Raw genomic sequence first — 142,373 nt, 5'->3', positions numbered from 1 at the left:
TCCAATGATCTCTGGCTTAGGGTATGAGTTGTGTCCAGGATTGTAACTTGAACTGAGTTAGAGCTTAGTTAATCAAAATGAAACTGTGTGTGTGTATGTGTTAGCCTTTCTCAGATAGAAACTCATACCTGAATCCCTTCCAATATTAACGCTGTGATAAATCTTCTGCTGAACAGCTTCTTGCAAATAAGGGTTATGATGGAGCAGCAGCAGATGTTTGGTCCTGTGGAGTAATTCTGTTTGAACTACTTTCCGGGTACCTTCCTTTTGATGATCGTAATCTTATGATGTTATATAGGAAGGTACATTTCTATCTCACCCTTTGTTATTGTGAAAAGACGGAGAAAAATCATATTATTTACTGACAACCATGTTTGTGTAAAGATATCTCGAGCAGAATACACATATCCACTATGGTTTACCGAAAGTCAGAAGAAGCTAATATCAAGGATACTTGATCCTAATCCTAAAAGTGTAAGCTAATACATATATATATATATATATATATAATTTTTTTTTTTCTAATTAAGAACATAATTAAAAAAGGAAATAACTAATGTGCTAAATCATCATTTCAGCGAATAACAATACCAGAGATAATTGACGATGCATGGTTTCAGACGGATTATGTGCCTTCTTGTGGATGTGAATGTGATGAGAAAATCTACTTTGATGATGTTAATGCTGCTTTCGATGCAACTGAGGTATGGTTGTAGATTGCAACAAGATACATAATTGAGTTTAATTTCATGATTTGTTTTTAAGTAAACACCTAAAATTCTATCAGGATGACACTGCAGCAGAGAAGAAGGTGCCCAAATACTCAAGTTTCATTAATGCATTCCAATTGATTGCAATGTCAGATGACCTTGATTTATCAGGTCTTTTTGAACAGGCAAGTCTATAGTCTATAAATTAGTATTTATAAACTATTCTATATAATATTCCTTGATTCATTTGATAATATCAATCTTTTGTCTTTGCTAGGAAGATAAGAAGCACAAAACAAGACTAGGCTCCAGGCTTACAGTAAATGAAACCATAAAGAAAATAGAAGCTGCAGCAATGGATTTAAGTCTGTCAGTTGAAAGGAGGAACAACTTCAAGGTCAAATCTAGAAAAACCTGATTCTTCAACAAATTGTATTTCTTTTATTAAGAAAAATAAAATTAATGCATCTATAGAAGAACTAATGATTATACAACATTATATCAGATGACAATGCAGCCAAAGACAAAGATGACTAGATGTACCAGATCATATTATGACCTATCAGCAGAGGTAGTTAATTGTCTATATATGTATTCCTAAATATATCAAAAGAGATCTCATAATTTTCTGTAAAAATGTCAGGTAATTGAGGTTGCTCCCACCAATTGCGTTATAGAAATATCAAAATCAGCAGGAGAAGTAAGATTGTATTCAGAGGTACAGCTAGTTAAAATTGATTATGTTAAAGCTTAGACAAAAAAATGAAAAAGAAAAACAAATGAATATGTCTGTTTGATTAACGGTTATTATTTGATGATCAGTTCTGCAAAAGCTTATCAAGTTTACTAACAGAGAAGTCAAATGCACCATTGCAAATCCAAGATTCAAATGCAGAAAGCATTACAAGTAACAATATCCAAGAAACAGGAAGGTAAGAAATTATCCATGGCCAGAATTGAATGCAACTATGATGGATTGCTACACTCAGCTAACTGAAACTTATTAATTATACAGCACTGAGAAGCAAAATGACTTTCGGGGATATTCATCCTCTTGAAGCTACTTTCTCTCAACTCTATACTCCAAATGCCTAGTTTCTAAAGGTTGCTGAAAGAAAAATATGTGCAAATACAACAGAAAATTGCTAGTGCAGAACCATAGTAGAAAATGTGACAAGTGTTGCACAATTCCAAGGCATGATTTATAGCAGAAAAGGTGAAACGGGGTGTAAAGCTGTTTGCTTATTCATATGCAACTGTGTGTTTCTCAATTTTCCCCTCCTCTTTTTTTTTGAACCTCTACCATCTCAGTCAAAGATGTAAAGTAAAGGCCAGAATTCTTCATTAATTTTTTTTGAATGAGATAAATGGCCAAAATTCTTCCTGTGCCTTTGTTTTGTGAAATGTTAGCCTGATTTTATTTGTTCACAGCACAAAATTACGTCAAAGAGAGATCATAAAGCAAATATGTACTAATTGGATACTCAAAGGAATATTTTCATTAACCTTCTTAACTACTTCAAGAAACAAATAAAGACTTGGTCATCCTAAACCTACAACTTCTCTTACAGTTAATGAAAAATGAAGCATGTAGAATAATTCATGTGAGTCAGAAGATACAAATATGGGCAAATCTTACCAACTTACATATTAACCACATTACCGCCTCTAATTGAATCTACTAGATTATCATATGTGGATAATAATTAGAATAAATTGGCAACAAATGCAATGATAATCATGTAATATGTGAATTTGGGCCAATGCGAAAGAGGACTCAAACTATTCCATGCTAGACAAGATGAAATGACTGCCCAACTTGACATTTCGCAAGCTGGGTATGATAGTTACAAATATGAGAATGAGAATCCATGAAACTTCTCTTGAACTTATTTCAATGGAAACCATCAGTCATAAAATGATTAAAATATAGGCATTAAATTTAGTCCATATACAAGATAATCAATCTATGCCTTGATGAACATTAAAGCATATGGCCCTGCAGCTTTGTATATGTTTTTATCAAAAGAACGATTATCAACCTTCAAATGCGCGTATTGAACCTATATCTTATCACATTACCTGTGGCTTGAAAGTTTCCAAATTTTTTATATAAGGCTAAAGTTGAAACATTCATAAAACTACAGGTATTCAAGATACGCAAAGGAATAAAATAGAAAAGGGAATACACTGCCCAAGGAAATAAAAGCTGAAGTAGCGAAGCTATTTGGTTTTTCTTCAAGGAACTAGCAAATTACTTGAATAAATTAAATGAAAATCAAAATTCGTATGCACAAGTAAAAATTTTAATAATCTTTCCTCTCCATTTTAATTTGTATTAATAAAAAAGCCTATGTAGGAATTGAACCCACACCTTTTGTTCTATTGCACAATGCTCTAACCATTTGAGCTAATAGGCTAAGACAAATACAGGATAAATCCATGAAAACATATTATTGATTGTCAATGATAAATAGATGAAAACATTGTTCTTCTAACCAATAGAATAAATTGACTGTAGAAAAAACCCAGCTCTAAATTGCAATAGTTCCAATAGTCAAGTCAAAAGATCAAAAGATAAGGAAACAAATGATATCTATACAAAATCAAGAATAGTTATATTACTACCCACAAATCTACTCTTACTTATCATAATCTTAATTATCACAATCTTACTTATCATAATCACTTTTATTATTATAATTATTATGAATAATATTGACACCATTGTATTGCCCAGAAAAAAAAAAATATTGATACCAACAAGCTAGAAAAGATATACTGACTATTGGATAGCGATATTGAAATTAAAAATAAAATAAAATAAAGATTTGTAATTATTTACCTCAAGTCCTCAACTGATGAAGCTGTTCTTCTATGAATTATGAGACCTCCCTAACCAGAACTGAACATCACATTCACAACAAACGAACTTTGAGCTGTATTAGTATTCTCCAAAATCCTACGGAAACATTCATTGAAGCTGATAATATATTGTCGTTCTTTTGCGACAACATATCGACGTTGTTTTCCTGCTCTGCGATAGTATATTGACGTTCGACATCCATTGAAGGTGAGGTTGGTACTGAAAATAGAAAAAAAATCGAAATTGCGAGAGTCGAACTCAAACCTACTAATTTTGTTACGAATTGTTGCGGAATTAGTCAAAATTTTAGGAAGAATTTTGTGGTTTTGATGGCTTCTCTATTCAATTTCACCGTTCCCGTCGATGCTTTGTAGACAATTTTGGGCCACCATGGATCGCGAAAGGCTTTGGCGGTGGCAGTGTCGCTGACTGGAACAAGCGCCTACAGATAGGCTACTTAACGTCTCTCTCTCATCCCTTTCTTTTGTCCGTCACATTCTTTTGTGTTATAATTAGCAAGTTATAGATCCTTTGTTAGCTAAATGCAAAATAGTGTGCAGAAGAGTTTCTCTTAAAGCTAATGTTATTGTAAATAATTTTTAAACATATTATACATCCGTGTATAAAATTTTATCCAAATTCGTACTCATACGATTCAAATATATATATTTTAACTTTCATGTATTAAATAATTGCGTGAAAATGTGTGCATTATAATTAAAAATAAAATACATATTGTGTTGAACAGAAAAAAAGCATACGTATGCATCGTAATAAAAGTAAAATATATTATTCCATCCATCCTTAAAAAATAGTTTATATAATTTTCCTATTATGCTCATTTTAAATATCACATGCGCAATTATTACATAAGAATAATAAATTAAAATTGACAAGGATTATTAAAAATAAGGTAAAATTAAATAAGGGTATAATAGACTATTTAAAGATTAACTATAATGAAAAAAAAAAAAAGAGGATTATATTAGGACAAACTAAAAAGAAAAATAGACAATCTTTTTGGAACGAAGTATCTCTGTTCATAATACTTGTCACATTTAAAAAAATAGTTTGTTCCAAAATACTTTATCACATTTGTGGTTTTAAGGAGTATTAAATAATTTTTTTCATGTTTATCCTTTGTATATGACAAATAATTATTACTTTAATTTAATGATATTTTTTAAAAAATTAGTATTAAACTAAATGTAATATAATAAATTTGCTCAATAATTTATTGAAACTTAGACAAATTTAATAATTTTCTTAAGAGACTTGAAAATTCAAATGTGATAAGTACTGTGTAAGAAAAGTAGTATATATTTACTTAAACCCAAAAAAAAAAAAAAAAAATACACCTTTAATTATGTTTTGGAAACATAAGGACATTAGATGCAATAACCATGACCTGAAAAATTTGCATTTAAAGTTAGGGCCTGAAATCTGCTTTGAACAGACGTGGTACCGTTTTGACGCCTAATAGGCAGGGGTGAGCAAAACTACCCACCGAATCAAATCGAAAATCGAACTGATCGATTTCAGTTTGGTTTGATTAAATATCCAAGAGAGATTTGATTGGTCGATTCATTCAATTAGAATTAAATTTATTACTTAGTTCGATTCGATTACACAGAAATTCATCGGTTTAACTTAAAACCGAATTGAAATGGCAAAATCGACGAAAATAGATTGAACTAACTGGTCAATTTAATTGGTTCGATTCAAATGTAAATTTCTGTTCAGTTTGATTTGTTATTTAGAAATTTCAGTTTGTATTTTATGACTTCGGTTCGGTTTGAACCAAACCGACCATTTGCTCAGCATTAACTAATAGGTGGGTACAGAAGATGAGGGTCTGCCTATTCAGGAACCAATTTCTGTGGAAGCAAATAAGGATGGCATTTAGAGGAATAATATCTATAATAAAATTAAAATTTCTAAATCCTTATGATTTTTTTTTTCCATTTTTTGAATTTATGAATATCTTAATTCAATTTTGGTTGGAAAAAACATGATAAAGAAGAAAACCAAAATTTTATCTTATCAATCATTTTTATAATTTTATTTATATTTTACTAATTGTTGTGTTGAATTATTTTTTGCTAATAATTAAAATAATGATAAACATATTCTCGGTAAATAATAAAAAATCATAAATTAAATAAGTACTACAATGAGAAGTAACGGATTCAATACACGTTCTTAAATAGTAGTCAATTAGTAATATTTGAACTCAAATTGTAATTTATTATTATGATAATAAGGGATTAATATTTAAACTCAATCAAAAATCTTGATATTTTTGTTTAAAAGAAAAAAAGAGGTGGTGTAAATTCAAGTTGTTATGTTAGATAGGGAAGATTTACTCCATGTAATGGTTTAGTTAAATAAACTAATATTGATGTCTCAAGTTGAGTAATAATGTCGACTGTTTATAATATACTAACCTGCTAAAGAAATATAAAAAGGTCAAGTGGTAGAGCTCTTTTGATTTTTCTTCAAGAAAATACACATTTTGCGACATTGCACAATGCTCTAATCATTTGAGCTGACAGACCAAGACAAGCAAGAGGTAAATCCATGAAAGATGCTATTTAATTTTAAATAGTTTACAAGCAACTAAGCACAAAATTAAGTGAAACACATACCAGATTAGAATAGTTTTGACTGTAAAAAGAAACCAGCTCTAAATTGCACAAATACATAGTTATGAAGTTCCTACCATTAGGAGGAGCCATTAACGCCTTTTTATATCGTCTGGGGATCCTCCCTTCGCACTATGCATGATTTTAATGTTCATCAGTCTTCCTGTAAAGTAGGGATGCACGATATACACGCCGAATATATCAAATAGGCAATGCCATTCCTCAGCAGACTTGTGTTCCCACTGATTCAATAAAAGGTCAATTGCAACAAACATTTTGCAAATGAAAAACCACCAGGTATCTAACATCACTAATATATATATATACAACTGAAGTTTGTGCCCGATTGAAACCAAAATTACAGGAAATAAAAGCAACCTTTACCAAACCTCGCCGGGAATTAAAGGTCCATAATCCAGCAAAGCAACCTGATATTCATGGATAACACTGACCACCTAAAAAAAAAAAAAAAAAAAAAAAAGGCGAACTAAACCATGTCCCAAGTAACAGTATGCTGCATATCATGATGCCAAGAGACTACATTAGACAGTCACAAATACTACCGTTCCCAGTTAACATGTTTTCCTTGTTCATCTGAGTCTATACAAGTACTGCTACCTGCAGTTAAGCCAAAATTAGATGACAACCAATTATATATTTATTCTCCCAAAAATATTCCAATATTTTGCAAAATTTCCTGCAAATATTTTCAACATACCCACCTGTCATGTTCACGATTTCCATCAGGACTATCCATACTCCGCAGCAAATCCACTATCTCAACCCTCACATCAGGCATCGGTGTGGTTCCCACACTCGACAGAGCTCCAGCTGGAAAATTTGGACTCTACAAGGTAAAACATTGCAACACGTTAACACTTAATTTTGTAAATAATTTTTCCACTTTTTTGCTACCCTACTCTGTTTACATTGGCCACCCAATCACAAATATTGGCCCTTCCCGGCGGCAGAGGTAGGGAACGGCTGGGGTCGCCCTCACCCCAAACTCCTTTTTTTCCCTATTTTTGCCTATAAACTAATGAATTTTTTTTATTTGGCCCATTAAAGTTTGAAAATTTTTCCTTCACCCTAGCATTAAATACAAAAAAAAAAAAAAAAAAAAAAACACAAAATGTACTATGTAATCATCTAGAAGATCTTACTTCTACAGCAATTGAGACGTTATCCCCTTTATTTGCAACAGTTTGTGTATTCTTTTCAGCTTGAGAAGCCACACATTTAGTTCTCGGTCTACCCCGTGACTTTGTTGTTTGTGGATTGTTGTAAACAACTGCATCATCATTAACACACGATTTATCGCCTCTTTCAGCAACACTACATTCACCAACAAAGATATCATTATTATTCCTACTTCCTCCCATCTCCCAACTCTCTAGCTTTGTCAACAGTTCCCTAAGAGAATTGTACACGTATGAACACATCTCGTCCTTTCCATAAACAATGTCAACTGCTTTTGTGAAAATTTCTTCCATTTCTTTAACTCTTTTAGCTTCCTCTGAAAGTTGGGGACCAAATAAGCTGCTCTTTATTATGCTATAATAACGTTTCAGATCTTTCCTCCACCTATTCAATATATACCTGTTTGGTAAAACATCGACATCATGCTTTGTAAGAACACACAATGCATGTGAGCACAAAATACCCTTTGACTCAAACAACATACAACTGCAACTAACATCTACCAAATCATGGTTGTATATCACATCGTGGTTAACCCTCTTCCAGCCACCACCGTCTAGAAATACCTTGTAATCTATTGAGTACCTAAGAACATTTTGTCTTTCTCCAACCAGGGAAACACTACAATACATCATTTTCAGAAACTCCTTCCTAACTTGTACATAAATTCCATGAGTGTAAGCTTCTTGGAATTGTTTCTCAATGGCATATTCACTACACGTCGGAATTTTTGAGTTCATTGAATCAAAATCAGCTTGCATCTCTTTCTCTATTTTATTCATCAATGCAACCTCGTACTGGTCTAAAAATTGTTTCAGCGTGCTCCTTGAATGTATGTATCCATCGAAAAAGGAGTTCATGCTCTCGTTCCTTTGGGTCAACGACAGTCCTCCCCAAAAGTACCTTCTCACGTAAATGGGAACCCATTTCTCTTTCCCTTCGTATAAATCAATTAGCCAAGAGTGCTCATGGAGATTAAACCAATCAAGCATCATTTCCCAACCTTTTTCAAACTCATCAATTGACACACTATCAAATACTAGGTTGGTAAAAAACTCTTTGATTTCACTATACTGATTATATTGCTTCATCTTTTCAGAAAACTTTAACATTATGTATCGTAGACACCACCGGTGCCTAGTTTCAGGAAAAACAATCTCAATTGCCTTCGAAATACTTGCACACTGATCAGTTATTATAGCTGGTGGTGCAACATTACCCATGCATCGCAGCAACTGTCTAAAGACCCAAACAAAAGTAGATACTTTCTCATTACAGATCAATGCACAACCTAGCAGAATGGGTTGTCCATGATGATTAATGCCAACAAATGATGCAAATGGCATTTTATACTCGTTCACTAGATACATTGTGTCTAGTGATATAACATCACCAAATTCCTTATAAGCATATTGACACCTTCCATCTGCCCAGAATACATTCTTCATTCGACCAGTCTTGTCCACAGCAATTTCATAAAAGAAATTTCTATCACGTTGTTGCATTCTCCTGAACAATTGATACACTGCTTCAACATCACCTTTTGCAAGATGCAACTTCCCCACTTTGCCTAAATGGCTATGGCAGTCTCCTTCTGAACAACTAATCATCTCGGGCCCCTCAACTTCGGCAACCAAAGAACGAAAAGTCTTGCATGATCTAGCATCTACACTATCATTCACCTCCAACCTTCTCTTCTCATGCGGCAATAGCGCTCGTTGTTGGAGTAAAAATTTAGATTTGCTTGGTGCCATTTCATGATTATGCTCCAATATAACTTTATTAATTTTCCACCTTCCATCTCTTTGATTAGACGCACACAATCGAGCCTTACAACCTATCCGTCTTGAAGGTCGTTGTCTTTCCTTAATGTTAATGTTAGTTCCAGCTTTACGCCCACGGTGACAACCGAAGGTTATAAATTGATAGTCACCATTTACATCTTTTCTCCCAGACAACTTGTTGACACAAAATCCTTTCGCCATTGCATATTCTTGGTAGTAATCGAAAACCTCTTCCATTTCCTTAAACAACATGCCAACCTGTGGCTCATTTTGCGAATTACCACAATTGTTACCAGTGTCCTCGATCGTAGATTCTATTCCATTCCTTTGTGTCACATCAATATCGCTACATTCCTCCATCATGCTAGTCATGGTTCATATACATTCTCTGTCTTCTGTATCTCCCAAACTCCAGCCTACATACAAAACCAAACTATACACCCATATAATCGATTAAATGAATCAACATGTTATAACAAACTCAAAGGACAGTGATCAAAAACAATTTATTTACTGCCATGATTAATTCATACCACTTGACTATATAACATTCTTACAGTATTCTGTTCCCCACACTCAATTTTACATGAACAAACATTGCAAACATTCTGCAACTTAGACTGATGCAACAAAATTCACCATATTCAAACCTGGCCACGCCCTATAATTTGAAACGTTCCATGCCCACTTTAACCCCAAATATTTAGCTAAAACAAATTTAGTTATCATAACAATTTCAAAAGATAATGCACTGATTTCCATGTCAGAAAAACACATCTTTGAATGCTTCGGCTATCACAAAAATTTAATCAACCCAAATTTATTCCACATTAAGGTCCACCAAAAAACAATAAGGTTCCTATCCCTATCACCATAATCATATTCACAAGTTCAAATTTTAACCTTTCTGTTCAAATTCACCAGCAAGTTACTTTAGCAGAATATACCCCAAACCATGTCAATTAATTTGTTTAATATTTCATACACACATTTTCCATACCTGGACATATAGTTGTAGCTTCGTCTTGCTCAGTTTGTCGACAACATACCCTCTCAAATTTTTAATATTCCTCCATTACAGCCAGGCCTCTCCCCTTACCACTGCGATCTGCGTTTTGCACACCGATTACTTCTTCTTCAACAACTCCACTGTAAAACCTCGTTCTTTTCTCCTCCTCTATTACTTTGCCCATTGATGTCATCTTTTTCAATTAGCCTTAAGTATTTCAATATTTACAACTACTGCCACGAATGTATAATTGTGCTGTATTTTAGCTTTTTGGGCTGGGCCCTGTATCCGTTTAAAACCCCAATGCTTTTGTTTTTTACTTTTTCCGTTTAAACTCAAATTTAACTCTGGAGGTCAAATCAATCCCTTCTGATTTCTCACTCATTTTAGTTTTAGTTTTCGCATTGTTGTTATTTTTTTTAATTTTTGATTTTATATATTTTCACTATTTTACAAGTAAAAAACCAACTTATTATTTTTTTTCAAAAATAGGTAAATTGATCATAAATCCAAAGTACGGATAGCCTAAATTAGTCCAAAAAATAATTTTGATAAAATTAAACATTTAGGCTTGTTTGGCTCAAGAAATGAAATAGTGAGGCATGAGATAAAAAAATATATTCTCAATTAGACAAAATATTGTCTTTTAAAATTATCTATTACATATAATAAATTATTAATATATTTAAAAATTCGCAGAAACTTAGCATTATAAGTTTATTATTCCATGAAATAGTTGTCCCATAATAAAAATTTGAACCAAAGTTATAAATAGTTCTCTTTGTTTTAAAAAAATTAGTACTATTTTATTTTCTTGTCATTTCATGCAAATTCATAACCCAAAAGAAACTCCAATAAGAAAGCTAAATGAATAAATATATTCTAATAATTTACAAAAGATAAATAAAAACAAAATTTATAGCAATTTAAATTTTGCAAAGAAACTTGTCGTGCCTCTAAAGGCATAAATTTCAATAACATTTTACACCTTTACACATCGATCACATAGTTTTTTTTTTTCTTGGATTTATATGCAAAACATTAATTGGATATGATTGCTATAACTTTTAAAATAAGAATTTGCGCATTCTTTAATTATTGAGGGTTCATTTATTTATGTAAAATAATTTGCAGTAAAATATTTTTCACAATTTTCCGTTATTTAAGGCGTTCAGAAAAATAAGTGAACGGAAAATATTTTCCTGATAAAAAAAATTAAGTTATTTTTTAAGAAAAACAACTTTCCATTTTCAGAAAGTAAGACATTTTCCGGATATTGACAAATTTTATAAATCTATATTTTTTAATTTATTAATTATCATGTCACTACCACTAGTCACCATTTACCTTTGGCTACCACCACCGACCACCAGCAGCTTTCATAATTTATATAATTTTTTTTTTGCATCATTTTCACATTTAATAATAAAATTTTAAATTATAAAATTTCTATTATTATTAATATTTTTTTATAGACTTATGAGATAAAGACTTTAATATTTTCAATTAATTTTCAATATTACAACCAAATAACAGAAAATAAGTCATTTAAAAAATATTTTCATGAAAAATATTTTTCAGCAAAATATTTTATAGAAACAAACAAAGGCTTAATAATGTTTCATCAATCAAATCTTATAAGTTGAAACGTTCAATAGAAATTTTTTATAGATTGAAGTATTTAAAAAGTATAATTTTATAAATTGAAGTATCTAATACGTCGAATTAAATGGTGAGGGACTATAAGATTTTTCTTTTGTAAAAATGGCATTTGAAGACCTTCCCGCTACCAAAATTAGGGGCTTAAGCCATTATAGCCTCATTCTTTAAGAAATTATCAGAAAAAATCTGGGATTAAAACCTCTTTGAAAGAAATGTCATTATACATGAAGCAAATGAAACAACTATCGAGGTAAATACTGCAAGAATGCCACAGTAAACCAAACATCTCTTCATTTGCACCAAAAAAACATCTCTTCATTTGCACCAAAAAAAAAATGTTTAGATATATATGAAATTTATATGATACACAAAAAACAGAAGCAAACAATCTCACTATCACATCACCAACTGGGAGAGACCAACTAGAGAAGGAAATTATCTATCATATGGAAAACCACATCAGCACCATCAGAATTTAACCAGTATGTCTTCACCTGAATAATGAATGCAACAGTAAGAGACGACAAAAATGAAGAAAGAAAAAAGAACGGAAACATTAAGCATTAAGTATCCATTATTTTCTAGAACACTAAGCTTGATATCTAGATTACTGGAATATTCGCTAAATGCATAAATATATCCTTTATAAAAAAAAATATTGTGATACCCTTAACTAAGTACTTTTAACTTACAAAAATTTTCTATTGAACATCCCAACTTGTAAACTTTGATCAGTCAAACATTTATTGAACAATTGAAAATGAGAATTAATTATTGTTCCAAGAGTTGAACAACCACACATTAAATCAATATTTTACATATAAAAATTAAAAATACCAAATTATTGTTGCTAGTGCTGAAAGGTGTGTAATATTATCAAAATGCATAACTTTAAGTGCACAATAGATCCTTCGTAAAGTTTAAAGTGCCGTAAGATATTTTTTTTATGAATTACATGGAGCATATTTATGCATTTGGCCTTGGAAGACCAAAGTCTTGATAACCCATGAATTACATGCATACATTCACCAATCAAACAGTGCATTGTGAATAAGTCATCTATCCATGATTTTCAATTTAGACAGTCAAAGCAGTACATCTGAAGCCTTTTAGTTGAATCTAATTTAAATATAAAAAATTATAATAGATTGAAAAGAAATATTGCTAAAATGAAGCTTCCAAACAGAAACCATTTGAGCCCAGTTGACATCAAGTAATTTTGGCTAATTAAGTTCATAAAATGATAACCCTTTTATTTGACCCTTATATTGCCTAGGAGTAATAAAATTTATAATACCCCAACTTATTTGACTCGTACGTTGAGTTGTTGATTAGGATATATCAAATTAAAGGTGATATTAAGTTTCACAGATTAGCACCCAAAAAATACAAAATTACAGAAATATCCCTGCTCAATCTATAATGCTGTTTTCTTCAACAAATTGTTAATCTAATTCTCATATGGAAACCCACATACTATTATCCTATCAAATCAAAGCATGAGGCTGGTAAATTTTCTCCCTCTTATTTCTTTTAGAGGCTTTTAGCTGATTTCTGTTCATAACAGAACCGAAGCCTACTAATATGGTGATTATCTCATAATGTATATTGTTTCCTTTTACCTATTTCTGAATATTTCATGTACATGATATTTGAAACAATTATTTTAGACTGTTCCTTTGAAAATTATGCCGAGTCATGTAGTAAGTGAAACTACTACAAGGCCTATTACCTAGCAACTGACTTCCAAAGGAGTTTCACAATTCATCTTAATTACTGTCAACTTCAACTATAGCTTAACAAATCCTCGTTGATTGTTTTCACTTATCCCCAAGCAATCATAATGAAGATGGGAAAAAAAATTGAGGTATCCAGAGACTAAAAAAATGGGCAGCCAAAACAAAAGGCAGAATGAGTAAATTGATCAACTGCAACAAGAACCTAGGTTATTGGAAACAATTTAGCAATGGAACTTGCCTGAATTGTATTATGAGCAACATATCGTTGTCTGCTTTTGTAAAAGCTAACATCTACACGTTCCCAAGGTACTTGGGTAAGACCTTTTATCATCTCCTCTACATATAGAAACAAATATATTTATAGAAAACCAAAAATATGATAGAGAAAAAAGCAAATAAAAAAAAAAGTCAAAAGATTGCATAGAAAGATATGAAGATCAAACAAATTGCCACGAAAATGGTCAAGCACAAAGAAAAGCGCTAGATGCAGCCAACAAAAAGTTCTAGGAAAAGCAATAAGAAAGATAAAAATAATTTTTTAAAGAAAAAAAAAAGTTATAGCCTGGATTAATTATGGGACCTCAATGTCATTTGTATTCTATATTTATAAATATTTATCTTTCATTTTTAGGACCTTCCTTTTTTCTGAATTTTTCCAACCTTTCTGAATTTATAATATAATTCTTCTTATCAACACTTGAATCACAAATCTGTCTATAGAAGCGACACTTGACCTTAGTCCTGAATGATATCAGAGGATTTGCAGTGCATTTAAGAGGAATAACCATATTGCTTTCAACAATTTGGCAAAATCAACATTGTAATTTCATTGGGAGATCTTTGCTCTTTCCTAACTAGGTCTTGTTTTGAGTGAGATAAGAGGGAAAAATATATAAAAGCTTTAACATTTATGGGGGTTGTCAAGTAGCAATTTAAGAGCCTATAAGTTAGGACTCTTATGAAAAATTGGCATGCACCTTAGAACTTATTGGTACTGGGAGTAAGAGTTAACTCTCAAGTATAATTTTAATTTATCGCATGCACTACTTCTCTTTGCTCCATTTTCTCAAGCAAACACCATGAAAATCAATCACAAGAGAAATGGCACACACTTTCATGACCAATGGATTTTGATACATACATTGAAGGAACTTTCAATGGTTAAGTTTAGTGTTTTAGGAAAGGAGATTGAGATTTGCTATTTTTGTGTGGTATTGGCACTTATGAACTTGTTTGGATGGAAACTAGCAAAATTATTTTCACAATGCATCATTGTCTTTTTGTTAGTTTTCGGATAAAATTTTTGCTTCCTTGTGGCGCACGCCATATGGTTAGTCTAGATATATCTCTTTAGTCAAATATGCACCAAGAATGCCTCTACATTAGTATAGGATTTCTCCTTCCTTCCTTCAAGGAGGAATTTTAATCCCCATTCTGTAATTCTCACTCATCCTCTTTTCTTGATTATTTTCCCTTTAAAAAAAAAAAACTGTAATCTCAAATTTCAACTACCCCTCAACTTGATATAGTAAAATGACCAATTCGCTCAAGATGTTTACATCTCAAACTCAACCACAAGTTTCAACAGGACAGGTTTTTGCATGTGCTATTAAAAGCAAAAACATATAGAACCGGAGACTAAAAGCTTGATTTTGAATCTGATTGAAATGATTCTACCATTTGCCAAAAATGTGAGATATTTGAAAGAAAGAAGACTGACAAACCTTCCAAATCAGTTGTTTGGTCTGTGATGACAGTAGATGATTTACTGCAGCCATCGTCTGTGATTTCTTGCTCAACAAACACAATATGTGGATATTTTTTATCTGTCACGAGAAAGTTGGGCTGCAGAAAATTCTGAGTTAGTGCTTCAGTAAAAAGTGAAATAGAAAAATCTTTCTCCAAATAGAGATGAAGCAAAAAGATAATGACTAGATATAATAATAATAATAATAATAATAATAATAATAATAATATAATGATAATAATAACCTTTGGAAGTTCATGCTGACGCCTAATTGATGAAGTCCTCCACCCAACCATATCTTTAACATAAGTGAAGATAAACACACACATAAATGGCAGAGATAATATTCATCCAAAGAGTATCTTTAATAGAGAAAAAGGATACGATCAAAATTCGCATTTGCATATGCCACACGTCGCTTAAATGCACGCAAAGCTGATCTACATAGGTCATCAATGCCGTTACAAAACTTTAATTAATTATAAATGCGATGTTTGAGCAATTGAAGACAGTATTGCAGATAAATTATACTAACATGAATTTTAGGTCACCAGAGTCATTGACCATTTGAAGGAGAAGAGGAGGTTTCCCATCATCATTATCAGTGAGAAAGAGATGCTTCCCTGTCCTCCCAACAATTAAATGAGCAGTCTGAGATGCTCTTCTCTCAAGAAAAGAGAGACCACAAAGAAATGGGAGCTGTAGAATCAAATGTGAAATATACTTGTAATTCAATATAAACAAAATAATCAGAATAGTAAGGGAAAAAAACTAGTGTCTTTAGACAGCTTGTTTAAAAACACTGTTAACCATAATGGATCATTGGAACTTCAACAAGTTCCTTTCAAATGTGTGACCTGAAAATATTTCAGTCTTAGTGTAACAATATAGTATCGAGATTGCTAAACTTCCTTCAACAACAAAATTAGGGGTTGTAGCAACCTCGCCAGGCAAAGTTCCTTAAACAATGAGTATCTCATTGTGCATAAGAACTACCAGTTAATACTTTTTCCTTAATGTCTTAACTTTATAGAAAAATGAAAAGTAAATGAGAAAGTTCTAAGAGCAAGGAACATGGACAATACTAAAAAAAAGGCGTAGATGCAATCTTCATAATCAATCCATAACATGCAGATATGTAGATCACTTAACCTGTTTGTTTCCTCTTGAACCAAGATGTGGTGTTGCAAATGTTATGAAGTTCATGGGTTCCAATCCAGCAATTCTGGCTTCGGAAGGCTGGTCAGAGCATTGCATTGAATTCGTATGTTCTTCATCTATGGAATTCTCAGAAAGACCTGGGAGTCCCAATTTTGGAAAATCTTCATACAGCTTCGCAATAGCATACCTTGCAACAAGGCCGCCTAATGAGTGAGCCACGAAGGAGATCTTACGCACATCAGGCTTATGTTTGACAACAGCCAATACCTACAGAAGATATTATAAAGAACTCATATTCATAAGAAATGGTTACTAAGGGACTGTGAAATTAGAGATTATTAAATAAAAGATGCAGATAAGCTAGGCAGATAGAGCTCAATAAAACAAGGAATGCCTAGGATTGCAAGGACTTGAGTATGATCGCCAAACATACCTCTTTAGCTAGCCTTTCCCCCATCAAATCAACACCATCAAATGTCAGCTTCGAATAGTTGCATTCACTGCCTGCTTGCAAAATATTAAAAAACCAGATAAAGACGATAGGACATATCAAACTTCCCACATCCAAAAATGAAAATCAAAGAGGTCTTCGAGGGATATTAACACACACTGATGCAGTAAATATCACAATTCAAAAAGTATAAATAATGACAAGCAGTTTCTCCATTGTGCTGCAAAATGAACAGTTAACAGCTCAGCACTATGACAATGCCAATTCTGACTCCATCCAAATTTTTGGTTAACTTTTACCAACTTGGACATTGCAATTTTTGTTCCCTATAATCCATCTTGCTTGAACAGTGATATCCTATTCAATTGAGATTCCAACCAACCATATAAAGATTGTCAATCCAAAGGAAAAGTTCATGATAACCAGATTGCGATTACCATATAAAATGATGAAATGAGATAGCTATATGTCATTCCATTAGATTATCAAGAATCTTCAAGCACAAGGAAGAGGTCGGACAAGTTACAAGCACTTACAGTGTACAATTACTCTATCGGGAAGTTTCTTCACAAATTGCTCTGCAGCATACTTCCAATCCGAAGAACTGCGCACAATATTTCAACTTTAGTTTTTCCACACAGTTGATTATCATGCAAGGTACAAATCAAACTCCTTATATGCAGAGACACTATAGAAATTGAATTTGAAGCTAATGACTAGTGAGAGCAACAATACAAAATAAGAATATAAACAATAAGACATCTACATTTACTTTGAAAATGAACTTACAGGATAGTATATGTATATCAATGCCTAGAGTCTAGAAAATCTCGCAGTGTTTGTATCTGTTGAAAAATGCTTTAAGCTTATAAATTGTTGGTTACTTATAGGGCCCTTCTTGTTATATGTAAAAACATGTGCAAATACCATAAAGAAAAAAAGCAAACTTGACAATGCAAACAAAGTTCCATCACAATGCTCTGGAATTTGTTTGGCAACATAACGAGTTGTTAAGACTATTTTATGTGGATCAGTTTTAGCCCTTGGGGTTGACTGGAGGGGGTTAAGTATTGCTGACAGCACTCTAAGGGAAAGTAAATTCAAGCTAGATCATAAGTAAATAATTAGGGTTTAGAGAAAAATGCAAACAACTTATTATTAATAAGATGGCAGCCTATAAAATTGTCTTCAAAGACTATATAAGGAAGGATAGCATCACGCATTAAATCCAAACCCCTGATTACAATTACTAATCTAATCCCTCCATTTAAATTAACAGTCAAATTCTAGGCACATTCGTAAGAGCCCTTTAAGTAAGCAAAAGTAAGCAATTTCTTACCATCTGAAGGAAGTAAGATCAAAATATAAGAAGCTAATAGTAAAATAAAAGTAAGATTAACTAAATAATGCTCGTCAATCAACATTGATGTATAAGTAAAAGAACTGAATATTAAAAAGAGAGAGTTGTGTCCTGCATCATGCATTCAAGAAACATGCTATCAAACATTGCAACAAAAGATCAAAAGTAGGAAATGCTGGATTGATATGAATTGAGCTCAAATTAGAGAATCAAAATCAAAGAACCCATGAAACCTTCAATATCTAATGAAACAAATACAATTTAAGTAAAGCCTAAGAAGAAAATATAACAGACATTAATTTGATGTTACAGGAACTCGACAAAGTAATTTAAATACTCATGCTTTGCTAACATGCAAGTAACTTAACTTTCTTAAATGATTGTAAATTTGTAATACAATAATAATAATAATAATAATAATAAAAGAGTTAAGAAGCAAAAAAGAGTACATAGACTAAAGTGATGTGAAAACTGAAAGAGTACAAAAAGGCTCCTAGTAAGGACCAAAGCCACCAAAATCTTGCCATTATAGAACTTGAGCCTTAAAGTGAAGGCTAGCCTTCTCTCCTTAATCAGACATTCTTTCAGCTATTAATTATGCCACCATGATATTCCTCATGTATAATGTCTATTCTACTAAGCATCAAATATTTCCCTCTTCAAAAGTAATCAAACCTAAATACTTTTGTCCCAGAATATCTATTACCTTCACACATACAAACCAAAAGATTCTTAATTACTGCCATCACGCACAGCCTTATATTGAATAACGAATACTGATACCACAAAAAAATACAATATCAATTCTAACTTAAATCGAAGGATCAACAGTATTTGGTTATTAGTGAGGATTTACCTATCAAATTATTAAATCTCAAATACATAGCAATTAATATAATTTAAGTATATATTACAATTCAGGAAATATTTTATTATTTTTTCTTAACTTATAAAATATTATTAATTTTCGGCTTTAAGCATACTTAGAAGGATCACATAGCAGACAAAGAAACATAAGCTTATAACATAATCATATGATCCGGAGACCGACTCAAAAGCCTCAACATAATCATAGAAGCTCGTCAGCTCAACTTAATATCGGGCGCCAAAAATTCATAATCACATCCGGAGGATGTACATACATCATATAGCAGTATTCCAGAATATATATGGCATGCCGTATCCCTGAACAGCTAATGACACCGACCAAGAATACTAAAGGCCATAAAAGTATATTTTCCATTATCTTTCGAAAATAGGTAACAACTCAACTTCACTAATATAAAACTCTTCAACTACTTTGCACATAAGAAACTTCACAATGGGCAAAAACCCCTAGTTTGGGCAAAACCCTTTCTTCTTGGACTCGAGCCACTCATTCTATAGATACAGCTTACGAACCTCTCCTCTAATACCTCCATTTATAAAGTTAGCCTTCTCTCTCCATCTGTTGAGGAGAAATATTCCTTCACTCACAAGGAAGTCACCCAAGCCACATTAGGAATTTTGAGTTATTTTTCCACAACAGTAAGATATCTCATTTTGCCTATCTAGATGTTAGAGCACTTGAAACTTCTTGCATAGGCTATGTAAACAATAGATTGGGTACTCTAGAAAAAAAGAAAATTTCTTATCCATTTTAATCTATTACCATCACTATGAGCTTCTGCTCCCATTTTGTTGTTAGTTTGCAATGAATGATACAATTTTATTTTACTCTCGCCGTTCCACTAAAAGTGGCACAATTTCAATTTTTTTTCTTCCTTTTTATCTATCAGTTCAGAAAATCAAGTATTAATTAGTTTTCTTCCAACCTTACCTTTTGTCTATTGGCATCTCCATCAAGTAAGCATTAATTATTTAGAAAACTGATAAAAGGGTAATTTAGTCAATTATAAATTTTTTCCCTCTAGTTGAGGTGGTTCAATGATTTCCTTAATTTTTCTACAATTTAAAATGTGCTACTTTTAATGAAACCGAGGGATTACAGTTTTTACAGGAGCTTTCCTTGATTTCGAATATGTTTAAATAATGTACTCCACTTCTATAATAATTTTCTTTTTTCAGTTGAAAAAAATAGGAAACGGATATCAAATTGTGACCTGATACACTAATTTCTCATAACTCTCCACCTAGAAATAGATCTATTATTGCCATTTTTAAAAATATCTGTGTTCAGCAAGCAATTAATGAGTTAGGAAACTTAGAAAATTCCATATCAGAAAATATTGCAATTTATTAAATTCTTGTCACCATAACAGGATGATGATATATGCATTCATTTCGTCCATAGCATAAGGAACATGCTGACTTGTCACAATAAAAGTCGTCCATTGCACTAAAACTCAAAAGCAAATAGTGGATCGAATATCATATTCTGTTGACCCGCTATACAAATTACTTACTTAGTCAGCAGTGATCATTATCTACTTTTCTTTTTTAGTTAGTGAACCTGTCAAGTAGGATGCCACCAAACTGCAAGGGATATGAGGAGATTAAACAAAAAACTCATAATACACTGAACACCAGCTCCCGCTAACATGCCAACAGAAGTTTGATCACTAATGCTAACCAAGCAGTTTGTTCTTCATCCTTTTGCAACCCAGAATTATAATCAAGTCCTCAAACTTTTAACGTTTATCAATTGAATTTTTAATCCTTTTATGTCTTTCTACCTGAACTTTCTTACCTTATACGATAATTGGAGTTGCCCAAGTCAATGTCAACAAAAAATTTTTGGCAAACCAGTGTGACAAATGTATTAAAATTCCATATCAGCTAAAGAATGAAATATGGTCTTCTTTTATCATCCATATCATAGCACCACAAAATATTTATTCCTCTAAGGATCCATGATAAATAGCTAATTGTGTTTGAATTTGCACCATATTGATTCTACACTTGAAAGTCAAATTCAAATATACCTTCATTTCAAATGACTATTTATTCATACATTAATCTCATTATCACCTATAATTTATTGCAAATACCATCAATTTGCACTCAATTTATCTGTTAAGCTGGCATCTACGTAAGCAACTCCAATGCCCATCTGTAATATCGCATCCAACAAGAACTTAAGCTAAAATTTCCAGAAATCAAATGATAAAAATAAAATTCAATAATTCATCACAAAATTGAATAAGGCCAGAGAAACTAATCTTCCCAAATGAAACAGCACACTTCACGCATGCCATTTTTGACTAGCCATTTGGAGAGAGAAAGAAAAAAAAAAAAAAAAATTCAAAGTCCATTGATTCTGCAAGTGCATAATGAGTGTATCTACTAATTCAAAGTCCAAAGAAAAATTTTACCTCCCTACGATTCCATTGACCATGATAACGAGATGATCTGGAGAAACCATCGCCTTCGCAGCCGCCGCATCAAAAACAGTCTCGCCACCAGCATCGACCTCAATCTTAAGTCCTCTCCCATTACCCCCCTTGAAGCAACCGCCACCCATCCTCCGTCTATGCTTCCCCAGACCCGCCGCCGAAAACAAACAACTACCGGTTCCAAAACTCAATTTTGATCCAAATCCTAAAGGAATAGAACAGAAAAACCCACGGGAAGAGCGAGGACTGAAGTTCAAAACGGCGATTTGCTCCGGGGATTGGATCAGGAAAGTAGCGGCTATCATATGGGGCAGAGAATCATCTAGTGATCAAAGATTACTGCAACTTAAACCAGAAGCTTGAAAAGGAAGGGAAATTAGTGTACTGGAATTGAATTCTCGAATGTGAGAAATGATGAAAGGGAAATAAAAACGTGGGAAATGAAAATCTTCAAAAAGGAAGGAATGCGAAAAAAAAGCAGAAAAGTGTATATTTGTACTGAAAAAGAGCAAATAACAGTATAGATTCGAAGGCGCCAAGAAGAAGAGCACCGGCAGTTACAAGCAGAGGTTGGGGTGTCGTACAAGATTTTAGTATTTTTCCAAAAGTGCAAAATTATTAAAATCAGTGGATAATATAGTTTAATGATTTAATAATTTAATTTGGTGGGGATATTTTACACTCCAACCGTCTATTTTAGGCTGGCCAAGATCCGGTTCGAAATTGGACCTGAATCAGTCTGAGAGTATTCTATTTTAAATCGGAACCATTTTTGAAACCAGATCCTGCCACCGATTCCAAGGACAATTCTGTTATTTTCGAAAAAAAAATGTTGGAATCTGTGGGAACTAAAATGGATCCAAAACTGACCATTTCAGGACCATTTCAGAACTAAAATGGATCCAAGACCAACGGTTCAGTGAAATGGAATCGGATCGGTGATACAAAACTGGCTGGCCCGGTAATATGTGTTTATGGACCGACCTCCCTCATACTTTATGATTGATAAGAGCAAGGAACCATTAACCGTACCGCGACAAAGCGCGGGGTTTTTGCTTTTTCTTATTTGAAACTCAACTCTGATCATTCACTGCAATGTCCAAAACAGCATGCAATCAAGAAAGCAAAGAAAAGTTCACTCGAGTTTGAACGTTATTGAAGTGCACGGGTAATCCCACTTTGGATAAATACACAATACTAAGTGGTATATAATGAAAAGAGTGAATGGTTTTTTTTTAATTATTATGTAAAAACTTTAAACGATTTATATTTATGGATACGTAGTAATAAAATACTCAAATACATAACTCTTAATAATAAATAAATGCTTATGTTATAATTAAATTGTACAAATGAAATTAAATTTATGAGTTATAACTCTGTTGACAATGTAATCTGGGCATATCAAAAATACTTTCGGGTTTAATCCCTACTAAATACATTTGCACGGAGGGGGAAGAGCTTTATTCGTGACTAAATTCCTAAGCCAGATTAGGCGGTCCCTGATGATAGGGTCTAGATACAGGTGGTTTACACACAAAAAAATTATATAAATGAAATTACATTCAATAACATCCGTTTAAAAGTTTTTTTTTTCTTTCCATGGAATAACATAAATTAGAGCATTAGATTCTATGCTTATCTTTGTTTTTAAAATTTATCCTTGAATATATTCAAAGCTGCCAAAATTAAAAATATAGTTTTTATGTTTCAAATCGTTTAATTTCCGCTTCAGAAGAAAAAAAAAATCTTTCCTTCCTTCCACGATTTTCTTTGATTGCTAAACGATCAATAATAATAACTGTATAGACTATTATTATATTTTTCACCAAGGTATTTTATCATACTTTTTAAAATACGTTGCACTGCCTCCCAATCTTTTTTTCTTTGGAAGATTGTATATATGTCCCCTCAAGTTTATTTACTTCTCTTGATTATTTCTGAAAAATAATTTATTTTTATAAAAAAATGTGTGATTATTTTATGTAAACGACTTCTTTGGCCAAATGCATAAATTCACTCATATTTTTTATGTAAAAAAATTCATTAGCATACATTTAAATCAATTAAATATTTATTAAATATGAAAATTATTTTTTTAGAATTAAAGTAGGCACAAATGAATATTTTTTATATAAAAATCAAAAAGCTGATATTACTAATAAGGAGAAATATGCGATATTATCAAATTTTCATTATTTTTTTTATATAGAGTCTCGATAGACCAAAAGAACATGTGAGATACACAGTAAGAGACAGTTGTTTCTTTTAAATAACATTTATCAAATTGGTCATAACTTTTGTGGTAGAAAAGATTCAAACTCGAAATCTCCTACTTTCCAAGTTTTTTACAAGACATGAGAAATCCAATCAAATAGGGATGTGCAAACGGACGGTTCGGTTCTAAACCGAACCAAACCATAAAAATTGACAACCAAAAATAGATTTTTTTGAAACCAAAATAAATTCAAAAACTGAACTAAACTAATCAGTTCGGTTCGGTCGACATTAGTTGGTCAAATGGTTTGGTTTTACTCAGAAAATCAATATTTTGAAATAACTGATCTAAAGACCGAAAATCAAAATTATGAAAAATTTTAAACCGAAGTTAAAATTGAAAACTGAATAACTAAACCAAAAATCGAAAATAATTTAATTTGGTTCAGTTTTCATTTTTTTTACAAAGTTTGCTTACCCCTTAATCAAAGCACGCATAGTTAACTCAAAATTCATCAGGTCTCTTATAAAAATTGAGGCGCTACAAAACTTTTTACTGCTGGGATAAAAATATGCATTTTAGCCATCTTTAACTTTAGTTACACTTAAATTAATCGAAACATGTGGATTCCTTTTTTTTTTTTTTTTTTTTTTTAATGATTGGCAGGATGCTTCAAATAATTTGTTTTACACTCAGGTTAGATGTGAATGCGTAACACGCAGAGGTCCTACCATTATTGATTGATTTCATGATTCAATTTACTCATAAATATAAAATAAAATCAAAGGAAAAAAAAAAGTTTTATTGTCCACAAAACTTGACAGCAATGGAATATAATTTACCTTATGGCCTGGTATGCGACTTTAATTTTTTATAAATGTGAGAATATAAATTTGATTTTTGAGAAGTATATTATTGAAAGATCAAAAAATCTGCATGCTGTATTGTCTTGATGAAAATTATATTTCCTTTTTCTATAAAAAAAAAATTTATCATGACAAAAAAACTAATTTATCTCAAATCTAACTCTATACCAAATGAACAAAAAAAAAATCCCATCTTTTGGCAAAAAAAAGGTTGTCTAATACTTTTAACCAATAAAATTATTTGAAATTTAAAAATTGAAAAGAAAAATTATGTAAAAATATAGACATAATTTTAAAATATTACGGAAATGGTCCTCTCTTTTTTATTCATTAGAAGGCTCAATGGGCCAATATAACACTGTGGGCTACACAATATGAGGTGACTCTTCCTGGACCAAATTGGTGAAAACACTTATAGTCGAGGGGACTCGAACTCGAGATCTCCCACTACCCTCTCTTTCATTTAAAGAATAATTAAATGAAATATTTGCTTAAAAAATTATAGAATTAAAAAAATATTTGACTATATAAAATATTTGGTTTAAAAAATATTTATTTATTAATCATATAGTGCAAAGTTTGAGTGTTAGTTAAAAAAAACTAATTATTACACCGCTCTTAATTTAAGAGAGAAATTAAGTGTTATTCTTAAAAAGAGAGAAGAAAAAACACAGCCCCTCAATGAAATAAATAATTTATTTTTACAATCAAATATTAGAAACCTATATAATATAAAAGCATGATAGTCTGGGTTATATGGATATCAAGTGTAAGTAGCACAATTTCCCACTTGACATTATTTTGGATATAGAATGACGGATGTTAGAATTCTAACGTAATTTGTCACTTGGCAGTATTTTGGATTATAAAATGACAGATGTTAGAATTCTAACACAATTGTAAGAATTCTAAGAAGATAAATTGTTTTATATTTTCAAATAATACTTTGTCAAGATAATATCTATAAAAAATATTACTTCTAAATAAGTAATATATTAATATTTCAAATAAATAAATAATCATTTATAATAAATCATAAACATAAAATAAAAAGACACTAAATTTCTAATTTAAGTGAAACAAAAATAAATTAAAAAAAATACTTCATTTTTATTAGTAATAAAAAAATCTTAGTTGATTAGCTTGGTGTATAGTTAGTCTCATATACTATGAGTTAGGTTAAACAAACACATGACACGAGATATAGGAACGTATGGATACAATAATTTTTAAAAGTAGGACATCCACATGCTTAGGATACACTACACAAAATAAATAATATATTAATATTTCAAATAAATAAACAACCATTTATAATAAATTATAAACATAAAATTAAAAAACTTTATTTTCTTATTTCGGTGAAATAAAAATAAATTAAAAAATACTTCATTTTTTATTCGTAATAAAAAGAACCTTAGTTGATTAGCTTGGTGTATAGAGTAATTTCATATTCCAAGAGTTAGGTTGCACGGAAACGAGACACGAGATATAGAAACTGTAACACCCGCCACCCAGTCCCGAGAGACCCGACAGCGGATGCCACATTCGGTGCCGGAGACACCGTCTTAACTTAACATATAAATCATAAAACTAAAATTATGAATTAGAAGTAATTGAGTATTCACGAGTTTAGCGAGTAAATTTTTTTTATTTTTATAATAGCAATTTCATTTCATTTTCCTTGCATTTTTTTTTATATACATTGAGAAAATTCCTACAGAAATATTGTAAGAATATCCCTTTAAAAACTGAGCTCGCCAAACATGTGAATACAAAATACTCCCAATTAAACTCTAAACTTCCAACATCTCCAAATAATCTTTATAACATAACAACACTTTTATATTTTCATAATTGAATAAATCCTCAATAGTATTTTAGATCCATCAATTAATTGCATTCATTATATCTATCAAGTCTTAATGAATTAATCATATCAACTGACTTCAAATATTTCATATTCAATCATTTAATAAATCTTATTCTTCATTCCAAATATATACATCAAAATACTTTATAATTACATACTTAATTATATTTCAAATAACATAATATCTGAAAATGTAACACTTATACATGCCATCATTCTTCATTATATAAATCTATTCGACTACTACCAAATTAGTCACTTCTGCTTTGATATTACTCTTCAAATCTTCAAGTAGCAACCACGATCTTCAACCTACGCGTGATAAAAATCGACGCGCTGAGTATAAAACTCAGTGGTGCTCATAATTCACATATTTACCAAAGTTGCGATGGCAACTTACTTAAAAACAAATTTCACAAAATTATTTACAATCATAAATGCATTAAAATTCAACATACATTTCCATTTATAGCAAAACAAATAGCACATATACTAGTAATTAATAACATAAAGAATTTAATTCTTTATACCATAAATCCTTTACTTAAGACATTTTATCATCATAAATACTTTGGTTCCTTCAAATAAACTTATAATTAATAACATGAAAAATGGGGTGTTACAGAAACGTACCGGGATACGAAAATTTTTTAAAAAGGTTGAACATCTACACGCTTGACATAGTATGTAAATAAATAATACATTAATATTTTAAACAAATAAACAGTCATGTATAATACATCATAAACATAAAATAAATAAAAAAAGATACTTAATTTCTTATTTCATTGATACAAAAACAAATTAAAAAAAATACTTCATTTTTATTTGTAAAAAAAAAATCTTGGTTGATTAGCTTAATATATGGAGTAATCTCGTAAACCACGAGCTAGGTTGCACGAACAAGAGACATGAGATACAGGAACGTATGGATACGATAATTATAAAAAGTATAACATCTATATGCTTAGGACACACTACACTAAATAAGTAATACATTAATATTTCAAATAAATAAACAATCATTTATAATAAATTATAAACATAAAATAAAAAAACTTAATTTCTTATTTCAATGATAAAAAATAAATTTTTTTAAAAAATTTTGGTTGATTAGCTTGGTGTATTGAGTAGTCTCATATATCAGAAGCTAGGTTGCACGGACACGGGACATAAGATATAGGAATGAACGAGTACGATAATTTTTAAAAAAGCAAAACATCTACACGCTTATGACACACTACACTAATACATTAATATTTCAAATAAATAAATAGTCATTTATAATAAATCATAAACGTAAAAAAATTAATTTCTTATTTCAACGACACAAAAATAAATTTAAAAAAATTAATTTTTTTATTGGTAATAAAAAAAATATTGGTTGATTAGCTTGATGTATGGAATAGTCTCATATACCAAGAGTTAAGTAACACGAACACGGGATACGAGATATGAAAACTTAAGAAATATGATAATTTTAAAAAAAAAGTAAGACATATAGATGCTTACACTAGATAAATAATACATTAATATTTTAAATAAATAAACAATAATTTATAATAAATTATAAATATAAAAAATACTTAAAAACACTTCATTTTTTATTTTTAAAAAAGCAAAACATCTACACGCTTATGACACACTACACTAATACATTAATATTTCAAATAAATAAATAGTCATTTATAATAAATCATAAACGTAAAAAAATTAATTTCTTATTTCAATGACACCAAAACAAATTAAAAAAAAAAACACTTCATTTTTTATTGATAACAAGAAAAAATTTTGGTTGATTAGCTTGGTTTATGGAGTGGTCTCATATACAATGAGCTAAGTTATATGAACATGAGACACGAAAATACGGGAATATACGGGATACAATAATTTTTAAAAAAGGTAGAATATCCATACGCTTAAGACACACTACACTAAATAAGTAATACATTAATATTTTAAATAAATAAACAATCATTTATAATAAATTATAAACATAAAATAAAAAATTAATTTCATAAATTATAAACGTAAAATAAAAAAATTAATTTCTTGTTTCAATGACACAAAAAAAAAAAAAAAAAAACACTTCATTTTTTATTGGTAATAAAAAAAAATATTAGTTGATTAGCTTAGTGTATGGAGTAATCTCATGTACCAAGAGTTAGGTTGCACAAACATGGTACATAAGATACGGAAACGTATAAGATATGATAAATTTTAAAAAAGCGTGATATCCACGTGCTTAGGACACACTACACTAAATAAGTGATATATTAATAAATAAATAAATAATCATTTATAATAAATTATAAAATAAAAAATATTTAATTTCCTATTTCAATATAATTAGTTAAATTCTCAAAATTATTATCACTATTGAAAAATTACATTAATGGTGTGTATGCGATGTAGCTCATACTATGCATGATTTTGCTATTGCATACCTTATAAAAGATTTACATGATACTTAAGAAAGCATTTCTTAGCACTGCAACTTTTCAGCATATTTAAATGAGATATAATTTATCATTTTATTATATAATTTTACTATTTTTAAATGATGTTATGAAATATTATTTAATATTACTTTGTGCATCGCGCGAGTTCTAGCACTAGTAATATATAAAAAGTATAGTAGTTTATCTTAAATGAGCAAAGTGTAAGTTTCTCAAATTGCAAGTGTAAAGAGAGCAGTTATTTATCACAATTGTAAGGAGAACAATTATTTACTTGGTCTCACACACTATCGTCGTTTTAAATGACACTAAATAGTGTTATTATAAATTTATATTTTTGAACAATTTAATTAATAAAAATTTTAATCTCATCAAAATACCAAAATTTAGTTTAAAAAGGGTTATTGAATGGAGCCAATATGAAAGGTATTAAGTGCATGGAAATTCGACTCTCATCAAAATTAACCTTTAATTAATTAATTAATTGGACTTCCATTATCTTACGGGACTTATGTTTAAATTTATGAAGTTTAACAATAAAAATATCATGTTAACTACCAAAACCTCTTTTCTTGCAATTAATATGACATGCGAGTTTGAAATAGCAGCAGTTGCCGGTGACAGATAGATACAGAACTTTAATACTTGATTTTGTAGGTAAATAATAATTAATCTTCTTATATGTTATTTTTAGCATCCAAAGCTAAATTTAATGATATATATCAACTTTTTAATTTTTCACGCTGCATTAAAAATTAAGTGTCTTTTCATATTAAAAAAAAATTAAATAGTATTTCAATTTATCCACATATCAATATTCAATTTCGCTTTCTTTATTTCTGTCCATCCTAATTCTATTATATATCAACTTGAATCCTGCATTATGTATTTAATTTGAACGCAATTAATTAAACATCACAAATTACCTTCTATTTATCGTTAATTAATTCATTAATAGGTAACCATCAGATAATACGCAGTTATTTAGTCCCACACGCTACTGTGATGAATATGACATCTACTTCATATAATGTTCTTCTACTTTTGTTATTCTAATAAATTGAAAAAAGAAAAAAAAAAAAGAAATTATGGTCAGTAATAATACGGAGAAGAGAGAAGAAGCAAATTCCAAAAGTCAACATCAGTGTGTATTACTATATTTGCATAAATATTTAACTATTAATAAATATATATTAGTTCATAAATGATATACACATGCTTAAATGATATTAGATCAATGTGTATAGAATATGACAATTTTTTAAAAAATAGGACATCCACACGTTTAGAATACACTACACTATATAAATATAATAAATTGGTATTTCAAATAAATAAATAATTATTTATAATAAATCATAAATATAAAATAAAAAAAATACTTAATTTCTTATTTTAATATAATTAGTTAAATTTTCAAAATTATTATCATCATTTAAAAATACGTTAATAGTGTATGTGCATTTTTTAATGCAGGTCATACCATGTATGGCTTTTGCTATTGTATACCTTGATGTAAGGGTGTCAAAATGAGTTATGACATGAGAACATGATTCACTTAACACGTGAAATAAAATGATTAAAGTTGAGGTTAAATAGATTCGTGTCATGAATGGGTGACCCATTCATGACACGAATATAAACGTGTCGTGTCACAAGTCAACATACAAGTTAGGTGAGTGACCTATTTATATAAAGGTAAAGAAGTAATTTTAGTGTCAGATATAAATATCCAACTAAACCCTATTTAAACTTTATTAATGTATTAATTTTTTTATTTTAGTTATAAATCTTGAATAATCTGTGTATGAAAATTTATTTTTAAATATAATTTGAGTTAGATAAGTTAAATTTAAAAATATCATAATTAGATTGAGTTGCGTACAGATCAACACGATCACTTAACCTGTTTATGGTATCAGGCAGGTTATATGGGTCGTATACGAATCAATCTGACTCACTTAACTTGCTCGTGATATTAGGCGGATTACAAAGTGTCGTGTTCGTGTTGACCATAATTATGTTGAGTGTTATATGAAACTGAATCAAACCCGAAACGTCAACCTGTTTTGACACATCTATCTTGGTAAAAGACTTTCAAAGACACTTGAGAAGACACATATTAGTATTGCAATTTTTTCGGTAAATTTCAATGATATACAATTTTATAATACATTGCACAATTAATTTATCATTTAATTTTGTTATTTTAAAATAATATTATAAAAGATTATTTTATTTTTTAATATTTGAGTTCTAATACTTTTTTTTTTTCAAAAAAGACCAATTACCTACACAATGGCCACGTTTCCGTTCTAGAATCCTCTATGGGTCACACCAATGTCCAATAATACGAACAACAAAAGATCACGGGAGTAACAGAAAAAACTAGCTCACGAGACACCTTCAATAATAGAATTAGATACAAACAGAAAAACTGAAACAAAACGTATGAAGTTGCAACACTCACTCGCTGTCCACCACATTAATTAATAAAATAAAATAAAAAAAAAAAACATATCCATCTTTTATTTCAATTATCAAAAAAATAAAATCCTTCTTTTCTCTCATTTGCTAATTGGTACCGCAATTAAAATCACTAAAATTATTTTGAAAACAAATTTCATGTCTTTTTATTATAAAAAACTATATTTAATTTTTATGGTATAATAACTAAGTGTAATCCCTATACTATAGAATATAAAATTTTTTATTCTTCCGGCAAAGTAAAGTTCGTATTTTTACCTTATAAAAATTGAGGTCGCTTACCACTTCACCAACAAAAGTAAACTAAATATATTTTTTTAATAATAAATATATTTATTTGATACTAGCATATAGAAAATTTGTACATTTCAAGAAAATAATTTTCAACCTTAATGCACAAAACACAGTGATTCCACCCTTTTAAGTTTTGTCTTCTTCAAATTCACATAAAAGAGAATTAAGTCCTCTAAACTTAGAACCACCACACCACAAAACCACCCAATTGTCTCACAAGCAACACTACACTCTTCCTCTCTCAAAAAACAATTATGAAGCCACCATTCCTCTTCTTTCTCCTCCTCTTCATCACCTTCACTAGCAACACCCACTTAATCTCTTCCCAATCCTCATCTCCGCCACCCGAACCACTGCAAAAGAGACCGGATAACGAGACCATATACAAAATCTCCAAGCAACTATGCTTAGGTTGCATTGGAGAGTCATTACAATTCTTATTTGCACATAATTTAGTTAGGGCAGCAAAATGGGAGCTACCGTTGATGTGGGATTTTCAGCTAGAGAAATATGCAAGATGGTGGGCTGGGCTAAGAAAAGCAGATTGCCAATTGGTCCATTCTTTTCCAGAAGGGGACTTCAAGTTAGGAGAAAATATATATTGGGGCAGTGGGAACACGTGGACACCACGTGATGCTGTTAGTGCATGGGCTAGTGAAGAAAAATACTATAGTTACGAAACAAATAGTTGTGTTGAAGGAGAAATGTGTGGGCATTATACACAGATTGTTTGGAAAAGTACTAGGAGAATTGGCTGTGCTAGAGTTGTTTGTGATGATGGAGATGTGTTTATGACTTGTAATTATGATCCTCCTGGTAATTATATTGGTGAAAGGCCCTACTAATTAATTAATTTTATACTATAATTAAGTTTAATTAGGTAGTTTGTGTCTTGGTAGTGGAAGTTAGAAATAGTTTTGGATTGTAATTAGTGTGACTTTTGTATCTTAATTACTTAGATTAATTGCCTAATGTATATATATAGAGTTAGTAAGGCAGATATTATAATGTTAGGTGTCACTTGTTAAAATTATTATTATTAGTTTATTTAATTATTTTCAGAAAATTAAATTTAAAAATGTATAATGTATTAAATTATCATGTTTGTTTGTAAATGATTTTTTCTAACAACGAATAATATAATTGTTAGACATCAACTCTGATACCACTTGTTAGGCATCAGCTCTGATACTACTTGTTGGACCCTTTCAAATAATTAAGAGAAAATTAACGCAGCGGAATAATAGAAATGAGACACACAGAAATTTATGTGGTTCACCCTCAACTGTTTAGGGCTCAACTGTTTAGGGCTACGTCCACGGGACAAACTCCGAATAATTTTTCCATTATTACAAATAGTAGGTATACAAAAAGAGCAATACAAAAAATAATGGCACTCAAAGTGTTTCCCAAAAACACCCCATAATAATTTCCTCACTATTTTTCTCTCCCTAGTTTTAGAAAACCCTTCCTAAAACTATACACACTCTCTCTACATTTTTTTCTTATTCGTCTTTCTTCTGTGTGTGTTGTGTAGAGGTGCATCTGCCTCTATTTATAGGCGAGGATACGAGAGAGGTAATGTGAGAGCCGTGTATTGCTAACCTTTGAATAACTTTCACTGCTAACTTTGATTTCTTCTTAAAAAAAACGTGTTTTATTTTTTCAAATGTATGTGGGTCCCATATATCGGATGGACCCCACAACAATAATAATATATAGATCTTCCAAATAAATTTAATAAAATTATTTTTTTAAAGGAGAGTGCTTGTGACATGCACTGAAAAGGAAAAAAAAAAAAAAAAAATCAAAATGTTACATTTTTCTAAGTGTCAATTTACATGGATAGATAAATATACTGAGTAGACAAGTTTTATCAGGTGTTCAAGCTTTTCCATAGAGAAAAGGAGATATAAACCCATCTTAAGCTTATCCTTAACTATTTAAATAAAAAATAATTTCCAAACGATTAATTTTTAAAAATAACCAAAATTTCAATATTTATTTCATGATATATTCACTATATGGTTGAAATTTTAGCTATTAATTTTACATGTAAGGCTAAAAGTTCGAAATTTGGACTAATTATTAAAAAGAGTTAAAAAAGTTAAAAAAAAGTTAAAAAAAAAATTGTTACTGCTTTTATCTTTTTGTTCAGTATATGGTTAGAAATAACCTTGTGTGAACCAAAACACTATTTGTGATAAAAAAAAGTTAAAAAAAATTGTTACTGTTTTATTTTTTTTTTCTTAATTTAGAAATATTCTTATTTGAACTAAAATATTGTTTGTGATTAATTTAGAGTGCGTTTGATTTAGCTGATTCATGTAGTTGATAGTTGTTTTATACCAACACCTAAGTTGTAGTTAGGAGTGTGCAAATGGGCGGTTCGGTTCAAACCAAAATCACAAAAATTGAAATAATTTCATAAACCAATTAAACTAGTTGATTCGATTCGATAGGCTTCGATTGGGTCAAACAGTTCAATTTTACTCAGAAAATGAATATTTTGGAATAATTAATCCAAAAACTGAAAACTAAAATTATGGAAGTTTTCAAATTGAAAACCAAACAACCGAATCAAAAATAAAAAATAATTTGGTTTGATTCGATTTTTGATTTGTTCCAAAGTTTGATCACCCCTAGTTGTAGGTGTTTGATAAGCTTTTTAATCAGCAACTGATAGCTGATAGAAATTCTAATCAATTGTTGTTTCTATAAGCTACATCCAAGAGCTTTTTCACGTCAGTTGGTAACTAATTTATATTTATATTATTTTGGACTTTATTAATCTCATAATAAATAATTTTTAATAAAATAATTTTTAAAAATTAATATTTTTATGATAATTTTGTTTATACTTATTTAAAAAATTTTCTTAAATATTATTTTAAAAATTTAATTAGTATTTTTATTTATTTAATACATTCAAATGAAAATAATATATTTACCTGAAAATACAAATAATATATTCACCTTAAATTATATATATACACACACACTGTTGAACCAAATAGATATTTCGTATATAGGTGCACTCATATACCAGGTGTAGGTAAGTTTTTGTAAAAGAAAAGTGTTGCCTATAGTCAGTATAATTTTAGTTTTCTAGTATTGGATTATAAATACTCTTATTTGAACCAAAATATTGTTTGTAATTAGTTTGGTACATATATACCGTATATCAGGTGTAAGTAAATTTTTTTTCCTTCAGTAAATACCATCCCAGTCCAAAAGGTAGAAATATATGTGCAATAAAAAAAAAAAAAACAAAAAGATTGCTAGTTTGGGATAAGCATAATAATATTGGAAATTAAGCTTGTTATATGAGGAGCTAACTTCATCCCCACTGGCATTGTGGAATTAACTTTTAAGACAAAAATAATTTAAATCTAAGTATGTGGATTCCGTTGGCTATTGGCCCGCAACAACATCTCTTTCTTTCGTACTGCACATGGCCTTGGCCCAGTTTCTTTTGCTGCTTCTGTTAGGTATAGTAACTAAAACCAGCTTGCTGTTGGTCCCTCTTTGGACTTCTGTGATCAACTGATCCACCATTGCAATGGAAATGCTTTTCCAAAATCATTTTTCAGTTTTTAGTAAAAAATACAGTTTAAAGAATTTTATCCCATTAAAGACAGAGATGAAATTCATATACGAAAGGGACTTTGCAATGTTTCTATGAATTTGTTTTTTCCTCGCAAAGAAATGAAGCAAAAGATTACAACTTGGAGATTAGTTTCTATCAAGAAAAGCCATAGACATAAATACTTACTTTACTGGATATATACTAGAAATAGCAGCAGCACAGCACCGCACCGCTTATAAGGTTTTCTTCTTTCTTCTTCTTTATTTTTCTTTCAGGGAAACTGATTTCGACAGAAAAGAAGAACTCACATCACGACATTAATTCACCAGAACAATCTATATATATATTATTAAAATATCATATTCTAAAAAAAGAAAAAAAGAACAACTTGCAAAATTTCATTAATAAGGCCTCTCTCCTATGTAGTTGCCAGGAGGATCATAATTGCAAGTCATAAAAACTCCTCTACCACCAAAACAATTAACTCTGGCACAACCAACTCTCGTTGTTCTTCTCCAAACAATTTGCGTATAATGTCCACATTCTTGATCTCCATTACAAGAATTAGACCAATAGTTATACCATTTCCTCTCCGCTACCCATGCAGTGACTGCCTCCGCTGGACTCCACCCGGTGCCACTCCCCCAAAAAATATTCTCCCCATAAGGCCCATTTGAGTGCCTCAAGTCACAATCCTTCCGCCTTTGATTAGCATACCACTGCGCGTAGCGCGCCAGCCTTGTATCCCACATTAATGGTGGCATACGCAGTGCTCTGCGCGCAGCATTTTGCGGAGCTAAGAATTGGCTTGCAATGCTGAGATATCTAATTCTTTGCTTAACAATGGTGGATTCTGCGGTTCTTGATATGAGGAGGAGGAAAATAAAGGTGAGAGTAGCACAGGAAGAAGTATCCATTTTTGGAGTTAAAATTTAAGTTAGAAGGTGATATTGCAGTTGCAGAAGGGAGAATTTACATTTATAATTATGAGAAATTGAGGAGTAGTTGGATTAGAAGAGGGTATAAAGTGTCAAATATATGGGGTGGCACCCATGTTCGATTATGATTGCCACATTGTTTTTGTGGGGGACAAAGGTTTCAATAACTATAACTACTTTCCTATGACTTCATTATTATATATTTTGAAGGAAACCTTATTGTTGAATTTTATATTTGATGGTTCCACCCTATATTTTTTAAGAAAGGACACAGATAAAGACATAAAAATATAGGTGTTGAAAAAAAAAAAAAACCCAAGTTTATTAATCTATTATCATCACCTTTTCTTTCTACCATAATTATTTAATATGGTTATGTGGCGTAGTAAGTCAATTTTATAATTAGTTTAGGTGTTGGTAGACCTTAAATTTCCAATTTCCAATTTCACAATCTTTTAAGACAACTCAAGTATTATTGAGGTGGGAGCTTCTACCACATATTAAATTATATAATCCTGGGTGTATCAATTGGAAATGAAAAGGGTCACAGAGTGAAGAGGTTTTTGGCTGTCCGGGTGAAGTGTGCTACTTCGATCAAATTTGTATTCTCAATCTTACTGAGATTCAGTTGATTTATCATTTCAATCAAAATATTGTTAGTTCATTCAAGGACTCTTTTAAACAGTTAAAATATGTATTGATAGAAAAATTCTAAATGGATTCAGATATAAATATTTAAACAGATATTAAAATGATTTGAGACGAATATGAACAATAAAATTCGAAATAAATATGAATACAAATTGTTCAAAATTCAGCGCATACCCTACCTTGTGGAAGAACCAATATATATAAAATATACAATTTTTTTCCATATTTTGCAGGTTATTTTGTTTACATGTTAATAGTTTTTTATACATAAAAATTTTTGAAGAGAAAATTAGTAGGATTTAGAATCTCATAAATTGTTTAACATGAATTAAATATTCGATTATTTAATTATTAATTAAGTAATTAGATAATTATATTTTATGTATTATAGAAATATATTTGAAGTATATATGTATAATGAGATTTGTTTGTGGTTATACCATTGGCAGCTGTAATAAAAATAAAAAAAATAAAATAATTATGTTGATTAATGAAAATTTAGATTTTTTTTTATTTATTAGGAAATCCAATGTTTTAAAATAATACAACAAGCTGCATAATAAGTGATAATTCTTTTCTTAATTCATCAAAATTGACAAAAAATTTATAATTTAGAGTATTTAATCTCAAGACTTTTCATTTCTAAAAAACTAACTAAACCATAATTATTAGAAAATTCGGATTCTTTTCCAACAAAAATATACGTACAGTATTATAACTTTTTTATTATAAGATATCCCTTATATTTAATAAGCAGCGGTTGCGGCAGTATCTAGCCTCTGTAACTTCCAATAAAAACACGCCGCGTGGTACGCGTCTCCAATGTAAAGACGGTGTGTTGGAATTGTATAGTACGAAATACTCTTAAGTACAGCTTGCTTGATTAAGATATTCTGATTTCTGAATTTTTTAATATTATAAAATAAAAAATTAATTATGGTTTTTAAAATATATTTTTAATATTAAAAAATTCATATATAACAAGATATTGCCTGTATGATTGGAGGAACTCATCTAGGACACCTTTCAGTAGGAAACGAATTTTCAGATTTCTTTATTTCTTTATTTATTTTTTGAGCATTAGGACAGAGGATTTTATTATTAGATCATACATCTACGTACCATTAATTTATGTTTTCTATGCATTTATTTATGCTTTTCGGTATTGAGGCAAAGCAGAGTAACGTGTCCCCTCAAAGTAAATTTTTGTTATCCTTATTTTTTTTTATCGAGTGATTCCACTCCTACTAAGTTTGTTAATTGTTAACCTAAATATCTTGAAAAATTACTTCTTGAGTATCGGAATCTAAAAATTGAATTTTATCGATCGATGTAAGTATTCGATCAGTTTAGTTCAATCTAAATTAAATCAGTAAAATATCCAATAAATAAAATTTCTATATAGAAAAAATCAAATTAAATCAAATTATTTATAAAGACAAACCGAATCGATTCATTTTGAGTTTTTAAATTTGATTTACCACGTGTTAAATCATTTTAATTTTTAAAGAGTTACTGAAAATCAAATTGAATCAAACTTTTTTTATTCTAAAGTTGGGTAGATTTTATCAATTATTGCCTAGCCCTAATGCAATGCATAGTAAATTTACTTGCAAAATAAGTCTAACATGACAAGTCAATTTTTTATAAATTAAATTTATTTTTAATTTTCAGTTCAGCAAAACATATTCTATCCAACCTTTTCCAGAAAAGAAAAAACATATTCTATGCAATCAAAAATTTAGGAATTCATAAATAAAAATTAATTGCTTAATAATGGAATAAAGTAGTTGTAATCCTTAGATTCTCTTCTTATTGAATTTAAATTTATAAATAACCATTGAATAGTCTAAGGTTCGGAGCGGTAGTTAGAATATTTGAAGGAGAGTTTTAAATTATGCCCGAATCAACGGAGCAATTGAATGGCCTAAATCAACGGGTTGGTGCATAGAATGAAGGCTGTCAAATTGCTCCTCTCTTTCTTTTAATGACTTCATATTTCGTAAGAAATGCACAACTTTTTATGTAAAAAAGTTAGGCATATAATAATGGTGAACATATAAGAGAGTGACTCCCACAATAGATTTATTAAGGATCAAATGGGAACAAGTGTCTGAAGTTTGTCCTGTTTGCAGGTGTGATGTGGAGACTCTTTTATTTGATGGTTACTTGTCCTTTTGCAAGAGCTTGTTTGGTCTGTGTTAATTAGTGACTATAATGGCTGAGTCCAATTGAAAATATTGCAGACGTTGGCTCCCAATGGACTAGAATTAAAGATAATTTTCTTAAACTAGATATTTAAGCAACAATAAATGTAAATGGGAGGTATGCAGGAATAGGTATGGTGGTTAAAGACCATACAGAAAGTATGATAGTAAGGAATGGTGGGAATATTTAATAGAGTGATTCCCAAAATCGGTTGGGTCAATTTTGATAGATTTTTTCGGTTTGATTTTAAACTCAACTGATGGGTTTTAAAATCGACTCGAATTGAATAAACTGACAACCGAACCAAAATGAGTCGGTTTGCTTTTTGATTCGGTTCAGTTGGTAAGTTTCACACCCCCTGCCCATGAGTGTCTGTCAAACCCACTTGGTTTGGAGGTGATTTGGATTAATGGAATTTAAACATACTATAGATTTGTAGATTCATTTATTTAGTTGAGAAAAAATAACTTAGATTACACATACACGAGACATGAGACACAATACGATAGAGACACGGGACATGTGATATGATACGGTATAGACACATGACTCAGTTTTTAAAATGGTAAGATACCGGGTACGCTACACTAAATAAATATAATTTATTAATAATTCAAATAAGTAAATCATTTTTTCATAAACATAAAATAGAAAAATACCTAATTTCTTATTTCAACATAAATAGTTAAATTCTCAAAATTAACATTATCATTGAACATTATAGCATCTCTGGCTTATTTAGAGATAAAATGATAATTTTAAAAATTCCAGCATCTTTAAAAGAGAAAAGATTAATTCTAATGGTATTCCATATTTTAGTTTGTTCAATAAAATATTGTTAACTCCTTTTTTATAAAACCTCGTAAATTATTGATTTCAAATCAACATTTTGAATTAATTATTGAATTTGATAATTCTACATATATAATAAATTACAAATCATAAATTATTCATAGAGTTTTTCATTCTTTTATATTTATTTTAATTTTATATTTTAAGTATTAATAATTAACTAATATATATTTAAGACAATAATTTAAAAATTTTTGTTAATGAAGTTATCTAAAAGTCTAATAAAATTTTTAATTGCGATTCTAAAGTGTTCAACACACTTAAAGTATTCTCAAAGTGTCTTCCCAATACTTTTGGGAATGTTAGAGAAGTGTCGTTATATTATCTGATTCGAATACATTGAATTTTTTTAAGATATCCGTGTAATTTAAAAATAATCTAAAATATATGGAATCAATAGATTACATCATGACCTGAATTTTATCATTTTTAGAAAGAGTGAAACCCCACCCAGAGGTGGGATGTGATTCCTCACAATTCCATCGTCTTTCCACAAAAAATAACTAATTTATTTCAAAAATACTCTTCATCCTAATTGAATCGGCTATTCCAAAACAAAATATGGGCAAAACTATACAGTATACAGAAATTACTTCCTACCATCAGATTTTATTTAATAAATAATATTCGTTGGATTAACAAATGGCTATGAAATTGGTTACCGGCAACACATGTTAGGACCAAACATACTGAAGTGGTTTTGCCCCACTGCAGTTACAGAACTTGGAGTTGGAGTTGGCAGGCGGCAATCACAGAGCTTTCCAAATAATCTTTGGCAAGTATTCAACCTAAAAAATCAATCACAAGTTTTTAAAGTACACGGTAATTACAAGATTGGTTTGCTTAGATATACCATCGTCCTTTTATACCTTGGTGGAATGCAACTTAATGGGTTTAGAAATTGTACATTAGATAGCTTCTCTTGTAAATCACATTCTATATGCAAGTTCTGCTTTTCATTGCTCCTTTGGTGTTGTGGTGGTGCCCATTCAAGTGGGACCCACACACAAATGAAAAAAAAAACGTGGTATTTGAAAAGTCAAAAGTTGGCAGCCAACAATTCAAAGATTGGCATGCCATTTGACAAAATGAATGCACGGCCCTCTCAATTCGTTTCTCATATCCTGCCTATAAATAGAGGTAGAGGCAGTACGCACAATACACACAGCAGAAAGAGAAAAAATGTAGAAAGAGAGAGTTTATCTAGTTTTAGGAAGGATTTCCTAAAACTAGGGGAGAGAAAAATAGTGAGGAAATTATTATGGAGTGTTTTTTGGGAAACACTTTATGTGCCATTATTTTTGAATTACTCTCTTTGTGTACCTACTATTTTTAATAGTGGAAGAATGATTCGGAGTTTGTCCCGTGGACGTAGCCCTAAACAATTGAGGGTGAACCATGTAATTTTTGTGTTTCACAAGTTTACTATTCCGCAGCGTTAATTTTCTCTTAATTGGTTGAAAGGGCCCAATAAGTGGTATCAGAGCTGATGCCCAACAACTAGTATCAGAGCTGATTCCTAACAAGTGGTATCAGAGCCGAAGGTTTCGGCAGGTCCAGCCGGTCAGATAGCGGTACCGGATCCGTGGATATATTTTGAAAATAAATATACCACGATGAAGAGAAAATTACAACCAGTCCATTGGTGTTGTCCGCTCGGAAAGACGTTACAGAATCGACTTAGTGATGAATAGTAAAATAGTAACTCGCGGTTGATGGTGAATAGTTACTATTGGCGTTACTGTTGCTGAGCCCGTCACTGTTAAGCCCAGCACTATTACGTATAGTACTATTCACGAATACAGGTACTATTCACGTATACTACTGTTCACGTATATGGTTTATGTTGGTGATGATATTTTGCACAAGTCAAAATGGACAAGCAAAATGATCAGTCTACATGGCGGGAATTACCATATATAGAGAAATGAGAGATCTCCTTATGGTAATCAGAATGCATTTACCCGTGTTTAGTTGAACTAAACCGGAAGACAAGACTGATGAGGAATGTGTTTTTCGAGCATGCGTCCAAATCTTGGTTGTAGATTTGATGATAAAAGTTTCTGTAGCACCTTCAGAAATGGTCAGTGGAAGCTCACAAAAGGTTCATTAGTGGAAGCTCACAAAAGGTTCATTTGTGGTAGCTAAAGACCGGAAAAAGATCTGCAGGTGGTGTCTTGTGTCGAAAGTCTTCCCGACAAGAGGAGGTCGGGCGGCGTGTCCCGCAGAGTTGTAGCGGCGGTACAAGATGGTTGGCAGATCTAATAGATTATCACTGGAAAGAAATATTGGACTGCAGTGAAATGAATTTTCAGGATATCCAATGACATTTGCAAGGGGAGCCGTGTCGTGGCAGTCAAGATTACTGAAGCGTGCAAAGAGTTGTTGTGTAACAACAGAACCAAGACCAGAAAAAGATCTGCAGGTGGTGCCTTGTGTCGAAAGTCTTCTCGACAAAAGTAGGTCGGGCGGCGTGTCCCGCAAAGTTGTAGCGGCGGTACAAGATGGTGGCAGATCTAATAGATTATAGCTGTAGGGGAGATGATGGCTAACGTCTCCACTTGAGTGTGCAGGGGGAGATTTGTTGTGGTGGTGCCCACTCAAGTGGGACCCACACACAAATGAAAAGAAAAAAAAAACGTGGTATTTGAAAAGTCAAAAGTTGGCAGCCATGCCATTTGACAAAACGGCACGGCTCTCTCAATTCGTCTCTCATATCCTGCCTATAAATAGTGGCAGAGGCAGTACGCACAATACACACTGCAGAAAGAGAAAAAATGTAGAAAGAGAGAGTTTATCTAGTTTTAGGAAGGGTTTCCTAAAATTAGGGGAGAGAAAAATAGTAAGAAAATTATTATGGGGTGTTTTTTGGGAAACACTTTATGTGCCATTATTTTTGAATTACTCTCTTTGTGTGCCTACTATTTTTAATAGTGGAAGAATGATTCGGAGTTTGTCCCGTGGATGTAGCCCTAAACAGTTGAGGGTAAACCACGTAATTTCTGTGTGTCACAAGTTTACTATTCCGCTCGTTATTTTTCTCTTAATTGGTTGAAAGTGCCCAATAAGTGGTATCAGAACTGATGCCCAATAACTGGTATTAGAGCTGATTCCTAACACTTGGTACCTTTATGGATATTGCCTATTGCACTACCAATGCAGAAACTCACTAATCCATATAGTAGTAAAAGCCACAAAATATATACGCAGGCACTACTTTTGCTATTCTAAAACAAAAGCTCTCTAATCTTCTACCAAAAATAACCTTCTCCATCATCATTGGGCGATTCGTTGTTCAACAATTGTAATCTCTGATAGAATATTTTTTCCAGCCATTATGTCTTTCTTTATGGCCTAATAATATAAATATATTTACACATGCACAAATAAGAAAATAAGAGAAACGGAAGAAAAAGCTTCATATGCTCTAAGGGTGTAAGTGACATTTAACTACAAAATCCATGGAATTTTAACAATTCAATCAAACAAAAATCATTAAAACATGTAACATAAATTTATGGATTATTTTTTTTAATCAAAAGATTGAATTGTAAAATTCTATGAATTTTAAAATCCCTAAATTTTGCAAAATCTATGCCGAGCTCTTAATTTATTTGTTAAAAAATAATCAGTAAAATAAAGTTTTATTTTTAGAATATCTATTATGGGTAATGAACCCATGACATGATGAATACCAGATTGTTAATTAGCTATTAAAACATTCAAATTGTTATAGTAAAAATTAATTTAATAGTGTATAAAAGTTAGATTTTCGTATTGCTGATTATTATGATATTGTAACTATAATTTATTTAGTATTTATTGATTTTTTTATTCATTTAAAGGTGCAATGAACTGCAGTTGGCTACACAACAAAACTTACAAAATTTATGAAAACTCTTGTGGCCGAAACAACTCAAATTCGAGATCTCTGGCTTTCTATATTTTTATATAAACTAAGAATACCAATTAAACCAAACTTAATTAATAATAAATTTTATTAATCTTATTCTATTTTAATTCACATATGTGATTTGATATAATTTAATTAAATTATGGTTCTGCATGTAATCGTTGGCTCTTTATTTTTATTGATGACTAGATCAAAAAAAAATTTTTTTAAAAGAAGCTCGTTCAGCCCATATTATTTGAATAAAAAACCAGAACATCATATAATAATAAAGGAAGGGTATATCTCCATTTGAAATCAGCGGTAAAAACAACTGCTCTAGCTATCGATGACTAGATGGAAATTGAAAGCTTTAGTGATTACTCAATTATTAAATCATTTCAAATGATTACTTATTTAAAATTAACACTTTAATTATATCTTTATATTTTGAAATTAATAATTTTTTATTAAATCATTTTAAAATTATCTTCAAGCTACACTGTGAGATTGAGGTTTCTAACGCAAAAGTTTAAACTCCTTGAAGTGTAAATTGAATATAATATAGAATTATGATATGATTTAGTTAATTAAAAAGTTTCACCAATCATGTTATTAGAAAAATGAAATTTTGACTAATTTTTTTGCATAAATGGGAAGTGAAAAATTTTATAAATGCGAGTGATTTTATAAATTTTATAAATTAATTTCCAATGTTTGATCTTTATAAGGAGGTGGCATGAGCAGAATTAGGCGTCTCAAACCAATTTAGCATGACCAGAATTAGGCTTTAACTGTCTCAAACCAATTTAACAAATATCTAACTTCATCAAATGATCCTAAGATTTTCTAACGATTCTCTGTTTTTTGCATTCATTAGTCATTCATCCATACATTTTTTACGTAACAAACAGAGAAATCTTAGGATCTTAAAAAGGTGCTTTCAAAAATCTCCATTTCAACCTTTTCAATTACTCACAATGCCACGAGACAATACTGCGAGCAAACATATTGCAGTGCTTGCATTTCCATTCGCCACCCATGCAGCGCCACTCCTCAGCCTCATTCGTAGGCTATCTGCGGCGGCTCCGGTCGCCAAATTTTCTTTCTTTAGCACCGCACAATCGAACAGCATGATATCCAATGAAAATGAGAGGTGCGAAGCTATAAAACATTATAATGTGGCGGATGGGACACCGGAAAACTACGTGTTTTCTGGTAATCCAGGGGAGCCGGTGGAGAATTTTATTAAGGCGACCCCAGGGAATTTTAAGACTGCTATGGCGGAGGTCCTGAAAGATACTGGAAAGGGATTTAGTTGCATTATTACTGATGCATTTTTTTGGTTTGCAGCGGATATGGTGGCGGAATTGCATGTTCCTTGGGTGGCGGTTTGGACCGCCGGTCCACTCCCCGTCCTCCTGCATATTGAAACGGATCTAATCCGAGAAAAATTGGGAATTGAAGAACTTGGATTTAATGGTAAGTTTTGTTAGTTTATTCATTTTGCTTTCTCCTTCCATTAAGTGCCAAATCTCTGTCCATCTCTGTCCACTGCAGGACTTGAAGGAAAAACAGTCGATTTCTTTCCCGGAATTTCTGCAATACCGGCAATTCACTTGCAGCCGGAATTGACCCCAAAAGAGATAAAAGAAGATATGCAAAAAATGTTATACAAAATGGGATTAATGTTACCACTAGCAACGGCACTTGTTATAAACGCATTCGAAGAAATGGATACTTCTGTCACAAAAGCACTAAAGTCAAGAATTGAAAAGGTTTTAAATATTGGTCCCCTTGTCTTAACATTACCAGATCAGGTGAATTCTGATTCATATAACTGCCTAGAATGGTTAACCAACCAAAAACAAGATTCAGTTGTGTACATTAGTTTCGGAAGTGTAGTAACACCACCACCTCATGAACTAGCAGCATTAGCAGAAGCGTTAGAGGCGTACGACTGTCCATTTATTTGGTCGTTTAGAGGCAATCCGGATGAGAAGTTGCCGAAAGGGTTCCTAGAAAGGACTAAAGAGAAGGGGAAAGTAGTTCCCTGGGCTCCCCAATTACAAATCTTGCAGCACAGTTCAACCGGAGCTTTTATAACGCATTCTGGATGGAATTCATTTCTGGAAAGTGTTGTCGCAGGCGTGCCTATGATATGCAGGGCGTTCTTCGGGGATCAGATTTTGAATCGGTGGGCGATTGAAAATATATGGGAGGTCGGAGTCGGGATTGAAGGTGGGAAGATCAGTAAGGATGGCACAATGAAAGCGTTACAGCTTGTTTTGTCAAGCCAGCAAGGGAAAAATATGAGACAGAGACTTGATGCTCTCAAAAAAAATGCTTTTGAGGCTGTGCGACCACATGGTAGCTCTACTGCAAATTTCACAACTTTGGTAGAGATAGTCACCCAGTAAACATTTACAAATTACTGACATTCTTTTAGTTTTGGTAATGGGTTTGATTGATTATAGTTAATGAGTTAATAATTCCACGGAAAAGGAAGAGGTAGATATAAATTTTTTTAATTAATGTTAATGCAAGCTTTACCAGTTCCCCCATGTGACTAGCAAACTGGATTAACTGCAAACCCTGATAATTGCAGATAATTTGAATTATACGAAAAATTCATGATGAGTATTTAACAAAAGCAGCTAAAAATTAATATAAACTGCAAAATTTTGATCTAATTTAATTTTGATTCTCGATCTGCAAATTCTGATTTATTGATAAAAGTATAAAGCTTTTTTTTTTCTTTTTCAAAATTTGATTATCGTTTTTTTATTATTTTTTAGTTACTGTTTGTGTTTAATTTGAGTTCTAATATAATGCAATATGACAACCTGATCGTTTATGTTTTCTGGGTATTTGTTAAACAGCAGGACACTTCAAAGGGAAATGTGAAAGAAAAATTGAGTGGGTTTAAACATGCAGTATTATGAGGGGTATTTTTGTCTTTCTAATATAAATTAACGGCGGAAACTTAAACATTTAACGTCTAACAGAACCATAGCTTAAAGACGGAATAATATATTTGATTGACCAATTTATAAGATCGTAGCAATAATTTTCCCTTCAAACTTCAATGCAATACCAGGAAATGACAGAAAAATACAATAAAATTTCAGCAAAAGAAAATTGCATCAAGTTCAAAGACATAAAAAGTAAACTCAAACTGAAGGACTATAATCCGATTTCTCAAATATCCGTCAGTAACAAAGCAAAACTCAGTAACAAAGCAAAACTCAGAAACACAGCGATGATCGATTGGATTTACAATAAGTGAAAGTACCAGAAGGTACGAGATAGAGAAAGATCGACCTAAGAACTTGCATTTGACTAAAAAACAAATCAAGAAGCACTCACAACGCCTTGGCCCCCTTCACAATATCATCTTTAATTGCTCTTTGAATCCATTTCACGATAAGCCACTGCAACATAAAACATGAGCATAAAACAATGATACTGTGCACCACTTCAATTTCAATCACAAAAACAGAACTACAGTTATGGAACCCAAGAACCTTATACCTGAATCCCAAGAATGACAGGGATCAACACCTTCCCCCTTTCATTTGACTCAGATCCATCTATCAACTTCTTGTCAACTACAATGGATTTATTCCCATTTGTAGCAACCCCAATAATTTCTTTTACCAAGCTTGCAATCCAAGCCTCACCATTTGGGAGAATCTGTAATAATTTAAAAAAAAAAAAAAAAAAAATACAAGCAATTGCAGTTAAACAAGTCAAAAAATGGCGGCCCTATGCATGAGGCTCCTGAAAACTATTAATGCATTTAAACAAATAAATGGTAACAAATTCAGAGCATAGAGAAAAACCTTTTCATCATTCTCATTTTTATTGCATCTCCCACTGTTCTCGACCAAACCAACGGGAATAGCACAGTCCTAGAAGCATCGAAACCAAGTAAACAATTATTGGAGGAATGTTCAGTACAGAACAAAAGAATCATATGAATAATTATTATTTCTAATTACACAAGCATATCATAATGATGGATGCATATGTTTCATTTTTGCAATTGATTTTTATGTTTGATTATGAGCTACCAATTTTTCCATAAAGATTGCAGTCCATCTATGAACCAAAATATAGGTTCAGCTGCTATTGATAGTTCCCAAAAAACCCTACACTGATTCATCAATCCACATCTGCAATGCAATGCAATATGCATTTTATCAAGAACAGCATTCCATGAATCAGTTCCCAAAAGTAGATACTGTAAGGCCACTCAATTGCAATATTTCAGCCAAATTCTCAACCAAGTAACAAGACCTTTTCTAATTGATGTTAAATGTTCACAAGTATTAATATTACAGTCATTATAGACTTCAAAGAAGGAAATCAAAACTATCTGAGAAAAGGTTATCTTTTCTCCTTTCACTAACAAGATATGCCTTAAAACCCTTCAGCAAAAGTAAAGGAAAACACAGCCAACCCACTCCTATCAGATCTGCCTTCTCACATCCAGAATTGCATTCCATGTTCCCAACTCTAATGCTAATTGAAAGATTTTTAAAAATGCATATAATAGAAAAATAAAAAGATTTTACACAATTCATGACATTCTGTAGAAACTTTAAATACATGAAGGACAGAGAAATTTGCAAACATCCATCACATATTCAACCATTTTTTTTAAGGGATAATTATCAAGTAGTCTCTAAGCTTGGTTAATTTTTCTATTGTCTCAGTTTATCTTTTTATCAATCAAGTGCCAAAATTGATAAATTCTTTAGGGAAAATTATTTTTTATCTCTGTATTTTGCCATAATATACAACGTTGCCCCTGCATTTGTAGACATACATAGTTTTGTCCCTATCTTTTGTTTCCGTTACACTGTCATATCCTTCTGTCAATTTTTTTGTACTTTTTTCATCAGTAAATTATTATTTTGTCCCTATATTTTTTTAAAATTATTAACTAATCTATCCTTGTATTTATTAACTAGTTTGTCCCTGCCAAAATTAACTAATCTATCTCAGTACTTTAACGGAAAAAAGTACAAAAGTTAATAGAATGATATAATAATATAACGGAGACAAAAGATAGAGACAAAACTATATATTTCTAACATTGCAAGGGCAAAGTCATATATTTGACAAAATATAAGGATAAAATAGTATTTTTTTCCCAATTTTTACAATTAAATACACTTGCCTGGAATTTCTTGCCAGAATATCTAAATGAACTATTTACCTCATTTTTTCATTCATTTCTCTAGATTGTCTCATTTTCTTTCTTCATTTCATTCTCTCTTTGATTTTATTTTGGAATATAATGAAAATTATAAGGAAGTTTTGAGGTTTATTTTTTATAAAAGAGGGATACAAGACAATGAATGAAAAAAAGAAAGATGAATGAAATTGATATTTACGTGTGCTGTCATTTATTGAGTAAAATTGTAATTCGTTGGCAAAAAAATTCCAGCTAAATGCATTTAATTGAAAAAATTTGTCTGCTTAGACACTCAATTGTGAGAAATAAAGTTCGTATGATAACATAGAAAACTAGCAAAGTTCAAGCACCAACTTGTTCTACAGATAGTGAAGATGACCACCCTGTTTACTGTATACAATTCTAACATACAAAAATTACATATATTTTCACAAACCAAGGTATCACAATCTTCAAGTTTTTTATAAATCAAATCATAAACATAAGATCGCTCACTAGTCAAGCAGTCCAATATTTTGGCTCTAATAGCGCCTCAGGAGAAGCTAGGAAGAGAAAACCTGAATCGTTAACTTCACATTTATATGAGCATATATTATGGTCAGGTCTTGTCCTTTATTGATCCTAATGTGCAGAAATTAGCATTTAAATGTTTATGTTGGGTGGAGGGATACATCTTAGTAGGAAATTGTCAACAAGAACATGCAGCAAATATGCATTTTTCATTTGCAAAGAATTTAGCGTATGATGTATGTCCATATCACAAATTGATGTCGCTGCCTACTTAATTCAAAGCATAATGAAACAAAAATAGCTTTATATATGTATATAAAGAAGGAAAATGAACCTCAAAGTCTCGTTTCCTCATTCGTGATCCTGCACGAATAGTCTTTAAGACAGCCTCAGATCTTCTAGCCAAAAAAACATCGTAAACAAGATCATCTGGTGGGCAGAGCTGTGCATGGGTGAGGACAAGCAAACTTTTACGCCATATTTCTTTTCCAAAACTATCAGAGATAGCACTTATTATTTGCTTATCCAAGTCATCTACTCTATATGCATCCAAGCGGTCAACATAGAGCAGAACATCAATAGTCTTGTTCAAAAGTAACCTGCATTAATAGCAGCATACACAATTACGTTCAAACTATGCTAAGTCATAACCAGAACTTAATCCAGAAAGTCAAAAAGTTTGCTAGGCATTGAACTTGAAACATTTCATTCAAGCAGTACCAACCGTTTAATCAACTCCAAAGCTTGGTAACTAACATAGCCACCCTCAACAAGGCCTGGAGTGTCTATAATGTTTAATGTGAATCCCGCCCGAGTTCGTGAAACCATTACAGGTCTTGATATCTCTGCCTGCAGTGCAGACAATGTGTTTATAACATAAGCTATAAAGACAGGTAACGGCCATTGGCCCTTCAATTCACGGAAAATACTGATTCTGATAAGCAAAAACATACCGAGAAGGAATTCACGTTAACCACTCGTTCCCCAATGAGAGAATTGACAGTGGAAGATTTTCCAACTCCGCCTTTGCCCATAACAAGAATGGTCAAAGTACTAACACCCTGCAATCATCTAATATCAGAAGCAGATAAACAACTGGAAATGGATATTTGAAAATACAAAATGAACAATTTAAATTAACCTCTTCCTTTAATTTGCCAAACAATTCAACCAATTTGCTTTGCGTAGCAGCAGGGAACTGCTGGAACCCGACCCACTCACGAATTGCAGACCCCATTGATTCCTGAAAACGGAATAATTAAGCTAAATGAAAAGCTTAAGCACTCAATCGCTACCCAATGGAACAGATTAAATAACGAAAAATGTAGCAATTTCAGAGGCAAAAGTGAGCAGCAGCTGAAATCCAATAAGTGAAGAACAAAATACTCATTTACCATAAAACCCTAAACCCTAGAGATTATTGAAAGTTGAAAGAAATTTAAATGTGGAAAAGCAAATTAATTGATGGGTTATTGTGCTAGAGACAGAGGAAGAATTGCACAAACCTCTTTCTCCTCAACTGCGCAGAATGCAAAGCAAAGAGAGGGGATTTGGTTTTTGCCGCTGCTTCAACTGATGACCTTGTCAAATCGGAGATTTTGTTGTTATGTCGGTATCTGAATTTTGGTAAGGACGTATAACGACATGTCGTTCTGATAATTAATATAGAATCTCGTTATTTCTTCTCTTTTATTTCCTTTTCTTTAACGTATTAATATACCAAATTAAATAATCTAAATAACTCAGGATCTCCTTTTCCACGAGAGTATCTGTCATATTTGAAAAAATATTTTATTCAAAAATATTTATCGTACTTGTGGTTTCAATGAGTAATAATTTTTTTCCATTTTTATCCTTTGTAATGTGTTCCCAAAATATTTCCACTACTATAATTAGACAAAATATGAGAATTGAAAGGTCTTAAATTTTAATTTGGTGTTTGGATATATTAAATTAAGAGTAATATAGTCAATTTATTAAATAATTTATTATAACATAGATAAATTTAATGATTTTTTAAGTAATTTGAAATTTCAAATGTGATAAGTACTCTTTCTATCCCAAAATATTAATCATTTAAGGTATTGCAGAAGGATGAAGAAAGCAATTAACTCTCCTGGTTTTGCATAAGGTAACATTAGAAAAACATTATTTATTACTTTTTGAAATACTCAAAACGACTTATATTTTGGATAAAACAATCACCTAAAAACGATTTATATTTTGAGACAGAGGAAGTATTATGGAATAGATGTAGTAACTTGTATTCCATAATACTTGTTACATTTGAAATTTGGTCATATACAAAGGATAAACATGAAAAAAAATATTTATTACTCCTTGAAACTACGAATATTATAGATATTTTAGAATAAATCGTTTGCTCAAATATGATAAGTATTATGGAAAAAAAGCAGTAGATGCAATGAACCTTTTTTTTTTCTTTCTTGGATAGATATGTGGCATTAAATATGAGTTTTTTTACATTCAAGAGATAATTTTTGGGATTAATAGCCATAAATTGCTCATGGATATCATAACTCTTTGTAATTATGGCTATTTTAACTTTCCTTAAATGAAAAATCGATCCCAAAAAAATTATTAAAAAAAAATACTCCCTCCATTCTATATATATAGACTCACTTTTCTTTTTCGTCTGTCCCAAAATATAGTTCTATTTTTTTTATAACATCATTTATTATCTAATTTCTTAACATACCCCTGTTTAATATATATATATACATTCCCAATTGATATTCATCATTTAATATTATAAAGAGATATCTTGGGAAAAAACTAAACAAAAGAGATAATTCAACCATATTAATTAATTTTTCTTAATCAATGTGAAAGTCAAATGAGGTTTATACATATGGGACGGAGGGAGTAACTAGTTTCCTTGCTTCTCAAATAAGCAATTTTTACTTTTTAGGCCAATGCATGTACTAGATAACTAAAACATATGATTTCAACTGTCAACAACAATCTTAACAGGACACCGAGCCCAGTAGTCTTAGAAGATTTACAATTTGATCGTACGGACAAAATCAACGAGAAACTCGACTCTTCTGAATATAAAGCAGGATGATAGATGGATGGATCTATGTTTCTATTCATATATTACATATTAATGAAAAAAAAAAATTTATATAGGTAATGCCACATCTAATCAAGAGAAAATCTTCAAGTCTTCTTGCTGGCAGATTCGTGAAAAGAGAGGATTCGATGAACTGAGCACTTCCAAGAAGCTTCCCCGCTTTGCTCTTCTAAGTCCCTTCGCAGGAAACCGAATAGGAAGCACATGAGTGCAATTTTCCAAATAGGAAGATATGACATGCGAGTAGTTTATTTGGAATTTTCCTCTATGTTTGTTTAGATTTTGGGCCGGCGCCACCAAAATTGATCGCACCTTTTCCACACAAAATTACAAACCACTTTTTCATCACCAGTCAATTGAACGAAGTCACACAGTCCAAATTCATCTTGATTTACTCTACGCAATGCATGCGAGGCATCAGCAGGTGATCCTGATATTACCGTTAAATAATAAAAATAAAAAATAAAAAACAACTTATATGATCAAATAATTGCCTACTTCGGCGATTTATTTCCTTTAGACACATAATTTGGCTTGCATTAGAAAATGTTTATTAGGAAATTATTTAATTAATTGTTGTATGTTACTGTCCATCTAATTGTATATGTCTCTTTCTATATTATCATTTTTATTTTCAATTTAGAAATTAATTATCGTGTCATTGTACCATATAATGCTTATTACCTATATAGACACCACCCTAATATCAAAAAAAAAAAAAAAAGCGCTTATCACCTATATGTCTTTTGCTTTCTTTGATGGGGTGTATGGCTCAAATATGGATCCAATCAATGAAAATGAAAAATTTTTAATAGTTCAATTTTTTATTTTTTTTTCTAGTAAATTGTCATAAATGCCCTCGTTTTAACATATTTTTTTATTGATTTAGTTGATAAGCGAATTCATAAACCCTGTTTAAACAAGTTAATCACTTATTTTTTATTCTTCTCACCTATTTGAAATGTGAATCTATATATATAATATTCTTTATACTAATTTGTTTTGTCTTGTTGATGATTTATTGGACCTCCAATTTATTCATTATGGCAATGACAAATAAACTTATTTGTCTGAACTGAAATTTGCAAGTTAAATTTTGTTTGAATGAAAAAAAAGCTTCTTTTAAGAGATGATTGAATACGAGTTGATGGAATAAGTTATACAACTTACTGGATGACAAGACAAAATTCCCTACAATTATAAAATGATACTACATACTATTTCTTAATCATTCAACGATCAACTCTTAATACTATTTCTTAATTATTCAGCTTAGTAAGTTGTTAATTCAGATCAATTCAAATAAACGAATTCTAATCAAAATATTGATGTTGAAGAACAAAAACTAAGTCTTGAATCACAATTAATATCTCAAGCAAGAATATTAGAAGCTGGAAACAGATTTACCAAAAATGAGATTATCCAAGAAGTAAAGAGGCAGTTTATGCTAGCAGCATCTCTTGTATCAGTTAATTTCTTGCCTGATCTTTTACAGGTCATTTCATCAATGTTTGTGGGGCCATCTTGGAGAGCTAGCTCTGTCTGGTGCTATATATATATATATATATATATATATAAAGGATAATCATTGATTTTTATTGGATGTTGACATATTTGAAGAGGGGGACTTCATAAGATTTGATTATTTGTATTTAACTAATTTGAGAAAAAATTGTAAGTTTTTGAAAAAAAAAAAATATTTTTCATTAAAATTTCTCTCTCTAATTTATAGTTTTGATGAGAGAGTTTTAAATATAATGACTTTTGTTTTTTTTTTCTTATTAATTTTGTATGAGTTTGTCGAGCGTTGCATTATTTCAAACATTTCATGATGTGTGTTTTGAATTTAACATGATCATCTTTTAATAATATATATAAATTGGCTGAGAAAATGCTAAGCATTAGCTAATTTATTAGAGTCCCCAAATTAGAAATTTAGATATTTCAAATGAATTTCTTAGCATTTTTTTTCAGCTATTTGATTACCGCCTACATGGTTGTTCTCAAACATTGATCAATCATGTAAATAGAAGCGTTCATTATATATTTTGTACTTATTATGTCAATTTTTTTATTCAAAATAACCAAATGTGCTTTCTTAAATTAAAGCACTTTCTCTTCTAAATGATGATATGTTTATAAATTGGCCTAAAAAAATATTTTATAAAACCAAAAATAAAAACAAATAATATAAATATGGACAAAAAATATATTCCTAAAAATATATCAGATATGAATTGCAATACAAAATAATAGTTTTTATATATTTATATATGCATTTTTTATACTTCAAATTATTACTCCAAGGGAATAAATATTTTCACTAATTTTCCCATCAATATTTCGTGTTTATAAAGTAATATACTTTTTCTATTGATTTTTGGTCACATGTAAATACTATATTAATATTCTTTTTCCTTTCAAGTTTATTATATGAATAATTCACTTATTATATCACAAAAATAAATATATTAAATAGTGGCGCAAAGCGCGGAGCGTAGTTAATAAATAATGTTAGGACAAAAACGTTAATTTAAGATTTTATTGAATGTTTCAAAAGGTCATTTAAGATACTATTATTTTATTAAACGTTAATTTTACAATAGCAAGATATGAATAGTTTATTTGTATTAATAAGATGATAGGTTCTGTCCACATTGCCAGCACATTTTGCATACAAACTTAAATAATGAAGTCTCATCTCCTGCTCCAAATTCATCTTAATGCATGTGAGGAGTCGATGAGGCTAAATAATAAAATAACAGACCTTTGATAAAGACAGAGCCTTAATTTCTTCCGATATTATTTTTTTTCTAATAAATTTCTAAATTTTTTAATTAAATTTGGTCTTTTCTAATAAACTGTATGTTAAAGTGAATCTGTGAGACGACAGACAGTCGACAGATAATATGCTTTTTTCCCTATTTGCAAATTTTCTATTTTAGCATTTAGATAATTAATTTCCACGTTTTTTCCTTATATTTTTTAGATTGACTTATCTAGACCTGTCTATATTCTATTCGTAATCAGAACTAATCAATCTACTTAGTCTCCCAATGACTTTTTGTTTAATCTGAGATATTATGTATGTCTTTTTCTGTTTTATTATTTTTGTTTTTTTTTTTTTTTTTTGAGTTTAGTAGTACTTCTAATATGTTCAATGTCCTATCACACATTCTTTTTTTGTGGGGTCTTTAGTTTTATTTTCTTCGAGATTCTCAAATCCACCTTTGAAATGCGAGAAACATAATAACTATAGTAATATCTCAGGCCTTTCTATAATATCTTCTCACCTATTATTTCTTCCAATAGTCTTTTTGCCTTAGTCAAGTTAGGCTTGGCATCAAAACATGGATGCAGGAGAACAAAAACTAAGTCTTGAATCACCATTGATATCTCAACCAAGAATATCAGAATCAAGAAACGGATTTACCAAAGATGTGATTATCCAAGAATTGAAGAAGCAGCTTATCTTAGCAGGACCTCTTATATCAGTTAATTTCTTGACTTATCTTTTACAGGTCATTTCAGTCATGTTTGTTGGCCATCTTGGAGAGCTTGCTCTTTCTAGTGCTTCAATGGCAACTTCTTTTGCTTCAGTCACTGGCTTCAGCTTATTGGTAAATATTGTTTTCAAATGGATTTATTTGTGAGTGTTGAACTTAATAACATATTTGATTATATATAATTGTTCTGCTATTAATTGGATGATACTAGCTACTGTTTGTTTTATATGATCTACAAGCTAATTCCACTTTACATCAGCAATAATTCATCCCAACAAATTGGCTATTGAAACAATAGTGGTTGTCTTCCATTATTGTCAAATGGGTTCCACCAAATTTTGGACTGAAATCAAGTACTCCATTTGGAGCCTGTTTCCCTCCATGCCATGCCATATTGCTATGGTGGTTAGTGAAATGAAAAAAAGTTAAATGTGACTGCAATTTTTTTATAACTTTCTTGAAACTTCCATGGGATTTTCTTTAAAATTATTTGGAGAGATATTTTCACTGATGGTAATTGAAACTTGGCGTCCTTGTACACTTACTTTGAGACTGTCTTTGTGATAGTAAGTAATCATCGTTTTCAAAGCTTATCTTTTCTCAGTGTTAAGCTTCTCAATGACTTATCTGTTTATGATGAACAGAAAGGAATGGGAAGTGCGCTAGAAACATTCTGCGGTCAATCATATGGAGCAAAGCAACACCACATGTTAGGAATACACTTGCAAAGAGCAGTAATTGTTCTTCTACTAGCAAGCATTCCCCTTGCAGTTATATGGGCAAATGCGGGTGGGATTCTTCTCTTCTTCAAACAAGATCCAGAAATATCAGCTGAGGCTGGACGTTACGCTCGTTTCATGATTCCTAGTATTTTTGGTTTTGCCATCCAAGAATGTCTTGTCAGATTCTTGCAAACCCAAAACAATGTGATTCCAATGATGATTACTTCAGGAATTACAACTTTACTTCACATTTTCACTTGTTGGGTTTTGGTTTTTAAGTCTGGACTTGGAAATAAAGGTGCTGCATTGGCAAATGTGATCTCTTACTGGATTAATGCAGCGTTATTAATGCTTTATGTTAAGATATCTCCTTCCTGCAAGAAAACGTGGACTGGTTTCTCAAAGGAGGCGTTACATGGGATTCCTAATTTCCTCAAATTAGCAGTTCCTTCAGCTGTAATGCTAAGGTGCATGTTGTTAATTTATGTTAAGATATCTCCTTCCTTCAGCTTTTTTCAATTTATTTGGGTTTGATTTATATCATTCTTATAATTAATTCCTATCTTGAATAGTTTGGAGATTTGGTCATTTGAAATGATGGTTCTATTATCTGGACTTCTTCCCAATCCAAAACTTGAAACTTCTGTTCTATCCATCAGGTTAGACCTACTCATAAAATTCTTTTGTGCTATAGAATTAATATAGAGAATATTATGAAATTATAATCTCAGCCAATAATTGTGCTATTTTTGTTACCAGCCTTAACACATGTGCTATGATTTATATGATACCCCTTGGACTCAGTGGAGCTATAAGGTGAGTTAATTTGGAATGTATTGAATTATATATATGTAACAATGATATATATCAGGTTTTTTTTCCAACTTTGTTTTCTTTCCATGTCCTTAGTACAAGAGTATCTAACGAACTGGGCGCTGGACAACCACAAGCAGCTCGTCTTGCAGGATGTGTAGTGATATTCATGGTTGCCACAGAAGGCATTTTGGCAGCTTCAATTTTGATTCTGGGCCGTAATGTTTGGGGATACTTATACAGCACAGAAACAAGAGTTGTTAAATACGTAGGAGACTTGCTGGTATTTATTGCAGCATCTCATTTTGTTGATGGCATTCAATCTGTGCTTTCAGGTACTTCTTAAGGAAAAAAATTGAATTTTCTCTTTCCAATTTGTTACATTAAACATGGACATTAATAATTTCAGGCATAGCTAGAGGATGTGGATGGCAAAAACTTGGAGCTATAATAAATCTTGGAGCTTACTATCTTATAGGCATTCCTTGTTCTGTACTATTAGCTTTTGCGTACCACTTTGGAGGAAAGGTAATAGTTTCACATCTTATTTTTCTTTCCCCTTTTTAACTATTCTGAAATGAAATATCACATCAAAATTTGGTCTGCAGGGGCTTTGGACGGGACTTATAGTTGCATTGATTGTCCAAGCAATTGGTCTATTGGCAGTAACTTTGTGCACTGATTGGGATAAAGAAGTAAGTTTGAATTTTTCTTTTTAAACTTTGAATTTTTTATTTGATTTTGGATCTCATGGGTTGTTCTTTTGTAGTCAAAGAAGGCCACTGATAGAGTCTACAATAGCAGCATCATTCGTGAAGATCAAGAATATTAATGATCTATTGAAATTTCCACCACCGCCGCCGCCGCCATCTTCTAGGATATTAATAATACTAGCTAGTAATTAAAAACGCTATAATTATTTTTTATGAGTTTTTTTTTTTTTTGAGAAGAATATTTGAATGATTTGAAATATGTTGAATTAGGGTATTGAGTCTCAACTTCATTAATTACTAGGACCGGAAGCGGGACATGTGTTCACGAATTTAAACTACCCGTATCCGTTTCCGTTCTAAATCCGTTTAAATGCACATTTAAGTATCCAATATTCGAACCCGTTTTAATTTTTATTACTCGTACCCATCCAAAACTCGTTTAAAACACCCTTAAATGTATAGAGTACCCGCAAATTTTCAATTATCCAAATTTGAATTTATTTAAAATATATTTTTTACTTACAATGGATATGGCACACACGGATACCTACTACTAAACCCGTTTAATACAATGGGTAATGTGTATCCAAAGATCAATACCCGTATACAAGCAGTAATTTCACTACTCATACCCATTCCAAACTCATTTATAACTATTTAAACAGATCAGAATAGAGCGGATACCCTGAAACACTCGTATAGTTTCCATTCCTAGTAATGACTATTAAGTTTGAAAAATTAAATTTGAAATGTTTAAGGAATGTAGGAAGGTAAAAAAAAAAAAAAATCAAATTGCAAGTAAAAATATTAAAAGGAAATTAAATTTCAAAGGTTTAATAAGGCAAAATTTTCTCGAGCAAGGAAAAATGAAATGCTACGTTTTGTTCCCCTTTATTAAACAATCCATGTAATAATGATTAAACAAACAGAATAAAAGGAACTTGGGAAAGAAAACAAACACTCTAAGTTGTTTAGATATACTTCAAAACTTCTTCTTCGTTTTCAGGCACAAGAAACGTTTGTTTTATTTGAAAAACTTAAAAAACTAATATTATTTATGTTATTGACATTAAAAGAGGCAATACAAGGCTAATGCTTATAACGTTTGTAATAAAAGTAAGAATATCAAAATCTAATATTATAATTATTATTAATGAAATAATAACATTTTTTTGCACAATTAGTAATATTAATATTATTAATGTAGAATTATAAAAGGCAATTAACATTTATTAGAAGATTTTAAATCACTAAAATGAAGCATTTAATTTCGTTTTGAACTCCACTCTCCATCTAAAGAAGGTAACATTCAAATTATATAAGGCAACTAAAATTTGCTTCCATTTAGAGAAGGTAAAGCTCAATTATATAAGGCCGCTAACGTTTGCTTCCATATAAACGTCAGTTGCCTTATATAACTTTTCTATGGAAGCTAATGTTAGTTACCTTATATAATTTAGCTTTATCTTATTTTAATGGAAGCAAATGTTAGTTGCCTTATATAATTGAGCTTTAATAAAAATTAAAACTAAGTCAACAAATATTAATGTTTTAAGGAAAATCAATATTCAAAATTTGAATATTACCTTCTTTAGATGGAGAGTGGAATTCAAAGTGAAATTAAATCCTTAGTGATTTAAAATCTTCTAATAAAGGTCTAACCTTCAATTTCACTCCGAACTTTCCAAATATTTACAATTTCACTCTAAATTAACTTTTATACCTTGGACACTCTGAACTTATCAACCTAGTTGCAATTATACCTTAATTTGCTTTTAAGGTGCAATTGCATCTAAAAGTGAATTGCAACACTTTGAACTTATCAATTCGTTGCAATTGCACCTTAAAAATAAACTAAGGTCAGATTTTTAATTAAAATAATATAAACAAATGGACTCCAAACCCAAGTATCTATATATATATAAAAGCATAGCAGTTTATGTTATATGAAAGCCAAGTTTAAGTCTCTGAAATTGCCAAATATATAGAGGACAATAATAATTATTTAGCAAGATTGTGAAAAGATAAAGTTAATGACAGCAATTGTAAGAAGATATGTTGTTTTATATTTTTAAATAATGTCTTTATTATGATAATAATATCTATTAGTTACATCCCATCATGATAATGCATTAAATTAAATTAAAATACAAATAATCCAAGCCATACTTAATTTATATTAGGAGCTAGGCTGCACGGACACATGATATGATATATGGAAGATACCAGATATATGATAATAAATATACAATAATTTATAATAAATAAAAAATAGAAAATAAAAAAACTTAATTTTTTATTTTAATATAATTAGTTTAAATTAAAATTAAATTAAAATACATATAACCCAAACTATAAAATAAAAAATATTTAATTTCTTATTTTTTAATGATTACCTTGATGTATGGGGTAGTTTTATACACCAGAAGCTATGTTACACAGATACGGGACACGAGATACACGAATGTATAAGATATGATAATAAATAAATAGTCATTTATAATAAATAATAAACATAAAATAAAAAAAATACTTAATTTCTTATTTCAATATAATTAGTTAAATTCTTAAAAGTATTATCACTATTGAAAAATCTATATCTATCTATATCTATTTATATCTATCTATCTAATATATAAAAATAAGGTAATTTGCTTTATATGGAGCCTAAGTGTAAGTAGCACAGTTTGCCATTTGGCATCATTTTGGATTATAAAATGACGGATGTTATAATTCATACAATTTAGCAAAATTGTAAAAAGAACAGTTGTTTTATATTTTAAGATAATCACTCCATCAAGATAATATTTATAAAAAAGATTATCTCTAACATTTAATTTAATATATCAATATAAATTTATTTCTTCTTACAAAACAATTATTAAGTAATCTACACGCTTAAAAGAGTGTGAATAAGCGATATATTACTACTAAATAAACAATATATAAGCAATTTAAAAAATATAAATTGAAGCGTAGGGGTTCGACAAGTTTTTAAAAAGTAGGACATTCACACATTTAGGACACATTACACTAAATAAGTAATACATTAATATTTCAAATAGATAAATAATAATTTATAATAAATTATAAATATAAAATAAAGAAAAAACTTAATTCCTTATTTCAACGATACAAAAAATATTTAAAAATACTTCATTTTTATTGGTAATATAAAAACCTTGGTTGATTAGCTTGGTATATAGAGTAGTTTCATATGCCAGAAGCTGAGTTGCACGGAAACAGGACACGAGATACGAACGTACAGGATATGATAATTTTTAAAAAAGATAGGTTATTCACTCGCTTAAAACACACTATACTAAATAAGTAATACATTAATATTTCAAATAAATAAACAATCATTTATAATAAACATAATATAAAAAAAACACTAAATTTCTTATTTCAATTACACAAGCAAATTAAAAAGAAACAATTCGTTTTTATTAGTAATAAAAAAAATCTTAGTTGATTAGCTTGGTTTATGGAGTAGTTTCATATACTAGGAGTTATGTTGCATAAACACAGGACACGAGATACAAGAACATATGAGATACAATAATTTTTTAAAAATGTAGGATATCCACACACTTAGGACACGACACAATAAATAGGTAATACATTAATATTTCAAACAAACAAATAATCATTTATAATAAATTATAAACGCAAAATAAAAAAAAACTTAATTTCTTATTTCAATGAAACAAAAACAAATTAAAAAAAACACTTTATTTTTTATGGTAATAAAAAAATCTTGGTGGATTAGCTTAGTGTATAGAGTAGTCTCATTTACTAGGAGCTATGTTGCATGGAAACGGGATACAATAATTTTTAAAAAAGGTAGGACATCCACACACTTAGGACACAGTACACTAAATAAGTAATACATTAATATTTTAAATAAATAAACAATCATTTATAATAAATCATAAATATAAAATAAAGAAATATTTAATTTCTTATTTCAATGACACAAAAGCAAATTAAAAAAAAAAACACTTTATTTTTATTGGTAATAAAAAAAATCTTGATTGATTAGCTTGATGTAAAGAGTAGTCTCATATACCAGGAGTTAGATTGCACGGACACGTGATACAAGATACATGAACATACAAATATGACAATTTTTAAAAAAGATAAGACATCAACACGCTTAGGACATAATACACTAAATAAGTAATATATTAATATTTTAAATAAATAAACAATCATTTATAATAAATCATAAACATAAAATAAAAAACAATACTTAATTTCTTATTTCAATAACACAAAAGCAAATTAAAAAAAATACTTTATTTTTATTGGTAATAAAAATAAAAACCTTGATTGATTAGCTTAGTGTAAGGAGTAATCTCATATATCAGGAGTTAGGTTGCATGGACATGAGACATGATCCATATGCTTAGGACACATTACACTAAATAAGTAATACACTAATATTTCAAATAAATAAATAATCGTTTATAATAAATCATAAATATAAAAAAATATTTAATTTCTTATTTCAATAGTTAAATTCTCAAAATTATTATCACTATTGAAAAATATATTAATAGCTTATATGCATTTTTTATGTAGGTCATACCATGCATGACTTTTGCTATTGCATACCTTATGAAAAGTTTCGCATGATACTTAAGAAGACAAATCCTAGCATCGCAACTTTTCAGCATATCTCAACAAGATACAATTTTTACCATTTTATTATATAATTTTACTATTTTTGAATGATGTTATAAAATATTATTTCATCTTTTAATATTATTCTGCGCATCGTGCGGATTATAAAGGAAAAAACAATTATATTTTCAGATAATATCATATAGGAGGAAAAAAAATTAAATTAATATTAATAAGCGAAAACTATTTTATTTGGAAATAAGAAAGGAATATAAGGGAAAAAAATTTCGATAATTTTCTCTTCAAATTAGAAGGAAAATTAAAAACTATAAAAATAAATTTGTAGAGAAAAATTAATTTTATTTTTATTTTATATCCAAAAAAATAAGTCACAAAAATAAATTAAAAAACACTTCGTAATGCGATACAAGAAAATATGCGATACGATAATTTTTAAAAAAATAGAAGATCCACACGCTTAAGACACACTACACTAAATAAGTATAATACATTAATATTTCAAATAAATAAACAATCATTTATAATAAGCAAGGATGAGAACACAAGTTTGATCTACGGGACGTGCATTTTACTGGAAGGAATAAAAATCTCTACGCTCCAAGGCTCAAGGGCATCTTGGTTTAAAAAAAGTGTTATTATTACATTAATAATAATTAAAATAATGATGTCTATAATTTAATTATTGCCAAATATTCTTTGTCCATTATTACTCAGTTTTTTGAAATTGTATAATTTAGAAAGTCATTTTCACTCAGTTTTAAACTGTATAACTTAAATGATGCCGTCGATGAAGCCAAATAATTGAGTTTCTTACTATTCATGATTCTAATTAATTTTTCAATTGAAACGAAATTTGTCATGGATAATTCAATTCATTATATATATATATCAGATGAAAGAAAGATATCGAATAATCCAATAAATATCAATTTAATTACGAATAAAACACAGTTAAAAGAGACTGAGAAATCAATCAAAAAACTTTCAAACTATTTAAACTTTGAAAACTATTGAAAAAGAAAACAATAATAATAGCAAATTAGAATACATAACTTTTGAAGAACATATACTCCGATAACAAAAATAAGAATGCTTTCTCTTCACTGATTCCTATAGAAGAGAGAGCATTTAATGCAGGTCATTTATTTGTTTGTTTGTCCTTGCCGATGAAAATGCTTTCAAATACCAAAATCCTTAAAAACATGTAAATATAGGAAAGGAGAACAAATTATCATTCGAGATCCAGTGATACAAAACATAAAAGTGAGTTTAATATCTAAAATATTCTCAAACTGGCCAAATTGAATTTCAGAAAAGGGAATCAAAGTTTTTAACTAGAAAATTCAACTTTTCATGTAGGGGTTCACTGACATGAGATCACAATTCCGTAATACTAAGCAATAAATTTTTCGAGGTAGTTGAGATGTTAGCCTTTAGGCACTGCAATAAAATTAGATATCTTTCACATAACTCTTTTACAACAACATAAAGCCAATATAGGAATTGTTCAAAATATCATGTTTACCCTCTATTCACCAAAGAAAACACCACTAAAAAATAAGTGTAAATTCCAAAGCATTTAAATGACATCTTTACAAAATATGATAATAACTATAAGATAGGAGCCCTTACAAACCCATTCTAGGAGTAAGTCCATTATCTATGAACATAAATAGCCCAATACCAATTTTAAAGCAAGCAGTAAATAGAAGAAATTACAAAAGCAAATGACAGACAACATCACTGACATAGAGCAAAAGAAGCAAACAAATCAGAGACCAGTGTTGATAAACCGATAAATAAAAAAAAATAAAAAAAATGGGAATAGCATAAAGAGAAGGAGAGAGAGAGACATGTTGGGTTTGGGTTCCCTTCCTATGTGGTAAAAGCCCATATTTTGAAGTCCACTAACTAATTATTGTTTTACAATTATGCCCCTCAACTAACAGCCATATTCCTAATATTTTTTGGCTCTCATTTGATCGACACACAACCAGAAATCGTGTGAGAAAAACAGAGGAGAGGAGAGGGTTTTTCTGCACAGCCCCATCCAGCACCAGCCACCGTGTTCTGGAGATTCCTGGAGTTTCAACCGTTGGATCGTTGTGATTTTTGGATATGTTGTTCTTTGCTCTCTGTTCTTGATTCTCACCGTAGGGATTTTCATTTGGAGGTTCAGAGATTGAGTTCTGGGTCTGAATCCGAAGCTGTCCTGTTCTGCTTCTAGCTCTGCATAGCTTCATCTTCTTCAGCGTTTTCGGCAGTCATCCTTTGTCGGATTGAGCTGATTTTCGGTGAGCTTGTTCCTAACATCCAACTCTTGATTCTGGCTGATCAGTTTAATTTTTGGATGAGTAGAACATTTTTAAATGTATTGAGAACAGCAGCTGTGTTTTGTGATCACTCTATTGTGTTCCCACACATTTATTTGTGGTTGTTTGTGGTATAGCTACATATTTTGATGGTTGTAGCTTGCTGTAAGTTGTAAGACAATATTTGTGATAGTGAACTTTATTTCCTTGGACCGGAGGAGAGGTCCCGTGGTTTTTATCCTTCACACCGGAGGAGTTTTCCACGTAAAAAGATTTGTGTTCATGTGGTGAATGTTATTTTTGATTGTGTATGATTTGGGACAGCTTGTGTTGCTTGAATTTGTTGCTCATTGTTACTCCTAATAGATTCATTCAAGTGGGGAAGTTTTTGTTGTGAGGTCAGATTTTGTGTTACTTCCCATCACAGTGGTATCAGAGCTGCAGTTATTTTTGTTGATTGAGCATTTTTGCTTGTTTGAATTATGGAGGTAAATATGAGTAAAATGATTTGTTTGGATGGCACAAACTATCACACTTGGAAAGGAAAGATGAAAGACCTTTTGTTTTTAAAGAAACTACATTTGCCTGTATTTGCTACTAGTAAGCCTGAGTCTAAGTCTGATGAAGAATGGGAGTTTGAGCATCAGCAAGTATGTGGTTTTCTTAGGCAATGGGTTGAGGATAATGTATATAATCATATTGTTAATGATACAAATGCCAAAACTTTGTGGGAAAAGCTAGAATCTTTGTATGCTTCTAAAACTGGTAACAACAAGTTGTTCTTACTTAAGCAAGCCATACGCCTGCAGTACAAAGAAGGGAGCTCAGTACTTGACCATGTAAATGAATTTCAGGGTATCTTTGATCAGTTATCCAATATGGGTGTCAAGTTTGATGAGGACATTATGGGACTTTGGTTGTTGAACACTCTTCCTGACTCTTGGGAAAACTTTAGGGTATCTTTGACAAATTCTGCTCGTGATGGTGTTGTAACTATGCAGTATGTGAAGAGTGGTGTTCTGAATGAAGAAGTAAGAAGGAGAACTCAGGGCGCTTCCACATCACAGTCAGATATTTTGGTTACTGAAAACAGGGGGAGAAGCAAGAGTAGAAGTCATGATCACAACAGTAGAAGCAAGAGTAGGAGTAAATCAAAGTCAAGGTATAAGAGCCTTGAATGTCATTATTGTGGTAAATCTGGGCATATCAAACGGTACTGTTACAAGTGGAAAAAGGATAACAAAACCAATAAAGGCAAGCAAGAAAAGAATGGCAATGATGAAAATGGTGATCGTGTCAGTGTTGCTACTTCAGTTGATTTGGCTGTTGTTCATGATGGAAGTATGATTAATGTTGCCAGCAATGAGGTTCTTTGGGTACTTGATAGTGGAGCTGCACACCATGTTGCTACAAAGAAAGAATTCTTCACATCTTACACTCCTGGTGATTTTGGAACTTTACGGATGGGAAATGGATATGTATGCAAAGTAGTGGGCATTGGCAATGTAACTGTGGTGACCAACCTTGGTATGAAGTTGATACTTAAGAATGTTAAACATGCGCCAGATGTGAGGTTGAATTTGATATCCTGTGACGCTTTATATAATGATGGATATGGCACCAATTTGTTTAATCATGGCATTGTTTATAAAGGCTCTTTGGTTGTGGCTAAAGGGTTTAGAGGTTCAGGTTTGTATTGGCTACTGACTACTATCCCTACAGATCTTGTGAATGCAGTTGAAAATGATAGTTCAACAGAATTATGGCACAAGAGATTGAGTCACATCAGTGAAAAGGGTCTGAATATTCTAGCTAAGAAGAATTTGCTTTCTGGTTTGCAAGGTGGAGAGTTAGACACTTGTGAGCATTGTTTGGCTGGAAAACAGAAACGGGTCTCCTTTAAACATCATCCTCCTTCTAGAAAAGAAGAGTTGTTAGAGCTAGTACACTCAGATGTATGTGGTCCTTTGAAGAATAAGTCATTTGGTGGTGCACAGTACTTTGTGACTTTTATTGATGATCACTCAAGAAAGCTTTGGGTTCGTGTGTTAAAGTCAAAGGATCAGGTACTCGGTGCATTTAGAGAATTTCACACTTATGCTGAGAGAGAAACAGGTAAAAAGTTGAAATGTGTTCGTACTGATAATGGAGGTGAATATTGTGGGCCATTTGATTCTTATTGTCGAGAGCATGGTATCAGACATCAGAAGACACCTCCTAAGACTCCACAGTTGAATGGCTTGGCAGAAAGGATGAACAGAACCTTGATGGAGAGAGTTAGATGTACGCTTTCAGATGCAAAACTACCTAATTCTTTTTGGGGTGAGGCATTGTATGCAGTTGCACATGTCATCAATCTTACTCCTACCGTTCCTTTGAATAATGATGTTCCTGATAGTTTTTGGTATGGTAAGAAGCCTTCATATGATCATCTACGGGTATTTGGGTGCAAATGTTTTGTTCATGTTCCTAAAGATGAAAGGTCCAAGCTAGATGCCAAGACAAGACAGTGTATCTTCATTGGCTACGGTCAAGATGAGTTTGGCTATAGGTGTTATGATCCTATTGAGAAGAAAGTTTATAGAAGCCGTGATGTGGTCTTTATTGAAAATCAGACTATTGAAGATATTGGCAAAGTGGAGAAACCAAAACCTCAAAATAACAACTTGGTTGATGTAGATCCAGTTCCGTCAGCTTCAACACCTGCTGCAGTTGATGTTAGAAATCAAGTTTATCTTCAGGATAATACTGAAGAGGCAGATGAGGTTGATATTCCTATAGATGATGCAACTGATGATCAGTATGAGACACTTGAGGGACAACAAGAGGCTCCAGTCAGAAGGTCTACCAGAAATCATATTCCATCTACAAGGTATTCTCCTAATGAGTATGTATTGTTGACAGATGCAGATGAGCCAGAATGCTACCAAGAAGCTGTTGAGAGTGAGGAAAAGACAAAATGGATTATTGCTATGAAAGATGAAATGCAATCCTTATATGACAATGATACTTTTGAACTGGTGAAGATTCCTAAAGATAGAAAAGCCTTGAAGAATAGGTGGATCTATAAGGTGAAGCATGAAGAGAATTCATCATCCCCTCGGTATAAAGCGAGATTAGTTGTCAAGGGCTTTAGTCAGAGAAAGGGGATTGATTTTGAAGAAATTTTCTCACCAGTGGTTAAGATGTCTTCCATCAGGGTTATCTTGGGTTTAGCTGCTACACTTGATTTAGAGATTGAGCAGATGGATGTGAAAACTGCATTTCTTCATGGTGACTTAGAAGAGGAAATTTATATGGAGCAGCCTGAAGGTTTTGTGGTGAAGGGCAAAGAAAATTATGTTTGCAAGTTGAAAAAGAGCTTGTATGGTTTAAAACAAGCACCAAGGCAGTGGTATAAGAAGTTTGAGTCTGTTATGGTTCAGCAAGGCTACAAAAAGACTACTTCTGATCATTGTGTTTTTGTGCAAAGTTTTTCTGACAATGACTTTATCATTTTGCTGTTGTATGTTGATGATATGCTTATTGTAGGTCCTAACTCCTCCAGAATTATGAATTTGAAGAAAGACTTGAGCAAGTCTTTTTCTATGAAGGATTTAGGCCCGGCAAAGCAGATTCTTGGCATAAAGGTCATTCGTGACAGAAGATGCAAGAAATTATGGCTTTCACAAGAGAAGTATATTGAGAAGGTACTACAACGGTTCAATATGGCTAAGGCTAAGGCTGTAAGTACACCTCTCCCTACATCTATTAGATTGAGTGTGAAGCAGTCTCCTTCCAATGAGCAAGAGAAAGAATTCATGCAAAAGGTTCCTTATGCATCTGCAGTAGGAAGTTTGATGTATGCTATGGTTTGTACTAGACCAGATATAGCTCATGCAGTTGGTACAGTTAGTAGATTTCTTTCTAATCCAGGTAAGGAGCATTGGAATGCAGTTAAATGGATATTGAGATATCTCCGTGGTACTTCAGGTTTGAAGTTGTGTTTTGGGTCTGAAAAGCTTATGCTTTGTGGTTACACTGATTCTGATATGGCTGGGGATATTGATTCTAGAAAGTCTACTTCTGGGTATTTGATTACATTTGCAGGGGGAGCTGTGGCATGGCAATCCAGGTTGCAAAAATGTATTGCTTTATCTACTACAGAGGCTGAGTTCATTGCAGCTACTGAAGCATGCAAGGAGTTGCTATGGATGAAAAAATTTGTGAATGAGCTTGGCTTTACTCAGGAAAGGTATGTTTTATTTTGCGATAGCCAGAGTGCTATTCATCTTGGTAAGAATCCAACTTTTCATGGTAGATCTAAACATATTGATGTGAGATATCATTGGATCCGTGATGTTTTGGATTCTAAGTCAATTGAGCTTGAGAAGATTCATACGGATGATAATGGTGCTGATATGTGCACAAAGTCTCTACCAAGAATGAAGTTTGAAATATGCCGTTTGAGTGCCGGTTTGGGCACCTCTTCCACATAGTCGGGAAGGGGGAGAATTGTTGGGTTTGGGTTCCCTTCCTATGTGGTAAAAGCCCATATTTTGAAGTCCACTAACTAATTATTGTTTTACAATTATGCCCCTCAACTAACAGCCATATTCCTAATATTTTTTGGCTCTCATTTGATCGACACACAACCAGAAATCGTGTGAGAAAAACAGAGGAGAGGAGAGGGTTTTTCTGCACAGCCCCATCCAGCACCAGCCACCGTGTTCTGGAGATTCCTGGAGTTTCAACCGTTGGATCGTTGTGATTTTTGGATATGTTGTTCTTTGCTCTCTGTTCTTGATTCTCACCGTAGGGATTTTCATTTGGAGGTTCAGAGATTGAGTTCTGGGTCTGAATCCGAAGCTGTCCTGTTCTGCTTCTAGCTCTGCATAGCTTCATCTTCTTCAGCGTTTTCGGCAGTCATCCTTTGTCGGATTGAGCTGATTTTCGGTGAGCTTGTTCCTAACATCCAACTCTTGATTCTGGCTGATCAGTTTAATTTTTGGATGAGTAGAACATTTTTAAATGTATTGAGAACAGCAGCTGTGTTTTGTGATCACTCTATTGTGTTCCCACACATTTATTTGTGGTTGTTTGTGGTATAGCTACATATTTTGATGGTTGTAGCTTGCTGTAAGTTGTAAGACAATATTTGTGATAGTGAACTTTATTTCCTTGGACCGGAGGAGAGGTCCCGTGGTTTTTATCCTTCACACCGGAGGAGTTTTCCACGTAAAAAGATTTGTGTTCATGTGGTGAATGTTATTTTTGATTGTGTATGATTTGGGACAGCTTGTGTTGCTTGAATTTGTTGCTCATTGTTACTCCTAATAGATTCATTCAAGTGGGGAAGTTTTTGTTGTGAGGTCAGATTTTGTGTTACTTCCCATCACAAGACATACTTCTATGGGACGTCGACCATATATACAAATTATCAATGTTTACAAATTCCTTCTCTTTCAATTTCAATGCAAGCAATAAATAGAAGAGATCATAAAAGTAAATAGATAGCTTCTTACCTTTAATCCTAATTGTAAAATTATGTTGGTAATGGGCAATTCTGACTAGGATTTGATCGGAAAGGGAAAGAAGAAGATGGTGATAGTGATATTTTTCTTTCTATGTTAATCGACATCGACTGGTCGCCATAGCAGATTAGACAAGGGAGGAGAAGATGAAACAGAGAGGGAAAAGGGTGCTCGAAGATGGACGGACACTGAGAGAGAGGTTGTAGGCTTAAAACGATGGTTGTGTTAAAATAATCAACTAAGGAGAGCAACCTTTTAGGCTATTTTAATTTTCATTATTTTTAATGAAATCTAAAATTTTTCCTATGCAAGTAAAAGCCAAATACTTAAATCCTGTACAATCTCATTCTTCAACAGAAATTCCATATGAGCATAGGAAAAATTTAATGTTTCTCCTTTGTATATATACTAGCCGTCAGCCTGCGCGTTGCATGGAATTTGAAATTTTTTGTTGACTTTAATTGAAAGTTTTAGGAAGTAAGTTGTGTTTTTACTTGTGAAAATTTTGTTTTGTACTAAGATTTTTTGATTTGGATATTTATGTGCTAGAAGCATTATAAATATAAATATGTTTTATCATTTACATACAAAAAAATAATATAAAAATTGATCAAAACCTATATAGTGTTATGTACTGTAAAGTATACATATTATTTTAGTTTTAAAATTTTATTTTATTACAATAGAATAATTTTTATAGAACGCTTGTTTTAATTTTCATGAGCTCCATATCAACCTTGTAAAAATATTTTTCATGGTTGTGACCTAAAGTCCCTCCTATTTTTCTAGCATTTATTTTAACATTTTATCATGCATAATTAAATTTGATATACACAAACTCCATATCCAATAGAGATGATTGCTATATAAGATTATTACATATTTCACATTTTTATTCCTTGTATCCTGAATGGATCGCATGAAAGCCAATTAGTCCCATTTGTCTGAAAATTTCAAACATTCAATAAAAATTTAAAGTTACTGGCCCTCAACGAAAACTAATTCCGTAGGAATTATGTCTTTATGAACTTGCACAAATAATAATCAACAACAATACATGTTTTGATGATCATGGATAAATTTATAAAGCAATGATTTATAGACAAAATGGAATTCCTAACAAATGTTCCTACATCCTAACTCGGCAAAGCTAAAAATAACTTAGTGATGTGTTTCAAATAGTAATGTTATAATCAGTTTTATAGAAATGATGTTCTTTCTTAATGAAAATAATTTACCACCAATTTCATCTCGAAAGCTAACAACATTCCTAAAATTATGCATGAGAGCAAGATGATGATTATGTGAAAGAATAAAACTGCATTAAAATAAAAATCTTCTTTATACCACTATTCATGCAGCTGCTCATTGAATGTCAATTAATAAATGACTGTAAAAAACCAAACCTTCATATTCATGAGCGAAAAAGCTGCACAAATCCCTTAATTGTAGATTTGAAAACTTAAATTTATTGCCTTCTTAGTTTATTAACTAATGGAGTTCTTTCCATTAATACTACTATAGTGATGTCATTTAGAAGGAGAAGAAGAATCAAAACAAAGGTGTAGAAATTAAAAGTCATAAAAATTATAGATATTAACTATTCTAAATTAAAAATTCTAGATTAAAAATGTAAATAAAAAAATCAAATCAGCACTTTAAAACTCTGATTTTTTGTGATATTAGCTTTCAAGTTTTTGTTTTTATAAATTTATATAGATAGATAGATAAAAGACAATAAAATGTAATATATTCATGGATTGATGACTCAAAAAATTAAATTTGAAAAATTATAAAATAGAAGGCAATAAAAATGCTCTCCATTTTAATAGAAAGATATGTTTAAAATTAAATAATTAATGAAAAGATGAATTGTTTTTTTAAATTAATTTATCATGATAATTAAAATTAAAAATAAAATTATATTGGTGGCCGAAATTCAATGCAAATAATTGTTTGAAAAAGTTCCATTTCCATTAGTGTTCAATGCAATTAAAGATGGGAGAAATTCTCTCCATTTTGAAAAAGAAAAATTCTAAGTAAAAGTTTAATAAAAGGAAATGTTTCTTTAAAGAAATTTCTATAATTTAGTTCCTGCCAAATAATTGATTTTCATATTTTTCAATATATTAACTAAACGGTTCAAGAGAAATTCTTCTTCAATTTTTAAAAGAAACATTTTTTTTTTATTTTAAAGGTTTTAATAACCAAAAGGCAATAAAAAGGCAAATGATTCTCTCTCCATTTTAATTAGGAAACGTCAATTTTTTAATTATTCTATTTTAATGAGAACAAAAAGTCAATAAAAATCAAATGATTCTCTCTCTAATTACATATTTGGAATTTAAAGTCTTTCTAAATCTTAAAAGATAACTAAAATTTAATCCAAATTAATCATAGCCAAGCTAAAAATAAATGCTCAAATATTGTACACTCTCTCTCTTTGGTGAACACGTCGTGTCGGCATTGAGGAAAATAGTCATGATTATATATATATATATATATATATATATATATATATATATATAGTGATGCCTGATTTTTGGATTGTATCATTTTAACGAATATAGAAAGTCTTTTAACAGTTAAGGGAAGTATATAAAGTCATAATGCATTTATTTTTTAGTTTAATATAGTTATAATACCACAAGTTAAACCGCTAGAATACAAAAATAATAATAATAATAATAATTTTTGTAATTTAGACCAAATCGAACTTTAATAAGACCAGACCATAAATAGTTTAAGAGGAGAGAAAAATTTTCATTTTCTCCCTCCTCTCCTCCCTTGTTTATATCAAGCAAAAGAGGCTTAATGTCTCTCCTTTTTTGATCAAACTCTGGCCACCATTTAACAAGAATAAGATGACAAAATACTCTTCCAATTACGGTAAATCTATATCCAATCAATGTTTGGTCGATCGAGTTCCTATGCTTGCGGACGAAGAAATTCAATTTTTATTGTTTTTGAGTGTTTCAATTGGGTTTTGCAATTCTGGTTCAATTCTTATTGAGGTAACCTTGTATTCATAGTCCTCTACAAAGTAGACTTGATTATATTTATTTAAGGATTTGCTGAAGATTATGTGAATTGAAATTTGAGTTTGAGTTTCAGGATTTTGATGAAATCGATAAAATTCATAAAAATTGATAGCACAATTGAGGCCCTCTTGAAATTCTCATCACTTTGAGATATAGTGGGCAAGTTTCTAGGTAGGTTCGATTTTTCGGCGTCAGTGGCAGTAACAACGACAACAGTTCACCTTGGTTTTAATTTAATTTGACTAGAGAGAAAATCCTTCTCACTTCTCTCCAGTTATATATATATATATATATATTAAGGGTATTATGGACAATTCAATTTTACTGTGTACGGATTGTTCCAGGCACAACTTGTGCTGTTTAGCACGTCTCTTAATAATACTCCCTCCGTCCCAGAAAGATAGTTCAGTTTTATTTTCACACAGATTAAGAAAATAACAATTATTATGGCTAAAGGATAATTTTACTCATATAACTTTCCTATTATGGGCATCTTAAATAATACATGAGCAATTAATATATTGGAATAATAAGTAGAAATAATGAGGGTTATTGAACTTTCTATTTTCACACAAATTAAGAAAATAGTAATTATTATGGCTAAAGGGAAAAAACAGGTTGAGAAAAATATTTTCATGGAAAACATTTTCCTTAAAATATATTTTTCAAATGACTTATTTTCCGTTATTTGGTTGTAATATTGAAAATTAGTTAAAAATATTAAAATCTTTATCTCATAAGAACATAAAAATATTAATAATAATAGAAATTTTATAATTTAAAAATTTTATTGTTAAATATGAAAAGAATGTAAAAAAAATAAATTATGAAAGCCGACGGTAGTCGGTGGCCGTGGCCGGTGGTGGTCGGTGGTGGTGGTCGATAGCAAATAGTGAATGATGGTAGTGATTATGATGATTAATAAATTAAAAAACATGGATTTATAAGGTTCGTTAACATTCGAAAAATGTTTTTAATACAATACAAGTTATGGCGGCTAAACGAGTCAAAACAGAAAAAAGTCCGATTATAGAAATTTATAGACTGTTTGGTCTTTTAATTAAAATATAGGCTAAAATACTTTCTAAATTATTTAAAATGCATTTTAGCTAGTTTAGAGTTCATTTTGGGCCTCTATTTATATATGGAAAATTTTATGGAGTAATGACATCATTAGGCTCGTTTTAGCAATTTTGAAATTTTTGGGCTTTTAGCTCAAAGTCATTTTGGGGGCCAATATATTTGGGTTGGACAGCCGATTTGGATTTATTTTGGATCATCAGAACTTGAAGAGATAAGAAGGTAGTAGCACATGAAGAGGGAGTTATAGAAGAGTCATCCACTTTATGGCTTTAATTATTATTTTAGTTTTTATTTAATTACTTTGTACACCCCCTACTCTATATAAAGGGATTAGCTTTCTTTGTTTTGAGATTGAATTTTGGATAATTTCATATTAATGAAAGTGAGATTTATGTATTCTTTTAATTTTGGATAATTTCAGATTAATGAAAGTGAGATTTATGTATTCTTTTATCTTTATACATAAGATGTTGTTTGGATTGTAATTGATTTGTTCAATTGCTATTCAGATTCAATTCATATTTCTTATATTTTTGAACATCTAATTCAAATTGAGTTTAAAGGGGATATTCTAATATTTTATCCTTAAATTCTTTTGACTTGAGTTCTTAGGTATAAGAACAAATCAAAATCATGATTACTTGGGGGTTAAGTTTACTGGTTCAAATTGATGGAGAGTTCTAAGTTCTAGATTGATCTTGGGGTTCCATATCAGTTTTACCCTTTCGAAAATGAGAAGTTGTTTTCTTTAAAAAATAACTTAATTTTCCTTTGACTAGGAAAATGTTTTCCGTTGACTTATTTTTCTGAGCGCTCCACACAATAGAAAATTATGAAAATATTTTTTTACAAGTTATTTTAGGGAAACAGACAGATCTTATACTTCATTTTTCATTACAATTTGAACTTAAAAAACTTTTTTGATAAAATTATCAAATATTGATTTTTAGGGTATCCCGACAGAGAACAAATATTAGTGCACAACTAGTAATGGAAAGGTCAACGGATTGGAGGGACCCTCTAAATGTATTATTAATGTCACTATATGAATTTACCGAATTCATACTTTTTTTTTTTGAGAAATTAATTTATATTTTTGAATAGTGCAGACCATATCAATTTGTCAATTCATTTAAGATGGTACACGTGGAGCTTCATAAGACAATGGTAGTGAATTTTGTTAGGTATTGCAATAAAGAAACATCTATATTTTTTGCAAGTAGTTTATTATAGGATAATTCTTTTAATTTATTTCTTGCATTGTTTCTCAAAAATCCACTCTAAATTCCAATAATAACAAAAAAAAAAAAAAAAAAAACTCATTAGTCTTACTACTATTGAGAACTCATTGATAAAAATTCGAATGTTAAAATTGTAAACAAGATCAAATTATAATGAAATTTTAGATAATTTTCTTCTGATGTAAAATGATATCATAGAGCGTATCATATTAAATTCATCTCTTTTTTCTTCAATTAAATATTAATTATCCATATTAGCACTAATTAAATTCACAACTAACGGATATTTCTAGTTTAGCTTAATTTTTAATTCTTCTCACCAGAACTCAGTTATGTTTAATTTATTAGAGTTTGTAGTAAATGCATCTAGCTAATATGTTATTTTATTTGAATTTAATTGAATTCATCCAGAAAACATATATGTTAATATAAATTAAAGGATTTGTATTTTATTGGACAAAGTTAATTATCATCCATGTTTATTATAGCTTTCTTTATCGCATTTAGCATTAACATGCTGACGATATTTAATTGTATAATTAATAGTTGATTAGTATTGTTTGTGAATTAAAATGCATTTTGCATCAAATAATAATCAACATTTTCTAATCCCAACGGGTAGCTTTATAGTAAAAAGCACTTGCGATAGTGATCATCATAATTTAGATCATTAAAACACGTGGATACTTCTTGTGTGACTAAAAAAAAAAATCGACTAAAACACGTGGCTCTCTTAAGTCTTAAGCGATGAAAATCCACACTCAATTTTTTAGTAATTTCTTTTTCAATAAATCAGCAAACGATACTCATCTTCAAATTTTGTTACAAAATTTATTTTTAATTAAGTTATGAATAAAAAACAATATTGAGAAAGTCCTTACAACATTTTTTTATTCATTGGAAGGCTCGATGGACCAAAATAACACTACGGCTTCTGGACTCACCAAATTAGTAAAAATACTTATGATTGAGAGAACTCGAACTTAAAACCTCTCACTCTCCACATAAGTAAAAAAACCAACTAAACTACACCTGATCGACAAATCCTTACTATACTTGCAAATGTAAATTTTTTAAAATCACATAAAGTAAATGAAAACTAAACTAAAAATAATTGTAAATCTAAAGTTTTTGCCTTTTCTTTCTCGTAGAAGTTTATATTCCAAATTAAAATACACATTTGAACCAAAAATGGATAAATTTTAATATTTTTCTTTCAATTCTGGCGCTCAACTAAACTGTAACCATATTATCAAAACATTTGATAAATCTCACATGTGAAACATATATTTTATTGTTTTATTATAAAAATAAAATTGCAAAAAGTAAAATCAGAAAACTAAATTAATTAAGCAGAAATAGTAAGAGGAAAAATTACAATACGATCCCTGTAATTTGCAAAATACAAATATTCCATCTTTGTCTTTTAGAAAATTGACTAAAATGTCCTTTTAGTTTATTTCCATTAGACTATAAGATCCTTTGGTCCAATTTTTGCATATTTCTTGTTAAGTACGTTATGAAATAGTGAAAATATCTCTTTTATTTTAAAGAACACATCAATGGACTAGTTTTATTTTTCAAACTATAGGGGCTGTACTGTAATTTTTCTACTATAATATGTTCCTACACTTCTCACTCACTTGATTGAAGTGGACGTCTCATTCACTTGATTAAATAAAATATCATATATATATATATATATATATATTCCTTATTGCAAGTGGAAAAAAAAGCTAATATATATATATATTATCTTTTTTTTCCACTTGCAATAAGGAATAATCCATTCTTTAAAGCGACTCTCTTCATGTTGCATTCCTACTCATTTAGATATGTCATTTCGTAATGCCTATATACATATACATATATATATATATATATATATATATATATATATATATATATATATATATATATATATTATACGTATAGATTTTCCTAGCTCCGGACTGTGACGATTTTTGCATGATAATCAAAATGGATTTAGAAAAGGATGAACAATGTTGTTCTCTAACACCACAGGCAATTAGGGAAAATATTTCTGAATCGAGAAATTTACTCAGCAAAGAGGAGATTCTGAAGGAGATGAAGAAGCAGCTGATGTTAGCAGGACCTTTAGTGTCGGTCTTTGTAAGCTTTGGTATTAATCAGATAATTTGTATAATGTTTGTAGGTCATCTTGGAGATCTTGCTCTTTCTGGAGCTTCCATTGCCACTTCCTTTGCTTCAATGGCGGGTTTTACTTTGTTGGTAAGACAATTATTTGTTTCTATTTTGTATCTTTCTTTAACTTTTTTTTTTTTTTTTTTTTTTTTTTTTTTTTTTTTTTTTTTTTTTTTGCTTAATAAAGTTTGGATAATGGTTCAAAGTGTGCTTCAGGCATCATCGCAGGATTATGGTTCAAAATCTAAGACTTTTTATTAAACTTATTTAGGGTCTGTTTAGCTGGTTTTTTAGTTGTTAGCTATTAACTCTTAGCTGTAGCTGTTTATATATCTATTTAAAACAGAAATTTGGGTAAAAATAGTTGTTACTCTTTTTCAACGTTAGTAGTTAATACTCTTTCTGTCCCATTTTATTTGCTTGTTATTCTTTTTTAGATGTCTCAAAATATTTGCAAGATTTCTAAATTTAGATACGTAAACAATTAATTTTTTCCATAATAATTTTATGATTGTTCATTAAATGAAAGATTTTTATTAATATCTTAATGAGTTAAAGGTAAAAAAAAGGCAAAATAACTTTTGTTGACTAAATTATTAATGTGTATTTTGTCAAACCATGCAAACAAAATGAGATGAAGGAAATATTATTTTTTATTATCTATTCAAACTACAAAATTTAAAAAGTTGAAAAATAACTTGAAAAAATTAGTCCGATTCAGGTTTAAGTCTGGTTATGGTTTAGATCATAATCAAACTAGAACTGATGGTTCGAAAACTGTTTAAGAATAGTTCAGTATAATTACACTTACTTTGGAAGACAATTTCAAAGAAAGATTGGACCATGATCAACGGTTTTAAAATTAAAATCAGCAATTTTGAAAGTGTAGTGATACCTAGTATGTTATGTTTTATGCATATACCTAGTATGTCATGTTTTATGCATGGAAAAACTGAACCAAATCAATAAAATCAATTCTTCCAAAGAAACCAAACTGAACCTTCAAAATCAATGCGAATAAAAAGATGTATAGGTTTTATTTTGATTTGGGTATTAAGCTATAGAAAAATTCGATTTTTAGTCGTCTATTCACTTACCTTAAAAATGATAATTATAACTGAGTTTTGAAATGGAACATTTAAGTTATTTTCAATGTTATTGACTAAATTCAATCTCTAAGAAGGTGACTCTTACTCTATTTTCTCTCATATTAACTTCCTAATTTTTTTTCTTGTTGTCTATAAGCGAGGAATGGGAAGTGCATTGGAAACCTTCTCCGGCCAGTCCTATGGAGCCAAACAGTATCACTTGCTTGGCATACACTTACAAAGAGGAATTCTTATTCTTCTAATTATGAGCATTCCAATTGGAATTGTATTTGCTAATACAGCTGAAATTCTCAAATTCTTGAAACAAAATCCTGAAATAGCAAATGCAGCAGGAAAATATGCTTATTTCCTGATACCTGCATTTTTTGGTACTTCAATCTTTGAATGTCTTGTCAGATTCTTACTGACACAAAATAAAGTAGTTCCCATGATGATCACTTCAGCAATTGCTGCAATACTATTTGTCCCCATTACTTGGGTTCTAGTTTTTAAAACTCGCCTAAAATATATGGGAGGAGCATTAGCACAGTCCATCACTGCTTGGATCATTGCATTTCAGCTAATAGCGTATGTCCGGTTCTCCCCGTCGTTTAAGGAAACATGGACAGGTTTCTCAAAGGAAGCATTCCGTGGAATTCCAAGGTTTCTAAAACTAGCAATTCCTGCAACTATAATGCTTAGGTAACTCCAAGATTAGTTTCTTTTAATTATTTCAGTTTAGCATTACGCAGCATTTGATATGTTCTAATGATTTAAAATAATTTCTTGGGTTGAAACAGCTTGGAAATATGGTCACTTGAGATAGTGGTTTTATTATCAGGACTTCTTCCAGACCCTAAGCTTGAAGCATCAGTCCTGTCTGTCAGGTTTTCTATTACAAATCATCTAATTACTAGAGAATAAGGACTTGTTTGGCATTGTTATTGTTAATAATGATTTTGAGCTAAAATTAAGAACAATATTATGTTGGCCTAATCAATGTAGGTTTTTTCCACTTCCAGCTTCAACATACACATGTTGACTTGCATGATACCTTACGGTCTTGGTTGTGCAATAAGGTGAATATATATTATCTTAACAAGAGATAATTATCCCCTTTTTTTATGGTATAATCATATGGTTTTTTCTGTCTGGATTAGCACAAGAGTTTCAAATGAACTGGGTGCTGGGCGGCCGCAATCTGCACGTCTAGCCGTATATGTTGTGATAAGCATGGTTGTGATAGAAGCTCTTGTTGTGGCTACTACGATGGTGTCAGGTCGAAAAGTTTTTGGCCACTTGTTTAGCAAGGATCATAGAGTGGTCAAATATGTGGGAGAAATGTTTCCATTGCTTGCAATTTCCCACTTCATTAATGGCATTCAAGCTGTACTTTCAGGTATATGCAAGCTTGATAACTTTGAGCTCAATATTTCTGGAATCAGGGGTGAAACTAGAAGTTGAAACATAACTTCTTAAATTTCAGCAATAATTTTTTTAAGACATCTGATGGGGAGCAATATGGCTAGTTCCACCTCTGGAGTTATGTTTAGGACTAAGAAATTACGAGTTTGAACAATTGAGAATTGCAGGAACTTGCAGAGGATGTGGGTGGCAAAAGATTGGAGCGTTTGTTAATTTGGGATCTTATTACATTGTTGGAATCCCTACAGCTGTAGTATTAGCTTTTGTCTGCCATATTGGAGGAAAGGTAGCTTCAAATTTTTTTTCTTTCTTATTTTTAAGCCCTGAACCTTTCCAGCAAGAAAAAATCAATTTAAAAATTTGTATCTCAAATGTGGTTGACAGGGTCTCTGGATTGGGATTACAGTAGCAATGTTCGTGCAAGCAACTTCTTTTGCAATCATAACTTTATGCACAGATTGGGAGAAACAAGTATATGTAGTGGTTTATTTGATTAGTTATATATGTGCATGACATTAATTAATTACCATTTGATTATCTAATTTGTTTTTGCAGGCAAGGAGAGCTAAGGATAGAGTACTTGGTGAGGCCAATGCATTGTCTTAAAGATGACATATGTCTTAAAATCACCTGAAAGGATTTAATTTTTTAGTTTGCTTATTTGATAAGCAGTAGCAAAAAGAAAGAATTAAAATGATAGATTAATGTAATAAAATATATTAAAAATATTTTATGTAGTTAGTGCTTCCTCTAAGGACAATTTACGGAATGAGAATTTTTAACAATAAATTTGGTCAATCATTAAAGGGAAAATTACTAATAAGTCTTTATATCATGTTAAAATTAATCGCTCCATCCTCACTTTTTTAGAGATATATTAATTTATTACTAATGGTTGCTTTCACTAACCAAATAGTCCTTCTATTCACTTTTTTTTATACTTTTTTTCTGTTAAATGGTTCATGAAAGGACAAAATACCTTCATGTCTTTTCACAACACATTTAACGGAAAAAAGTCCAAAAATAAACGGAATGGTTAAATAGTTGATGGAAGTAAACATTAGTGATAAAGTAGTGTTTCTAAAAAAGTAAATATATAATGATTAATTTTAATATTATCTAAGGACAAAATATCAATTTCCCATCATTAAATGATAACGGGAAATTTGGTCGGTGAACAAAAAATGACAAGATAATCAATATTTTATATTTGAAAGCAAATATTTATTTAAACATTATTAAACTTTTCTTTAAATTGTTTAAATAATGAAAAAAAATATTTATTTATTTATATGTTTATGTAATTTCCACATAATAAATCACCGCCGTGGATCAAACCTTTTCAAATGATAGTGGGAAATTTGGTTAATCGTTGGAAGATGAGTTTTTAAAGTTGGTTAATCCTTTAAAGAGATTCTTTCGATGTTGAATTCCGTTTCATTTAGATAGATTAACTTTGACAGCAAAGGACAGTAATGCCTATATATAGATTTTCATAGCTCTGGGTAGTGACGGTTTTTGCATGATAATCAAAATGGACGCAGAAAACCATCAACCATGTTCTCTAACACCCCAGGCAATTACGGAAAATATTTCAGAATCGAGAAATTTATTCAGCAAAAGGGAGATTCTAAAGGAGATGAAGAAGCAGCTGATGTTAGCAGGACCTTTAGTGTCAGTTTTCTTATGCTTCGGTATTAGTCAGATAGTTGGCATAACGTTTGTCGGTCATCTTGGAGTTCTCGCTTTGTCTGGTGCTTCTATTGCTACTTCCTTTGCTTCAATGGCAGGTTTTACTTTGTTGGTAAGACAAGTACATGTTCCTATTTTGTAACCTTCTTCAATATTTTTTGCTTAATAAGGTTTGGACTGTGGATTGAAACTGTTTGTTAAAAAAAAAAATTGTAAAATCAATGGTAATCAAAGAAACTCCCAATTTATTTTTTTATAGCCTTTCAATTACATTCTAAGAATTTTTATTAAACTTGTTTTTTTTACTAGTAGGTAGTATTTTCTTTTATTATTTATTCAAACTATACAATTTAAAAATTTTGTTCAAAAATATTTCCAATTTTACTTAACTATTCGTTTATAAAAAATTGATTATTGTTCATCTATTCAACTATAATAAAGATGACGATCAAAGTAACTGGGATAATTATTATTTAGTATAGAAAACTATAGTTTGTATTAATATTTATTATCTTTTATTATTTTTTAATACATTATGTTAAAAATATGTAGTTTTAATTTTCTTGATAGTAATTTGTTATTATAAATGAATTTAATTAGCCATGTACTATATAGAATTAATTAAAATATTTAATTATAATGTTGAAATTTTGGAAGGAAGAATGGAAATGCACAAGATGATTAACAATGTTTAGCACTTCATGTGTTGCACTGCATTGAATTAACAAAAGAATGTGCCTATTTATAGGCTTACAAGTGAATCAAAGAAGATCTAAAATACTCCTAAAAATCTTCAATCCTAATAACAGAAATATCAAATTCTATGCAGAATATCTGCACTAAATAAAATTGAAATCTCAACAGATTTTTCATAATATTATTTTGAATTAATCCTAACATTCTCTCTTAATTCAAACATAATATTTTTATTACAATAATTAACAATTAAAATTTTTAATCTAGCATTTGAAGCACTTCTCTTCAATTAACTTTGTTGAAGCACCTCTCTCCAACTCATCATTTTGATGCACTTCTCACCAAATATTGATGCACTTCTCATCAAACTAGCAAATTTTTTTTTTTTTTTTTGAAGCACTTCTCTTCAAATATTGATGCACTTCTCATCACTTTCTTTTATTTTGGAGCACATCTCTCCAATATTCTCTTGGAGCACTTCTCTCCAATACTCAAAGAAGAGTTCCTTCCTCTTGCACAAAATTTGATTGATTTTTATACCTGCAATCTTTTTGAATATGAAGGCAGGTTTTTGCTTTGAATTTTTGGCTTTTTCTTCGCTATGATTCTTAATTTGAACCATAGTTGGGTTGGATGACAATGGAGGGATTTCTTTAATCCATGTTGAGATTTTTAGGGAAGGAAATGGAATAGTGTTTGTAGCCATTTAACAGACAGGCTCTGATACCATGTTGAAATTTTGGAAAGAAGAATGGAAATGCACAAGATGATTAACAATGTTTAGCACTTCATGTTTTGCACTGCATTGAATTAACAAAAGAATGTGCCTATTTATAGGCTTACAAGTGAATCAAAGAAGATCTAAAATACTCCTAAAAATCTTCAATCCTAATAACAGAAATATCAAATTCTATGCAGAATATCTGCACTAAATAAAATTGAAATCTCAACAGATTTTTCATAATATTATTTTGAATTAATCCTAACATATAAAGTACAACTGTTTAGTTGATCCAAATATTTAATTTAATTTCCTTTATTGTCTTAATTTGTTTCTCTTGTTGTCCACAAGCGAGGAATGGGAAGTGCATTGGAAACCTTCTCCCGCCAGTCCTGTGGAGCCAAACAGTGCCACTTACTTGGCATACACTTACAGAGAGGAATTTTTATTCTTCTAATTATGAGCATTCCAATTGGAATTGTATTTGCTAATACAGCTGAAATTCTCAAGTTCTTGAAACAAATCCCTGAAATAGCAAATGCAGCAGGAAAATATGCTTATTTCCTGATACCTGCATTTTTTGGTACTTCACTCTTTGAATGTCCTATCAGATTCTTACAAACACAAAATAAAGTAGTTCCAATGATGATTACTTGAGGAATTACTACAATGCTTCATATCCCCATTACATGGATTCTTGTTTTTAAAACTGACCTAACATATATGGGAGCAGCATTAGCACATAGCTCACACCATCTCTGCTTGGATCGTATTGCAGCTAATAGCTAACATCTGGTTCTCTCCATCATTTATGGAAACTTGGACAGGTTTTTCAAAGGAAGCATTTCATGGAATTCCTAGGTTTCTAAAACTGGCAATTCCTACAACTATAATGCTTAGGTAACTCCAAGATTAGTTTCTTCTAATTACATTCAGCATTTGATATGTTTTCTAAGGATTTAATTTATTTCTTGGCTTGAAACAGCTTGGAAGTATGATCACTTGAGATAGTGTTTTTTTATTAGGATTCCTTCCAGACCCTAAGCTTGAAGCATCAGTCCTGTCTATCAGTTTTGGCTTTGTTATTGCTTTTAACCCACTTCATAGACTGCCCTCACAAATTCAGCGGTGACCCACTTCATCCCAATTTCACACAACCAAAGCATAGATATAGCAAGTCACAATTAATCAAGCAATACCTAATAGCAATAAGTAATGCAGCACAAATAGCAGTTCTTTAAATAATGGATCTATACCTATATAGTATTTATCTATCATGTGTGAATGCATTACATTTATCCGTGTATGCATGTATGCATATGCAATGGGGAATAAGTTATCCAACACTGCTCATAGCTTTATGATATAGCTGGAAGCTTTATGCTCCATATTCAAGTATTCTGCTATCCAACATTCGATTTCTCGGGACACGCCATCATATCTAAGGAAAGAATCAGAAACAATCTTTATCATTAATGAAGCTCACTTGCTATTAGCATAAGTCCCTATTTATTTAATTTCTCAAAAACTGTCCAACGAATCTTTTATGCTAGCTTATTAATTTATCTGTTTTATAACTCTCTAATTCTATCACTTTACTTACTAACTAGATTCTCTAATAATAATAGCAATATTGGTGGTATTGGTTATTAGCTTTTATTATCAGTGTAGTTAGTTTAGTTCTTGATAAATGTTCTACCAAAAATCCAGCAGTATTTCCCTAAAAATAGAATTATCTGCCTGCTTAAACAATAACAATATTATTAATTATTCAATATTTCTATTTATCCAATTCACACATCTCATCGTTCAGGCAAATCAATCATATAATTCTGGTCCGCCAATTCATTAACGTTATAATTCTTGCATAATACCAAATTCAATTTAGTTTCACCACAACTCAACTACAGAGTTGTAATTTAATCCATAATCTTAACGTTAAATTAACCATTTAATCAATAACATTAAATTAACCATTTAATCCATAATCTTAACATTAAATTAACCAAAACTAGATAAACATGCTAGATAAGCGTTCACAATGAATAATTATATAGTTTCATCTACTTAATCAGTTTCTCAACTTTTCAGTACTAGGATCTAACATAATAAGTGCTTCATTTCTATCATACTAAATTATACTCATTTAAATTTCCCATTTGTATTGTATGAGTCAATCTATATTAACTAAATTAACTGAAATAAAGTTTAACTAAATTAACTCAATAACTCTAACTGAATATAACCAGAAAACATGAAATCAAGACTAGAGCTCACCAAATTAAAATTGGGTAGGAGAATCGTGATTGTTACGAGGAGGAGGAAATTCTTCCTCTCAAAGTCTCACTAGAGTCTCACCGGCCGGTCACCGGACCACCGCTAACGACCACCATGCACGGTGGCCGAAAAATCAAGCTCACCGAGAATTTTGCAGCGATCACACCATCCAGTTCGCAATTTGATGGGGAGCCCATTTCTGATGTCAGTTTATGGAGTGGGTGAGCCATTTGGCTGGAATAAGCCTTGACAGCCACTCACCGACTAATCAATAATCACCCTTGACTTTCTCTCTCTCTTCATTATTTCTTTCTGATGGCTGCCTCCACCGCTTACATTGGCACCTTCACCTCATAGAAATTGCAGCGGTTTACTTCTTCTTTATTTTGACACTTTCTTTTTTTTCTTTTTCTCTCTATAATCACATCTTTATTTTATTTCAATATTATTTTCCCTTTCTTTTCCACTCTTTTTTTTCCAAAAAAAAAAAAAAAAATTTTTACCCCACCAAGCAAAGAAATTTGAACTCACCGAACAAAAAAATCTACCATAATTTTTTCTTTTTGGTTTGAAGAAATCAGAGTCTTTAAAGCGAAAGAGAAAGAAGAGAAGGAGACGATAACTACATGAACACTTTCCTCTTTGCTTCAAGACCTTCAACAAATACATGTAATTTTTTGTAGGGAAAATTATTATTTCGTCCCTGAGGTTTTACATAATTATTTAGGTAGTTCTCGATATTTATACATATATTTATAACATCTTGAGATTTGCCACCGTCATATTAATTGGTCTTTCTATCAAAAAAATACACTTTTTCCATTAATTTTGAGAAGAAAAAACGAAATTATCCTTTGGAAAAATAATTATTTCGTCCCTGAGGTTTGCCATAATTATTAAGTAGTCTCCTATATTTATACAAATATTTATAACGTCCCTGGGGTTTACTTCCGTCATATTAATTGGTCATTCCATAAAAAAAATACACTTTTTCCGTTAATTTTGAGTGGAAAAGACGAAATTATCCTTTATAAGTTTTCATTGACATTATTATTAATCACTTTCCTCTAAAATACCTAAAACTCACATTTTCACTATCTTCCTTAACCCAATGCAGTCTTCATTGCCACTACTGTGTCAATGAAAACTATCATCTCCATAACTAGATCACCACCAAAACTAAAATCCAACATCCAAACTCAATCAAGCCATCATCACCCTTCATCCATTTATCTCTCTCTCCTTGATTAGAGGATTTAGGTTAGTTTGGTCATTCTATTAAAAATTAACAGCAAAAAGTATGTTTTTTGGACGGAAAGACCAAGTAATATGACGGAAGTAAGCTCAGAGACGTTATAAATATTTGTATAAATGGCCGGGACTACTTAAATAAGTATGGCAAACCTCAGCGACGAAATAATTATTTTCCCTTTTAGTTTTGTTGGTGATCTGATTATGGAGATGATACTTGACAGAGACATGGTGGTGGCAATGAAGACTGCATTGGATTGAGAAAGATGGTGAAAATTTGAGTTTCAGGTATTTTAAAGGAAAGGGATTGACAATAATGTCAATGAAAACTTATAAAAGATAATTTCGTCTTTTTCGCTCAAAATTAACGGAAAAAGTATATATTTTTTTTATGGAATGACCAATTAATATGACGGAAGTAAACTTCAGAGACGTTATAAATATTTGTATAAATGTCCGGGACTACTTAATAATTATGGTAAACCTTAGGGACGAAATAATTATTTTTTCAAAGGATAATTTCGTCTTTTCCTCTCAAAATTAACGGAAAAAAATGTATTTTTTTTACGGAAGGACCAATTAATATGATGGTGGCAAACCTCAAGAACGTTATAAATATATGTATAAATGTCGAGGACTACCTAAATAATTATGTAAAACCTCAGGGACGAAATAATAATTTTCCCTTTTTTTTATTAAATAAATGAACAAACAAAAGCTTTTCCTTCTTTATTTTAAAAAATTTTCACTCTACTTTTGAAGTATCTTTCTCGTAGAAATTTCTTATTGAGAATTGCGGATCTTGATCCAAAATTCAACTAGAAGAATGAACGAAAGATATTAAGGTGAAAGGATAAACGTCACAAAGATTAATTATCTTTGATAAGTTCAATGAAGAACTAAGAATTCGCCTCTCTTGAAATAAAACGCATAAATTGAGTTATTCCATAATACTTGATAGCTAAATATTTATATATAGAAAACCCTAAAACTAATTAAGGCATAAAGCCCAATTGAAGTAGGTCCAATTATACTAATTTAAACATAAGCTAACTATAAGGCCTAAGGCCCACATGTTTGGATCATGTGAACCAACCTTGGATATTCTGCAAGCCCATCTCATTATTTGGTACTTTTTCATTAGACTTAAATATATTTTTGATCGGTCCATCAACTGCTTTCTTGACTTTTTTAGTCATTGCCCTTATAATAGGTCCATTTGGAAATAGAATATCCTCTCGTGCGATTATGGTTTGTCGATTTGTATCACTTAAATTAATCTCAAAACCAACACATCAACCAAGAATAAGCTGAAATTCCAAAATCTTAAATTAAAATTTGCATCTTCGTAGACAAACCTTCAAAAAGAAAAACCAAGAAAATTTTCAAAACCATGGTTTAAATTCTTAATATTTTGACTTTCTTTCATTATCTTAATTTTCCCATTCATGTAAACTCAATGGTGTTCTTGAGTTGAAGAGTCGGCTGCTCATGGTAGTTGCTCAGACTTTTTCAATAGTAATGGGATTGAGCCTAGTAGTCAAACTTTTTGGTCATCAAATGTGAGCAAAGTGAAGAATTTATCGAGGAAGAGAAAAATAATTTGTATGTTGATGTTTAGTTTGGTCAATTTGGTATGGATTAATTACACTATCGGTGTCTGAACTTTAATCTTTACTATTTTTGGTGTTGACTATGTCCGAACAGAAAAATTTTCCAATCAGTTGCTTTTTATTTACACAGTGCTAGAGTTATTACTGTGGACCCTGCGAAAAATTTGTTGCAAGTTCATAGAAATACTCATGTCATTTGTTTCGGTCCTGAAAATATTATCCGAAATTGAAATTTTGGAAATACAGAAATCTGTTGATATCCAATTGCCTCTTTCGAGTTAGAGGCTTGGCAATTTTGCTTTCTAATAAATCGTTTTATGAATCTTGTAAATTGGATTTTTAAGAATTTTTGCAGAATTGTTGTTTTTCATTGTGTTATCTGTTTTTTAATTGATGGACTAAAAATATGCTATATTTAATTTTTAATGGGGTTAGAAATGTCATTTTTCTGAATAAAAGGCATATGCAATGCATGTGAAAGAGTTATGTGGAATGCTAAAATCCACGTCAGCTGCTTACGTATCCTGTGTTTTATCCTTGTGTTTTGCCATAAATTATTAGTGTATCGTTGCATTTTAAATATACACTACAATATCTCTATAATTTGCTTTCATTCCTAATTTTCGTTATTCTGTCCATTTTTTTATTAATTTTTATTATAAGTCAAAAGGAAAATTAAACAGTCAAAGGAGAAAGATTTTTTTTTTTTTTTTTTTTTTTTGCCCAGAATACCTTTGACAACTTTCCTCTCTGTTGCAATTTCATTAGCCCAAATCCAAACTCCTGGTACACTAAGAAATCTCCTTCTTTGAATTCTCCATATATCTTCATTTTCATTATCATCAGTATCAGAAGAAGTCGTAGCCTAAAATTGTTGGGTTTATGGGTTAGCAGTATTAGGATTTGTGGTTGACAAGGGTCTGTCAATTAGCATAAATCGACTCCTCAAAATGTATTTTGAACCCAAATGCGTTGGAGCCCGCAATCTGGGTATTATTACTGAATATTCTTCATTTCCCCTGTTCTTTGGCTAGCATCAGATCTTGAACTTGAAAATGGTCAGAACGCTCCAGTGCTTTCCTTTCTCATTGTATTTAAGGTACAGTGGGTTATTTGTAGGAGGAGATGAAAGTTAGTGTTGTTGTGATTGTTGAGCTTGTTTCCTGGTGATTTCTCCTTTACTATCATCCATCTATAGTGGGCCCATGAAGGAAAGAAACTCATCAGAGAAATTTAGACCAAAATCGGAACAAGAAGAACAAAGACCATTTTCGTTTTCTGTTCTTGAATTTTTAGGATTTTTTATTTTATATTTTTTAAACTGATTTTATTTTAATCATTTATAGGTTATTGATTTCTGAAAATGGAAGTGAGATGTGATTTTTTTTTTTTAATTTTACAAAGAAAAGTAAAGCTGAAATTTTGAAAATTGAGATTTTTCCATTTTATTGTTTGTTCTTTGCTGCAAATGATTTATATTTAAGAGTGTTTTTGTTTTTCATCAAACATATTATAAAAAATAGACAAAGGACAAAAGTTTTAACGGAAATAAATAATAAGAATATTGTAATATAATTTTAAAAATGCAAAAATAGATTAATAATTTATGATAAACTACATAGATAAAATTATAATTTTTCCAATCAAATTTCCGTTTGTCCAAATTAACATGAACTATTTAATTGCATGTTTTTTATAATTTTAATACTCAATTAATAATATTTTCTAATCAGACATTAAAATTAAAAAATATTAAAATTTAAACACCCAATATACCTTTATGCCTTTAACATTTGTGTATCTTCTTCTTGGGTTGCATATTATATAAGTATCAAAGGAGAAAATAATAACTTTGGCATCGGAATTTTGTATTTTTTTTTATTTTAGCGTCTCACCTAAAAACTTTATGAATCATGTGTTTATATTTATGAAAATTTGCAATCCAAGTGGTTGTCTCGGATTTTGATTGCTGGAATGCTGATTTTCCCGCCCCAAAATAATAAGCCATCTTTTGACACAATCGAGTTATTCATTAAACAAAAAGCTGTTCGAGCCCGTGATTCTATCCATTGGGCTTACACTCTTGTTCTCAAACATGTCCAACAAGAAAACGCCGACGTTTTGTCTTAAGAGGTAAATTTTGTGTAGGGTGTTTGATTTTTGGCACACTAGCTGTTTGTTTTTATGTCGGAGTGAAAATTTGTTCCCAAAATTAGAAAGATCATGGAAATAGTGTGTTAATTAAGAAAGCAACTCCTTCATGGCTGTGAAAGAGATGCTCAACTTAAACTTAATCTTTGAATTTCAGGTTTGCAAGACTGTTAGTTGAATATTGAAGCAAATTATGGAGCCCTCATTTTGATTGCTATATACAACCTCAATTCAATAAATTGCTGAAAAATGTGGTCAGAATTCGATGTAACTCTCTCTCTCCCTCTCCCTCTCGATAGTTCTGCAATGAACAAAAGGTGGTTGTGCAATAAATGTTGGGAAAAATTACTCAAAATCCCCAATAAGAAAATAATACACAATTTGATGACGGAGTTCGGCCAATCTTACCTACATCTCCGGACCGCCACAGATCTTTTATAGAAGAAAAATAAATAAAGTATTTACATACACTCGCAACCCTCTATTTAAGAATACTCGAAAAATTAAGCTTAATTTTTCTTCTTGAATAATCTCTCCATTTTTCTCTCTTACAATTGCTCTCACTCTCTCTATTCTTCTTGTTGGTGTGTTTAAACTGAGACAAATCCTCTCCTATTTATAAGAGAGAGAAGACGAGAGATCAGTGTATAACTCATTCACGGCTTTCCATCCTTGTCAAATTTGCATGCCAACTTTCACCTATGTTTTTTTTCTTTTCATCACGTGTGTGGGTTCCACTTAGATGGGCACACCACAACCTAATTTTGACAATAAATAGAGGTGAGTCGTTGAAGTTATATATATATATATATATAAAGGAGATTAATTACAAAGGTGCTTTTTATCCACTCGCCAGCCATATGACAAATTATCTCAAAGGATGAAACCTGTAAAGCAATATCGACTCCTTTAAAGTGATTCTTTCTATATGTAGCATTCTTTTTCATTTAAATGTGTTATGTTTGATGGCAAAGGATATATTAACGCCTACATGTAGATTTTCATAGGTCTGGACTGGCAGGATTTTTGCATGATAATCAAAATGGATATAGAAAAGCATGAAAAACGTTCTCAAACACCACAGGAAAATGTTTCTGAATCGAGAAATTTATTCAGCAAAAAGGAGATTCTAAAGGAGATGAAGAAGCAGCTGATGTTAGCAGGACCTCTAGTGTCAGTTTTCTTATGCTTTGGTATTAATCAGATAATTTGTATCATGTTTGTAGGTCGTCTTGGAGTTCTTGCTCTTTCTGGGGCTTCCATTGCCACTTCCTTTGCTTCAATGGCAGGTTTTACCTTGTTGGTAAGACAATTTTTTTTACCTAATCTTTAACTTTCTTTAATTTATATATTTGCTTAATAAGGTTTGGACAATGGTTAAAAAATGGGCTCTAACATCACCCCGGTCCCGGTTTCAAACTAACTGAACTTGTCAAAACGAAATCAAACTTCGGTTGTAAGAACCTATCTCTACGGTTCGGTTATCATTAGTTATTTTTTTGGAACTGACAAATGGTTCTGGTTTGAAATTGTATGGGAAAAAAATCATAAATCAAAATATCGAAAACACTCCATGTCTTTTTTTTTTTTCTTATAATATTTTAATTAAATTTGAAGACTTTTCTATTAAACTTGTTTAATGTTTTCAATACTAAGACTTAGAATTATTTTTCTTATTATTTATTCAATCCATAAAATTTAAAAAAATTGATAAAGAACTTGAAAAAATTTGGCTTATTTGGCTGTTTTTTTTCTTATTATTTTTTTTCTTAATTTGTTTCTCTTGTCAAGCGAGGAATGGGAAGTGCATTGGAAACATTCTCGGGCCAGTCCTATGGAGCCAAACAGTATCACTTGCTTGGAATACACTTACAAAGAGGAATTCTTATTCTTCTCATTATGAGCATTCCAATTGGAATTGTATTTGCTAATGCAGCTGAAATTCTTAAATTCTTGAAACAAAATCCTGAAATCGCAAATGCAGCCGGAAAATATGCTTACTGCATGATACCTGGATTTTTTGGTACTTCATTCTTTGAATGTCTTATCAGATTCTTACAAACTCAAAACAAAGTAGTTCCAGTGATGATTACTTCAGCAATTGCTGCAATATTACATGTCCCAATTACTTGGATTCTTGTTTTTAAAACTGGCGTAAAATACATGGGAGGAGCATTAGCACATTCCATCTCTTCTTGGATAATTGCATTGCAGCTAATAGGTTACGTCTGGTTCTCCCCATCATTTAAGGAAACTTGGACAGGTTTTTCAAAGCAAGCATTCAGTGGAATTCCTAGCTTTTTAAAACTAGCAATTCCTGCAACTATAATGCTTAGGTAACTCCAGGATGAATTTCTTTTAATTATTTCAGTTTAGCATTATTCTCATATACTACTCAGCATTTGATATGCTTCTAATGATTTAAATTATTTCTGGGCTTCAAACAGCTTGGAAGTATGGTCACTTGAGATAATGGTTTTATTATCTGGACTTCTTCCAGATCCTAAGCTTGAAGCATCAGTTCTGTCTATCAGGTTTTCTATTACAGATCATCTAATTACTGAAGATTAAGGTCTTATTTGGCCTAATTAATGTATGTTTTTTCCACTTCCAGCTTTAACGTACAGATGTTGACTTACATGATACCTTACGGTCTTGGTTGTGCAATAAGGTGAATATATACCAACAATGTTTCTTAACAACAAGAGTTCATTATCCTCTATTTTTAATCAGCATCTTTCCTTTCCTTTTTCATTTTTTATGGTATGATTATTTGGATTGTTTATCTGGATTAGCACAAGAGTTTCAAATGAACTGGGTGCTGGGCGGCCACAAGTTGCTCGTCGAGCAGTATATGTTGTGGTAATCATGGTTGTGATAGAAGGCCTTGTTGTAGCTACTACTATGGTGTCAGCTCGAAAAGTTTTTGGCCACTTGTTTAGTAAAGATCATAGAGTGGTGAAATATGTGGGAGAAATGTTACCATTGCTTGCAACAGCCCACTTCATTAATGGCATTCAAGCTGTACTTTCAGGTATAATGCATTGCTTGATAAGTTTTATTTTCCTCCCATTTTGGAGAGTAAACTGGAGGAATTAAAATAAAGAATATTTTACATCCACTCACAATTTCACCTCCTTCCCAAACAAGGTATTTTGCAAACCCTATGAAATTTTCACTTGTTATTTTACACCCTTCCTTATTTTACATCCAACCAAACTAGATTTAGTTCAACATTTCTGGAATCAGGTGTGGAACTAGAAGTTGAAACTCGGGGGAGAAATATAACTTCTTAAATTTCAGCAATAATTTTTTTAAGACATCTGATGGGGGCAAAATGGCTTGTTCCACCTCTGGAATTATGTTTAGGATTAAGAAATTACGAGTTTGAACAATTGAGAATTGCAGGAACTTGCAGAGGATGTGGATGGCAAAAGATTGGAGCATTTGTTAATTTGGGATCTTATTACATTGTTGGAATTCCTTCAGCTGCAGTATTAGCTTTTGTCTACCATATTGGAGGAAAGGTAGCTTCAAGTTTTATCTTTTGTTTTCTTATTTTGAATCCATCTTTGGCTCTGGATTGGGATTATAATAAACTAAAAATGTCTATATGGAATGTGGTTGACAGGGCCTCTGGATTGGGATTACAATAGCAATGTTTGTGCAAGCAACTTCCCTTGCAATCATAACTTTATGCACAGATTGGGAAAAACAAGTATATGTAGTGATTTATTTGATTAGTTATATGTGCATGACATTAATTACCATTTCATAAATCTTCTTTCTTTCTTTTTCTTTTTGCAGGCAAAGAGAGCTAAGGATAGAGTACTTGGTGAGGCCAATGCATTATCGTATGGGGAGTCTTGAGATTGAATCCCTCCCTTATAGTTTAATTACTAGCTGCATATGCTTGTGCTATGCACAAAAAATCTATTAATTTTTAATTTTTAATCTTTAATTTAAATTTTTATATCTCACTTTGTATTAAATTTTTTTTAATAGTTATATAATTGATTTGTGGATAAATGATTTTGAAATTTGCAATGCTCAAATTTAATTTAACAAATATAGTTAAGAATTTTATAAATTGTAATAATGATATTAACAATCTTTAAAAAATATATGATAGTAATGTTACAAAATTAAAAAATTTATTTAATTTTATTTATTTATATACTCCAATAAAAATTATGATTTTGGAATGACTTTTATTTAGTGGAGAAATTTTTATTGTGTTAATTATTTATTTAATCATTTAGTATTTAGTTAAATGATTATTATTTCTTACTATATTATTGATTATTATGTCTTGACATTTATATTTTCGTATTTATTGATAAATTAATTTCAAGTAATAGAAAATTAAAATAAAACAATTAATATACCACAATTATAAATTTTTAAAACATTTTAACACTCTTACGATCTTATAATTCATAACCCAGCGATTCTAGTCTTACATAGCACTGCAAAAATCTTAGTGATCTCGCTTGATGCTCTTTAAAGAAATTATGCGTTGTTGATTGATTTGTAGGTACAAGTATGTTGAACCTAACAAAAAAATTGGCTAAAGTATCAAATTGGCCCTTGAACTTTTTAGTTCATCCAATCAGATTCAAAAGCTTCTTCTTTGAACAAATTGACCATTAAACTTTTAATTTCAGCCAATTGAGTCCAAAGTTCTCTCATAATTTGCATAATCATTATATATCTACTTTTTATGTAAAAAGTTAATTAATTAAAAAAATAAATATGAATGTCAAAAATAAACGTAAATAGAGAAAAATAATTCAAATAAAAGTTCAAATTAGAAACTCTACAAAATTCTAAATATAACACATTAAAAATTCTAAAGTATATATGATCAATTATGATGTTTGGACTACTTAATATAAGTTCATTCCACTCAATTTATGATATATTTACTTGCCAATTTTAGCTGTGGGATAGATTTCATTTAATTGTTCAAAAATTAAAAATTCTAGAATCAATTTAATAAAAAAAATATATGATCGAACCAATTAAAAAGATGTAAGAGTGAATTTAATACTTGAACCTAAAAATTTTAACTCATAGGAAGTGTTCAATTCAGCTAATTCTTGTAGTTAATAATTAATTTACACATATTTGATAAGAATTTATTTAATAGTTGATCTACATTTTTAGCTTTTTTTTCACCCATAAGTTAAATTTTTTTGTAACAATATTATATTTTTTCACTCTATTAAACTTATAAAAATAATTTTTAGCAATTACTTCTAAAACTATATTTTGAAAATTAATACTTTTATATTATTATTATATTTGTAATTATTTAAAATATTAAATATTTTTGTAAAAAATTTATAATTAATATTTTTATTTGTATAATACATTAAATAGATGTATTATACATATACAATAAATTATGGAAATAATTATACTCTTGGTGATCTTAAATGTAAATTAAATAACAATATATATTTAAAACAAAAGGAATTAAAACATATATATAAATGAAGGAAAAATCCTAAATCATTATGTAGATTGCCAATTAAGAATTCATCATTCACCACATTGATTTGGAAAGTGATTGTGGGCAATTCATGGTACAAGTGTGCCTACTTCAAAAAATGACTTTCAAGTTTATTGGTCAATCATTTTCTTCATTTTATTGTGAGGAATTGATGCACATATTCATTTATTAATTTTGTGAGAAGGAATAATTAAATTGATTTCAAAACTTCCACCGTTATCAAAAGTAAAAGCCACAATATTTCCCAAAAAAAAAAAAAAAAAAAAACACAAGTAATCGATTCAAAGGAGGTGAGTTAAATCACCACAAGTAACAGAAACAATCATTTTCTTTATCCAATAGACCTGTAAAAAGTAGGAAACAATCATCTTTGCACTGAAATGTCCTGTAAAAAGTAGGTAAAAAAATTAACAGATACAAGAGGTCCTGCTAACATCAGCTGCATCTTCACCTCCTTGAACATCTCATCTTTGAGAAATCTTTGTTTTGAGTCTACTATTCCTGCTTGAGAGCACAATGGTGATTCAAGACTTTGTTTCTGTTACTTGCGCTGGTTGAGTCTACCATTGGCCACAATCATTTTCTTTGTCTTTGTTTGCGCTTAATCCGTCTTTAAATGAGTTGCGTTCTTCACATATAAGCTTTACTTCTTCTAAAGGTGCAACTTTCTATGAAGTGTCCTTAGAATCTATCTTGCATTCCTCCTCTTGAGGTCTATTAGCTACCATAGCGCTACTTGTACCTCTAAATTCTTGATTACTGCTTGTTGAATCTTAAAACTCTCATGAGTTTCATTCATGAATTTCATGTGAAACTTAATGAGGGCATCAATCAAATCCTTAATTTGATTCTCCTTTTTCTTTTCATCCTCAAAATTTAGAAGGTCTTACTGATACTAACCTTGCACTGAATGACTCCAATGCTTACGGTAGTCAAAATCCGCCATATCATTTTTAAACTACATCTTCATAGCTACTTTTTGGAACATGAATACCGGTTGTCGAAAATCCATTATTTACTCAACTTTTTATTTCTTCATCTAATCCAAAGTAGAATATATAAGTGAAATATTTATTTGTAAAATTATGACAAAGAAATCTTTCCAACAATTCGTTAAATCTTGTCCAAGCGGCATAAAATGGCTCCGAGTGTTGTTGACTAAAATATGCGACTATTTCTCGATGAACCATGTCAAACTACTTCGGAAAAAAATAATGAAAATAAAAATCAATTAAAACAAAGAAAAACTACAAATAATATAAACAAATATTTCAATTAACAAAAAAAAATTAAAATAAAAAATATCTAAATTAATAATAGGTTAATGGATATTGATATTGGTAATGCCAATCCTCAGCAATGGCGTCAAAAACTTAACAGGCTTTTTTGCAAGTGTAGGAAATAGCAAACAAGTAGTAAAGAGTGATTAGAATATCGTTCCTACAAGTATTATATACCAAGTATCAAAATTGTATTAACCTACTATTATTTAAAGGACAATAAGGAGAATTATTTTAAGAAATTAAATTAAAATAAATAAAAGAGAATAAAAAGAAATCAAGTAAGACAATTTGATGAAAAGAAATCAATGACTAAAAACTATTAGGGATTTTGACTTCACTTAATTTTATCCAATTTATTTTATTAGTTTGATAATCAATTTTTATTGTTCAAGTAGAGGAAACAACCCTAAAATTACCAACAAGTTCTCCCGATGTATTGTTAGCTATTTTAATCCAATCTAATTACTGTCTTCCAATAGCGCAATCAAATATGAATTAAATCATTAAGTTTTATGGTTTATTTATAAATTCATAACCTAAGGTCGTTAACTTATGAAAACCCCCCATAAGTCAAACCATATAGCTTCTACATCAAGTTCTTATTTTTATGTAATTTATTACCTTTTCATATCAAACACCCTTCTCCCGATAGTGATTAATGAAATAAATCAATCTAAGGGAGAAATTCTGCCTGGAAGCATTAAGTTCAATAATAAATTATACTTTAAATAAGGAAAACCAAATCTAATATTAAAAATTAAAATATAAATTAAACTACATTAAATCCCTAATATGAGAGTTTAGTTCGATATAGTAATTAAATAAAACTCAATTAAACTTATAAATATTCTCATAATCAACATGAATATTGAAAGTAAAACAAAAAGAGAGTTTAGAAATAAAAACTAGTCAACAATTGGCTTATAGCAGTTCCTTGAATTTTAATTGCTAACTTGATTGCTTGAAGTCTTGTAAAGAGAAACGATGTAGAGAATAGAATGTGAGATAATGGATGTGATGTGAATGCCCTTTTAGTGTAGAGATTTCTCTTTATATAGATTTCGTAGAGTGTCTCTGAATCCAAGTAGGAAACTAGCTGACCTAATTAGGAAGAAATATTATTTGAGTAGAAAACTGATTTTATATTGCATTTCTTCCTAAGCAGGAGCCTTTTTTGACTAAATAGAGCTGAAACTCAAACAAGGTAAGTCTTATATTATTCTCATAGAGCTCCATGCATAAGACACACCCAAGTTTCAAATCTACAAGGGCTAAATAATTAAATTCGGCCCACTTAAATTTTCAACTTTCTTGGAGATACAGTCAGACCGTATACTTTACTAACTTAGCCATGTTGAGCTTTTATCTCCATTTTTTGAGCTATAACCTTTTTTTGATGCAAATTTTAGCTATTTTCCTGCTAAAAACTCTTCATATCAAGTTGATCAAGGAAACTTAATTAAAAATATAAATATAAATAAAAATTAATTAAAGTAATTAAAAATATTAAAAAATTCTAATAAAAACTATAAAAATAAGACCTATCAAAAATCAATCCAATCAAATCAAAGTAATATTCAAAAAAGATAAACTGACCAAAATTATTGAAACTATATATATTAACATGTATTTTTTGTTAGTCTTGGTGTTATTTTTATTTATACAAGTACTTTATAAATATATATAATGGCTAAAAATTTGATTTGGTTGGTTATTTTAATTTGTTTTATCATGAAAATTGAACTAAAAATGCTAAAAATTAATCAAATAATAAAAATAGGAGAAAGGAGCTAAATTAAAAATTATAATCAAATTGATGGGGATGATAGGACTCGGGATTTGATCATCATTTGGCAAATGCTGGAGGAATTTTATCACTGAATTATAGCCCAATCCCCATTAAAAAATACAAGCTGGATTCTTTTTTTTTTTTTTAAATATTAGTATAAGCTTATTTTCTTTTTATCTAAATTAATAAAATGAGTGTCTAAGAAGCTACAATAAGCTTGAACAACAGACCGTTACTCGACAGGCATCTTAAATTGGCATTTCTTCTATTTTTTTTTTCCCCATGTGCTTTTTTGGTTCTTTTATGCGAACTATGCTTTGCTATAATAAGCTCTTGCTCCACAGGGTCTCAACAGAATCCTTCAGCTTCTATGCATTAACAACGATATGTGGGAATTATTTTTAGAAAATAATGATAATAATATAAAAATAACTATTTTTTAACTTCACTATATGGTCTAATATGTATTAATTAGAACTTTCGTACATTTTCCTTTGATCAATTAAAAATAATTAAAAATATATATTAAATATCATTTTGCTTTTTTTTTTTTTTTTGGTTGGTTTTTCCCCCTTAGTTCTCTTTTTTCTAACATTACAGTTAAAATTTTAGCAAAAAAATTTAACAAAATGATTATAATCGAAAGTCATAGACTACAAGATTATTAAAATTAATTTTTAAAAAAGATTTTACTCATATAATATGTTATATCAAAAGGATTGAAAAATAATTTATATTAAAGGGTAAACTTAATATTTCAACATTATTTAATAGAAAATACAATAAATGAATGTGTAGGATGGAATTAAAATAATAAAATACTACCTCCATTCCGTTAATTTTAACATTTTCTGATTTTTCAAGAGAATTAAAAAAATAATTTAACTATCTCAATTTTAGATAATATAATTGTATACTGAAAGCACCGTGATGGTTCTCGTAATGCAGTGCGAACTCCGGAAGATGATTCTACACATGCAGGAAAATTGAGGGTAAAAGTCATTTTCCCTTCTAATCTTAAAAAAATAATTAATATTATCTTGTGGAGTGAAGGTAATATTAAATTAATTTTGAAAACACAAATTCCAATGTTTCACTATAATAGAAAGATCCAATAATAATTCTCCTTGACTCCTGTCTTTATTTTACAGGTATAAGAAACAAGGATTTTTCTTAAGTACAAAGAATTACACCAAGATTTCCTTAGTTTATAATTAATTCAAAATTTTTTTTGATGATTTTGTGTTTAAATAATTTGAATTTAAGTAGAAATGATATTTATTCTTTAAATTTAAATTTTTAATATATATATATGAATTTAAATGTGTTTCTCTTAAAAAAAAAAAAAGGAATTTAAATGTGTACCTTTTTTAAATAGATTGGTTTGTAAGTTTGAAAGATAACCTAATCAACTTGTAAATGTTCTATAACTAAGTTAATAATATATTGATAATTGTCAAATATTGGCATTTGTCTTAACCAATCATGAAAGTTAAAAAGTGAAATACAAAAATCACCTAGATTTGATTGAATCCAACCAAAATGGATCAATTTGATTTTGGTCTCACTTCAATATGTTGGTTTGCGCACCCTTATTTGTGGCTATTCCTTATATGAGATACAACTTGCCTATATCCAGCATATGAGACCATCCATACACCAAGTTAATAAGAAAAAAAGATTTCTTTTAAAAAAGTTATTACTGTTTTATTATTTTTGTTCAAAGTAAATGATTAAAAATACTATCATTTAACTAAAAAAATTTATTTTAATTAAATTGGTATATGAGTAGACATATACACATGACATAAATAAGTCATTTTTGCTTTTTATAAATATTTTTTCATGAATCAAACTTTGTAAAAATTGTCAACTAAATTTAAGTGTGTTATTGTACTCGAACAACTCCTTATCGGGTTTCACCTTTATTATTTTGATTATGAAACCAACTCTTCTTTTGGACCTAAATTTTAATGCAGTATAGGCAGGGCATAGAGAAAACAACCTTATGAACTCAATTATTGAACGCAGAAGCTTGGAGCTGTTAGTAATTTGTCGTCTAGTATTACTTGTTGTCTACCACTTTAGTTGAACGGTAACATTTTCATTTTTTTTATATAAATAGCGGATATCTGACACGCTATTATCATAAACAGAATTTAATTTGGAATTTACTTATAATTGAAGTTCTTCATCTCTTTGTATGTATATTTAATAAGGATTGAATTGAAAATTTTTTCTATATATTCAACTCGTGTTGTCAACGGCAATGACCCATTGGTGCATATAACATTTTCACATGGTTTTTTTTTTTTTTTTTTTTTTTTTTCTATTCTTGTCTTTTTATGACATGAAAATCTGCAGTACAAGGGCTTTTGGATAAGTACAGTTGCAACCTGGGGCAGGGGGGCCACCGCCCTCAAAGTCTTTAAATAATTTAATTTTTTTCTGAATTTTGTATACATTTAAAATTATCCTTATGGCCTCAAATGTTTAAAAATTTTAGTTTGTTTTCTTAAATTTTATATTTTTAAAGAATTATCCATGTAAGCGTCAATTTTGTTTTTCACTTTCTTTTTCATTTTTTATCCTCAACTAAATTTTTCAAACCACTCTAACACAGTTACAGTATTCATTGTAAGTAAACATAATTTAATCTATATAAATAATTTTTTATTATTTTATATATATTAATTTTTAATATATACCTTACATAGTATAGTATAACGAATAAAAATTAATTATTATTTTTTTAAAATCAATAAAATTAAGTTTTTAAAGATATTATATTTTTATCATATTTAGTATATACCTTATTTAGTATATCATATAATTTTTTACTTTATTCAATAAAATTTAAATTAAAATAGGAAGTTAATATAATCAAACAAAATTAAATCATTTTTATTTTTTTCATCAATAAAAATATTTTGAAAAATAATATTTTCATCAAACCTTCTCAGCACGAGAGCTTTTTATCTTTGTCGTTGCGTTATTTTTTTTAAGTTTGTTGTGTTTATTACATAGCGGTTAAATGGAAGAGACGAATGAGACAGTAGTATAATGTTTTTTTTTTTTTTTTTTTCCTTCTTCTTGGTGGTGGTGGTAACAGCAGCTTATTGGTGGCAGTGAAAAGGAGTTAGCAATTGGGTGGGGAAGAGATAAAGAGGGCATCTTTGTCCTTTCATTAAGCATTTGTAATTAGATAGAATCATGTAATAGTATTCTAATGGAAGAAAAAAATAAGACAATTTAATCCAATTTTAAAAAGACAGACCGAATGTTGTGTTTTAAAAAATAGAGGGATATAATCGTAATTTTCTTAAATATTTATTGCTATTTGTATTTGATTAGACAATAATTACAAATTATAAGTAATCGTCAATTGATGGCTTGTTTTTGGGGTATGGTCATGGGTACTTTCCAAATAATTTACTCTTTAATTTATACAAATCTATATATTTATTAAATACTTTGAAAAATTATTATTTTTTAAAATTAATAGATTTTACCCCACAAATAATTAATAACTATAGCAAACGAAAATTAGTGGACAAGCAAGCCTGTAAAGCAATGGAATCTGAATCGGATTCTTCCATGTTGCAATCCAACCTATAAGCAAACGTGATTTGTACATCTGATGCGACTCATTTTTCAATTTGGCTCGGTTTCTAACTTTTTATGTGGCGTCAACGAATTAAATCAATAAAAATAAAAATTTTTATTATAATGAAAATATTTTTAACTGTACACTAATGAAGAAAATAAAATAAAATAGAAATAATTTTAAAAAATTCATAATTTGTATTAGTTTGATTGATTGGTAGGGTCATGGATAGAGTATGCATAAGTATTTTTGCGTTTGAATACTCTATCTACTGAAAAATTGGATTGTTGGTGGGATCCATGATGAGTTAAACCCTACCCCACGTGGAATATCGATGAGAAATTGAACACTTGGTCTAGAGTTTTTAAGCTCTTTTTTATTAACAAGATAATTATCTTCATGTTCTTGATTTCTAAAGGAAACCGAAACCTTTCTTTAAAAAAGAAAAATCAGAGCTGAAAGGATATATAACCCATGATTTCTGCATTCATAAAAGTGAAAGTAAAAAGAGAATCAAAATGGAGATAGAAAGACAAGAAAAATATCCAACTTCAACAACACCAGAAGCAACTGGGGAAAATGTTACTGAATCAAGAATCGTATTTAGCAAAAAGGAGATTTTAAAGGAGATGAAGAAGCAGTTGCTTTTAGCAGGACCGTTGGTGTCAATTTTCCTCTGCCTAGGCATTACACAGATGATTTGTGTCGTATTTGTTGGTCATCTTGGAGAGCTTGCTCTTTCTGGTGCTTCCATTGCTACTTCTCTCGCTTCAATGGCAGGTTACACTTTGTTGGTAAGACATTTCTGCAGGTTTCACTTTCTGAGTCTATATTACGACCTTATTCAGTATAAAAGAAAGTTTGCAATTTACTCTCAGGAATTCAATTTTATGAAACACAACTAAAATTTTTATAATATGAAGCAAGTTAACCAGAACATTACTAATCAGTAAGCTTTTCTATTTTCTTAATTATTGTCAATAAGCGAGGAATGGGAAGCGCATTGGAAACATTCTGCGGTCAATCCTATGGAGCGAAACAATATCACTCACTTGGCATACACTTACAAAGAGGAGTCTTTGTTCTTCTTGTTATGAGCATTCCAATTGGAATTATATTTGCTAATGCAGCTGAAATTCTCAAATTCTTGAAACAAAATCCTGAAATAGCAAATGAGGCAGGAAAATATGCTTATTTCTTGATACCAGGTTTTTTTAGTTTGTCACTTCTTGAATGTCATATCAGATTCCTACAAACGCAAAACAAAGTAGTTCCATTGATGGTTACCTCAGGAATTGCTACATTACTACACATACCCATTTGTTGGGTTCTTGTTTTTAGATCTAGCCTCAAAGAAATGGGGGCTGCATTGGCAAGCACCATCTGTTTTTGGATAATTGCATTACAACTGATGATTTATGTCTACTTCTCTCCATCCTTCAAGGAAACTTGGACAGGTTTTTCAAAAGAAGCATTCCATGGAATTCCCAAGTTTTTAAAACTAGCAATTCCTGCAACTGTAATGCTTAGGTGATGTTATGAGTAGCATCTTTCACTTTCAATTTAGCATAGCTAGCGATTTAGGGATGTATCGAGTCGAGTTATGCAGAGATGTAGCTTGACGTGATTAAAAAACTTTGAGGCTCAGAACTGGATTCGAGCTATACTGAGTTTTATTTTCACGCAAGCTCAAATGCAATTGGGGGAACGAGGCAAGTGGTGGCCAGCGCCTCTCGTGTGAAAAAAATTTTTAATTTTTAGTTTACAAGTAGTATGAATTTTTTTTTTTTTAAATTACCCCCTAACTTTTGAAAATATCTTTTGGCCCCTAGCTTTTGCAAATCAATACTTCAAATATATATTTGAGTTTAGTGTGACTCAACTCTTTTTATGTACCAAACAGGATTTTTAATTTTTTAAAGTAGGATTAATGGTAGGGTAATTTTTACTTTTTAACAAAAAAAAAAAAAAATTAAAAGATCCAATCAACTAGTATTAATGCTAGCATTTGGTTTAATTTCGATTAATTTAAATCAGAAATTGCATATGTGGATATATTTTTTAAAATGAAAAAATAATTTCGAGTCCAAGTAGTTCACGAGCAATTTGAATTATTTATGCATTTGCATCATATAAATAATTTGATATATTTCTAACGATTTAAATTATTTTTTTGCTTGAAACAGTTTGGAAGTATGGTCACTTGAGACAGTGGTTTTATTATCAGGACTTCTTCCAAACCCTAAGCTTGAAGCATCAGTCCTGTCTATCAGGTTTTGCATATTTTAAAAGCATATAGCAATAACTATCACATAAAAATTTCACTTTCACACACACAGACATTAATTATTATTTTTTTATTCTTAGCATCACTAACAATAAGTTTTGGCATAATTCCAGCTTTAATATACACATGCTGACTTACATGATACCTTTTGGTCTCAGTGGTGCAATAAGGTGCATATATAATCTTATCCCTTCTTTTCCCCGACATCTTTGGTTAAATTAATGGATTAGACTTGTCCAGACTGTGTATATAGCTTCACCTATAGACCGAATTAATGAAAATAGCTAGTTTTTAAAAATTGTTCTGCTTTTATTCTTTTTTTAGCTGGTGTATGGTGAGAGATATTCTCGTTTCAACAAAAAAAATCATTATTCATTTGTTGTCCAGGAGTGGTCCATGACCGAGCCTAGACAAATCAATTCCTAAAATCTAAATTAATATAATTAATGATTAATGTGGATTTCAATAATTTTCATATAGTCACAAAATTTTCAATAAGGCCTTTTTTCCCTTCTTTTTTTTTTTTTTTTTTTAAATTATAGTTTTATTTTTATGCATTCATTAACTAGCACAAGAGTTTCAAATGAACTGGGTGCTGGGCGACCGCAATCAGCACGTCTAGCAGTGTATGTTGTGGTAATCTTGGTTGTGATAGAAGGCATTGTTATAGCTACTATGATGGTTTCGGGTCGAAAAGTTGTCGGCTACTTGTTTACCAAGGAACAACGACTGGTGAATTATGTGGGAGAAATGTTACCATTTCTTGCAGTATCCCATTTCATCAATGGCATTCAAACTGTTCTTTCAGGTCTGCAGCAACTTATGACTAAATTGTCTTGAATTGCAACACTTCAGGCTATGTTTGATATAACGAAATTAAGAATTGCAGGAACTTGCAGAGGCTGTGGGTGGCAAAAGATTGGAGCAATTGTTAATTTGGGATCCTATTACATTGTTGGAATTCCTTCAGCTGTATTATTAGCTTTTGTCTATCATATTGGAGGAAAGGTAGCTTCAAGTTTTTTTCTTTTGTTTTCTTATTTTGAATCCATCTTGGCCTCTGGATTGGGATTTTAATAAACCAAAAATGTCTATATGAAATGTGTTTGACAGGGCCTCTGGATTGGGATTACAATGGCAATGTTTGTGCAAGCAATTTCTCTTGCAATCATAACTTCATGCACAGATTGGGAAAAACAGGTATATATAGTGGTTTTTTTTTTTTTCCTTTTTCTCTTGGTTAATTTATGAGCACTAAAGTGTATGATATAAGAACACTCATAAGGTTTTCTGTAATTAGCTCTAGGTTATTTGAGAATTCCTTGTCATCCCCTCTAATTTTGATTCCATGCCATTTTTATTTGTTTATTTGTTTTCATGTAGGCAAAGAAAGCCAAGAACAGAGTATTTGGTGCAATGACAGTGACAGATGGTGATGCATTGTCATAAAAATATTACCAATAACTTGTGTTGGAGTTAGATTCTCAAGAATGTAAATTTTGGAACATTGAAACAGAAAAAAAAAAAAAATTTCATTGAAGAAGTAAAAGTAGGATATTATTGAAGGAGTCAAAATGTTATAAAATGTTAGTGACACAGTTTCAATTCGTCCAATACATAGTGAATATGGAGTAACCGGAAATGCCCGCTCCGATCAATTCCATTCAGTTTGTTCATATAAACTGGAAATTGTTCGTAATCTCTATATGTTTCTAGAATTTGGGATTTAGAGATATGAAAATGGCGTCTATTATTGTTATCTATCTTCTGTTCTGTAGTAGATTAATTGCTTAGCTTACACAGTAACGGAGGTGAATGGCTTTGATTTGGAAATTATATATAACTTGACGAGAGAGTTGTTTGTTTATTTTGTGCATGCTCTAACTTTCTTAGACCAACGAGAGAGTTATATCGAACCATATTGATCGGTTGGACCAATCAATGTTTTTTATTTTTTTAATAATTATTTTAAAAAATTAAAAATATAATCAGATAATTCTATAAAAAAAATAATACCATTTTATGTTAACACAATAATTTTTATCATATTTTTTAAATATCAAGTAATTTTATATTTATAATTAATTTTTTTATATTGGAATATATTTTTTTAATTAATTATATATTTTTTTATTTTTGACATTGCTGATGGTCAAAATTAAAATTAAGTTATTTATATTTACCACTATTTTGCGTATTCAAATGTGCATAATATATACATTTTTAATTTATATAGTTATCATTAAAAATATATGCAATCTTATTTTTTAAGGAAAAAATTAATCGTAAAACTACTTATTAAATTTTTTTACAATCAATTTAAAATTTTAAATTAAACATTATCAAATTGTAAAATTTGGTGCAAATGAGATCAGCCTGGCAGTTATTATCTTGATTATTTCTGGAGTAACTTTTCATGCTCGGCCTTTTTTTACCTTCAAGCCCTATAAAAGCCTATAGAGTCTTTATATTTACTGTCTCCGTGTCTCCACTATCCATCAGTCAAGCGAAGAAGATATTTAGAGGTTTTTTCCTTTTGTTGTTTTCAAATTTGGCACTATTCATGTTTAATTGATCATCAGCTTTTTCATTTTTGTGTTTTTGAGTATTGGGGAGGGACATTGTTACTGGCGAGAATTTGATTCGTCGATTAGTAACTTTCTTTTACTCATAAATGAATATATAATTTACTATTTTCTTAATCTTGATACGAGTAGACAATATTAAGTAGTAGAATTGAAATTGTATGTTATTTCAAATTTAGTTGTTTTGACAAGGTTTTGATTTCTTTTTTTCTAGAGTTCTTTATTTTAGGGTTCTCTTGAATTGTCTTGCTTTTGAGTTTCCAATTTTGTGTTTTGATTTTGATTTAGGAAAGAGGATTTTGCAGATTTGAATTCAGAATTTTTTTTTTCTTTTTGTGTTTTTTCATAACCCTTGATAGTGGCAGTTGAGCCGAGCTCAAAGCTTTGATCTCGACTCGTTTAAGGTATACAGCCAAGGTTGATCGAAGCTCGAAACCCACGTTTAAGCTCGACTAATTTTCATTTACCGTGAAAAAAATAATCATAAATTGCCCCATTACAAGCTCGAACTTGAACTGGTATATTAAATGAGTTACATAGGCATCCTCAAGCTTGAATTGTTAAACTTACTTAATAAGCTTTTCTCAAGTCAAGTCTCATAGTGGCTCATGAGTGACTTGACTTATTTACATCCCTAACTACAACTAGCAGGCTTTGATGAACTATAAGACTTGTTTTAGTTAGCTATTTTCCCTTTCAATTTAAAGTTAGCTTTGATAATAAAACAGTAAAAGTTTATTTTTATGAAATGCTAAAATTAATTTCTAAGTTCTAACTGTAATTGCCTTTTACCTTTCCCATGAAATTTTTGTGCATTATGTTTGCTAGGTGATGAAGTTACAGGAACTAAAATTGGAATATAAAGTGTTTTAGACTAGAATTTCTAAGTTTATATATTTTGCAATTTGTTGGGATCAATTACTTGTATTGTTGATCTTTATATTTCTCAAATGATCTTGGTGAATAATTCTATTTAAGGGTTGTACATGTTTCCTCAATTAGTTAAGTTCTGTTTTCTCGACAAGTTAATTTCACTTCCATTGATCAAATTAAGCTTGTTTAGTAGGATTATGGCTTGCAGTGATTATGAAGATGATTATTTTGGGGGATCTGATTTCGGAGATGATTTTAATGAGGAACCTGATTCTTATGGGTTGGGATCTGATTCTGAAGATGATTATAATGAGAAATCTGATTTTGATGAAGATAATTATCATAGTGATTCTGAAGGTGTCGGATCTGATTTGGAAGATAATCATCTTCAGCAATCCAACAGTCAGCAATCGATTTTGAAGAACAGCATTGTGGACAAGAAGACTGGTTCTTATGCGAGGACAACCATGAAGCAGAGCTATTCTTCTGGGGATGTTTTCAAGGAGCGTTCAACTGGTAGAGTTGGTTACAAGGATGAGTTCAAAACAACCAAAACTTTTAAGGTTGGTGACAAAAGAGGTTATACTGAACACCAGGTGGAGGAGAGGTACCGCAGGGTCGATTATGGGAACAGCAGCAGCAGTAGCAGGGGAAAAAATAGCTGCTGCAACAGCAAGGGAAAAAACATCAGTAGCAGCAACAAGAAATACTTGAAGTAGTCATATAATTATGCTTGTTTGTCTCCGTTGGTAAATTAGTTTGGAGTTTGAACTTCATAGTTAGTTTATTTTGCTTCCTTAGCTGGACATGGTAATGACTTTCAACGTTTTATGTAGTCTCTAGTTTCTTTATTATGCAAATATTTAGCATGTCTGTGTTCTGTAAGATACTGATGGTTTGCTTTTCAATAGAGTTGATATGGCTTTTGGTTTTTCATGTTGGTTTTAATGCTCTGATACCACTTGTTGGATATCAGCGCAATGATAAACTCTAAGATTGATTAATAATTTATAACACCAAAAATAATAACGGGAAAGGCAACCAAAATATTATTAACACAAAACACCAAATATAATTGTATTAATAAGAAGCAAATATTCACAAATCTTAAGGAAATGATTACTTATTTGGTTTTTGTTTTGTGTTTGCTTGGTTACAAATGAGAGGAGGGGTGATATGCATTTCCACCTCCTCAATGTACGGCTAAGATTTGTTTACAAAAATAGATGGTCTAGATTACAAGGAACATTTTAGAGTTAGGTAAGATATTTTCATCACATCTTATGTGTGGAGAATTGTGGAGTATTCTAGAATGTGGGCTTGGACCTCCAACTTGGGGCTTAAGGCTTCCCAAGTCTTGGCTTATTATAGCAGCACTTAAATTAATCGGTGATATTTTAATACTCTCCCTCAACGATTAATTTCTCTTTCTTCATCATTCCCAATTGTTGACGAAAATCTTCATATTTATTTGCGTTTAAACTCTTTGTAAAGATATCGGCTGGTTGATCCTCCGTCTTGATATATTTCATTTTAATCTCTCCTTGTAGAACCTTCTCTCTGATAAAGTGATAGTGAACCTCCACGTGTTTTGTTCTCGCATGAAACACCGGATTCTCAGCCATTTGTATAGCCGAACGATTATCACAATTTAACGGAATTGGATAGTCGATGGGTTGATGCAGATCGTTCATAAGCTGTGACAACCAAACACTTTCCTGAGCTGCTGTTGCTCTTGCCCGATACTCAGCTTCTGTTGTGGAAAGTGACACTGTAGGTTGTCTCTTGCTGCACCAAGAGATTACTCCTGAACCAAGACTAAATGCATAGCCTGTTGTCGAGCGCCGAGTGTCGTGATCTCCCGCATAATCAGCATCGCAATATCTTTCCAACTTGATAATTTCACCTCTCTTGTAAAAGATCCCATAATCGATTGTACTTTTGATATATCTTAATATTCTTCGAACTGCTTCCAAGTGAGGTTTCTTAGGCTTCTGCATAAATCGGCTGACTACTCCAACTGCAAAGGAAATGTCCGGCCGTGTCATAGTGAGATAGATTAGGCTTCCCACTAGTTGTCTATACATAGTAGCATCTTCGAGATCATTCCCTTCATAAGCACACAGCTTGACATTAGCATCCATTGGAATGGATATTGGCTTGCATTCCATCATTCCAAACCTCTTTAGTAGATCTCTTGCATACTTCTGTTGTCCGAGGTACAAACCTTCCTTGGCTTCTTCTATCTCCAATCCAAGGAAATGCCTGACCTTACCCAGCTCTTTCATCTTAAAACGAGTAGCCAAATTCTCTCGGATGAGTTGAATCTCTTCGATGTTGTCGCCAGTGACTATTAAATCATCAACATATACTAGCACTGTAGCTAGTCTTCCTTCCCGATTTTTTACAAATAAACTAGAGTCTGCTAGTGCCATAACATATCCATTCTTGACAAGAAATTCTGCAATCTTGCCATACCAAGCCCTCGGTGCTTGTTTAAGACCATAAAGAGCTTTCCTTAGCTTGCACACATAGTTAGGATTCTCACGACTTTTGAACCCTGGTGGTTGCTCCATGTAAATTTCACGATCAACTTCACCATGTAAGAATGCGTTCTTCACATCCATCTGCCACAAAGGCCATGACTTACTAGCTGCCAAAGCTAGTAATACACGCACAGTAGTGATCTTGGCAACTGGACTAAATGTCTCATCATAGTCCATGCCATATTGCTGAGAAAATCCACAAGCAACCAGTCTTGCTTTGTATCGCTCAATTGATCCATCTGGGCGAGTTTTGATTTTGTAAACCCATTTGCAAGAGATGGGTTTCACATCTCTTGGTTTTGGCACTAATTCCCATGTTTGATTTTCCTCCAAAGCAGCAATTTCTTCTTCCATCGCAGTAGTCCACTCCATCTTCTTTGATGCTTCTTCATAAGTTGTTGGCTCCTTTATCTCTGCAATAGCAGCATTTGCATATTTTGGATTAGGCCTTCTTTGTGACATCCCAGGTTTGGGGCACAACACCTTAGGCGAATCCCACATCGGCTACGCACAAGGTGGAAGTCCTATACATAAAGGGTGGCAACCTTGAACATGGTAGACGCGTTTTGGGCTGGCAGAGCGGAGGTTTTCCCTGGCCCAAAAACAAAACCGTGAGGGTTCAGGCCAGGTTTGGCACCCAAAGCGGACAATATCTACCATGGGCTGGGCTGTTACATTCTTTCTCGACTTGATCGCCGAAGTAGACGAGAATCTGGATCTTGTTCTTCTTGACTTGGCTGCTGTTGTTCGTATGCACCTATCTTCCATGGGCTTTTCGATTTCTCTTGAACTATGGATGGCTCTCCTTGACCTTTCTCTGGGATGAACTCTCCCTCTCCTATCTTCTTTTCAACTTTTTCTTGAATTTCTTTTGAGTCTGGTAGCAGAGTTGCTTCAGATGACCACCAAGATGATGTCTCATCAAAGACCACGTTTCTTGAAATATGGCACTTGTTAGTTGTAGGATCACAACATCTCTAGCCTTTTCTTTGCTCATCATAACCAACGAATATGTAGCAAAGTGCCTTTTTGTCCAACTTGCTTCGAAGTTCATACGAAACGAAGACATAACACACGCATCCAAAAACGCGAAAATGACTTTCAGTTGGTTTAATGTTCCACAGTTTCTGGAATGGGGATGTAAACTCCCATCTTGCTTGAGGTAGTCCGTTGGTGACGTACACAACTGTCTTCATGCACTCTGCCCAAAATCTAGCCGACACATTCTTCGCATGGAGCAAACTCCTGCAAATCTCCACCAGGTGTCGATTCTTTCTCTCAGCAACTCCATTTTGCTGCGGTGTTCTTGGACATGTGAATTGCCTTCGAATGCCTTGCTCTTGGCAATATTTAGTGAATTCGTCAGACGTGTACTCTCCACCATTGTCGGTGCGAAGGCATCTAATTTTATTTCCAACTTCTTTTTCAACTTTGTTTTTAAAAGCTTTGAATTTTTCAAAAACTTCCGACTTCTCTACCATGAAATCTACCCAAACATATCTCGAGTAGTCATTGATGAAAGTAATCATGTACCTCATATTACTGTTTGTAGGTTGCTTGATCCGTCCAAGAACATCTGAATGTATTAACTCCAATGGCACCTTGGCTCTATGTTTTGACTCTTCAAAGGGAAGTTGGTGAGCTTTTCCATACTGGCATCCAGCACATATAGTGTCTTCTCGGCATTCCAACTGAGGAAGACCTTTAAGCATGGACTTCTTCATCATCACCTTAAGCTTGTAATAACTAACATGTCCCAGACGAGCGTGCCACAAGTCAGCTGTCTCACTCTTCCTTGTTCTATCAACATAGGCTTCTTGTGCTGACATGACGTAGATTGATTCTACTCGCCATCCTTCCATGACTGGATCTCCGATCAATTTAAGGTTACGATAAACCTTCACATTATCAGGACCGAACATCACATAATTACCTGCACTTGCTATTTGTGATACAGAAAGCAAGTTTTTCTTCATTCTTGGCACATGATAAACCATCTGTAACTCCATTTTCTCCTTACTGGAGGGAGAAAGAATGGTTGTCTTTCCAATATGAGCTATTGGTAATCTCGTGTTATTTGCTGTGACTACAACACGACCTCCATCATAATCAGATACATCCGATAATTTCTCCTTGTTTCCTCTCATGTGATTAGAACTTCCAGAATCAACTATCCAATCATCATCATAGTTGATTCTATCACTTACAGATATTAATGACGACTCCTGCTCGGGTCCTTTCATCATCATCTCTACTGGCTTTTGTGGCAAATATTCTTCCTCCTGAACAAAGAAACTGTGAATATCCCATTCCTCTTCACTTTGTTGCTCGTTCTGGGTTGATGCTATGTTTCCTTCTACTCGTCTACTTCGACATTCTCGGGCGAAATGTCCTTCTTTTGTTGCACTTATAGCAACGATCACTTTCTCGCCAGTCGTCTTTCCTTTGTCCTGGCCTTGCTCCACCTTGCTGTGATGGTCTCCACTTTTGCTTTCTCCATCCTTGTTGATTGCTCCTTTCTTTTCCACCATCTACTCTCGCAACGTTTCGAAATCCCCTCTTTTTAGCAAACAGAGCTTTCTAATCATCCTTCAAAGCTACTTTAGACATTTTTTTGTCCAAAGTCTCTTCATTGGACAAGATATTCTCTAACTCGTCTAAGGTTGGTTGTGTAGCCCAACCACGAGTAGCAGTCACAAGACACTTAAATTCACGTCTTAGACCATGGATGATGATCCTCCTCATCCTTGTCTCGTTGTCTGGATCTAATTTCGAAATCTCCTCACATAAAGATTTTACTTTAGAAAAGTATTGACTTACAGTGAGGTTCTATTGCGAGATTGAGAACAACTCGTTTTCAAGCCGTTGCAATTTTGCTTCATTCTTCTTGGCGAAAGCAGACTTGAGAATGTCCCATGCTTCCTTTGGTGTTTTAGCCGACTTGATCCGTTGCATCTGCTCATCTTCTACTGCAACTGTCAGCACATACATCGCCTTCCCGCATTTTGTCTCCCACTCTTTCAGAGCTTTCGCATCCCCAACTGGTGGTGTAGTATTATCTCCTCCGACGATATCCCATAAGTCTTGACCTATGAGATAATATCTTATACGGGTACTCCATTTCCCGTAATTGTTGCTATTTAGCTTCTCGATACTATTAGCAACTCCAGAAAAATTCGCCATAAGGTACTGGTGTTCCTAACACTAACCAATGCACAACGATCCTTGACCAATCAAGATCACAATCCTTGCTTGTGAATCTTGCTTCAACAGCAGTCCCCGACTGTTAATTCCAGCAGAGTAGCGATACTCTACACTTGTAAATGAACACCACAGCTACAACAACTACCACCACAACTAGGCTCTGATACCACTTGTTGGTTTTAATTCTCTGATACCACTTGTTTGATATCAGCGCAGTGATAAACTCCAAGATTGATTAATAATTTATAACACCAAAAATAATAACGGGAAAGGCAACCAAAATAATACTAACACAAAACACCAAATATAATTGTATTAATAAGAAGCAAACATTCACAAAGCTTAAGGAAATGATTACTTACTTGGTTTTTGTTTTGTGTTTGCTTGGTTACAAATGAGAGGAGGGGTGGTATGCATTTCCACCTCCTCAATGTACGGCTAAGATTTGTTTACAAAAATGGATGGTCTAGATTACAAGGAACATTCTAGAGTTAGGTAAGATATTTTCATCACATCTCATGTGTGGAGAATTGTGGAGTATTCTAGAATGTGGGCTTGGACCTCCAACTTTGGGCTTAAGGCTTCCCAAGTCTTGGCTTATTATAGCAGTCCATTTTGGTGGTAACTAAATTAATCGGTAATATTTTAATATTTCCCTTCAACTCCTATAAAATCCTACAGTGTCTTCCATTAGAGGATAATGTCAAAGTTAATTTATGTACACCATGTTTGGTAGAGGATAAAGTTAGAGAAAGGAAAATTATAAAGCTAATTTTTTGTCTTGTTTGGAAGATAGGAAAATGAAGAAAAGTTTATAAATTACAATCTTTAAGTTTCTATATTATGCACTTTTTGGAATTAATTACTTAGTGGACATATATATTTCTCACGTGATATTGGTGAATAATTCAATTTAACTCTATTAATTATTCTATCTATTTGACAATTTAATTTCACTTCGACTTATAAAATTAAACTTGTTTAATTGCAGGAAAATGGGAACAGTTTTTGTAGATCTCTCGTCGTTGGGAATTACGTTATTTACTATACTTCTATTAGAATACACCTTATGGGCACTAACAAAAAATTTTAGATGCTGGGTAATGATTGATTGTTTTTTTTTTTTTTTCATAGAATTTTTAGAATTATATATTCTTTTTCTTTTTTTCCTTTTTCTTTCCATTTTGGTACTTCAGAGTATTTAGAACATATAGGTGTTAATGGGTGAAATTTCATGCTTTGCTCCTACGCTAATATAAAGTTTGCATTGGCAGAAAGAGTACGTAAGTGGAAGCAAAGGATAATGATAGATCTAGAGCTAATCAAACTGCAGTTTGAGGAGGCATTGAGACTCACAAAAGATCTTTACAACGCTAAGATCAAGTCGTTAAGATCAAAAGATGCTGACAAGGCCAAGAAGCTGACTGTTCCTTTCTCTAATGGTGAAATGAGTGGCTATAAGCGCAAAAAGTAGTTTCGAAGAATCAATTGGTGTTAATGAATTGCATTAGCAGCAGCGGGAGGACGCAGGAGGTTGGATGAGAAACAGAATTACGAGTAAATTCGTTGGATATTATCTTTGGATTTTCTTTTAAAATGGGAGGTGTAATCCCCTGTGCCCTAGCGGTAAAAGGTTTTTAGCCTTCCAGCAAAGTGCGTTTCCCGGCAGCTAGATATTATGTTTTTCTCGTATGGTTATTACTGTTTTTGAAAACTAGGTTTTGTTTTGTGACTCCATATAAGTTTAAATATTTTCTTTTCAAGTTTATTATTATTCAAAGGCTTAATAATATTATGAGCTATACATGAAGAATAATTTTCCGTAAGATTCGTTAAAAACGGTAAAGACCCTAACTCAAAACCTACTATCTCCTACGAACAATTAAACTATACCCGAATGACTTTATTAATTCAGTTGTGCTGAAATATTTTTTGTTTTATTTAATTCATGCATCGATTGATGTTCTATAATGGTACAAAATTCTCTCTTTTTATTAATTTCCATGTAACATGTATTACTATTAGTAGTGGAACGGATCATGATAGGTTTATGAGTAAGTCTTCATGTATTAGGGTTTTGTTGTACCCATTTTCAGTGACCAAATTGAATACAGTGCTTTGTTTTGAATTATTAATTTGTTTTACACCACTTTAAATTTGTTTGGCAAGCAGAGATTTTGGTTGAATATTACAAACAAGTAACTTTTATCAAGTTGTGTGAATTTTGTTTCTTGTGATTCATATCTTTACTATCAATTTTGGGTTCAATTTCATAATTAAATTGGATGAATTAGAGAAATGCATAAATAAATTTTGTTTTTCTTTTGTGATTTGTTCGTTCAATTACAGGTTTTTAAGTTAATGCATTTTGGCAATTCTATGTAATCATCGGATAAATCGCACCCAATTTAAAAATCCATAACATATAAGTTTCATATTTATAGAAAGCAGCACAACTTGTTGTGTATTTTCTATGTTCCGTATAAATAAAACTTGCAATAAGTTTCAACTACAAATTTTCTATTACTAATATTTTTCTGGTAGATTTTTTTTTTGTAACAAGAGTTATAATCGTAATGATATTATTTAGCAAGAGTTAGCCTAATGATATTAATGTGATATGTGGAAATTTCAATTAAAAAAGGAAAAATTATAATCGTAATAATCATATATTTTGTAAAAATAAAATTATATCTGTCTTTTTAAAAATAGATTGTATCCGTTACACTATATTGCTCTTTCATCCAATAGTTGCAGTTTTAGAATACAAGTCAAAAAAATCTAACGGTCTAAAGAGAAAAAAGAATTTTTTTTTTTATTTTTACCAAAGTACCCTCTTCCTTGCAAAAGGAAGGGGGACCGGGGAAGTCCAGGTCCCCCAAACTACAAATCTTTTTTTTTTTTTTTTTAATTTCTCCTATAAAATAGTGCAAGAAATTTTTCTTTGAATTTAGCTCTTTAATTTTGAATATTTTTCTTTGGCCCATTAATAAGTATATATTATCAATCCTAATTAGATGTTTCATCTAATCTTATCTAAGAATTATCAAAGTTTTACCACACACACAACATATATATATATAGAGAGAGACAGAGAGAAAAATTATCACAAAGTTTATTATATATATGTCTTTTTTTTTTTGACATTTGAATTACGGATTATATTAATAAGAGAAGAAACGAGCAATACAAGTGGGAGCACTATCTCAAGTTTGAAAACAAGCTCCACTAGGGACTGATTTAGCCAACACATGAGCTATATCATTTGCTTGTCTTCTAATCCATACCAATAACATTAGGCAATTGGACTAAGAGTAGTTTACATTCAGAGATGACAACACCAAACTCGGATCAGTCGTGGACAGAACTCCTCATAGCATGACAGGCTTGAAGGCAATCGGTCTCAACCTGAATCGTCAGAGTAGGGTGTCCCGACAGCACCCAGGTTAATACCTTTCTTAACGCCTGAGCTTCTGCTACTGCTGGAGAAGAGCAACCATGCAATGAAGATGTTGTTGCTGATACAAATCCGCCATGGCAGTTTGAGAGTACAGTACTGACAGCTCCATGGCCGGCAGATGGGAGAAGAGCAGCATCAAAGTTTATTTTAAAAGTGCCAGTAGATGGCGGAAGCCATTGACTACCTGCAGAAGCAGTGATGCCTGTATCTGAACCTGACAGTTTCAGCTGGGCTTTCTTCCAAGATGCGAGCATACTTCTAGCTCGAGTAACCACATGATAAGGTCCTTCATTCAATTGGTTCCATTTGAGTTCATTACGGCTCAGCCAAACACTCCATAGACCCATAATAAAACTCTTAGAAAAATCGCTTTCCCACACCTTGTGCAAGTGTTCGAACATCTATCAGAAATTTGGAAAATTGCCGATATTTGGTTGAACACCAAAAAATTGCCAACAAAATCTTGCTTTTGGACACTCAACAAGAGCATGGGCTAACGTTTCAGCAACACCACAATAATCGCATCTTGTATCAAGCTCCATTCCCCTTCTTTCCAAAGTTGTTTTAACTGGCATAATGTCTCGGCAGCACCTCTAGAGGAAATGCCTCACTTTCGGCGGAATTTTCAGAGACTAAAGAGCTTTCCAAAAATCTGATTGCAAATCATCTTTCATATCCACACATTGAGATGCTACTATTTTGTATCCAGATTTCACAGAATAGATCCCTGAGTCTGTCCAGTGCCATATAAGGGTGTCTTCCTGAATGGTTGTAGCTAAAGGAATGGAGGTGATAAGTTCAGCAATTGAAGAATTGAAAAGACCGTGTATCAGAGGCAAATTCCAAGCACGTTCCCGTTGTGTCAAAATAAGGTCAGAAACCCTTATATGCTCAAAACCAGGAAGAATAGGCAGATTAACTCGAAACTGGTTATCCCTCAATAGCCACGGCTCAGTCCAAACATTTACTGACTGACCATCTCCAATTCTCCACCGAAAACCTGAACAAATAGCATCCTTAGCTGCACAAATTCCTCTCCATACAAAACTTGGATTATGGCCAATGTCTGCACCAAGGAAATTCCCACTTGGGAAATATTTAGATTTGAAAGAGCTATAAAGAAGAGAATTTGTATTATGTAAAAGTCTCCAACAGTGTTTCCCGAGCATGGCTAGATTGAAGCTTCGCAAATGTCTGAAGCCTAAACCTCCTTCTTCCCTCGCTACACACAGCCTTTCCCAACTCAACCATCGCATTTTTCTGACCCACCAATAAGAATTCATTAAACTCTGAATCTCCTGTAAGATGGATACCGTTTAAAGGAAAGCACTCATACAGAATGAAGGAATAGCTTGTGCCACAAACTTTATTAGCACCTCTTTACCAGCTTTCGATAGAAGTTTTTGGTTCCAACCATTGACTAGCTTCCTCACTCGATCCTTCAAGAAAGAAAAAATGCGTTGTTTTTTCCGATCAATTAAGGAGGGCAAGCCTAGATACCTTCCGTGGTTTAAAGGAGCAAGCACACCAAAAACGCCATTAACGGCATCCTTATCTGGGTCAGAAGTGTTAAAGCTGAAAAAAAATACCGGATTTTTGCCAATTTACCGCTTGACTCGAAGCTGCTTCATAAGTAACTAGAATATTTTTTATCTCTAGAGCTTGAATCCGTGATGCCTCAAAGAAGAACAAACTATCATCCGCAAACAACAAGTGAGATAGCTGTGGCGCAGCTCTCGAGACTCTACAGCCTTGGAGTTGACCTTCATTTTCAGACTTACTAAACAGCTTTGACAGTCCTTTAGCACATAGAATAAATGAGTAGGGAGATAACGAACAACCTTGTCTCAAACCCCGTCCCGGGATAATTGGGCCAACGTCATCCCCATTCACTCCAACCCAATATTTAACGGAGGAAACACACAACATGATCAAGTCAACCCAACGCTGGCTAAAACCCAAGCCTTGCATAACAGCCCGTAAATAGCACCAGTTAACTCTGTCGTAGGATTTAGAGATATCAACTTTCAGTGCAGAAGCTCCTCATCGACCGGCCATTCTGGTTTTCATAGAGTGGATTAATTCGAAAGCAACTAATACATTATCTGAAATCAATCGGCCCGGGACAAAAGCAGACTAAGATGATGAGATAAGATTGGATAGAATGGTCTTCAGCCTGTTTGCCAGAATCTTAGCAAACACTTTGTAAACTACGTTACAAAGTGAAATAGGTCGAAAGTCCTTCACTGCCTCTAGGTCGTCTACTTTTGGAATCAGCATAATTAAGGTATCGTTCATATTATCTAGAAAAACACCTGCATTAAACCAGTCTCGACACCCTTGAACAACATCATGGCCCACAATATCCCAAAACCTCTGGTAGAATCTAGGATTCAGTCCATCCATCCCTGGGCTTTTATCCGCATGCATTTGTTTCACTGCCAATTTAACCTCATCCACTGAAATATCTCTAAGTAGCATAAAAGTATCATTATCCGAAACCAAAGGAGAGAATAAACCCACAACAGGACTTAAGTCAGCATCCCCTACCGCAAATAGATGATCAAAATAATCACTCACCATACCTGTTAACAGATTGCTGTCACTTATCCATTCACCATTTGCATCCTTCAGCCGGAAAATCTGCTTGGATTTCTTCCTTTTTTTAGCAGTTGCGTGGAAATACCTAGAGTTCATATCCCCTGATTTCAATCAATGGGATTTCGCTCTTTGAGACCAGAAGACCTCTTCACGATGCAGAACATCATCAAGCTTACGCTGCACACCTTCAAACTGTTCAATATTACCGTTGATCCGAAGATTCTCAAGCTGCACGGTCAACTACTTGGCATCCTATCTAAATCGAAGCTTTAGTCTCCTACCCCAGCTCTGTAGACGTTGTCCACAAACCTTTATCTTCCCCGTTACATCAACTCCGTCAGAACTGGTCCAACTCTCTCTAACCACAGCATCCACATCAGATTCGTCTAGCCAAAAATTCTCAAACCGAAAGCGTTGGTGCCTCATATTTTTTATTCTTGGGGCAGTAAGGATGAGAAGAGGAGAGTGATCGGACTTACTTGAGACTAAATTCTGAACCTGATAATTAGGAAAATGGTTCTGCCAAATGATGTTTCCCAAAGCTTTGTCCAGTCTTTCCTCTACCCGATATTGACCTCTACCGTGAGCCCAAGTAAAAAGATACCCCGACATTCCCAAGTCAATCAGACCACAATCAGCCACAGTATCCGAGAAACCCTGTAATAAGCATGGAGGATGAGAATTACGCCCTTTCTTTTCTTCAGCGAACATTAGGTCATTAAAGTCTCCACAAATTAACCAGGGAAGAGTTCCCGGCCTAGCTAAGGATTTGAGGACATTCCATGAAATTTGCCTACAGTGTCTTTCCGGCATGCCAAAAATCCAGTGAGGCGCCATGTAAAACCTGCAGCTTCCGTTATTTTCATATTAATAAAATGCGAAGAATAACGCATAACTTCTAAATTAATCTGAGAATTCCACAAACTAGCTAAACCACCACTGTGTCCCACCGTGTCCACAGCAAAACAACAGTCATAATGGAGGCTACACCGGAGCTGCTCAATTTTATTCGAAGCAACTAAAGTTTCAGACAAAAAAAATGACCATTGACTTATTGCAGCGAATAAGTTCATAAAGAGCATTAACTGCTCATAGTTACCCAGTCCTCAACAATTCCAACAGAGGATATTCATGGTTCCTCCTCAGCTTCCACCTATGGAGCATCTACGATCAATTCTACATCATCCACAAAAAGAGATTTGCAAAATCGTGCTTTACAGAAAGGAGATTAGTAGTTGACATTTCTGCGCCCATGCAATTGCAGGAAAAACAACATGCATAGCGCAAGAGATATTTAGAAATATATACTTAATGTAAATTAGTCAAAATATGGAAAGCAAGCACGGGGCTCGAAGTGCTTTCCATCATTCTTTTCTTTTTTTTTTTCACTTTTCTTTGCTTTTCGTTTTTCTTTTTCTTTGTCTTTTTCTTTGCTTTGCTTTTCTTTTTCTTTTTCTTTGCTTTGCTCTTTTTTTATGTCTTAGTTGCAAGTTTTAATCGAAGTATCATCACTAAGCACGAGGCATTTATTAAAGAGAAGTCATGCTCCTGAGCCAATTATGAGAAAAAAAAGAAAGAGAAAAAAAAAAAAAAAAGAGAACACATGAAAGAAACTTTTTTTTTTTTTAAAAAAAAAAAAAGAAAGGCAAAATAAACAATAAATCATACCAATTGTAATCACCAATTGCACACCTTATCTCATGGATCTTATAATTTTGTCAGATTTAATGAAGCGCGAATTGAGATTTTAGGTTTTAAAGAAGTTTTAAAGGAGAAGAGAAATTAGAGATTGAGGTGGTGGAATTAGAGTAATCGTGTCATTTTACACGCATTTAACGTTTAAAATGGTAAATATTGAATAAAAGGCAATCCAGTGTAATAGATTTAAAATATAAGTGTATAATAGTTATTTTTAACAAGACGGATGAAAAATATTTTTTTTTTTCAAAATATAAAGGTACAATTATAGTTTTTTTATTAACAAAAATAAGAACTTAATTTTAAACGAAAAAAAAACTTGAAATCTTAATTAAATTCAATGCACGTTTAACATGGATAATTATCATTCTCTAACTTTTAGCAAATAAAAAGCTTAAACAAAAATAGAAAATTCTCTTTTTAATCTTGATAAATGAAAAATTTAATAAATTAGTTTTTTTTTTTTTTTTTTTTTTCAAAGTTAGAATTAAAGGTAATGATAAGAGAAATCAATGATATAGACAAGCCAAATTAGCCACAAGCCCAATTATAATTGCTAGGCCCAAAATTAAAAATATTGTTATTGTTAATTATACAAATGCTGAAAATAAAAAGAAAATACATTTGAAGTGAATAGCACATCATGCACATACAGTGATGGTTAGCATTTCAATTAATGTGAATCTCCCACATTTATAATAGACAATTTATTGATAATTCACGTATTGCTCATTTTCCTACTTTATCGCTATGGCAAACCAAGTCACTGTGGGTATTGAATTTGAAAATGATGAAACCAAACATGACTTTTCTTTCTTGCCATCTGATACTATTCTTCAAGTGAAGCAAAGGGTTGGAAGTATTTTAAGATGGGAAGTCGAAGAGCAATCCCTCTTTTATGACGATCTAGAATTGAAAAATGATCGTTCACTCGAATCTTACAATTTCAAAGAGGGTGGACATTTTCATCTTAAACTTCTCAGGACAAACACATATCGTGATTTGAAATTCTATGTTTTGGTGAAATCTGATTACAAGGAAAACTTTATGGGAGTTAAAGCAACGGATACTGTGGCAGATTTGAAGAACAAAATTGAGAGAAATTGGGGCATTTTCAGTTCTCGTTTCGTTATATCCCATAATAATGAGATAATGAAAAATGATCTTACACTCTCTCAATATAATGTTTGCGCGAATTCAGTGATTAAAGTGGATATAGAAAAAGAATTGCGCTAGTTATAAAATAAGGTCTAGTAATCAAAATTAGAATGAATTAATAAGTGATAGAACAATATTGGTCTTATTTATGCTTATTTCCTTTTAGTCAATTTTTTTTTTTTACAAAAATAAATCATATAATAAGCTTTATAGCTTATTAGGACAAAAAATAAAATAATAATGTTCTTGGGCTACTAATTATTTTATGATATGATATGAAACGCCTAATGAGAAATAAAAGTATTATTGCAATTCAAAATTTTAATTAAAAAAAAATTACATGAATTAGATAAGTAATTGAAAAGGATTTGTGCGTTAATTGTAATTATCTTTTATTAATAATTACAATATGTGACCAAATAGAAGGTTTTATTGTTATTATTATTTTTTTAAAAAGTTTTTTAAGGGGAAAGACAAGGTTTTTAGTAATTATTTGATTTTTTTACTTCACCTTTTATTTCTATATCAAGCAATTAAGTTAAATGCTTGTGGGAATAATAATTGATTGCTAACAAATATATTCATAGTCTTTAATTCTATAATAATGAATAATAAGCAATAATGGAATCTTATAGTTGCAAATTCTAGTTCATCCATGAACCATTTCGATTTTAATTCATTTATTCACACATTAATCTTCACTTATCATACTATAGATTAGATTATAAAATTAATATTAAAAGTTGAAAACAAATTAAAAATAAAGTTACAATATAAAATTGAAAATTTAACCGCTGATGAATTATAAGTGTCGGATAATATAAATGTTAAAATCTATAAATTGTAAATTATATAAAGTTCAATGGTTTATTGAATTCAATTTAAAATTTAAGTTAAAAATTTAACTTAATATTAATATTTAAGTGAGATTTGCTTATTGAATATTGAAATTTTGAATTTTAAGTGTTGACATGTGATCGTAAATGAAATGATTATTGAATTGTCACGACCCATTTCCATGGACCGGACCGGCACTAGGACCTGGGTGGGCTTAAGGCCCCCGAAGCCCGTAGTAAGCCTAACTTATTTAAATCTCACCTTCTATTCATAATTATAGATTCAGGCCCATTAACTCAAAATGCAGTTCATATATTTAATATGGACTTTTACTATTTATTTACAACCCAACTGGAATACAATTGCGGAATTCTACCTTTATATTTACATCGTTATTTCTATCATTAAAAGTCTTCTACAATAAGTGTCTCAACTCCACAAGGCTTTTATTTCTTTCTATTACCTGAAAAAAAATAGTAGGCAGAGGTGAGCGCCAAACTCAATGAGTAGGGTTAGATAACCCTCTCACTCCACACAATCACACAGATGCTAAATATTTTTATCTAGTTACCGTTTAATTATATGATCATGCAGTTTGTCACACAAATGGCAATACAGCAGCAATCACAAGTATCATCACCTTCATATAATCACATCACGTGGAAATTAGTCAGTGGCACCACCTGAAACCCCAACGAGCCGTCCTCACACATGGCTCGCCCTCTCATACATGTGCACCGGGGAGCCGATCCCCCATACGGCCAACTGGTCTAATCCTCACTGACCAGTCCTCTCATTGTTTTTCCATTCTCTCTTTTCTTTTCCATACCCACAGGAGGCAACCCGGTGGTCTCCATCCAATCTAGATCATCAAGTGCTCACAACAGGAGGCCACCCTGCGGGCTACAATCAAATCTAGATTATCAGGTGCGCAACAATAAGAAGCCATCCTGTGATTTTCCATACAATCCATATCATCAGGTGCACACGGGGGCGCCGATCTCCCATTTTCCCGGCCGACGGTCAATATCATATCATATTCAGGATCCATATCACAGATCGTCCTCACAAACCCATGGTGGTCCACTTCATCCCAATTCCACACAAACAAGACACAGTATATTCATAGCACAAGTAATCAAACAATTTTTACTATCAACAAATAGTGCATCATAATATGGCACTTCAATAAAATAATGCATGATAACATTTAGCCGTGAATGCATGCATGCAGGCGGATGAAGCGAATTATCTAACACTACTCACATTTCTTTATTGTCCTTTAAAAGGACTGTCTTTATCACTCCATGCTTCCAGCTTTCGTCCTCGCATTTCGGAATTTTATAAACCTCTATAATAAACAATAGAATTCTAAGTAAGAATTTTAAATTTGAAGATTCTATTTTATATTCGTTTACTAGTTTTGGCAGTCATTTAATTCATTTATTAATTTAAACTATATATATATTTATAGATACAGATATTGGGTTTCCTTATTTATTTATCACTCTAATAATCTTATTCTATATTTTTAATTTCTATAAATAATTTAATCTCTATTAAGTAATTTAATTTCTATAATTGATTTATTTTCTACCGAAATTTCGGCAGCATCTCCCCTAAAATTTAGACTATCTACCTGCTAAAATATCAACAATTTCACAATTATTCAATCCATACGGCCCATCCATCGGGCAATTAATCAAACAACATTTTCCCATCCTCCTTTAATCTCAACATCACCACACAATCCAAATTATACATTACAATAACATTATATTTAAACTACCTTAATTAAATCAACACTAAAATTATAACACTGTTAACTACTCACAATTATCAAATTAAATTAACCAAATTAATTAACTACAAATAATAAAATTAATTTAATTAACTAGCGTTACTAACATTAACTTAACTAAACTAATTGACTACAAGTAATAAAATTAATTTCATTAACTAATATTACTAAATTAATTAACTTCAAATAATAAAATTAATTTAATTAACTAATTTTACTAACATTAACTAAGTCAACTAAAATTATTAAAAGTAAACTAACTAAATTTAAGTAACTATCATTAATAAAATTAAATTCATTAACTAAAATATATTTAAATTAATTTATACCCCAATATAATTTTTTTTGTTGAATTTCTGCTAGATCGGAAATTGCCACGTGTGCCGGATCGGAGAGCAGTGGCTGTCGGTGGTCGGAGGCACGCTGGAGCGGCGGCAGAGGCGCAATCCGGTGGTCAGAGGCTTGCTGGAGCTGCTGCAGTCGCTGGCAGTGACGCAGACCCAGTTGCAGGGAAGAAGAAAAGGGAAAGAAAGAAAGAAAAAGGAAAGAAAGAAAGAAGAAGAAAAAGAAGAAGAAAAAGAAGAAGAGAGGGAGGTGTGGTGGTGCGGTGGTGGGCTGGAGGTGGCGTAGAAATGGTGAGAGTGAAGGAGATAGGCGTTGAAGATAAAGGGAAAAGGATGTTTCTAGATGGTTTGGGTCGAACCGGTTCGATTCGGTTCGATTCGGCCCAAATCTTCGATTTTCAACCGCTTTCGGCTTTTTCAATCGGTTTTCGATTCGATTTCTCATAGTATTCGCACTAAAATATTAATAGCAATTTTCAGGCTGTCGGTTCGTTAAATTAAATTGGAAAATGTTCTGAAAATAAAAATTCGGGGTATTTCATGAATATACCTTGAAAAAAATGAATTTAGAGTGAGTAAAACATTAATCACCTTTCATCTTTCAGGACATGACTTTCTTATGTTGTTAAAGTATGTTAAAATATTTATGAACAATGAGTCCTTTATTTTCTAACTGAGTCAAAATAGAGTTCAAATTAGTTATTATTATTGGGCTCATATATTATAATAATACATATAGTAAAGATATAAATTGAGTTCATATATTAGTGGTTTTAATATCATAATATTATACTATGGTTATGTTTTTTTTTTTATCAGCAAATATAAATTTATTATATTTATTATTATTAGAACTGGAAAATATATGAAGCAATTAGGAAAAATTCCCCCTAATTTAGGAGTTTACACCCAAATCAGCAGGCTTTCCGTACACCCTCAAAACCTAGACCTGGAAAAGAGGAGAAAAGCCTACGCAAATAAAAAATTAAAACCACAAACTAAGCATAACTAATAAGAGGCAGAGATAGAGAGTTAAAATCAAGTCAGCTTCTTTTCACGAGTGAGGAAGAGAAGCCAGGAGGAAAAAAAAAAAAAAAAAGCCTCCCAATGAATTATCCCGAGAGCTAGTAAGTGACATCAAAGCCAAGCTAAAGAAGGATTCACATGGTCGACTCCTTTCTTTGCCAAGGTATCAACAAATGAGGTTTTAGATCTGATTGCATGGATTAAAAATACCTGTGATAGAGAAGAAATGATGGAATCCAGCCTATTGAAAATTTATCTACTGTTGCCGAGGTCTTGAAAGTTTATTTGGAGCCCATAAAACAACATTTTTTGAATCTGATTCAATAATTAAAGGGATAGAGTTGTATTTAGAAGAAGCATATATCTCCAATGCTTGTAAAATTGCAAGCATATATCTCAGTACTTGAAAGTATAATGAAAATGCAATTAGGGAGGCTCTTGCATTTAATGTTGTTGTGGATGAATTACCTTTTAAGTTTGTTGAAGGTGACGGTTTTAAGCGATTTATGAAAGTCATATGCCCTAGGTTTAAAATTACATCTCGTTGGATAGTTTCTCGAGATTGTTACCAATTGTATTTGAATGAGAGGTCTGTATTGAAAGATTTTTTTAGAAAAAATTGTCCATGGGTTTGCTTAACTATAGATACTTGGACTTCATGCCAAATAGTTAACTATATGTGTATCACGGCGCATTATATTGATGATGATTGGAGTTTGAACAAAAAAACTATTAATTTTTATATAATTTCAAGTCATAAAGGTGAGACAATTGGTAGGGCAATTGAAACTTATTTGCTTGAATGAGGCTTGGATAAAGTTTTTACTATTACTATTGACAATGCTGGTTCAAATAATGTTGCTATTTCTTATTTTAAAAAAAAAATTATTAATTGGAATGTTGGTGTGTGTAATTGTGATTATCTTTGCATGAGAAGTAAAACACATATTGTTAATTTGGTTGTAATGGATGGATTAAAAGATGTGAATGAATCAGTTGCGAGGATAAGGAATGCAGTGAGATATATATGGAGTTCTCTAGCTAGATTGAAAAAAAAAAATTTTAAGAGTGTTGAATATGAAAAAATTGAATGCAAGTCATTTTTATGTTTGGATGTGTCTACTAGATGGAATTCTATATATTTAATGTTAAAAACAGCAGAAAAATATGAGAGAGCATATGAGAAATACGAGTCGCAGGAACCAATATTTAGGATTGAGTTAGATGAAAAGATTCTCGACCACTTGGATTGGAAAGAAGTTAGAAAAATAGTTGATATGTTGTCCCATTTCTATGAGCTTACTTTGTGTATATTTGGTTCAAGGTATGTCACATCCAACTTGTTCTTTAGTGAGATTAATGATTTGTGTTTTATTTTAAGTGATTGGCAAAATATTGTACAAAAAGATGTGAAGTCTATAGGTGATAAAATGAGGACAAATTTGATAAGTATTGGGGTGATATAACCAAAATGAATAAATTTATCTATGTAACAATTGTTCTTGACCCTCATGATAAATTTGAGTACATGGAGTATGCATTTAAGAATATGTATGGCAAGAAAAAGGGTGAAAGTTTGTTTATAAGTGCGACAAACTCTTTGAGAGAACTATTCAATGAGTACAAAAATATGTATTAACCTGAGCATGATCATTGTACTAACAGTAGTGGATCTCAAGTAAATACTGGTAGCATTGACCTAGGTATGATGAGTGCAAAGCCAAAATCTTTTTTGAAGCAACACTATAAAAAGCAAAAACTTTCAGATTCTGGTGGTAGAGAATCAAAAACTGAGTTAGATGTCTATCTTAGCGAAGCAATTCAAGATGACAAATAAGGTTTTAATATCTTAAAATGGTGGAAGATTAATTGTGAGATTTCGTGCCCTAGAAAGAATGGCTAGATATACAGTGGCAGTTCTTGTATCGACAATGGCTTCAGAGAGTGCTTTTAGCATAGGAAGAAGAGTTCTTGACTCATTTAAGAGTTCTTTGACTCCTAAAATAGTGGAGGGATTGATATGTATACGAGATTGGCTTCGATCATCTTACATAAATGTTGAAGAAGATACGGAAGAACTTGAAAATTTTGAAAAAGGCATGTGATAAAATCAAAATATCATTGTTTGTTTTATCTTATTCAATATTTTCATTTGAGCATATGTATTGATAATTGTTTGGTTTTAATTTTCAGGTCTACCTCCGGTTGGAATCACAATTAGTGCTACGATATTAAATGTAGTTGAATTTTTTTTTAAAAATGTTGGTTGATATTTAATAAGTTGTGATCTTAGTATCATTATGTACATAGGCTCCATAATTATATATGAGGAATACTTATATATTCTTTTTCTATTTAATTATTAATTGTTTTTAACATTTTTTTTTAGGTTTGGAGAAATGACGAACTTGTAAACTTTTAGGATTATGGACATGTGCCTATTAGATGGAATTTGATGATCAAGCTTGGAGTTATTATTGACTTGTTGTTTTATTGTGTGAACTTGGTTACTTGTTAAATTGCTGTCTTTTCTATACTTTAATTATTAACTTGTTTAATTTGTGGATTTTAAATTGTTAATTTGTTATTGTTTGTCAAATGCTTATGGATTTGAAATGTTAATTTATTATTGTAGTTTGTGGATTTTAGTTTAAAGCAATAATTGAAACTATTTTATTAATTTTTAGCTTCTAAATTGGATATTGAATTATACATTTTTGTCTATATTTAAAATTAAAATGAGTCAAAAAAATAAATTCGGATATTCGGTTATCAAAATAATTTTAGCTTAGATCTGATAGTTTAAAAGTAATATTTTCAGTTTTTGGTTTTGCTCACCCCTATTCTTTGATGGAAAATGGTGAAGAAGCTCCATCAAATTATGTTACAGACTTCAAATTCCTGTGGAATTCTTTACTTTCCTCAAAGATTTCTCTCTTTGCTTGGAAGTGTTTCCTAAATAGGATCGTACGAGATTAAATCTTCTCAAAAGAAAGATTTTGACTTCCCAAGGTGATGCTTGTTGTCCTCTGTGTAATTTATGTTGCGAAGATATTAATCATTGACTCCTCTCTTGCCCAAAAGTCTCTAAAATTTGGAACTCAATCTTTATTTGGTGGGGAGTCTCAACAGCCTTACCCAACAAATTACTGGATCTTGCCATACAATGGGAAAATATTTTTTCAATAAAAGCTAATTCTTTGAGTTGGCAATTAATTTTTTAGTCAGCTATATGGAAAATCTGGTGGAGGCGAAATACTTTGGTCTTCAAAAACACTTGGTATGAGGATAACCAAATTCTGGACAACATCAAATTTAGGTGCTTCGAATTAATTAAAGTAAAATTCCCTGCTTTTCCTTATTGTCTTAGTGACTGGTTTTATTCTCCTGTTATGGTAAAATAGTTGCAACATTCTTTCTACCTCAAGGAAAAGAAATAATGCAGGTTTAATGGATTGGAATGCTCCTACAGTAGGCTTTCTCAAGTTTAACGTGGATGGTTCATCAAAAGGAAAACCAGGTCCTGCAGGTATCGGTGGAACTTTAAGGGATTCAAACGGAAATATCCTTTGCATTTTTTCCTAAAAGCACAGGTATTATGGATTCCAATGAAGCTGAGCTATTAGCAATATTATTTGCCCTTGAACTGTTTAGTACTTCGCTTTTCAAATCACATCGGCTAATTATTGAATCTGATTCTAAAAGCGCAATTGCGTGGGTCTCAAACAGAGCTAACAGACCATGGCAATGGTGGCTTCGTTTTAATCAAATGGATAATATACTTTTCTCTCTCTCTATGGTTTCATTTTCCCTCATTCCCATATCCAAAAACAGTTTCACAGATCATTTACCCAAATGAGGGGTTGTTAAGGTCCTCCCTTTTATACCTTGGCTTTGAATGGGCTCCGTTACTCTTTGATTTATTTTTGGCTGCAGATATCATGTTGGTTATGGAAGAATTCTTTCTTTGTAATCTTCTTGAAGGATTATTTAGGTTAATTATCTTTGTTTTAATGCTTCCAAGTATAAATTCTCTTATCTCAAGAGTTTTCATTCTATGAAGCGTGCAGCAAAGACGTTAAGTAGTCAGAGATTTTTGGAATTTTCTTTTTATACCAATGTATCACGAGGTTTTTCTAGGTTTTTTCACTTAATATTCATAGGATAGGTTGGGGTTTTTTTGGTAAGCCGAATGACTTGGTTCTAATTGCCTTTGAATGTGAAGTTTTTCCTGGATATATTAAAATATTAATAAAATATTTTATTAAATTTCTGAAAATATAAAATAAAATTTGTTTGTTAAAATATAAAATATAAAATATAAAATTTGTGAAATAACCTTTCAACTTTTTTATGTTAAAATATGTAAAAATGTTTTATGAACGATAAGTCTTTTATTATCATAATAAACTATTAAATTTTAGAATTTTTAATTGAGTTAAAATAGAATTCAAAAATTTTTTGTTATTATTATAATAAATTAGCACATATATTGGAGTTAAAATATTTTTTATCTTTTTAAATTAATGTTAGCATCCATAATTGAGTTTAAATATTAGTTTTTTTATTAGGATTCCTAATGGAATAATATTTATATTTTTTATTTTTAATATTAGGATATATTGTTTAAATAATTTACAATAATGATTTATATGTTCTCGTGGTTAGTATCTGACTATCTGTGCAATGTTCATTTTCAATCATGAGTTCAATATTCAGTAAAAACGTTTTGCAAAAAGAATACATTTCACCAAGTATTTAATCAAATTGGGTTAACCCAGCTAAACTCATCCGAATTGAACCAGTTTATAGTTAAAACCCAACCAATTCACTTGGTCAACTAGCAAGTACACATCATCGTTTTTAGTTGTTTCGGGTTTAAAAGTACTAAATATAAGAATAAATTAGTCTATTTTTTCAATATAGAGAGCAAAAATATTATAAAAAATGAGAGGTATTGTACACAAAAAATTTCTGAAAATATATAATAAAATTTGTTCTTAAAATACAATTTTTTTTTCCTAAAATTTATTTTATGTTTTAAAAAGCTAGACCAAAAAATTTTAGATAAACACATTTTATTGAACCAAAAGCCGAACGATTTCAAAATCAGTTCTGACCCGAAACCATGACCATCTTTTGCTTCACAAGACCATAAAAGCCCATTGGATTGGGCTAAAAATAGGACTACGGATCTTTCCAGACTTTCTTTCTTCTTATATTTCATGCAAAATAATTTCCCTCTGATTTTCTTCGTACGGTCGACGGCGTCAAATGTACGATTGTTTTCCAACCATTAAATTTTGAATCAATGGTGGATACTGTGTGTCCATACTATCACCTTAAACTTTAAGTTAACTTCCATTATCCTCTCTGCCTATAAAAGGACCCCACAAGGCCATCACAGAACCCTACCCAGCAGCCATTTCTACATTTTAGTCTCGCTCGTTCAAGCCAAGGTAACAAGGAATTTCCTTTCCTTTCCTTTCGTTTTCTACTTGTTGTTTTTAATATTTTGTAGGTTTTTGATCATGCAAATGTGTTTCTTTAGTTATTAAATTTCTTATTAGTTATGATCTTTATTTTTAGGTTAACCCTAAGATTTCAAGGTTTTTTTTTTATTTCTTAGGGTAAAAACGACTTATTTATTTGTAAAACGATATGCATTGTGCTACCGATCTAGATTTTGTTCTGATTTTTTTGGATTTGCGGCTTCAGATGATTTCCTTTGGTTATTGTTTATTCTATGATTATTAGAATTTAGATCGTCATATAAATGGTTTTTATCTCTTTAGGGTTTGGTAAGTCTCTACCTCCTTATAGAAGGTGTGTTACACTCATGGGTTGGACCCATTTTCAACGACCAAATGGACACAACACTTTGCGTTGTCCTTACTTGCAAAAATTGGATAGTGGGTAACTTTTGTTTGTTGAGAATAATTAATTTGCTGTACCAGTTTTAATTTGGTTGACAAAGCAGGAATTTTGGTTTTGTATTTAATATTTATGTGCTTTTAATTTTTATATATTCTGATAAATTAATATTGGATGAGTTGGAGAAATACTTGAAATATTGTTTTGATTGATTCTGTTTGTTCAATTACTAGTTTGAAGTCCAACATTTTGTGGTACTATATCATCATTATCGTGCCATAGTTAATTAAAAGTTTATTGGTGTTATCGTACATGCTATCATAGTTAATTAAGAGTTGTATGATTGATTACATCCAATATAAAAACCCATTAAGAGAGCCAAAATTTAGCCACAAATTTATATAAACTAGCATGCCATTAGACAATATATTTGTATAATATGTGTTATATCTTCTAAATTTGCATTGTATTGCTATATGGTATAAGTAATGTGTTGCTTAGCAAACTAGATTTGATCAATTGGTTTAATCTACTTGTTCTCGTTTAAATGAATTTCATAAATTTTTGTTGCATTCATTTGGAATTAAGTTTTTGTTTAATATTGTTGAATGATTTTCTATTTGATCCTTTCTAAGGAATTGCTTTGTGTGCTTTGTGTAGCAAATAGGGGATTGAGTATAACAACTGGGCGCAGCCAAAAAATAATGAGTACTAAAGGAGAGCCGAAGGTTCATCACTGTGGTATTGCGATTTTAGATCCAAATGACAACTCTGGAGGGAATCCAGGGGGTTCTTACAATGCAATGGCTACAAAAGGGCAGCAATCTAACAGTCAGCAATGGATTTCCAGGAACAGCATTGTGGACAAGCAGACTGGTTCATATGCTAAGACAACTGTGAAGCAGAGCTATTCTTCTGGAGATGTATTCAAGGAGAGGTCCACTGGTAGAGTTGGTCACAAGGATGAGTTAAAAACAACTAGTACTTTTAAGGTGGGTGACAAAAGTGGTTACTACGAGTACCAGGTGGAGGAGAGGTTTCGCAAGGTCGATTATGGGAATAGCAGCAGCAGCAACAAGAAGTATTTGAAGTAGTTATATAATTGTGTTTGATGGTCATCTAGTAATATGGAGTTTGAACTTTCTATATAGGTTATGTTGCTTTCTAAGATTGAATTGATAATGACTTTTCAGTGGTTCTGTTGCTTTACTATGCAAATGTGGCTATGTTTCTAAGATACTAAGTGTTTGCTTTTTAATGTGCTTGTTATGTCAATTTCTGTCATGTTAGTTCTCCTTATGGCTAATGCTTATTATGGTATTAGCAGATGCATTTTTTTTTAATGATATACTTTCTTTCTGCAGCTCTTGTTGAGGTGAAATTTTAACTCCAGGAACATTTTACTTTTAGTGTTTTTACAGTTGCTGGCTATTAATATTATATTTTTAAAAAATTTATAGTATTACTTTTTTATTTTATCTCATTGGCACTTAGTTGATTTGATAGTCAGAAATATAGGTTTGAAAGTAGAAATTTATGTATAATTTAATTGAATTTCGAAATTTTATAAAATATGAATCACCTAAAGGAAAACTTAAAAATTTTGTTTCAATAAATATGAAAGATAAAAAATTTTAATTTGTTTGTAGTAAATCTGGAGTAACTGAACTGTTGTTTTGAAGCCATTGGATTTTGAATCAACTGTGGATATTGTGTAGCCACCTTATGAATCAAAAAAAGCATTATCTTTATTTTTTCTAAATGTTGCCGAATGTTTTCCTTTCAATCAAAGCATTGTTGATATTTTCTAATTAAGAAATTTCCATTGTAAGTATGTATAAAACTTTTTCAATTTTCAAAATTTTCCGTTCTCAATTCATAATTAAACGCAAATACGTTTTAAATAAAATTACTTTTGCAACCAACAAAATCATTAGAATGTAAATGGAAATTGATTTTCTTTTCTACTTGAGCTTATTATTTTGAAATTTAAAGTTTTAATTCCATTACCAGTTTGTTACTGAGTTAGCATTAAAAGTTATTAATAATTTATAATATTAACATTTTTTTGACTATATTTTCAGTATTTAATTTCAATTAGATTTCAGTTTATAATTTTGAAAATTTCAATATCAAAATTTTCTTAGTACATTAATATGTTCAATAATATGTATAAACAACATAGTAATTTATTAAAACTAACTCCATTTAATTGACCAATGCATATAGCAAGCCAATTAGAATTTTTTAATAATAAATAAAAATTTTTACAAATAGAGGGGATAGAAAATAGAATATACTAAAGTTCCAACAGGACCCAGGATCATGAATCATGTTTTCTATAAAAACATATCTACACAAGTCCCAATACCTATTATTTGTCGGTACAATGTACTATATATTACTATTTCTTTTCCTAATACATATTATTAAATTATTGGAAAATTGTGAATATTTCCCTAAATTGTAAATTAATTATTTTTATTTGTAAAATTTTATTATCTCTATTGAGAGTTTTTATGATGGAATAATATCATAAAGACTAACAGCAAATAACAGTTTATGGAAGATAAATAAGATTTGAAAAGACTCAGAGAAGGACATTAACATTATTATTCACACAGTTTACAGAAACTTAATTACTATTGATCATAAGACTGTTCAATTTTCTCTTCCTCATCTTATGATCCATCATTACAATAACCTTAAGCAACTCTCTAATTCCTTTTATTTTCAAATATTACATATTATACCCTAATTCATAATCTTGAAACATTCCTTCAGCCTGAAGAATATTATTAGTAGAATCCCAAGAATTTGAGGACAGAGATCTTGTCTCAAATTCATTAGACCACCATATCATGCCATCCTTGGAACCACCATTATTATTCATTTCCTTAAAACAATCAAATTCAACAATCTGATCTTCTTGTCGTTCAAACCCAGATGTTTTGTTACTCAGAAAATCCTCAAGCTCAGCTTGAAAGCTCGAAACAGGCTGGATTAATTCTGCATTAGATTGCCCTGCAAGATTCGAGCTCATTCCAATATTTGAATCCATCACATTATGGAAAGGAACTGTGCTATTTGAGGATGTTATAGTATTTGAAGAATTTCCCAAAGTATCAATATTATGGTTTTCCAATTTCGAGTAATCCTGATGATGAAGTTGTTGATGAGAAGTCGATAAAACTTGTTGAAGAAGAGAATTAGAGCTTTCTGCCATAGATTGGAGAAGAACTTTTTCTTGTAAAGGATGCAATTTAGGCCAAAGCGTAGGATTGTTGTGAAGAGAAAATGGGTTTTGTAGGTTTTGGAGTTGCATATGCAGTTGTAGCCTTTCAAGAGCTGAGTTGGTTAAAACCATCGAGGACGATGAACTAGTATTGTCCTCTACCTTGCTTGAATCTTGATTGGTACTTGTGGAAGAAAGGCGATTCATTTGAGCTTGTTTGCGTCTTCCCAATAGTTTTTTCTTCAATCTTGTGTTCCAGTAGTTCTTAATATCATTATCTGTTCTTCCTGGTAACTGAGCTGCAATTATAGACCATCTGAAGAAAAACCAAAGAAAAAGTAGACAAGTAGTTGAGTATCACATGCCTTTTCCAAGAAATAGAAAACAAGAAGCAAGAAACCAAAGAATTAGGACAAAGACAAAGGACAAGTAATTCCTTGTTGAGTTATGTGAAAGGAAGAGAACCAATTAGGGTTATCTTAATCGGTATTCGAGCTGGCAATTGCAGGTAGTGCAAGGGGTTCATCTCAAAAAGAATGGGGAAATTGCCTATTTTTCAAAGAAATAAAAAAAAAGGGGTATGTATGCATATATATACTGAAAATTATTTTCAACTATTTATTTTGAATCGTTGTCTTCTATTAATTAACCAGAAAAAGAAAATAGCGAGAATTAAATACCTGCTGCCAATGCTTATATAAAGGCTGCAGATGATGTTGTCTTCTTCTTCAGAGAATCCACCATGTTTGATATTAGGCCTTAAGTAATTTAACCATCTAAGTCTGCAACTTTTTCCACATCTCTTAAGCCCTATGGAATCACACAAACCAAACAGAAAGGGTCAAAACAAAAAATTACATTACAAAAAAACACGAGGAAAAGAAAGAAAAAAGAAGATCTTGGAAAACGAAATATATCTGTGTTAAATATGTATTTATTATGGAAAGAAATTGATTAAATAGTTTGTAATATATACCAATTTTTTGAGGAAGTGCAATCCAATTGCCTCCAGTACCATATTCCTCAATATAAGCCTTGAGCTTAGCATCTTCTTCTGGTGACCATGGTCCTTTCTTTACATTTGCCTTATCACAACAAGGAGCTCTACCCATCTTTCTTTCTCTGCAATTTTCTTGATCAAGAAACTCTTGTTTGGGATTGTTGGGAAATTTGAGAAAGGGATGACTCAAGATTTATAGTTAGAAATATTGAGTGGGTGATGTGATGCTTATAAGGACAAAAAAAGTCTTACACCTCACCTTCTCTTCCTCAAAAATATTTCAAAACCAACTTCTCTTTCTTCTCTAGGGTTCTTTCTGTGAGGTCTCTCTCTCTCCTCCTTTTTTTGGATTAGTTTGATAATCCGTATTTTAACTATATATGCAACTGGACAAAGTACAACGTAAATTTTTCTTCTTCTATAGCATTTTTAAATTGTACTGCTTTTTCCTGGTAGGGATTGATTAGTTTATTTGAAAGCACTGTGATAGAGGTAATTAAGAAATAGAAGAAACCTCCATCCTTTTAGTTTGTCTCCAATGTCCTTGAAAGATGTTCCATTATTAATCTGTGTACCTATCCCCTATTGCTTCTTTTAGTATAATAAAAAGGTTTAATCCCCTCGAGCCTTAGAGTATAAAAGTTTTTTGCTCTTTTAACAGAGTACGTTTCTCATATCTGGTATTGATTTTGTTACACCATATTATATATTTTTGTAATTAAAGCATTTTATATGAATCCTCACAAGAACAAAATTTCCTTTTTATAAATAAAAAAATAATAGGGGTTGGAATGCCTAATCTTATAATCCTATAGACGAATCAAATATTATTAATCAAAGTATATGAACAAATTTAGTGTTATAAATAGTATAACTGTTCACTTCTCAACTATATATACATGACTTAATCTAATAGTAAAAATAGAGCTAATTATAAGTTGGTATACTTAGGATCAGAATTTCACTGATGATAATTTTATTTTGTAATATTAAAAAATTTTTTTTGGCTATTGCCAATTAATTTTGATTAAATAAGATTACAAGGCTAAGTTTATTTTTAGAAAATAACTTATCTGAAAAATATTTTTCAAATTTTTTGAGATTAAAGGTGCTTAAAAAAATCAGATATCCAGCCAGTGTTAGGTCCATGATTCATTTTTTAAAAGGGAAAAATATTTTTTAAACTTTGATAAATTTATTATAACTTTATAAATGCACATTTTTTTAGTTATTCATTAATCACGATGTCCACTACTACCGTTTACTGGTCACCACTGGCTACCACCATCGGCCACCACCAGTCATTGGTGACTATCACTATTTATCATTTTTATTTATTTTTCTCATATTTAATAATAAATTTTTAAAATACAAAATTTCTACAATTATAAATATTTTTATGGTTTTATAAGTTAAAAACTTTAATATTTTTAAGTTAAATTTTTAAAATTGCAATCAACCAATGAAAAATGAATTATTTAAAAAATATTTTTTTCCTTGAAAAATATGTTATAATTATATTTCAAAAACAGATGGAACCCAAATTAAAATTATATATATATATATATATATATATATATAGGTCTAGCTCCCCTCAATTTCTTTTTTCCGCGAATGTTACTTTGAATCAAGGACATGTTATTAAAAGTTGATGAAGCAACAATTTTTTTAATACAAAATTTTAACAACTTACCTAATGTATGAAATATTTCATTTTGGTTTGTAAAAGACAAACTTTTTGATTGACTTCTCCATGTCTATCTTAAGACAAACCTCTAAATCTAATATTATTGTTATTATTAATTTACTTTTACCTATAACAGTTCCTTGGAATGTCAACCTATGCCATTGCCTTGAAAGCTGTAATCAAAAATATCAAATGGTACAAAAAGAACAAGTTGTTAGTGCTTTAAGTGAAAGTACATATATGTGTCCAATATATAGAATTCTGGAAATCATTGCTTCATTTCCCAGTTTGGAGTGCCAATGATACACACTAATCCAAGGAGAGAAATGAGAAATTGTGAATTTTCACCATACAAAAAAAAAAAAAAAAAAAAAAAAAAAAAAGGATTAGAAATTTAGAACTTAAATTGCTGATTAAAGAGGGAAATAAATCTTGAAATGTTAAGGGATGCTTAATATGCAAAAGTTCAAGGGTTAATGATAAAAAAGGATATTTTGAAAGCTTTCTAGATTGACAGTTTGAAATTTTCTTTTTAATTTTTTGAACTATCTGCATAAATTCTCACATTACTACTATATATAACTGTAATTAATTATAACTAAAAACTTGAAAGGATATTTGCTAACTGCCATATATTATAATATAACATATTAGTGTTATGATGGCAGAATATATTATTATTAAGTATTGTTTAACATTTATCAGCAAAGAAAAATTTTTTTTTAAGAATTAAATAAAAAATAAGATACGTTCAGGAAAAACTCAGCTAACTAGATTACTACACTCAAGTCATCAGATTTTCTCAATACACCTTATAATATTTTGAAAAATTAAGTAAAAGCCTAAATCCATACCAATAGATAACCCAAAATGCAAAGAAAGAATAGCAATAGTCTCTTTTCATGGGAGGAAAAAAGAAACTACCGACAAATAAAAAAAATAAGTATATCAAATATGATATTTATAACTATGCCATAAAAGGTATTGTAGCTATTATCTTTTTATTTATTTAACATTATGAGACATGATTTTTTAAAAAAAAAATTAGTGTTCTCACGATATTCTTACATCTTTCAGACACAATTTAGTCTAATATAGGATGATTTATATGATCAATTCAGACACAATCACATTTTTCTGAATTAATAGTAATACAGTGATATAGTTTTATGAGAAGAATTATATTGATACTTTCTTATATCTAGAAAATATAGTATATTTCAAAAAAAATAAAAGGGAAAAAGAAAAAGATACATGGAGTTTAGGTTGATGAAGCAATGATTTTCATGATCACAACCAGACCAGTTTCTTATTATTGTCTAATTTATTATTAAGCCCTAACAAAATGTGCCAAGTTGTGTAGGTTTTGTAATAAAGAATTAAAGGAGTTGCAATATTTTAACATAAAGAAGAAGAAAACCAAAAGAAAAAAAGCATAGAAAATTCAAAACTTTTTGAAGAAACAGCACTCATTGACCTTGGTTTCCTTACTTTAATATTTTCCAAAAGATTTTATTAATGCAAGAGAAGAAAAAGAAGGCAAAAGAACCAAAACCCATGTAGAAATAACAAGGAGAAACTATCAAATTCAAAAAGCACTCACTACCAAAATAATATTCTAATTAATTATATCTTAATCAACAAATAGACTCAGATCTTTAAGACAAAGCAAAAATGCTTCTTCTTGTCTTTCTCTAAACCTTAGAATCTCTTTCGTTTAAACTATGATAGTGTCATGGATAAGACCAACCTTAAGACTCTTCTTATAATTAGTGAGAGCTGGTAAGAGGGTGGTCCTGAAGATGAGAGGATAAGCTTTTGCATCATTATTGGCTAAATACGATAATAAAATTGAATGATTGGTGCTAATTAGTTCATTCCTCTAATCAAGATTTCTAAAATTAAACCATTTAGACAAACCATTTTCAAACTTAGGGATTGATTATCAATAGAATTAGTTCAGTTAATAAAAATACAAGCTCTCTTTTTTCATAAAATATTAAGAATAAATTAGTAATTAATTTCGTCTCATAATAAATATGAATTTCACAATTGATCAGACATTATTGTTGACAATCCATAAACAATTTTATCAAATTGTTATTTATTCTAAAAAATTTTATTGATAAATTTTAATAGTAACTTATTATAAAATTCTTCATATTTATCTCAATTAATATTTCATCTATAATTCCTATAATTAAATTTTGATATCTTGCTGATATTACAGAAAAAAAAAAAGTGAAAACTTGAAATTGGAATTTCTTATTTAATTTTTTTTTTTTTTTTTGCTTAATAAATCTTGAATTTCAGTTTATTCTTCTTGTACCTCCCTAAAACGTTCAATTATGATCTTACATTTTTTTATATTTTAATAATACCTCTCGTATTTTTACATAAAATGACTTTGCATGATTCTATATTAATCCTGCAATTTACATTTTATTTTGACAAGAAACATAATTATTACTAAAATGTGA

General features: G+C 31.0%; 17 protein-coding genes, 1 long non-coding RNA gene and 1 pseudogene across 29 annotated transcripts in view; 10 read left to right on the top strand and 9 right to left on the bottom strand.

Annotated features, from left to right (window-relative positions):
* Positions 1-2,114, top strand: part of CIPK21 (CBL-interacting protein kinase 21) — a 4,364-nt gene extending 2,250 nt beyond the window's left edge. The window contains exons 7-15 of one of the 2 annotated variants that reach the window (XM_089724666.1): positions 177-302; positions 385-474; positions 579-704; positions 788-899; positions 992-1,107; positions 1,216-1,281; positions 1,354-1,428; positions 1,533-1,642; positions 1,726-2,114. In XM_089724666.1, the coding sequence (XP_089580792.1) occupies positions 177-302; positions 385-474; positions 579-704; positions 788-899; positions 992-1,107; positions 1,216-1,281; positions 1,354-1,428; positions 1,533-1,642; positions 1,726-1,768 (864 nt within the window). In that variant the 3' untranslated portion in view covers positions 1,769-2,114. Of the gene's footprint in view, positions 1-176; positions 303-384; positions 475-578; positions 705-787; positions 900-987; positions 1,108-1,215; positions 1,282-1,353; positions 1,429-1,532; positions 1,643-1,725 lie in introns of both variants that reach the window. The other variant, XM_012209898.4, reaches the window with a different exon arrangement.
* A 4,035-nt stretch (positions 2,115-6,149) lies between these two features.
* Positions 6,150-10,394, bottom strand: LOC105628485 (protein FAR-RED IMPAIRED RESPONSE 1). Of its 7 annotated transcripts, XR_016322019.1 has the most exons (6): positions 10,206-10,394; positions 7,385-9,638; positions 6,940-7,068; positions 6,785-6,839; positions 6,600-6,676; positions 6,150-6,463 (listed from the first exon to the last, which is right to left on the bottom strand). XR_016322019.1 is itself a non-coding variant. In XM_089724663.1 (5 exons), the coding sequence occupies exons 2-4, from the start codon at positions 9,575-9,577 to the stop codon at positions 6,822-6,824; spliced, it is 2,340 nt and encodes a 779-aa protein (XP_089580789.1). In that variant the 5' UTR covers positions 9,578-9,638; positions 10,206-10,394; the 3' UTR covers positions 6,150-6,676; positions 6,785-6,821. The 7 variants fall into 7 exon arrangements, 4 of the variants coding, with proteins under 4 accessions (XP_089580789.1, XP_012065290.3, XP_089580790.1 ...); XR_016322018.1 differs by having other exon boundaries at positions 6,600-6,839; XR_016322020.1 differs by having other exon boundaries at positions 6,150-6,676; positions 6,944-7,068.
* Positions 10,395-12,169: 1,775 nt separating this feature from the next.
* On the bottom strand, positions 12,170-22,281 carry LOC105628486 (alpha/beta-Hydrolases superfamily protein). The gene is made up of 10 exons (XM_012209901.3): positions 21,649-22,281; positions 17,511-17,578; positions 16,957-17,027; positions 16,515-16,790; positions 15,898-16,061; positions 15,747-15,802; positions 15,608-15,660; positions 15,340-15,460; positions 13,854-13,951; positions 12,170-12,370 (listed from the first exon to the last, which is right to left on the bottom strand). Exons 1-10 carry the CDS (start codon positions 21,972-21,974, stop codon positions 12,299-12,301), a joined length of 1,305 nt encoding a protein of 434 aa, XP_012065291.1. The 5' UTR covers positions 21,975-22,281; the 3' UTR covers positions 12,170-12,298.
* A 9,738-nt stretch (positions 22,282-32,019) lies between these two features.
* On the top strand, positions 32,020-32,918 carry LOC105628487 (pathogenesis-related protein PR-1). The gene has a single exon (XM_012209902.4). It carries the CDS (start codon positions 32,121-32,123, stop codon positions 32,709-32,711), a length of 591 nt encoding a protein of 196 aa, XP_012065292.1. The 5' UTR covers positions 32,020-32,120; the 3' UTR covers positions 32,712-32,918.
* A 2,657-nt stretch (positions 32,919-35,575) lies between these two features.
* LOC105628488 (pathogenesis-related protein PR-1) lies at positions 35,576-36,536 on the bottom strand. The gene has a single exon (XM_012209903.4). The coding sequence runs from the start codon at positions 36,370-36,372 to the stop codon at positions 35,857-35,859; it is 516 nt and encodes a 171-aa protein (XP_012065293.1). The 5' UTR covers positions 36,373-36,536; the 3' UTR covers positions 35,576-35,856.
* An 8,231-nt stretch (positions 36,537-44,767) lies between these two features.
* On the top strand, positions 44,768-46,534 carry LOC105628504 (flavonoid 3-O-glucosyltransferase). The gene is made up of 2 exons (XM_012209923.4): positions 44,768-45,475; positions 45,554-46,534. The coding sequence occupies exons 1-2, from the start codon at positions 44,827-44,829 to the stop codon at positions 46,411-46,413; spliced, it is 1,509 nt and encodes a 502-aa protein (XP_012065313.4). The 5' UTR covers positions 44,768-44,826; the 3' UTR covers positions 46,414-46,534.
* Positions 46,535-47,161: 627 nt separating this feature from the next.
* On the bottom strand, positions 47,162-51,354 carry LOC105628489 (translocase of chloroplast 33, chloroplastic). Its single transcript, XM_012209904.4, has 8 exons — positions 51,215-51,354; positions 50,851-50,952; positions 50,663-50,770; positions 50,434-50,558; positions 50,044-50,308; positions 47,839-47,907; positions 47,528-47,689; positions 47,162-47,427 (listed from the first exon to the last, which is right to left on the bottom strand). Exons 2-8 carry the CDS (start codon positions 50,944-50,946, stop codon positions 47,359-47,361), a joined length of 894 nt encoding a protein of 297 aa, XP_012065294.1. The 5' UTR covers positions 50,947-50,952; positions 51,215-51,354; the 3' UTR covers positions 47,162-47,358.
* A 4,655-nt stretch (positions 51,355-56,009) lies between these two features.
* Positions 56,010-58,977, top strand: LOC105628490 (protein DETOXIFICATION 16). Of its 2 annotated transcripts, none has more exons than XM_012209905.4 (8): positions 56,010-56,426; positions 56,957-57,501; positions 57,607-57,693; positions 57,794-57,850; positions 57,944-58,182; positions 58,257-58,375; positions 58,456-58,542; positions 58,617-58,977. In XM_012209905.4, exons 1-8 carry the CDS (start codon positions 56,157-56,159, stop codon positions 58,677-58,679), a joined length of 1,467 nt encoding a protein of 488 aa, XP_012065295.1. In that variant the 5' UTR covers positions 56,010-56,156; the 3' UTR covers positions 58,680-58,977. The 2 variants fall into 2 exon arrangements, with proteins under 2 accessions (XP_012065295.1, XP_020532729.1); XM_020677070.3 differs by lacking the exon at positions 56,010-56,426 and adding an exon at positions 56,705-56,878.
* A 19,353-nt stretch (positions 58,978-78,330) lies between these two features.
* Positions 78,331-81,892, top strand: LOC149494420 (protein DETOXIFICATION 17-like). The gene is made up of 8 exons (XM_089724722.1): positions 78,331-78,653; positions 79,812-80,356; positions 80,455-80,541; positions 80,677-80,733; positions 80,815-81,053; positions 81,247-81,365; positions 81,464-81,550; positions 81,635-81,892. Exons 1-8 carry the CDS (start codon positions 78,369-78,371, stop codon positions 81,683-81,685), a joined length of 1,470 nt encoding a protein of 489 aa, XP_089580848.1. The 5' UTR covers positions 78,331-78,368; the 3' UTR covers positions 81,686-81,892.
* Positions 81,893-82,613: 721 nt separating this feature from the next.
* On the top strand, positions 82,614-85,092 carry LOC149494419 (protein DETOXIFICATION 16 pseudogene; annotated as a pseudogene).
* A 7,221-nt stretch (positions 85,093-92,313) lies between these two features.
* On the top strand, positions 92,314-95,509 carry LOC105628494 (protein DETOXIFICATION 17). 3 transcript variants are annotated; one of them, XM_089724720.1, is made up of 9 exons: positions 92,323-92,394; positions 92,707-92,783; positions 93,272-93,816; positions 93,928-94,014; positions 94,095-94,151; positions 94,276-94,514; positions 94,889-95,007; positions 95,112-95,198; positions 95,288-95,509. In XM_089724720.1, the coding sequence occupies exons 2-9, from the start codon at positions 92,763-92,765 to the stop codon at positions 95,348-95,350; spliced, it is 1,218 nt and encodes a 405-aa protein (XP_089580846.1). In that variant the 5' UTR covers positions 92,323-92,394; positions 92,707-92,762; the 3' UTR covers positions 95,351-95,509. The 3 variants fall into 3 exon arrangements, with proteins under 3 accessions (XP_012065298.1, XP_089580846.1, XP_089580847.1); XM_089724721.1 differs by having other exon boundaries at positions 92,335-92,369; XM_012209908.4 differs by having other exon boundaries at positions 92,314-92,783.
* An 8,559-nt stretch (positions 95,510-104,068) lies between these two features.
* On the top strand, positions 104,069-107,723 carry LOC105628495 (protein DETOXIFICATION 16). Its single transcript, XM_012209911.4, has 8 exons — positions 104,069-104,471; positions 104,663-105,207; positions 105,864-105,950; positions 106,078-106,134; positions 106,534-106,772; positions 106,854-106,972; positions 107,078-107,164; positions 107,348-107,723. Exons 1-8 carry the CDS (start codon positions 104,196-104,198, stop codon positions 107,411-107,413), a joined length of 1,476 nt encoding a protein of 491 aa, XP_012065301.1. The 5' UTR covers positions 104,069-104,195; the 3' UTR covers positions 107,414-107,723.
* A 649-nt stretch (positions 107,724-108,372) lies between these two features.
* Positions 108,373-110,358, top strand: LOC105628496 (uncharacterized). Of its 2 annotated transcripts, none has more exons than XM_012209913.4 (2): positions 108,373-108,489; positions 109,616-110,358. In XM_012209913.4, exon 2 carries the CDS (start codon positions 109,620-109,622, stop codon positions 110,139-110,141), a length of 522 nt encoding a protein of 173 aa, XP_012065303.1. In that variant the 5' UTR covers positions 108,373-108,489; positions 109,616-109,619; the 3' UTR covers positions 110,142-110,358. The 2 variants fall into 2 exon arrangements, with proteins under 2 accessions (XP_012065303.1, XP_012065304.1); XM_012209914.4 differs by having other exon boundaries at positions 108,397-108,489; positions 109,613-110,358.
* An 8,165-nt stretch (positions 110,359-118,523) lies between these two features.
* Positions 118,524-118,979, bottom strand: LOC149494418 (uncharacterized). The gene has a single exon (XM_089725493.1). It carries the CDS (start codon positions 118,977-118,979, stop codon positions 118,524-118,526), a length of 456 nt encoding a protein of 151 aa, XP_089581619.1.
* Positions 118,980-119,264: 285 nt separating this feature from the next.
* LOC149494417 (uncharacterized) lies at positions 119,265-121,329 on the bottom strand. Its single transcript, XM_089725492.1, has 4 exons — positions 120,833-121,329; positions 120,017-120,207; positions 119,840-119,930; positions 119,265-119,745 (listed from the first exon to the last, which is right to left on the bottom strand). The coding sequence occupies exons 1-4, from the start codon at positions 121,327-121,329 to the stop codon at positions 119,265-119,267; spliced, it is 1,260 nt and encodes a 419-aa protein (XP_089581618.1).
* A 15-nt stretch (positions 121,330-121,344) lies between these two features.
* Positions 121,345-122,070, bottom strand: LOC105628506 (uncharacterized). Its single transcript, XM_012209925.1, has 2 exons — positions 121,543-122,070; positions 121,345-121,461 (listed from the first exon to the last, which is right to left on the bottom strand). Exons 1-2 carry the CDS (start codon positions 122,068-122,070, stop codon positions 121,345-121,347), a joined length of 645 nt encoding a protein of 214 aa, XP_012065315.1.
* A 1,611-nt stretch (positions 122,071-123,681) lies between these two features.
* Positions 123,682-124,167, top strand: LOC105628507 (uncharacterized). The gene has a single exon (XM_012209926.1). The coding sequence runs from the start codon at positions 123,682-123,684 to the stop codon at positions 124,165-124,167; it is 486 nt and encodes a 161-aa protein (XP_012065316.1).
* A 1,050-nt stretch (positions 124,168-125,217) lies between these two features.
* On the bottom strand, positions 125,218-127,380 carry LOC149494416 (uncharacterized). The gene is made up of 3 exons (XR_016322056.1): positions 127,057-127,380; positions 126,193-126,277; positions 125,218-125,389 (listed from the first exon to the last, which is right to left on the bottom strand). It is a non-coding gene; the product is annotated as an uncharacterized LOC149494416 (long non-coding RNA).
* Positions 127,381-136,574: 9,194 nt separating this feature from the next.
* On the bottom strand, positions 136,575-138,519 carry MYB36 (myb domain protein 36). Its single transcript, XM_012209915.4, has 3 exons — positions 138,183-138,519; positions 137,887-138,016; positions 136,575-137,522 (listed from the first exon to the last, which is right to left on the bottom strand). The coding sequence occupies exons 1-3, from the start codon at positions 138,316-138,318 to the stop codon at positions 136,712-136,714; spliced, it is 1,077 nt and encodes a 358-aa protein (XP_012065305.1). The 5' UTR covers positions 138,319-138,519; the 3' UTR covers positions 136,575-136,711.
* Positions 138,520-142,373: the final 3,854 nt, after the last annotated feature.

This window comes from Jatropha curcas, chromosome 8 (genome assembly GCF_041381405.1).
Source record: "Jatropha curcas cultivar XTBG-Jc1 chromosome 8, XTBG_Jcur_1.0, whole genome shotgun sequence".
NCBI lineage: Eukaryota > Viridiplantae > Streptophyta > Magnoliopsida > Malpighiales > Euphorbiaceae > Jatropha > Jatropha curcas.
The sequence above is the reverse complement of the archived record's forward strand: the minus strand, read 5'-3'. Positions and strand labels throughout refer to the sequence as shown.

Bases quoted from the DNA above. Each gene is read 5' to 3' on its own strand.
- LOC105628485 (XM_012209900.4), bottom strand. From the start codon at position 9,577: ATGACTAGCATGATGGAGGAATGTAGCGATATTGATGTGACACAAAGG. The intron at 7,069-7,384 runs GTAAGATCTTCT...TTTACCTTGTAG, and splicing joins ACGTCTCAATTGCTGTAGAA to AGTCCAAATTTTCCAGCTGG.
- LOC105628486 (XM_012209901.3), bottom strand. From the start codon at position 21,974: ATGATAGCCGCTACTTTCCTGATCCAATCCCCGGAGCAAATCGCCGTT. The intron at 15,661-15,746 runs GTATCCTTTTTC...CTTATGTTAAAG, and splicing joins TGCAAATGCGAATTTTGATC to ATATGGTTGGGTGGAGGACT. The intron at 13,952-15,339 runs GTTTGTCAGTCT...TTCTATATGTAG, and splicing joins CCAAACAACTGATTTGGAAG to AGGAGATGATAAAAGGTCTT.
- LOC105628487 (XM_012209902.4), top strand. From the start codon at position 32,121: ATGAAGCCACCATTCCTCTTCTTTCTCCTCCTCTTCATCACCTTCACT.
- LOC105628488 (XM_012209903.4), bottom strand. From the start codon at position 36,372: ATGGATACTTCTTCCTGTGCTACTCTCACCTTTATTTTCCTCCTCCTC.
- LOC105628504 (XM_012209923.4), top strand. From the start codon at position 44,827: ATGATCCTAAGATTTTCTAACGATTCTCTGTTTTTTGCATTCATTAGT. The intron at 45,476-45,553 runs GTAAGTTTTGTT...TGTCCACTGCAG, and splicing joins TGAAGAACTTGGATTTAATG to GACTTGAAGGAAAAACAGTC.
- LOC105628489 (XM_012209904.4), bottom strand. From the start codon at position 50,946: ATGGGGTCTGCAATTCGTGAGTGGGTCGGGTTCCAGCAGTTCCCTGCT. The intron at 50,559-50,662 runs GTATGTTTTTGC...TCTGCACTGCAG, and splicing joins TTAACGTGAATTCCTTCTCG to GCAGAGATATCAAGACCTGT. The intron at 47,428-47,527 runs GTATAAGGTTCT...TTTATGTTGCAG, and splicing joins CTGTCATTCTTGGGATTCAG to TGGCTTATCGTGAAATGGAT.
- LOC105628490 (XM_012209905.4), top strand. From the start codon at position 56,157: ATGGATGCAGGAGAACAAAAACTAAGTCTTGAATCACCATTGATATCT. The intron at 58,183-58,256 runs GTACTTCTTAAG...TAATAATTTCAG, and splicing joins CATTCAATCTGTGCTTTCAG to GCATAGCTAGAGGATGTGGA. The intron at 58,376-58,455 runs GTAATAGTTTCA...TTTGGTCTGCAG, and splicing joins CGTACCACTTTGGAGGAAAG to GGGCTTTGGACGGGACTTAT.
- LOC149494420 (XM_089724722.1), top strand. From the start codon at position 78,369: ATGATAATCAAAATGGATTTAGAAAAGGATGAACAATGTTGTTCTCTA. The intron at 80,734-80,814 runs GTGAATATATAT...TGTCTGGATTAG, and splicing joins GGTCTTGGTTGTGCAATAAG to CACAAGAGTTTCAAATGAAC. The intron at 81,366-81,463 runs GTAGCTTCAAAT...TGTGGTTGACAG, and splicing joins TCTGCCATATTGGAGGAAAG to GGTCTCTGGATTGGGATTAC.
- LOC105628494 (XM_012209908.4), top strand. From the start codon at position 92,511: ATGATAATCAAAATGGATATAGAAAAGCATGAAAAACGTTCTCAAACA. The intron at 94,015-94,094 runs GTTTTCTATTAC...TTCCACTTCCAG, and splicing joins GCATCAGTTCTGTCTATCAG to CTTTAACGTACAGATGTTGA. The intron at 94,515-94,888 runs GTATAATGCATT...TGAGAATTGCAG, and splicing joins CATTCAAGCTGTACTTTCAG to GAACTTGCAGAGGATGTGGA.
- LOC105628495 (XM_012209911.4), top strand. From the start codon at position 104,196: ATGGAGATAGAAAGACAAGAAAAATATCCAACTTCAACAACACCAGAA. The intron at 105,208-105,863 runs GTGATGTTATGA...TGCTTGAAACAG, and splicing joins CCTGCAACTGTAATGCTTAG to TTTGGAAGTATGGTCACTTG. The intron at 106,135-106,533 runs GTGCATATATAA...TTCATTAACTAG, and splicing joins GGTCTCAGTGGTGCAATAAG to CACAAGAGTTTCAAATGAAC.
- LOC105628496 (XM_012209913.4), top strand. From the start codon at position 109,620: ATGGCTTGCAGTGATTATGAAGATGATTATTTTGGGGGATCTGATTTC.
- LOC149494418 (XM_089725493.1), bottom strand. From the start codon at position 118,979: ATGGGTCTATGGAGTGTTTGGCTGAGCCGTAATGAACTCAAATGGAAC.
- LOC149494417 (XM_089725492.1), bottom strand. From the start codon at position 121,329: ATGAACTCTAGGTATTTCCACGCAACTGCTAAAAAAAGGAAGAAATCC. The intron at 120,208-120,832 runs GTTTGCTAAGAT...ATTTTTTTTCAG, and splicing joins TGTAACGTAGTTTACAAAGT to CTTTAACACTTCTGACCCAG. The intron at 119,746-119,839 runs GTTTAGGCTTCA...TCTTCTTTATAG, and splicing joins TGTAGCGAGGGAAGAAGGAG to CTCTTTCAAATCTAAATATT.
- LOC105628506 (XM_012209925.1), bottom strand. From the start codon at position 122,070: ATGGCGCCTCACTGGATTTTTGGCATGCCGGAAAGACACTGTAGGCAA. The intron at 121,462-121,542 runs GTTTGTGGACAA...TTGACCGTGCAG, and splicing joins ATGTAACGGGGAAGATAAAG to CTTGAGAATCTTCGGATCAA.
- LOC105628507 (XM_012209926.1), top strand. From the start codon at position 123,682: ATGGCAAACCAAGTCACTGTGGGTATTGAATTTGAAAATGATGAAACC.
- MYB36 (XM_012209915.4), bottom strand. From the start codon at position 138,318: ATGGGTAGAGCTCCTTGTTGTGATAAGGCAAATGTAAAGAAAGGACCA. The intron at 138,017-138,182 runs GTATATATTACA...GTGATTCCATAG, and splicing joins TGCACTTCCTCAAAAAATTG to GGCTTAAGAGATGTGGAAAA. The intron at 137,523-137,886 runs GTATTTAATTCT...GTTTTTCTTCAG, and splicing joins TATATAAGCATTGGCAGCAG to ATGGTCTATAATTGCAGCTC.